At 41.9% G+C, this 136,465-nt stretch overlaps 2 protein-coding genes across 5 annotated transcripts; one reads left to right on the top strand and one right to left on the bottom strand.

Annotated features, from left to right (window-relative positions):
- Positions 1-27,337: 27,337 nt before the first annotated feature.
- DCAF5 (DDB1 and CUL4 associated factor 5) lies at positions 27,338-98,239 on the bottom strand. Of its 3 annotated transcripts, none has more exons than XM_082283610.1 (9): positions 98,017-98,239; positions 88,396-88,539; positions 84,147-84,183; positions 81,630-81,769; positions 77,124-77,253; positions 60,800-61,013; positions 46,801-46,867; positions 35,744-35,871; positions 27,338-29,331 (listed from the first exon to the last, which is right to left on the bottom strand). In XM_082283610.1, exons 1-9 carry the CDS (start codon positions 98,228-98,230, stop codon positions 27,526-27,528), a joined length of 2,880 nt encoding a protein of 959 aa, XP_082139736.1. In that variant the 5' UTR covers positions 98,231-98,239; the 3' UTR covers positions 27,338-27,525. The 3 variants fall into 3 exon arrangements, with proteins under 3 accessions (XP_082139736.1, XP_082139737.1, XP_082139738.1); XM_082283611.1 differs by lacking the exon at positions 98,017-98,239 and adding an exon at positions 96,238-96,286; XM_082283612.1 differs by lacking the exon at positions 98,017-98,239 and adding an exon at positions 94,192-94,315.
- Positions 98,240-107,920: 9,681 nt separating this feature from the next.
- Positions 107,921-116,953, top strand: EXD2 (exonuclease 3'-5' domain containing 2). 2 transcript variants are annotated; one of them, XM_082283188.1, is made up of 8 exons: positions 107,921-107,950; positions 109,243-109,499; positions 110,554-110,680; positions 111,421-111,746; positions 114,152-114,258; positions 114,600-114,735; positions 115,466-115,822; positions 116,592-116,953. In XM_082283188.1, the coding sequence occupies exons 2-8, from the start codon at positions 109,285-109,287 to the stop codon at positions 116,806-116,808; spliced, it is 1,485 nt and encodes a 494-aa protein (XP_082139314.1). In that variant the 5' UTR covers positions 107,921-107,950; positions 109,243-109,284; the 3' UTR covers positions 116,809-116,953. The 2 variants fall into 2 exon arrangements, with proteins under 2 accessions (XP_082139314.1, XP_082139313.1); XM_082283187.1 differs by having other exon boundaries at positions 107,929-108,321.
- The last annotated feature ends 19,512 nt before the right edge of the window (positions 116,954-136,465 follow it).

Here is a 136,465-nt window from a genome sequence, read left to right as displayed (position 1 = left end):
GTGTAAGACCTGATCGTGCATGAAGTTCACTTGCTCATAATTTTTGCTCCACAAATGATGCAGGCCTGGGATAATCCTGTAGGGGAAACCATGGAGGGTGATGGATGGTAGAAATTTGATACAATGCAAAATGCAATACAAGCAGGCCAGGCACATACTGCAGTCTTTAATTCTTTGTGGGGAAGTGCATGGTGTGAGAGTTGAGGTTATGTGAGTTCTATATGCAGAACAAACACATACGAGCACACATCAACATATCTGGAGCAGACTGTACTGTCAGCAGCCAGGGAAGGCTGTGCAATTGCAGTGGCATGGCAAGGTATGAATGCTGTGCAGGCAGATGGTAATGCCAGAGCTGCAGCTCTTTCAGGCCTTTCCCCAGGAAATCCATGCCCAGAAGTGTGTGCACAAAGCAGAGTCATTTGTAGAACATGAGAAGCCTTCTGTCCCCCTCAGCATTTGTAAGGCTGTGGATGGAGTCCTCTGTCTAGCTCTGGGTGCCAGTTTTTAAGACAGATACACATCAGCTGGAGAGACTCCAAAGGAGAAGTAACAAGAAGGCTCGGAGGTCTAGAAAACCTGACCTTTGAGAGGAGACTGGAAGAAACAGGCTTTGTTTAGTCTAGGGAAGAAAAAATTTAAGTGAGACACAGTACCAGTCCTCAAATACATAAAAGTTTACTGCAAAAAGTAACACATTACACCATTTGCCATGGCCACTGGGGAATCTGGAAATGGTCAGGATAGCAAAGCACTTGAGGAGGCCACCAAAGGAAGCTGCTGAATTTCCACTGCTGGAGATTTTAAAGAACAAGTAGGACAGTTATAAGAAAGGCCAAACTTTAGGGACAATCAACCCCACCATGAGCTTGGAAGATGAACCCTGTGTCACCTTGCGTGATCCCCTCCAACTGGGTTTCGTACTGTGCAATACTGTCAGCTTCAGAGGGTAAGACAGTACCATGAAGATACATGATTGTAAAGAGGCTAATGATTGAAAAAAAAGTATTTACAACTGTAGGGACATAAAAATGTAAAATCAGACATACGGAACCTGACCTAGACAGTCTCATCAGATACCCATGTGTAAAGCACACTGCAGCACAACTGCTGCAGGAACTTGACTCAGCTGAGAGAGGTAAGGTGAAAGGGGCTGTGGGAAAAAATACATTTATATACACTTATATGGACAAAAACTGCTTTAAATCCACTTCCAGCTGCCTCATAAAGGAAGTGGCAGTTCTCTGTGTTACAGCTACCATCAAAACTCACCATCAGTACTCCAAATGCTGACAGGAGGTGCTTCAGTCCTGGTTTTGGCTTCTAAATGCACTTCTCATAGCCTCTCCATCTCCTCATGCTTTTAGCATCAATTGTTTATTTCAACAGTTAGATGGGTCACAGTGTCATCAAACTGCAAACTATATTCACAATCCATGCTTGGGTATGGAGCCACAATGACAGATAGTTCATAAAGGGCTAAGAAAATGCAGATCCATGTGATTCTAGAGAGGCCTGCCCTCATCATAGTGCATCATCAGGACATGAATGCTCTAAAATGCTTTAAATGAAAACTAAGTATAAAGGGAGTTGGTCGATTCTCACCTGTTATCTGTGGTCTTCAGGATGCTAATCAAGGCTCCTGTAGTATCTTCTAGTGCTCCTAAGGCTGTCCTGGGAGAAACACCTGAGATTTTCAGTTTCTTCTGTACAATTCCAAGCTACCTGCCTCCACCAGCAGCAGAGGTGGCACAGCTTAGCACAGTGTGGTGTGGAGGAAGAGCTCACTCCCTTTAGAAAAGTAGTTTGTGCAGCTGAAAAACATACCAAGAGCCTTCCAGGCTTGTCAGCTTGTTCTCAGCACACAGTGGTCCAGCAGTGAGTGGGGAACATGATACTGAGTCAGTGAGGCTGGGATCCAAATTCAGACTTTTCTCAGAAGTGGAGCAGGACCCACATGCTGAGCCTAAAGTCACTGCTCCATTAGCTTGCCTTCCCAAAATACACTTCCTGGAGCCTAAAGCTATCCATTGTACAAAGAGGTATGGCTATGGGCTTTTCTTGAAGAAGTCCCTTCACCCCACTTCTCTGGAGGGTTCAAGAAGCACCTGGGTGGCTGGCAGCTTGCCTGTCTCTGCAGAACAGGTTAAGCTTCTGCGCTCTGCAAGCAAAAACTGCTGCATAGAAGCAGCTATGGGTTATGCATGCCTTTGTACAGAAAATCATCTTGTGTTCATTATTCTTGTCTCCTAACTAGCTCATTTTCCTGGCTGTTTCTTCTCTGTACAGTGGGAGCAACTCTGCACAGCTACTGGAAATCAAACAGCACAGTGCAAAGTTACCTCTTGTATCAGAAAGCTTCTTATTTGGAAAGCAGCAGAGAACCTCATAACTTTATATTTGCAGTGGCTTCACTTTGAGGAAGGTGACACTTGTGGAGCAGTATGTCCAGTGCTGTAAGACAAGCAAGGACGATGCTGCTGGGCAGCACCAACAGCATACAACAAGGGCAGCTGCTCAGCAGGCAAACTAAGTAAGCTGCTCTCCCCAGCTTCCTTTAATCTCTTCTCTAAGAGGAGGCTCCAAACCAGCTGTGCAAGCCCTGGGCTCCCCTGCAGTGCTTTGACTCTCTGAGCCATGACTACCTGCTTGTGCATTCCCTCCAAGCCTTTCATAAATTAGCTTTGATACACAGCAAGTAAAGGGGGAGGTAAGAAATGCAGACAGCGGCACTTTGAGACCAAGGGGAGGAGGCTCTCGGGACAGCCCAGCCACCACCTCATTCAGGCTGGGCTGCTGCCTGTGTACATGTTCCACCTGTGCTCCCTGTGGCTGTAGCACAGCAGTCAGGGCCAGAGGTCATCTTTACCATTTAGAGTTTATCCCATAAATAGGTCTTCTCCCATCTCTAGGAGCTCTTTCCAGGGCATCCTGCTCTCCATTTATATATTCTGCTTTTTAATTATTTTTTTTTCCTTTGAGAAAGCCTAAGCTATTTCTTCAATAGCAGAGAGGGAGATAAAGTGGCTGAGGAATAATAAATACTATAGAGTGGTAGAGCAGACCTCACATTAAGCCTGAAGTCCACATGTCAAGACATCAGTCTCTCATGTCTTTTGTTGGACCAACAAATTAACCCCAGTGGATTGGTACATGTTTCTTTCCTGACTTTTAAAAAATATTATTTATTTAATTAATTTTTTTGCAAGGCAGGCATCAAGCAGAGGCCTTCCCTGTAGTTGTGCTCCTGCCCCAGGAAGGACAGATGCATTTCCACGTGGGATGCCTGGGAATCAAACTGCAGGCTTTTTACATGACAGCTTTAAGCAGGGTTTAGTGTGGCTGCTGTCCAGCCCAGCAGTCAGTGACCCTGACCGGGTCTCCTGGATGAGTGATGCACACAAGCTGGATCACGGCAGCACTGGTGGACTGGACTCCCCTCGGATCACTCTGTCTCTCCCCGACCCCAGCGGTGTCTGGTGCTTGGTGTAGGGACAAAAGCCGAGAGTCCCTGGTGGGCCATGCCATGTCCCCCTCTAGGTTTTCCCACCCTGGGCTGTGCCTGGCCTCACGGCGCCCGGCCGGGAGCTTGAAGGTTTCCACAGCCATCTACGGTCAGGCTGCTTCCCGCAGGCCGGCTCGCCCCCCCGCAGGAAAGGTGGAACCCTTCCAGCCTTGTAAGGAGCGGCAGCGGGGGCGATGCCGTCCCGCCGGCGGAGGGTCCCCGGCTCCACCGTCAGCGGGGTGCTGGCTCCCCGGGGCAGCTCCTCCCACTCCCGCTGCAGCGCCCGGCTCTCCCTCCTGAGCCAGAGCGGAGGCCCTTGGAACCTAAGCTGTGAAACGGAGGGCCAAACCCCAACTGGGTGCAAGAGGAAGAAACACCGAGCGGGGAGTTTGGGGCTGGGCTCATTGCTTGACATGTGCGCTGTTTAAATAACTGTCTAGGTAAAGATGTGCTGCTGTATATTGCCCTCCAGGTCACAGGCAGAAAGCAGTGTTGCTGTCCTCTCTGGAAAGCTGCCCTTACATCTCCCCTTGGTCTTCCCCGCTGAAAAAGGAGAGCCACTTGTTAACATCAAGGAAGATGTGGTTTTTTTCTTCTGTTCTGGCCAACAGCAAACTCACCATCAATGCTCCTGGCCAAAAATACCATGAACATCCCTACCCCATCCTCTTCACACGGCAGTAGTAAATGGGGTTTCAGCACTCTCAGCAGGCTGGGAGGCAGCCTGCATGGCAACAGCAGCCTGGCCCCTGACCCTATATATTTAATGAAAGCAGTGCTGTAGGAGAGCTTGGCAGCTTTGGGGATGAAGTAGGAGCCTCATCATAGGCAGAATGTTCTGGCCTTGGGGCTGACACAGTGGGGCCTACTCCTACTTGGACCCACTTGGGAAGAGGTTGTTGCAGCCCTGGCATGTGCGTAGTATGTCTCCTCTGACACTGAATCACTGGCCCTATCTCATCTGTCCCACACAAGATGGCAAACACCTGCTTTTCTTCAATCTGCAGAGGAGAGTTGGAATCCATTTTCATGAAAATGTGAGAGAAAGGCTAAAGGCTGAAGTGTTATCTCCCCATCCCAAGCTGCAATATGCTATCTCATGGCAGTCCTATCTTCTAGAGGAATGAACCTTACAAAGAGAAGTGTCAGCCAGCTGTCATTTGGAAGAACAGAGACAGTATCACCTGCAGAAGCAGCCGTGTAGCTGTTGTGCATCCAGCATTTTTCCACTCAGTGAAGGCCATTTCTCCAGGTAAGATGCTTGTTACCATGGTCTCCTTCTCCATCCTAGCATTTTGGTGATATGCAGCCTGATATATCTTGCTTATACCCACAGCTCTGAGAAGGTGATCCCAAGCAGTCACCACTGCCTCAAACTTGTTGGACAATAAGTAAGGACATCCCCATCTGGGGAAAAGAGAGATGATGAGAATGAGCCACAAGGTCAGTGTGCTGGACTCCTTCTCTTGCTTACTTAATCTCTTAACTTTAAAAAAAAAAAATTACATAATATCACAGGGTATTTTTTTTATTGCAGTAATTCCTGTGATATCTGATGTTGCAGGTATTGGGAAATAGAATTATAGTCAGGGACAGCAGAAGGTCTCCCACCTTTGGTGGCAGTGCATGGACCACAGGGCAGAAAAAATCATCAAGGATTTTTATCTTGCCATAATCACTGTGCAGGTTATTCACATTGTACCCAAATGGTTATGGCTGGAGAAGCTGAGCTAATGAAGCATGAACCTCAGAAAACTTCTTTGTACTGTTGTGGGAAAGAGCCACGGGTGCTCTTTACTCTCTCTTGTAAGGTTGGGCTGAAAAAAAACCCATCTTTCAGGTACTGCATCAGCCAGGACTTTGAAAAGTCTGGGAGGAAAAGAAAGTGACCTGGTCTTACTATAAGACTTGGCAGCTCTGGGGCTGAGTTTTTGGCACTGTCCTGTTCCTCTGAACACCCCTCTGACACCTGACATCTCTGGGCCACACTGCTCACAGCACTGCAGTCTAGCAGACTAGGAACTGGAAATGCCAAGATACTGAGATTTTGTGAAATATCCTGGTTATTTCTTACGAAGTTCCATTCCATATCCTACACTTTCATAAATGAACTTAGACAATTCGCAAGATAACCCCCAGGCAAGAGCTCTAGATTATAATCTTCCTTTATAGCAACACCCACATGAAAGAAAAACCCTCGTGGCATAGTCTACCTGTCTGTGTATAAAGGTGGTTTGCTCCTTTTTGAATGGTAAGTATTTTCTGAAGGGGAAAATGTGAAAAAATTAAGAGAGCTGCCAATTGTGTGAAATGAACTGACAATATTTGTATGGGAAATACAGTGAAATATATTATTTTCTACTACAAATCATTACAACTACTGATATGCACAGTACTAATGGTCACAGCCATCTCAGGTATAGAGCCAGAAATATGCTCTATGAGAAACATTTCTAGTTCCCTGCTAATAGAGCTCTACCCACAGCTAATGAAGCCTATTTTAATCCGTATTTATTTCAGATCCAAGAGTACCTAAGTGCATCTCAGGTACCTCAAGTATGTGGTACCCTGAAGAATAATGGAAATCAAAACCAAAAAGGTGTGAATATTTGATGAAGAACACAAGGGAACTTACATGCAAATTACAGTTTTGCAAACCTTTGCCAAGGCGGTGCCAAATTCAGCCCTAGAACTACACAAATATGTATCAACTTGGTTAATTAAGGGGGTTTGTGCCAAATTCAGCCCTAGAACTACACAAATATATATCAACTTGGTTGATTAAGGGGGTTTGTTGAAAATTTATGGTTAAGTCCTGTCCTGACAGCACCTTGTTGAGGTGTCCTGTGACAAGACAGAAGACAAAATTTGGAAATAATTTTCATCGTATGTGTGCATAGACTCTGTTCACATACTCATAATTTCTGGAACATACTGCTTTGGGGTTAATAATGTTTCTGGGATCTTTATTCAAGGATGATTTTCTGCTAAGGCAAAAAAAGTAACCAAACATCCCCCTTCATCCCCCTGAGTCCCTAAACTGTCATTCTTTGAAGGACAGACAATGCAAAAAGTGCACAACTGACATTGTAGAAAATATATATAAGTACTTCTTCATCACCTGACTCAAATAAAGCTCCATTTTGGTCGCCCTTGTGCTGAGTTCAGTTTAGCACCATAGCACTCCCACTTTAGTGAGAGGAGAGCAGAGAATGTACGAGCCTAAGGTAACTGGAATACCACTTTATAACATGCTCAAATAGTGTCTGTTAGTAGTAAAGCTGAGCAGAGCTCACAGCGTTGTGTCATCTCTGTGCACATGCCCTCTGCTCAGGGGCTTAGGCTGGGGCTGTAGAGCTGCTGGAACAGGCTGTGTGGCTCTTGCTGAAAGACATAAATAACTTCACTCCTTTCTGGTTCTGTTTTTTTAAACCATCACATTAGCCACAAATTTACATTGCCGTAGCTAAAAATAAATTTAAATATCACGGGGTTGTCTGCAGATGTCTGGTCTCTTTGTGACTGGCACCTGAGATCCCTACATATGAAAAGTGAAGTGGAGAGCACAAGGCTCCCCATTTTCTCCATGCTTTTGTGCTTTATTGTCTCTGGACATTTGTCAGCACTGTGCAATTGCTGAGTTTCCTGTCCAGGGCCAGTTTCCCTGTTTGCCCAGGACTTTCAAATAGCTCTGGGGAGAAAAAGTCCAACCCTTCCTGTATGACCACCACAGAGGAGAGGTGAGTCCCAGCCCAGCTGCACAGATTTTTTTGAGGCATGACCAAGGCTCATGGCTCTGGTACTTCTTTTGGAGCACAGTGATGGCACAGCATGTTTGCCAATGCCATCTGGTTTGGAATGAGTCTCCTGACCCTTATTATTTTTCAGCATGATATGTCTCAGGGCACTTGCATCCAAGCCCTTGGGCACTCTCTGGGAGTGACTCCCATTTGCATCATAGCTTTTGCACACAAGGGGAAAAAACCAACTACCTACAATAGTGGTAATTATGGCAAGAGCAATTAAAAAAGGAGGGAGAAAAAGGGTCTGGGCCCAATCCAAATTGTGTATGCCCAATACCAAAACTACCATTACCTTGAACAGGACTGAGTGCTGGTTTCTTCCCGATTCCCAAATAAAGCTATGGAAGAGGCACACCTTGGATTTACAGCAGCATTTTCTCTTGTGCCTGCTTATCTGCTTTGTTCATTTATCTGTGACTTAACATTCATATTTACAAAATCTAGCCCATCCAACAGGTTTCTGGTAGCATAGTCACAATGTATTGCATACATCTAAAACACCCTGAGAGAAAAAAACAGCTCCAAGAGCTTTTTAAACATCAATAGACTCCAGTTCTGCCAGAGCGTTGGTGGAAGAAATTAGAGATGGGTGCAAATGAGTGAAAAATTCCTGACACTGTTCTCCAGTCTGGTTCAGCAGACATACCAATCTCCTTGGAGCAAACTCATCCTTCCTGACAGCATTTCTGTTTCCCCCTGGTCTCTGCCTGCACAAGCCAGAGACCTCCAGGCCCCCATGGTCACTGTTGATGAGGGTGTTTCCCCTGAGCACAGCCCAGAGTTGCATGTGTGAGCACCCTTTCACATTGGTACCATCCCCTTTTATTAGGCACACTCAGACCAGCCTGGTCCCATTGTAGGTCTCTATTTTCAGATGAGCCTGGGATGGATGCTCTGAAGAAGGAACAGGGCCAGTATCTGTCTTCCAGCTTCCCTGGAAGAGCAGAAACAGTATTCATTCTACGTGTAGTCCCACTGAGAAAACTTCAGGCCTTGCATTTTAATATATAGCTGCAGACACATCTCTCACTCCTTCCAGCTTGAATGGGAGTCTTGGAAAGAGCTACCGCTGCAGGGCATAGCCCTCAGGGAGGGCATGTACATGCATGGACTGCTGGGTGGGAGGCACTCCCTGAACTGCTAGGCAGGGGATTGGCTGCTGGGGAGCCCCCACCAGGGGATACCCTGGGCTTGATGAAAAACAAAACCAGAAAACCACATTGGGCCCTGGGCTTGTAATTCAGAATGGAATTAGGATCTTGAATTTCACTCTGGTTACTGTTTGTGGAAGTTCAAGGCAAATTTTTGTGCAGGCCAGTAGAAGTCTGTCATTCTTGAGTACCGTCGGGAAATCCAGTTTGGAAGGGGCCCCGGGAGGACAGCTAGTCCAGCTGCCAGCTCAGAGCAGGGCCAGTTTTCATCAGGCTACTCAGGCCAAAAAAAGCAGGATTTCACTAACACTCTCTTTTTCATCCTATCTGCTGGCTTGAGAGACTGGATTGTGTTTTTACCACATTTTAGTTACACCAGCAATAGAGAAACCACTGCAGCTCTGCCCAGCTGACGAGTCAGGTTCTGTTTTGCTTTTTGCCCTGGTTTATATGAAAATGGCAATTGGTAAGAGCCCAGACTGTCCTTAGCTCCACCAGAACAATGGCCATTGTCCTGAAAAAAAGTAAATCATGCTGAGCCCCATTATGCTACTTCTAGTGGCCACATTGTCTTTGATAAAAATAACCCAGGGCTATTCCTTAAAAAAACCTCATCTGAGCGCCTCATGAAGGATGAGGCTTCTCGATAAAAAACCATGTCTGAATGGCATAGCATGGCCTCACAGCACTGCAACTACAGTTCTGGTCATGACCTCTTCTTGTGGTACCTGAGTTTTGCTTTGAGATATCCTGGCCAAACAGAAAGTGTGCTGGGTCCATGCTTCCTGGGGTCCAGGTGAGCATGTAGCCCTTCCCTCACAGCCCTCTGGTTTCACCAGGAGCCTTGTAACTGCTTTTTCTGGAGTCCATGGACTAGACAAGGGATGATTGATGTCTGGCTTTCCATCACACTGTGCTGAAAAGCAGCATTTCAGCTAAGCACTGAGACCAGGCAAAAGGAAACATGGGGAAGGAGAGGCTGTAAAGAGGTGAAACACAAAATAGGCAGAAGCAGTGGCATGAGGGATGGAAGCAAGAGGGTTTTGATGGCAAGATTAACCAGGGAGCATGCAGAGAGACACTACCTAAAGTGACACATCAAGAGAAGCTGAGGACCACACAGGCTTCTTACAATGGGACAAGATGTTTCTAGCCAGGCTTTGGAAAGTGTATGGAGGAAATAGCTGGAATTTAACACTTGGCATGCCTATGTTCTATACCAAGAAGTAGCATTTTCCTCTTTGCTTTTAAGGGAGACAAGCCATCTTAAAACAAAGGTTTAAATGATTGAAAAATCTCTTCCGGGCAAACTTTGTGGGTATCTGGTAAGAGGCAAATGAACTGTTTTGATAGCACAGCATCTTCCCCCACTGTACTTTCAGAGGCATAGAGGCTGCTACTTTCAGAAAAAATTGCATGAGGGAAATGACAAATAACTGATAGATTGAAAGGCTTATCTCAAAATCCTCCCTTGCTTTCTCCCAGTTCCACGTCAAAGAGAGGTCAAAAATAGAGATGGAACACTTGAGGGTCCTAAGGACTTTGGATTTTGCCATTTTGTCATACAGCCAACAGATTCAAGCTTCCAGTCAGTAATTTTTAAAATCAATATTGTATTGATGTCAGTATAATCCTCTAAGGCACAAAATAGGACACAAGCAGGCAGGCAGATTTCCAAACTGTCTGGCCCCTTTACATCATTTCCTCCTCGTAACTCATCCTGTATATTGTACCTCTGACTTGACATCTCCGGCTTCCTTTAGATAAGGGAGAAATTCTTCTTGTGTCACGTGAACTTCTTCAGTTTTATCACCAGTTTCTCAGATAAAGGGCTCACGTGAAGCAATCATTGCCGAGCTCACATTCCTATCTCCTAACAGCAGAACACGGAGCTTTCTCACCTTATAAGGATGAGTTCCACTGCGTGTTCAAAAGGTACTGCAACTGCTTTAAAAGATTTCGCAGCCTGAGTATTGCAGAAGGAAATGTACCTGGTACCCGCCCTTCTGGATTAGCCAGCAACCTGACATTCCTGGGATGCTGTTCTGTGCGCCAGAGCAAAAACCATTTGGAAGGTTATATTCCATACTTTTTTGTGGACAGATTTTCATCCGTCTCCCAGCATAAGCCAGTGCTGGCTGCATTTAACAGAACAAGTTAGAAAATTTCTTCATTGATTCAGGAACTGCTTTCATAGATGGGAATTCAATTCCCCAAGGTCCGTTCTCCTCACTCCATGGTTGAACTCCAGGCTCTGAGTATGTCTGCTACTGGTGCCTAAAAATCAAGCATGTTAATGTGCTTCTATGTAGAAGAACCTCAAAGCATTTCCTTTTTACTACATGTGAATAAAATTAGAATGTAAATGTATTAAGAAAATAAGCACCGGCATTTAAAATGAGGCAGAGAAACCAGATACTCTGTCTCTTTCATTATGCAAAGCAAGAAGGAAGTGTCCCAAGAAACACCAAATGGCACCTGTTGTATGGAGACCAGGCTGCCTATTCAGACTTTTATGCGATAAACTGGACACTTTAAGATTTACAAAATATGCAGTTCAGCCTTAATTTTCCTTCATTTTTGTTTCCAGTTTTGAGGCTACAAGTCTTTGTTCCACTCATAGTAAAAAAATAACTGTTTTGGAAGCCAAGTCCTAGGGAGGAGGGGAAAGGCTCCCTCTTTGGCAGCCCATTTAAAATTCAGGCTGTGATGATGAGTGATGCACTTCAGGCCATTTCATCACAGGCCATGCTGTTCTCAAAGGTTTCCTATTTATCACAAGCCTCCTGGCTCATGCAAAGGAAAGCTCAAGAGCAGAGCTGCCCAGCGTGTCATGCTCCTCTTCACTCCTGGACAGATGTGGGACTGTGTGGTGCTGTTCTGCAAGAGCTCAGCTGCTCTCTCCTCCTCTCTGCGTTTTCTTTTTAGCTCCACTCATGTGAGATTTCTCAGTAGGACAGGTCAGGAGCAGTAGGACAGTCCTCAAGGGTTACACTGAGTTGCAGGGAGGCAGAAAGGTCATCTCTGGGTGGGAGCAAGGCTGGATCAGAGAAGTTGGAGGTCAGTGTCCAACTCCAACTGCTTTAGCCAAGACTGATGCCAAGAGAAGAGTAGGTTATTTTTAATTAAACCAACAACAGAGAAGGACCCATGATATTGTTCTTGAATAGAAACTATTTAGAGGAATAAATCATCACCATGGAAATGGGGAGCTTTGCCAGAGCAAGGCAGGAAATAAAGCACAGAGAGAGGTACCCAAGGAATTTTCAGCCATGATAACTGCAGCAACTGCTCTTTTTGGGGTTGCACCTTTGGTCTAGGGGACCCCAAGTTGCCTTCCTAAGCTCATGGGGCACAGGGGAGTCAATCAACCCAGAAGCTTGTGGTGGGATGCAGCACCTTTGCAAAGCTACCCACCAGCACCAGCACCAGCACCACGTATGCTTGAGGTGGGACATGGAGAAGAACAAAACTGTAATAGGAGCCTGCAAAACAGCTTTGGGAAGTAAAATTAACTACACAGGGATTAAACCAAAATGAATCCAGAGGGCTTGAAGCCTTGAAACATTATCAGCTTCTCTAAGTCCTGATTAGATCAGAATGCCAGTTCTTTATCTTGAAGTCCTAAAAGGCAAGGACAAGAGCTCAGCTGAAAGGCAACAATCCCTTCCTCACATTTAATTATTTCTTATGTCCCTGACACTCATCCTACCACTACAGAGAAAATATGGACACCCCATTCTTGGCTGTTCGTGCTGTCAGAGAGGCTGGCTCCAGAGCAGATCTTTTCAGTCAATATGATTTTGTCAGTTTCTGAACTATTTCCATGCTCAGGAGTCCAACCTGGGCAGCTGTCATCTCCTCCACTGCATTTGAAACTGAGCAGGATATATGGGCAGCTGCTTCACATTGTTCTTTGTTGTGTGCCTCTTCAATGTGATTCCAACCATGAGTGTGTAGGCAGAACCAAAGTTAAAGGCACAGAAAATCCAGAAGAGAAAAATACATTTGTATAAAACAAGCTAGAGAAGTGACAGCATCAGAACTCCAGGCAAAACTATAGTAGACAGAAGGCTTAGGGAAGCCCAAAGGAGCAGCACCACCACCAGCTTGAGAAGAACAAGCAGCCCTCATTCTTGCTTGATTGCAAGTGCAATAATTACCCAGCCTCCTTGACACTTATCCTAATATTTCACGTTGTGACAAGAAATTCCATCACTTGTGCATGAAAGCCAATCTGCAGAGAGGGCACTGGCAACCTCAGAAGTGACCCCAGTTCAGGTGGCAGTCATCTGCTTGTGAGTCAGCCTGAGGCTTGGTGCCCTGAACATGTGTCTGTAGGCACTTCAAAATCCATCATGAGCAGCCGCTCTTGGGTGTGATGGAAAAATGTTCTCTGCGTTCAACACATGGGATTTAATGCCAGTTCCAGCTCCCAGGACACAAAGCCTCGGTAGCTTATCCCTCCAGGTGGATTGAAGCAAAACTGTATATGAGAAGCAGGGGCTTTGTTATGTGCCTAACCACAGGGGGGTCCTTGAGTTCAGTGTCCTCGTTATGCATCTCCTCTCCTTGGATGGGAGCAGCACCCCAGAGGCAGCCTGGAGACACACAGCACCGAAGCGCCTGAGCTCGGCCTCGGGCAGCGGGGCTGCGCACCGGGCCAAGGCGGCAGCACACCAGACAGAGGCTAATATTACTCTTCCCAGAGGTTCAGTAGGTCACTGCTTCATCCTGTGAGCAACTCCAGATTTCAGGGCAGTGAGAGAATTGTTTATATTGGCTACTTGTATGAATGCTAAAAAAAAAGAGGGTATTATGGGACTTCTGTTCTTTAATTCCAAAAAGAAATCAAACATGTCTAGACTGTTGCATACATGTGGCTTTCCTCCAGGCTTCTCCCACCTGGAGCAATAAGCCGGCTGGAAATTCTCCACAAAAGAGTTTTCAACGCCCATTTAAAAATGCTCTCACCCCATGCACACTAGCCAGTATCTACCAGTCAAATTCTATTAGGAGGCAACATCAGATAGAGGAAAAAGCTTTCAGGCACAGGCCACAGAGATCCTCTGTGGTCTTCTCAGGCCCTTTCAGCTGAGGGAGACTGCGGAACCAGCTGGCAGCTCGCCCCGGCCAGAGTCCAGGCAGTGCAGGAGGATGTGCCTTCTTGCATTCCTGCAGGGAGGCTGGGGAGCAGCAGCCACACAGCCACCCCACGGGGGCACACACTGCTCTCCTCCAGCCACAGCTCCATCCCCAGGGACTTGTCCCTGCACCAGGCCATGTGAAACAGGGCTGCAGTTTAGGTGTGGGCTTTTTTTATTCGTGTTCCCTGGTGAATTTGAAATTGCTGCTGACAAGAGGTGTCAGAGCTGGTTGTGGAGAAGTTTCCTTTTAGGCAGGAAACTGTCGAAGTTCAGACTTCATTGGTGCCAGCTCACTGAGGAGTCAGGATGGCAGAGGTGGGGGAGGGCCAGCAACCAGAGAATGGGTGCTCAGTCCTTGCAGATTATCTAGCTTATCTTCCTTGACAAGGCTGATAGCCAGGGAGGTAGGAGGGCTGTGGAAAATCATTAGCAGAAGGGACAAGGGAATTGCCATGTTGATTGAAGCCTGAAGTCTACCTTGTCTGGCAGCAGCCCTAGCACGGCAGAGGGAAGCCCTAGCAGTTCAGACGGAAGTGGAGAACTGTGTAGTCAGGCAGAAGAGAAACTGTCACATATTGTAGTAAGTCAGTCGTGGTCTTCTGTGAGGCTTCCTGAATCTCATAAACCCTGAAGCTCAAGCTACCACGACCTGTGCTGTATTGAATCTTCTTGCCAAAGTTACCAGTCCCAGACTTTTCATTCTTTCCCCTCCTACTGAAGGAAAGATCCTTCTTAGCCCAGCGCTGTAGACCTTTGTCCAGCAGAGACTGAGGTCAGACATCAAAGTACCTGCCTAACCAATCAGAGATGGGAACAACCACAGCTGCTGGCTCGGGAAGGCCTCAGGACCCCAATCCCCTCCTCTTCCTAGCAGATTTATAGAACTATCTTTAACTGGTTTCCCTGCATGTCCTTGTTTACAAAGCTGTAACTCTTTGCCATCATCACCATTATCCAGACTTTCCATGGCTCCCAGGGATATGGATAGAGAGTTCAGCCCCATGTAGAGAAGAGGCCCAGGGAAACAGGCAGTGATTTTCACAGTTCTCTAGTCCAAAAAGAGGTCCAGATTGTAATTTTCTGGACATGATGCAACAGATAAATATTTGAGAGAGATTTTGAGAGATCTGCTCCCACAGTGATGAAGAGCTTCTGAACTCAGACAGCAAATTTAGTCCCTGAATGAAATATTGCTTAGCACTGGTGGAATGTTGCTACACAGCAGTGGGGTGTAAGTAGATCTAGATCATCAGACAAGAATTTTTCTAAAGCTATAAAACTTGAAATAAACAGAGAACTGGGGTCGAACTGGGTCAGTTCCCCGGGGCTGGGGACTAATAAGGAAGAGCCCCCTGCTTGGGGAGGGGGTGCTGAGGCTGTCTGCTGAAAATGTGCTCTCTCTGAGCACACAGGGAGCTGGAGTGAGGCTGCACAGCTGAGGGCACCAGCCCTGCAGGTAGGTTGGGCAGCCCCAGTCCTACACATACTTTATGGACTTGCAAGCAGCTCTTCAAGGAATAAAGGTAGAGGAGATCTCTATGAGATCTAGGAGATTCGGTGTTTTTTGACTGTGTCCACTGCAGACAGGTGAGGAGAGGGGCTTGGACTGTGACCACATTTGTTGCCCAGAGTCCACTTCCATGAGTCCACCTCTGCCTTGCTTTTCCACAAACCCCCTTCTAAAGAAACCAGGCTCAAACCTCAGCCAGCAATGATTTATTTCCCGAGCAGCCTGAGCACAGAGCCTGCTGCTCCCAGTTGACTGTGGTGGGTGGCACTGTGTCACTGGCTGCAGAGTGCCTGGGGTGAAAGGGTCACACCTGCCCAAACGCCAGTGCAGGTACTGGGGACAGGAGCCCCAATCCTGCCCACCCAAAAGTTGGAGGGGACCATCACTGTTCATCCAGTGCTGAGCACAGGTGTGGTTGCACCCACCCTGCTACCAATTCACCATGCTGGTGGTCCAGCCCTCTCCACCTTCTACTGCAACAGCTGTGTAAAAGCACAAGCAGCAGCTTCTCAGCAGGCCTCAGCCAGGCCCCCTCAATGGGGGAGTCAGGAACCATCCTTGCCAGCTACCTGTGACCACTGTGGTCCAAGATCTACCATGCTGCAGCCCCCTGATGCTCTGGGAGTGCCACCTGTCCCCCAGGGCCAGTGTGGTACTAACACCAGGGGAAGCTGACCAGGGCAGGACGGAGAGATGGAAACACTTGTATCCCTGTGGGATGTTCATACCTGAGCTTTTTCCCCTTCTGTAGCACCTCTGCTGGGATGGAGGCCACCCCAGTGTGGCAGCAGCTGGGATCTCTGACACAGGAGGAAGACAGACGGCAGCTGGGCTGTGCAGGAGTGGACGTTTCCCATCTGGCGGAGCCGGCAGCCCATAGGCAGGTGGATAATGCTGTGGTTACACAGATATGCTACGTCCAATCAGCTGTTCATATATAATTCAAGACATGTGATGACATGCTTTAAGCCCTGTAGAAGAATCCAAGATACGTATGAGACTACCAAGCACTTGCTTTGATGGGTTATCCCAGCTGGCTGCCTTGGTGACATCCTCGTGCTCAGCACTACCCATATCCCCCTGTCCAGCATCACTCCTCTGCCGTGGTGATTTTCCATGGCTAGGAACAACCTGGACAGAACAAGGTAAGGAAATGATCATCATCAACATCCTCTAAAAATGATTTCTTTGAGAAGCTGAGTAATTTGATCAGATGCTTCCATTTTCTACCAACTGCCCAGAGCCAAGCACACTGCTTTCTTCACCAGCAGGACTTTGTCTTGCTAATATTACAGGAGTTATAAAAGGATGAATGAGTGATACCTATAATTTGATTCCATTTCCTGCATGGAAAAAGCATAATTAGATTTATTTAAGAAAAGAAGAACAACTGAGATATTATTCAGAGCAGTCCACTGGAAACTCTTACAGAGCAAAGGAGAATAAGCCAAGCCCCAGAGTCAATTCTCTGAGTTAAAGTAATAAAATTTCTCCAGGAACATTCATAGATCTTTCACTAATGCTAATTCAGCCTCTTCCTCTGTTTATGCAATGATGAATTCTCTGACTGAATAAATCAGCTCCCCCATCATACTTTTCATGAGAAGAGAACTTAAATCAGTTTAGTTTGTTGGAGGTAATCAAGAACCACCTTAAGCAAAATCCAAGTGTTTGGAGGAAAATCCTCAAGCTGCTGCTACTTTTCATAGATGAGCTGATAACAAACTTAGTGAACAACAGCACGACTGTTTAGTGAATTAGTTTATTAATTCTCAAAGAGTTCGAATGCCATAAACGGAAATATATGAGAAGAGATTGTAAGCCAAAATATCTGTATATCCCGTCCTTCCTCACTCTTGCCGTACAGAACCGGATGCCCCCATGACTATTTTCCAAAGAGCTGTTTGTGTTCATAAATTTGAAAACATTAAAGATCAGACTAACAAGAAATGGTCTCAGCACAGTGCTCTGAGCAGCTCCTCAGAGAAGGATGCAGTGATGTTATGATCACATTTGCACTCATATTGGGCTCTTTCCCATCTCCTTGTCTGGTCAGCATTTAGCACTGGTGAGGCTTTTGCTGCTGCCCGGCAGGGTGCTGCTGGCATGGATGGCTCCAGCTGCCGGCTCGGCAGAACATGGGTTGAGCAGCATGAGGGGTGGGGGAACAGTGGCGAGAAACTGCAGAGAAGAATCACAACCTGCCTTAGCAACAAAATGGGCTGAAAGGGGCTTTAGTCTTTGTACACGAGGCAAATATGGCTTTCACATTAATTAAAAAGCAGGCAACTGGACCAGTCAGCTGCAGTACTTCAGGAATGGCACACGTGGGCTTAATGTAGCTTCTGAAGGATGTATGCAGAGTAGTTACCTGAAATGACATTTTAAATGCTTTTTCAGGAGTTTCTCTCTCAGCTTGTCCCTCCAGTACATCAGGCAGGTGGCAGGTTTTTCTCTGCAGAGCATTATGCATTGCACTATTAACTTCCAGCAGGAAATGGGGCTATCCAGTACAAGATTACAGGGACAAATGTCTGTACTGCTCATGTGTCAGTGGAACACCTGCAGAAGTGTTGGCATGATGCAGCCACACAGACACAGGGCTGCTAGAAAACTTCTTCCTCTGTGAGAAGTCCCCAGCTCTGACTTGTGCTGCGCCAGACAAGGCGATCAACAGATAGCAGTGAAACGCACGAAGGATTGAAACTGCTTGGAGTCTGGTTTCACCTAATTATCCTGAAAGATGTTAGGAAAAGGTAACATTGACTTGTCTGTTTTATATCCCTTAACCATACAAATCCCCGCTTTTCTGGCTGTTTTTTTCCCATACCCAAGTGGCCCAGGTTTATCAGGGACTGATCTGGGGCCTGATCTGTGGCAGGCTGCTTGGCCACTTGGCTGCAGGGCCATGTTGTTCTCACTCTCTGTCTTTTCTGCTTGTAATACAGGCTGCAAAGGACATAGTTACCCTTGTGCATGTTGCCCAGCCATTAATAAAGACATTAATAGATGTATCAGTACCCATTTCAGGCCCTGCTCTCCACTAAAAGTGTCACTAGTGATTTGCTGCTAGGGGTTAATGTTGAGTAATGATGAATGCACTGAATGTGAATTGCTCTGGTTTAATAGACAATGCTTGGGCCCTGGGACACTGAAAACACCTCTCCAGTAGCCCAAGTATTATTGCAACTTCTACATTTATCAGCTGAGCTTGAAAATATGCTTAGCTCAACACAATCCATTTTCTACACCATTCCCTATCAGTTTTGCATGATTTAATTAGCCATGGTGATATTTTCTTGCTTCTTTTTTAGCACTTGCCTCATATCAAATCTTCGTTCTGTTGGCACTGAAAGCAAGCCAGTGGGACTGGAATTAGGTCATCCTGTTTCCACGGCTGCTTCCCAGACCCCCAGAGCTTTCCTGAGCAGCAAGACTTATTAATACTCTCCACACTATATTAGCAGTTCAGAGATCTCTCTGTGTGGTTAGCTGAAAACTCCCAAGTGCAAATTATCCATTCCTGTTGGTTTGAAGGAACAGGAGCCATAGTTGCTGGCTTTCCTGGGGCAGGAGCAGCTCACCTCAGGGTCCTGCCCACCCTGTGCTACTGCGGACAAACTGCACTTTCAGCTCCTGGGAAAACAGTGGGTTCCTTCTAATCTGGATTTGACCAAGTACTCTTACTTGCCCTGTATTCCTTTTTTTTCTCCTTAGGATATTTGTTTCCCTCATTGCTTGCCCATATTTCTAATTCATATTTATTGCAGTGAACTTCCCCTTTTCACTGTTTGCTAACTGTAAATATGTACTTTATGAGTGCATTTACTGCCCCTGAACCCAAGTTCATTTGCAAATCACCGGTACCCAGCTGTCTCAATGTGGTATTTGGACTTTCCAGGGAAACATCCTAAAACCTTTGTAAGTCAGGGCTGGATGGAAGGAAGCCACAGCTACCCAGGCAGCTCCATTATATGCTGCTATCAGCGGTAGTGAAATGGGGTCTTCACATCCTGATATCACAAGCAAAGATGCTGTAATGAGTGGAATTGGTGAGGGAGGGAACTGAAGTCCTGGCAACTCCCTGCCTCTCCTTCCCCAGTGAATAACTCCTCCATGGGGCAATGCTTTTGTGGAAGAGTAACAAGGTACTGTGGCTAGCAAGGTGAGGGAGGGGATTCTCCCCCACCACTCTGCTCTGCTCTGGTGAGACCCCACCTGGAGTGCTGCATCCAGCCCTGGGGTTCTGAGCATAAGAAGGACATCAGCCTGCTGGAGTGAGTCCAGAGGAGCGCCACAAAGATGCTCAGAGGGATGGCGAACCGCTCCTATGAGGAAAGGCTGAAACTCTGAGTTGAGGTTGTTCAGTCTGGAGAAGTCTCTGGGGAGACCTTACTGCAGCCTTCCAGAAGCTGAAGGGTGCTAGAGCAAATGTGGAGAGGGGCTTTTTGCAAAGGCATGTAGTGACAGGACAAGGGGTAATGGCTTTAAACTGACAGAGGGTAGGTTTGGATTAGATATTAGGAAGAAATTCTTTACTGTGAGGGTGGTGAGGCACTGGAACGGGTTGCCCAGAGCAGCTGCGGATGCCCCGTCCCTGGAAGTGCTCAAGGCCAGGTCGGATGGGGGCTTTCAGCAGCCTGGTCTGGTGGAAGGTGTCCCTGCCCGTGGCAGGGGGGCTGGAATGAGATGAACTTAAAGGTCCTTTTCAACCCAAACCATGATGTGATTCTAAGAGCTTCCTTACTTACCACTGATGACAGGAGTCAGAGCACCCCTCTTTGAGCCTGGCTACCACCAAACACTCCTGCTGCTCCTTCTGGGGCCTTCCTTGTGAATCAACAAGCCCATTAATCCAGGAGAAACCTGTCAGCTTTCCACAGGCTTTGGAAGTTGAACTGGTTCCCATAGGAAGGCCAGCAGTGCAGGACTGCCTGCCTCCATCCTGGAGAGGAGGTTTCTCCTCTGCAGCAGTTTCATAGTAGCAGATTTCAGCTGCTCATGCAACCATCACTTTCCTTTTTACTCAGAGTTTGTAGTTTAAAATGTTTGGGGATTTTTTGTTTGCTTGGTTTGGTTGGTTTTTTTCTTTCCCAGCTGTAGACAAATTAAATCCTGCCCTTTAGGCAGTATAATTGTATAGTATGATCAGCTGAGTATTTAATTTGGTTTAAACTTCAGAAATGTAATCAGCTAAGCAATACACTGACTTTGAGTTCTGAAATAATTTTCATCTGACAGGAGTAAGATTAGAGTAGGCTTACCCTTGGGCTGGAAACAAATACTGGCTTTGGAGACTATAACATAAAATTGGAGAAACATCAAAGGTATTTCAGGCCCAGCAGTAGGAGACCTCAAAATGTGTCACTCAGACTGAAACCTTCCAATGTTTTCGCAGATTTTCAACTTCAAAACATAGATAATGAGCCATTTCTCCTGCTGTCTGCTACAATTTGTGTGTCTCTAGCAAGATGATCTACTGTCCCAGCATGCTCATTAACTGCTGAGAAGATGGGCCACAAAGGATCTGTACCTTTTGCATCTATATCATTAGTGGAGGTCATTAGTGGAGTGAAGGAGAAAGTTCACCCTTCCTTGGCAAATAAAGGGGAGATGAAAGGTGAAGAGTCCTCTTGTTGGGTGACGAACTGTACAAGTTTTGACTTTAGAAGTATGTGTAAGTAAATAAAAATCTCTATCTAAGGCTGTAAATAGCTTGCAGTGTATCTCAGATAGATTATCAGTCAGCCAACCATTTAGGAATTCAAAATATTGCTACAGACTTTCCCAGATTAAAAATAAATCTTCCACATCATCAGAAACATGTAGGAGCTAAAAAAAGCTTCTTTCTGGAAAGACTAGAGATCTGCCCTGTCAGACATACTGAAGCACTCTCAGTCCCTGAATTAAGGGACATGCAGGACTTCTGCTGTTGTCATCCCTGCATGCAGATAAGTGCACTGCACTGCAGAGTTGGTGTGTGTGAAAGACAAACTTTGGGAAGAGGGGGCTTATAAACAGCTTGAAACATGTACATCCTTTCATTCCAAGATTGTTGAAGCTTAGACCATCTTTCCTTTCTCTCCCTACAAAGCTTAAATAGGTGGGAAGCAGACTTTGCTCATGCTTTGGAGAAAATTGTGTTCAAGGATATAATTCCAAGCCAGGAAATGCCAGGTCTGGACTTAATATACTGGAAATGTCACAGAAGCAGAGCTACGAAGTTTCATTTTTGCTTTCTAGATCTCTCTCTAGGTCCTAGAGACAAGAAATATGCACAAGACTCCTCGAGGAGACATAGAAACCTCAGGAAGGGAAAGAGTCAGAGGAGGCTCATGTCTTGGACTCCTCTGCTCTTCCTGCAAGGATGCATTTATTTTCCTAATTTTAATAGGCTACATAAAGATCACCCTGAAACCTAGCCTCAGACCTTCCCTTCAAGATCCAAAGGCAGACATGAACTAAGGTCCTTAGAGGAAAACACTTCGGGTTTTCTTCAGCACGTCCCAGGCACTGTGAAGCTAAACCACGACAGCTGTAGAAAAAACAAGACAAAATCAGCTGGTCAGAGCCAGGGGCAGTCTTGCTGCTGACAACCACGCTGGCTGCACATGGAAGAGTGACCCCAACTGCATAACAACCTGTGGCAGGCCTGTCAAGAGAGCGATGTGAGGCCTGGCTGTGGCTTCTCAGCTTCTTCAGATCAGTGGTTTTGAGCTATCCAAGCTCAAGAGTGAGAAGTCAATTCTGTTAACTTATTGCTGAGGCTTTTAGAAGTCAGTCTTTGAAGCAGGCAATGAACTTCTATTGAGAACCTAATTGGGTATGAGGGGCTTGTTTGTTTGCTTTTCAACAAACATTTCAACTCCTTTCCTATTTCCTTACAGAATTCAGTTCTGAAGCTCATGCTGTTTTCCTTTTCTACCACACATCCACAGTTTAAAGAGTTCAAAATGTATCTCATGAGTACTTAAATGCTGAACCAAAGCCAAAGCTCTTTGAAAATATGCATTAGGCTTTCCTTGAAGCAACTTTTGTTTCAGTCTCTGTTCTGGAAGCAGGACACTGACACATAAGACCTTCTCAAAGATCATATGATTTGACCATTTAGGAATGGCCAGGAGGTGAGCCCTGGAAGTACCTAGGAGCTGGTGCTTTCAGCTGTTAATGCTGCTAATAAGAAGCTGTGGTTTGTGAAGTTAAATATAGTCCTGAGACCTCATTACACCTAGAAACCTGCAGCTCCTGTAGCATCCAACCGAAAGTGCTAGACATAGCCAGAGGCATCGAGTGGCTGCGAGGGACCTGCTCCCCCTTCAAAAGTTCAAATTCAGGCATTTTATCCTGTTTATCGGAATATACAAAGTGTTTTCACTCATTTGCACCACATAGCTCCAAGCAGCCAGAGTGCAAACGGCAGCTCAGGCAAAGGCACAGCTCTGATCAGCTCTGAAAGCAGCAACAGTGCCAACCTACATCTGCACAGCAACACCAGAGCTGCTGGTGAGACCATGCACGACTAGAACTGAAGTAAGGAAGATATCCATGAGATATCCATGAGACAGAGAAGCTGAGCCTGCCAGCCGTATTCCAGAACAAACAGCTCACTGGCTTGGCCAGTAAGCTCAGGAGCTAGGTATTATATGTCTACAACAAAATAATAATATAAAAAAAATCATACCCACACCACCCAATTTGGAAAGGACCATTCTTCCACATTCCAGACAATGGCAAGCATACAAGGCTGCATCAGCATCTCCCTCTTGCTCTCTGGAACAGAGACCGTGCGAGGTGGAGAAGGGAGAAAGGATCCTCCAGCATTTTCTCACCAAACCATAAAGGAGCAGGGCTGGGCTCGAGGCTCTGCTCCAGGTATTTGTGGAAGGAACTGTTTCCATTTCCTTTTCCCTTTGCATTTCAGACAAAAGATGAACAAACCCCATCCCGAATAATGCAATAGGTTGATGCTTAGGATGCTCAAGTGAAAGGCAGGAGGCCCAAGTTCAAGTCCCTGACTTCAATCAGGCAAAGTAGAAACATCAAATTCAGATTGCTTATTTCCTCTGATCACAGAACACACTGATGTCTGGGATTTCCTGCTTTTGACCTGCACAACTACTGAAGAAAACTTTGGCAAACTTGGAGCCTCCCATAACCAGTGGGGCATTGGTTTGGGTTTTTTTATTGAGAGGGGGGTGGTGGTGGTTTTGGTTTTTTCTCTTTTTTTCCCCCTAGAGAATTGCCATTTTCTCAGATGTTTGAAATAGAGTTCTTGTTCGTAAGAGCAGAGCATTAGCTGGGCTAATTAGTGCATCCTGACACAGCTGCAGGAGTGTGCTGATGTGTTTTATAAATTATGTATGTGCTAGGATGAGCTTATTGAAGAATTCCTGAAGAACCATGTGCATGTGCACATAGTAATTCAGCTGTTGCAGCCATTTGCATTTCTCTGGTACTCTGAAGATCTTGCAGCACAGCACTGAGCTTCCCAGGTCTGACAGAGACACACAGATAATCTGAGTGGGTGAAAATGAGAGAAAGCATCAGGTGTAGAGCCAGTACCAGTGCCTGTAAAAAGGAGATGAAAACTCACTAACACAGAGCATTTTAACTCAGTGGGGTAATAACAACAATCTTCTCTTGCTGTCTTCCATAAACAGCAAAATAAATTTACTGCAAATAAAAGCAGCCCAAGAATTTAGTAATATCAGCCACATCAGCTCATGATGGGTACAGTGAGCAAGAGACCTCTATGCATTCATGAGGATGTGACAATGCAGGCAAGTACAAGACCTCAGAAGTGGACCTAACCACATTTATCTTCTTTAAATGTTTGAGGAATAGTGAGTTCCCACCTACCAAGTGACATAGGTTATAAGTAAAGATTAGGATGGGTTTCAATCACTTATTCTATTATGAAACTTAGCAGGAAAAAATCCACTGCAAACTTTGGAGGAAAGGATCTGAAATAAGTCATCCTCCCCATCTATTTCTCCAGCAGAGACAGGCTGGATTTCTGAATTTTCTGCAAACAACTGGTAAAAACCTGTGCTCTTGCCTTCTCAAGGCAGCTGCCTCTTTCTGCTCATGCTTAGACTGTGAGAGCTGCTTCTAAACAGCAAAGTTTCATCTCCATTGAGCCACTCACCTTGGAGAAGACTCACCTGCTTTGGTAAAATGTTCACTGGAGAGCTGGAAATAGCTCGGATGAACTTTGCTTGATAGATTTCATATCCTCCTGCATCTCTACAAGCAGTTAATACCCTGGCCTAGACAAGCCTCATGCTTGCTCTTCAGAGGAAGAGTCAGCTTTGACTCTCTGTTTAAACAGAGAAAGCTGAAATAAGCAAATACAGTCTGTGACCTTGTAGAAATATATAAAAAATAACTTCATTAAAGATCAATATTTCTCTGTCTAACGTGTTCTGGGGAGGCAGAAGGGAGGGTTTTTCTTTCCCACTGATAAGGTTCTCTGGAGATGAACTGTACAAGGTGGCCTAGCAAATTTCCTGCCATAACAAGCTGCATGGTAAGCAAATAGTGACTAACAGGGTAGTTCAATATTTACACAACCTTTTTCAGTTTTAAGTCCACGGCAGATTACCAGAAAAGGTAAAATCTCTTCAGATAAATTAGTAAGATTTTCCATCAAACAGTTTACTCTTTTCCCAGAAGTAGGGAGTGACAATCCCAAGCACACAGCAAAACTCACATGGAAACTGTAGGCACACAGCAGGACAAGCAACCCAGTGTAGGGAAAGAGAGGAAATACACGGGATCAGTGAAGCAACCTGCTCAGAGCAGCTCTTCTCAGTGTTGGCTGCCTGAAGGGGACACGCTGCTGCTTGCTGGCTTGCTTTTTTAGGGGTCTTTACCACATAATGGAGCTGCCTACTGCTGATAACATTTATTTATGTGAGGAGGTGAACACACTGCTTCAGAAGCTTCAGTTCTTGTGTGCACTTAATTTTCCTGGGTACAAAAGGTTGAGATTGCAGCTTGCCTTCCTCCTCCTGCCTGACAGAAACTAGAAATAGGAATGCAGACAGCATGGGAGGTTGTCTTTGGGGAAACCACAGCAATCCTTTATGCTCAGAGCCTGTACAGGAGCAGGGAGGTTGGATTAGATGACCCCCAGTGGTCTCTTCCAACCTTACCCATTCTGTGATTCTGTAACACCAAGTCTGGGAGCTTTTATTCTGCTTCTGAAAACAAACAAAAGAACAAGAAAGTGAGACCACAAGGCATTCGGGAAAACACCAGGAAAAAATGACTGTGGTCAAAGAAGGGTAGAGATGCTCATTTGCCAGAAGAAGTGAGAGAGGAGAAATTTTTCAATGTAAAGACCTTTTAAGACATCAAAAAGTTTTGACTCAGCAACCTCAAGATTTTGGCTAAACCCCAGATTTTACAGTAAGATGTTTATACAACCGAGGAAAACACTCCTATAGAGATCTCGACTGCAGTGATGTACAATATAGTAAGTACCGAACGATTTTATCAATAGGTAACAATGTATCAGAGCTTGCTCTTGTTGCCACTTTTGCTTGCGTTTGCAAACACCCCTTTGCCTTTCGCACCTAGAAAAGCAGACCCAGTGTGGGCAGACAACCTACAACAGGCTGCTTACAGTAGTTGTAAGACAATGTTTCAGGTTGTGTTCTTCACTCTCCCTCCCATACCTTTCCCTCACAGCATCCCTTCCGAAGTGCTCCTTCACTTTCATCCTGTTTTAACGGGGCATCTTCCTACTTTCCCAAGGTATCAGGGAGTTGTGGATATGAAATAATTATTCTGAGGGCAGTGCTCTACAGCAGTGTACTGCTAGAGTTGTATTGAAAGTAAAAATTTCCAATTCCCTAAAATAAACTAACCCTTCCTCAGTATTGGGCTTGAAAGCCTTTGAAAATTAGTAGGGTCAAAAGAAGCCTCTTTTTTTATTGCACGCACATTTAGGTTTTGTGTCCTTTATAGATGGTTTGTTTTCCCTTCACATACTGACTCCTCTTACCTTGGTGCTAGGAAAGCAAGTGCAATTCCACCAATTCCAGCATGCCAGAACTGAGATGACTCACCAGTTACTCCACTCAAAACAGTGCCCCGGCAAGAAAGGACTCTGTCCACCACAGAGTACTCCAGTTCTTGGCAGCAAGAGCTGTGCTCTTGCCCAAGTTCCAACTGCCAGACTTGAAGACTCAATCTCCCCACACATGGGGACAGTTCTCTGAAGCTCTCCCTTACATGCAGAACTCTGCTGAATACATCTACCCATCTGCAATTTAAATATTAGCAGCACAGTGGTGGAAAACCAACCCTGATCTCCAATCCTAACCTGTTTTAGGGTACGAAAACTGCTAAAAAAGCATTTTTCAGACTTTACCAAATATTGCTGTTAACATGAATCGGTTACATTATCCATACTTCAGCTATTTTCTGTTTGGTCTACTGCTTCCCAAAAGTAAGAACATGGGGGAAGGGTGGGCATAATCAAGATATATCTCAACACCCAGAACCATATTCTTAATAATAATAATAGTAATAATAAGAAGAATAACAACAATAATAATAGAGGAGAAGAATGTCTATGTGCTAAGATCACAGAAAGGCATGTTTCAGTGCCTGATTTTTAAAAGCCCTTGGTTAGAATGAAGTCTACAGCATAATACCTGCCTCTTGCCAACAACCATACTTCTATATAGTGATGGCACTGTATTATTCAGCTCTTTTCTTTAAAAAAGCCCACAAAATTGCATGTCACCATGGGAACAGTCTAAAGTTGATTTTGGAAAGAGGCTCATTTCCTATAGCTTTTCTGTTGGCATAAAAATAATGTCACTGAACTGTATCAGAAGTAAGTGCTTTATGAAGTATTATCTCTAAAGATACCAGCCAGTTCTGAAATTATCCTCCCTAATGGTTGCATTTCTTTACTTTCTGAAGCAGAATAAAGGGCTCAGAAAGACTTCTTCCCTGTTTTCCTCAACAAGAAACACACCCTAATTGTGTGATCTACCAGCAGTGTGATCTAATTCCACTGTTTTTCAGCCTGCAATATGTGGTGTCAGTATAGAAAACTTCCTCCTTGGAAGAACAATTAAACTTTAAAGAAGTCATCCTGGTTGGCTGGCTGAACAAATGACACATGTTCACACAAGAATTATTCAGTCAACCATCTTAATAAGGATTTACTTTAAACAGAACCTTGTATGGGTACACTAGACTCAGTCTCATTAAGGAGCAAGTTGGATTTTTATACAGCATGAACCACTGGCAATCTAAAACAGACCCACTGAAGAACGGAATGGAGAATCAAACGCAATGTTTCAGACCCAAGCTCTATGTGCCTTTAATACTTTCTTTTTCCTTTTCTTTTTGAGAGAGTGCACACTACGACAGACATTTGCATTTATCATGTTTTCAACTTCTTTTCTAAGGATGAACTCTCTGAATCTGCATCTTCCAACTCCGCTCTGTGTCTTTTCAGTCCTCCAAAAGATTGAGTGCTCTCACTGCCTGCAGGATGCAGGTCAGCAGTATCCTCTCTTGTGCTCACATTGTAGCTGTTGGAGTCCATTTCAGACAGGCAGCAGTCTTTGTGCAAGGTCACACCCACCTGTACAAGGTTGCCATTATCAGCATTTGAGTGCACTTGTAGTCCTTGCGTCACAGTCTCCTGCTCTCCAAAACTCTGTCCATTGTTGAAGCATGAAGGGTGAAGATGCAAGTGGCCATTATTGTGGTTAATGCAGGAGGGGTCGAGGCTCCTCTCCTCACTGCCATCAGTCTGGTTTCTGGAGCAGTGACCTGACATACTACAGATGGCAACAGCGGAGAATGGAGGGACCAGTGAGTGATGGCTTGGTGCTGGTTGACAGTTCTGACTATTTTTCTGTTCCACAAGTCCTGCGGTCTGAATGCAAGGTTCTTCGGTACAGCTATTTAGCCCTTTGCAGATAGCTTTTCCATTGAGCTTTTTAGTCTCAAAAGAATGTTCTACACCTCCACCACTTGTGTCTTCAGATGTGTTTTCTTGACCCTCCATCCGCCGCTGATTGTCACGTTCATAAGCTTGACCATTACTAGAATTTTCTATCCCACCACATTCTTTTAAAGTTTCTCTGTTGTGGCTTTCAGCAGAAGGAGCTGAGGAACCCTGAGGAACTACTGGACTTAAGTTCCTAGCATCTTCCTTGGTTAGCGAGCGTGCTGCATTGTGCCTTCCACTGGTTCCTGGTTTCCCTTCATCATTTTCTCCATCTCCTCTGGAGGATTCACCATCTTTACCAGCTGAATATGATATGTAAGAATAATGGAGCCATTTGTAAGCTTTATAAATCTTTCTCTCCACTGATTCACTGTCTGAGCAAGGGGATGTCCTTTCTTTAAGAACTTTGTTGGCCGAACTCCTTTCTGGTGAAGAAGCTGGAGAAGAAGAAAGATCATCTACTTTGATCTGGGGGTAATCATATATGTCCTCACCTATATAAGGGGTTACATTCTCTGTGTTAGTGCTAGTCCTTTCCTCCTTTTGCACCTTCTGTCGGCGCCTCAGAGCATTGCGTTGCCTCATCGATGTGCGTCTTTCATTCAGTTCCTCTTCATCTTCTGTACTGCTGCTGCTGCTGGAGCTGCTGGATTCATTCTCCTCGGGACTCGGGGATGGTGGCCGTGGGAAAAGGTCTGTATCTAGTTCTGCCTCACAGGTATTGTCATCAGAGTCAGACTCATTGGAAAGGGCCAGGAGACGTTTATCCTGATACTTTCTCAGTGCAGAGAGCCTCTGCTGACGGGAAGACACATCTTCTCTGGCTGAGGGGGACGCAGTTGATCTTAAGGCCCTTAAGTTATAGGCAGTTTCATCAGACTCTTCAGCCACATGTGGTGGGGAGTGATGCAAAGAGGTGGAGGACTCTGACTCGCTGTAGGCGGAGCGTTCACTTACTCCTGCATGGAGCTGCAGGATTGTGCTCTCACTGAGGTCGCTGTCTGAATCAGAACTCCAGCCCTCAATCTCCCGGCGCACGAGAGAGTCAAAAAAGGCCATCATCCGTGGATCTTCCTGGACTGATTGGTTGGCGTAATCGTGGGACAAACCACTACCACTGTTCAACACAAGACTGATGTACTCTTCATGAGTGTAGAGGCAACGTGAGTCATCCTCAATTCTACCATCCAGGTCCCCTGTGCAGTCAGGCTGCTTGTAGGGACTCCAGATCTGTAACAGAAAATAAAAAAAACCCCAAACATATGTCTTTGAATTCAGAAACCATTATAAGCATTTGAAATGGAACAGTAGCTCAAATACCCAGAATAGCTGCAGGTTGCAGATTGTTTTTATTAATTTTTACCCCTCAGTATCATACTTACAAGTATTACAGAGCTGTGGGATTTTATCTTCCCCTTTACAAATGTGTTTTTCCTGCATTTACTTCTCCCATCCAGAATACAAAAGCTCTCACACTGCAAATTATCCATCATTTTGGTAATTCATTGTGTGATAATTCCTCCCAAATTGCAGGGCTCCATTTTTATGTAATCAGGGATGCTTACTCACTAACAGTAAGAATAGTTTGTTGCCTACAATACAGTCTTAGCACTAATGAAGGCACTTGTTTCCCAGGAAACCAGAGCTGCTTGTGCCAGTGGTGTAGAGTAACATTTCATCCAGCTACGTAGTCAATCCCACCTGATCAGCAGGCAGGGAGTTGAATGCATGGAGGTGAAAAGTAGAGCTGCACTACTGGCTTTAGGGAACAGTTACAAAGAAAAAAAATCTTCCAACATCCTCTGAAGACACAGCAGCAGTTTTGATGGGGAAAGTTGAAGAGTTTTGAAGTAGAAAGCTACTTTTGAAATGTACTGATCTCACCAACAGCAACAGTCTTGCTATGCTATCCATCTGTCCTTCCCTCAATTTTCCTGGTATGGAGAGGAAAAAGGGGAAAAAAAGCTCCAAAGAAGATCCACCAATATCCCTAAGAAACTGGTAATCCATAGCAAACATAATAGTTGGATGTCCTCACCCTTCTCAGATTTACTCACAGATTTGGGGGCAATGTGATTATGACGTTCTGTGAACAACCACTATCACTTTAATGGGATGAACAATGCCTTACTGTGAGCAGAGCCAGTATGTAGCTTACCTAAAATGCCTTAATGTACTGCTTTTAAAGATCTGATCTCAGCCATGCTTTGGTTTTACCAGGCTAACAAGCTCAGGGAAAAAAATTCTATGACAGGTTGGGCTTTTGGGATAGTTTTTGGAAAAAAAATCTAACAATTTTCCCAACAGAAATTAATTAACTTTCGTTCCAAATAGACAAAACTGCTAACAAAAAGTGTTTTGCATGTATAAATGACATAATCAGCACTCATCTTACAGATGCCTAATTAACACATGCAACATAACCCAATACTACCATAAGCAATAAAAGAAAAGCCCACAAGAATGCCACTTACTCTGTATTCACTGAGATTTTCAACAGAGTTTCAAGAGAAACTTTACACCTTCAATAGTGATAGCAAAATAAAATAAATTATCTTGCAACTACTTGTCCAGAACAGCTGAATTTAAGATGAACAAGTAAACTTTATTCTGAAAATCTCCCAAATTTGAAGGCTTTTACTTTTCATTCTCTGTAATTTATGGTTAACAGAGCTTCCACATATGATCTGGCTAGACAGATAAAAGAGACGCTATTCCAAAATTAAAGTGGGCTGCCTTTCTTCTGCACACAATCATCAAGCTGCCTTTCAGAGCAAAGGGAATGGAACTTTACATTGCATTACATTAGGCTGTTTCTAGGAACATCTCAACATCAAGGTGGTATTTGCTATTGGTACTTAATTGCTATTTTTATTTTTTGCAGTACTTCAGCAAATTCTCTCCCAGTGCAGTTCTTTAATATAACACTTGAAACCAGAATGAAGACGATTCTCTGTTGCTTGTTTCAAGCACTGCACTTACCAGACACGTAGCCCAAAGGACAAGCATCACGTTTGGATGAAGATAGCAAAACCCAGTCTAAGCCTACTATGTACAGAATTTCAACAACCATACTTAACCTTTTTGAACTATTCAAGAGAACAGAAAGAATCACTCTTCATCCTCAATTTCCCAGGCTTCACTTCCTAAAGACAATGTAGGAAAGAGCTTTCTCTCAGTGAATCCATGAGAGAGATTGCTGATTTGTGGATACACCAAGTTTTTTAACAGAAAAAAAGAACTCTACTTGCTGAAAGACTATTCTTGGGTTGCTGCCTTCTTGATGATTTATGTAGCATGTGTTCAGTACCTTCTCTCACAACCTGTCAGATCTTTTCCCCCTTTTTCCCACTACTGAGCATTTCAGCAAGCAGATCAGATCTTTTTAAGAAGCATATCTTCTTGTAAACACTTCATACTGTGTGCTTTCACAGGCTGGCATGCCCCTTCCTCTAATTCTTAGCAGTGGTCGATTGATCACTAGGTTTTATAAAACCTTTTTTTATTTTTAAAGCAACAGAATTAGAAAATGCTTAGATCCTGTATGAACCAATATAAACGGAGGAGAGGTAGTCTGCCCTGAAGTCCCTCTGAGAAAGGTCTGTTTTCTAACGAAATTAATCTAAGAAGGTTCATAAAGTGTGCACTGAGATATTCTACATCCTTGCTGGCACTACCACATCTCTCTGCTCTTTCTGCAAGCATCAGCAAAAATAGAGCAGTGTAAAATATTGAAAAAATAGCTACAAAGGGTCCATAGTGAGGGTTTTCCATTCCATTCTGTTCACAGAGAAGAAGTAAGTAATAAAGAGAAGTCAAGGGAATTCAGGATGAATACCTGCTTGTAAAGGATCAGTTGTCTCTGGAGAATGATATCCCTGCATTTTAGATATTCTGTTATCAGGGAGTGTGAAGGCCTGCCAGAGTCACAGAAAGAAATCAGACCAAGAATCTATCCTTGGCAGACCTGGGAAGATTTTAAACTGGCATCAGCTGATCCAGTGCTCTCTGGGGCATCTGAAATGGGCTTCTGTAAATGGAAAGCCTTTGCCTTTTTCTCATCCTCTGACTGATGCCACGTTGAGGAATAATGTAATCAAACTGGAGAAAACAAGTTGGCAAATCAACCCACTGAAGCCAACAATTTATCAAGAAGTTCTTTCTCTGTCAGAAGATTAAGGAGATGACAATTACTCACTGATGACCTGAGTACAGATATAAAAATAGGAACAATAAGAGAAAAATTGAAATATGAAACTGGTTCTCTACTTCAGTAGATATCTACTGACAGCATCTTTGAATTGTTTGTATTCCATGGTGGCAAACCCCCAAAATTTAAAACAAAAAAGTAGTTATGCCTGTAGCGTGAGAATAATTAAAACCAGCTATATTAGATTATCTGATTAGGCAGAGGCAGATAGTCACAATGACATTAATCTGTCACCATGGCAACATGTGCAAATAGACTTTGTTATCTCTGACACACTGATGATTTTTAAACAAATGGGACCTACAACAGTTGTGCTCTGTTACACAATATTCCATTTTCAGTACAAAACAGAATTTCTTTCTGAAAGTCGTTATGCACTTCATCTATTTTATCTTTCCTGGAACTGTCTCCTAACTGCATAATTCTCCATGGTCCTCCTCTAAGTCCAACACATCAGAGGGAATGCCTCATTTATTTCTTCTGCAATGCAATCTGTTTTCCTGCCAGCACGTCCCAATGTCTTGCACACTTAACTGAGGAGAAAGTGGTATTTTTCTGTTTTGTATTGCTTTAGCTCTTGTGGTGAATGCTTGATGCAAATGATTATTTTAGTTTGCAGCTGTGCTTTTTCAGACAATTTTACTGAAGTTCAGTAAATGAAGGGCAATGAACAATTCATTTGTGTTGACATGTCCACCACATACTGTCTGGAGTAGAGACTTCTAATGTCTTCTATTAATGAGATTGTTGGGTCTTATTTTTGGTCCTAGCAGAAATCAAACCTTAACCAATGAATTACTAAATTGTATTCTTGTGGGTGCTTCACAACAAAATAAAACTAAAGCAAAAAAAACCATAACCAAAACCATCAAAACCATTCTTGTGAATACTACTCTTTTCTGTGGGGCTAGGCCTGAGATTAATTTGTCTCTCATTTACAATCAGCATTAAAATAGCAAATGTGTTGGCAGAAGCTCATGGAATTATTGAATAGCTTGTCTGTACTATGGCTTGATGCTGGTGCTATCAGTTCCTCCCTTCTTGAAGTACTAAATTTAGGCCAGCTAGTCTAAAAATTAAGACCTCAGACAAACAACTACTTGCATCCACGTTTTTAATTCATCACAAAATCTCTACAATTGTTTCTACAGTTGCAACCAACCACAGTGAAGTTATCTTCTGTGATTTAATTCCAGAAGGGTTTTAGAAGATGCTTGAAGGATAATAAAAACAAGGACACTTTTAAATAAAGTGAATGAAGCAAATAAACAAAAAGGAACAAAATAAGAAAACATAAAAAATTAACTACAATTTTTATTTATGGTTCCTTCTCCTGTCATTTCAATTTCTCTGAGCAAGCACATGAAGGGTTTATATAGGGGAAAGAAAGACAGCCATGCAAAGGAAAGACTTGTGTTCCCAGCTGGTTTAAATGCAGTAAATGGCCCCTTGGAACCACTGGTGCTGTTTTTCCTGTTTTGCCCTTCTGCTAGTGGCAGTTACTAGTCTCCAACCTATCCACAGAACTAGCTGGAATGAAGAAGAAACCACCTTTGTACAGTCACCCATAAACCACTGTGCACTAAAACAGTTCCTTTAGAGAGCGAAGTCAGGCAGCTCAGACAAGACACAAGCATTGAAACAACCCAATCCCCAAACAAGGCACATCACAAGCTGAGACAAAAGGACATACAACAAAAGGGTGAGAAGTTCTGGCTCGCTAATAAACTTAATACATTAAACACCTTTCCCTTAATTTGTTTCTAGCTTGCAATGTTTGGGGAATTCAGTTCCTTCAAAGCAGCTGCACAAGTTCCACTGCACACACTGTGACACAACAGGCATTCTCTTCTAAGGAAGCGCTCAAGCAGAGGTGTCTTTCAAAGAGTTACACAACCTGTGACTGCAGCCATAATCAAACTAACCTTTTAATCACTAGGCAAAAAAAATGCCCTGCCAAAACCCTAGCAGAAGTACACAAAAGCAACACAGGGGATGTTTATACCAATGTTAATCCAACAGTCTAAGCACACTCATGCAAGAAGGATTCATAGGGTGAAGGGTCAGCAGATCTAGAATCCAAAAGGGAAAATTCAGGTTGCATGAATCAAGTTCCCAAAGCAAAAAAAAATATGCCTCTGGCAAAACTGTTGTTAAACAGTGACAGTTTGACTGCTTGGAAATTGAAAAATCAGTGAGCTGCTAAGACTGTTCAGTGCACTTTTGTTCAAAGCCTGTATTTACAGTATTTGTGATCAAACCTGTCAGGCAGGCACAGATGAAGAAAAAAGAACTAAAGTACAAGGGAAGACAGAAGAGAAGGAAAGCTGAACTACAGTCAAAACCCAAATGATAGTGGCTGTAATGCAAGCGATGCAGTGGGACATTGAGCCATGGTCCCAGGATTTTGGGGCAGTTCTGGTCCATAAGTTGCACATCACTAAAACATTCCTTTGCAGGACAAGTTCATGCTGTCAACTTGTAGCTGACAAAAGCATTTACTAATATTCTAACAACATTATTTATAGCCACATGCAGGTAAGACTTTCATGAAGTCATTCAACAAATAGTTAGGATCAGCAGCAGTTCTTATTATCCTACTTCAAAATTAAATGATTATGGCTTTTTTCATCCTGTTGGTAGACCTAAATTATAGCAAAATATCTACGGCAGCAGAATGCAAATCACATTAGTGTAGCATACTTCTCTGCCTTCCCAACCCTCATATAACAAAATTGGTTTTGCCTTGCTCCCACAATATTGACTGTCTTTCCTTAAGGAAAGAAAATTTCAGAATCTAACAAAGTTTCTCATCTCTTCCATTTCCACTGAAAAAGGTAAAAAACTTCCTAAAAATACTGAACATTGTTAAAGGATTCAGAAAAGACATATTGTGCAAGTTATTAAGAGTCTTTCCTCTGGAAGCCACAGAAAAGGTATGTTGAATTGATTCAATGCACAAATATGTACAAAAATTATAGGAGGGCTTCTGAGGTGTTGTTTGGACCAAATTCAGCCAGGTCAGTCTAGGTTAAGGTTCAACAATACTCTTTGGAGATACTTTTATTAAAGTATCAGAAGTTGCAGGAGATCACATTACAACTGTGACCAAACTCACCCAAGAGGGACTGTTTGCATGATACTTCAGCTATGCATGGAATTAAACTGGAGAAAAATTCCTTTTTCAAGGTACAAATGTAGAAAATTCTGATCTTATCCCTTATCTCTGAAACCTTTGAAATTGAAATGAAGTTTAAAGTTGAAATGACCAATTAAAAGTCTGGATCCGTTTAGCCAGCAAACAAGACATGACATTTTATAAAACAATAAGAGGAGAAGAGAGGATGGGTGTGGAATAGAATGATGCTGAGCAAAACAAAGCATTTCATCCTGAAACATTGAAAGAACACATTTTCTGATAACTAATCTTACCTTTATTATCTTTTCAACGCCAGAAGAACAGATCATGTAAGTGTGAGGATTAAACCGCACTTGGTTTACAATTGACCGATGACCTTTCAATACCATAAAAGCACCATTGACGACCCTGCCAATGCCACCTAGGGGAAGACAAGCACACATGGATATGAATAATTAAATCTTCATATTACTTTCGGTCACAGTCATTTAAAGTCCTATTATATTTGACAATGTGCTTCAGCGTTATTTTGCAATATTTTAAGGCCTGTATTGGCTGCAGAATTCCGATTTTATGAGCAATGCCCTATGAGAAGCTGCAAGTTTGATGAAAAGCATCCTTCCTGCATATTAGGACTTAGAGGCTTGCTTTGATTCATCTGAACAAACAATGAAGGTTTTTGACCTAATATGACAAATATGTGAATGAGAACAACATACATAATGAAATCACCGTGAAACCACAGTACCTAAGGCATGACACAGAGAGTTTGTAAATCTGAAGCAGAGACAAATAAAGAGGTTGACTTGTTAAAGCTGTACTATTTTTCAAATTTATTTTTTAAATCAGTAGTTTATTACTCTCACAGTTGGCTCTAGTCTGATGAATAGAAAGGACCCGAAATAACACATCTGAGCAGCGGGTTATATCATTCTTTGTCACAAGGCAGTGAATTAGCCAAAGTGGAATGCTTTTGTGCTAGTGGTAAAACCCAAAACAGAAGCCAATTAACTTTTCTGCTTGGTCATTGACTCTTACTAGGTCTATACACCAAAGCAAGAAACTGTCATGCAGTATTTTTTTATATTCATAGAGTCACACAATTAAAAAGACAAATTTGTTAGAAAGCACATCTTTGTATCTGAATAAACAATTGTCCATCAACATGCTATGACTAAACATTTTCAGTGAAAGCAAACAAAACTTAAAAGCCGGGAAGTAAAAACTGGCAATCGCTTCCAATGAAAATCAACTTGCTATTTAAAACTTCACAGGTTGTAAGTACACCTTATAGAAAGTTAAAATAATTTCATTAGCTTCTGTGCTACTTATAGTCATCTTTACACGAAACAAACTTCATGTTCCTCTTGTTGAAAATGTTTGCTATCTTCCTTTGACCCCAATAGGAGCTATTTCAGCTGAAACAGTCGCTAGTTAAAGCCCTATGTTGAACAACTTGTTTTCTAAAACAGAGTCAGAGTTCTCCTGCAATGCACATTTCCTAAAGAAAAACTTGCATTACCACTGAAGACTAGCAAGATGGAAGGGTCAAGGAAAAAAAAAGAAAGAAACATTCTTCTATCACCTTCCATTCGTTAGGTTACATAAATGATGAAAACAACTGCAGCTAATGACCTTGTGTACAGCCCCTCTCCTCTCAGAAAGCGTGCTATCCCTTTCACTCATTATAACTGCTCTCTGAAGACCTGACTGATGTTTAACATGGAGTACAAACCAGGATAAGGATTTAGAAATGAGGTGTCATCCAACTCCTAAAAATCCAGAGACAGATCTTTTACTGCTCCTGGAAAGTGTTCTGCTTTGCACAATTTTTGCACAACAAACTGCTGTCTCATGGCACTTTGGGATAGAAAAATAAAGTTCCTGAAAATGGGAAAAGTGATGGCAAATAACTCCAGGGATCAAAATACATGGCCCTTTTAAAGACTGTTTATAGAATGAAGCCTCATTTAAAACTAAGAAAACTTGACAGGGAGACTATCACTAGCTAGTTAACTTCTACATGTGTTCACTGCACTGAAAGTGCACTAAGACTGAGTTACCTGGAGCAGTTCTCTCATTTGGGTACATTTGTATTTTCCGTAAAGATTCAGGGATACATTCTGCCTTCAGCCACTGGAGCAAGATTTCACCACTGTCAGCAAATTTGACCAGGAAGTAACTGATTGGAGAGCAAGTTCATTAAATGCCAAATTAAGCTCTTTTGATTTTTCTTTTCCATTTTATGAGATTCCTCATGTCCTTTCATTCTGCTCATCCTGCTAGACACTTATGGCTGATGGCAAGTTGCCCTACTCCCACAGCATTCCTTCCAGCCAAATCAGAGCTGTCAGTCCAATTGTATCTATCAAGCCAACAGTAGATGGTTACATCAAGACACATCTTGACCTAGCAGACAAATATTCCGAGAAAAAGGGCCTCGGGAATGAAGAGATAGTTCACTTAGGAAATGTTTACAAGTCTGTAAGTGATGTCTAAAACAAGTTTTAACTATCCATGGACTGTAGATGCCTGAATTCTGTACAAAACAAGAAATCTGCCCTGTAAGTCACTAACAAAAGAGTCAGAAGTTAGAGGGACAATAAGCAAAGACAGAACTATAATGGAGATGAAATACGAAAGCTGTATACCAGTATCTTGGGCTTCATTTCTAAGTCAGTCATTGGCCTTTTGTGGTACTGTCAGCAGTGTGAATTAACCCATGGTTCTTTTCCTAGTAGAACAGTGAGAAGAGTAATTTAATGTCAGAAGTATCTTCTGGCATTAAACTTTTGAATGTTTATCAATACACTAAGAGCAGTGGATGAAAAGTGCTCAGCATGCCACGTCTAGAACACAAGCTGTAGTCAGATTCATCCAGTGTCTCAAGCCCAGAAAAGCCAACCATATCCTGGGCTGCATCAAAAGCAGTGTGACCAGCGAGTCAAGGGAGGTGATTCACCTCTGCCCTTCTCAGACTCCACCTGGAATATTGCATCCAGTTCTGGGGCCTCCTGCACAAGAAATACCTGGAGGTGTTGAAGTGGGTCCAGAGGAGGGCCACAAAAATAATCAGAGTGAAGGAATACCTCTCCTACAAGAACAGCTGAGAGAGTTGGGGTAATTCAGCTGGGACAAAAGAAGGCTCCAGGGAGAACTTATTGCAGCCTTTCAATAAAGGGGCCTTATAAGAAGGACAAATGATTTTTACCAAGGCCTGCGGTGACAGAAGAAGGGGCAACAATTTTAAGCTGAAAGAGTGTAGGGTTATATTGGATATAAGGAAGGCTTTTTTTCAAATGAGAGTAATGAGATGCTGGAACAGGTTGCCGAGAGAAGTTGTGGTTGCCCCATCCCTGGAAGTATTCAAGGCTGGGTTGGATGGGGCTTTCAGCAAGCTGATCTCATGGAAGGTGTCCCTGCCTTTGGAAGAGGGGTTGGAACTGTATTTAAAAGACCCTTCCAACCCAACCCATTCTATGATTCTATGATTTTATAATTCTGTGAAGGAGCTCCAAAGGTTTCTGATTTAATACTGAAGTTCCCTGAACTCCTTTTAAGCAGCTAACAGTAAATTCAGAGGAAGTATAGTAATAGAACATACTTCGCTTCTCTTAAAATGAAGGTGAACTTCCCTACAAGGCTCCTTAAAAGAACTGCCCAATTACATGAAATTGCCACAGGAGAAGTACAAATCTTAGCAGTCAGATTTTACCAATGGTATGGGAGGTTTTAATAATTTAAAGCAAGAAGTGATAATCTTTGTGTCAAATATAACAGACTGTCCCAGAACCCCATTTTTGGGCAACTCCTTGCTTGATGCAGTTTTAGTCTGCCAACTCCTATGTATTTAAGTGACACCTCTAAGTAAGCTCTTAATGGAAACCCTTCTACATCCTTATTTTGAAAGCAGTCCCTCTATTTTATGGTAGCCCACCACAGCTGTCATCATATTACATTAGTATCTGCATGGCAGAAATCTGCCTGTGTCCAGACTTGTCTGGAATCCCCCTGGTCTCTCAGCAGAGGCTTAGCTGCAGCTCTACAGCCTTTAGCCATCTCCGAGTGTGAGGTAAGTTTGCTTATGTCTGCTGGCAAAAAAAAAGGTGCATCTGTACCTTAAGTGGAGACTAGCCATAAACTGCTCAAATTCCTGATGCTATCTTCCTTTTTTCCATGTAATAAACTCAATTTCTTTTTGCTGCCTTCCCTTGAAATGGTATTTTTATTTGTATTGTTTCAGCAGAATTGACGTCTGCTCTCCTAAAACCACTCAAATTTTGCTTTTGCGGTTTGGGGTTTTTTAGGGGAAGGGGGTGTTACTTGTTTGCTTTTAAATTTAGTGGCATGAATGGGTACTGCAACTCTTTTAGCATGGCAGCTTTTATATCCTTAGCTAGCTCCCACAAGTCTAAGCAGTGCTCATGCAGAGGCCATTAGTTTACATATCTGTTATTAATAATATATAAAAATATTAATTTTCAAGTCTTCAGAGGCTGACTTATGCCTATTTTAGTAGGTTTATAATTTTATAACCTCTAAGTACTGGAGGGAAGAGATGGATATCTAGCTGGTTTTGCAATACTACCCAAAAATTGCCATGTTTAGAGACAGTCCTGAGTAGTGGTTTAGTGTTCTAGCTGTGCTTCAATGGGTTTTTTTGGTCTGCTTTTTTTTGATACTCAAAGTGAAATGTCAAGAAAATCACTCTTAATTTGTACCCTGCAAATAAGGGTTCCAAAGAAGAGCAGTATAAAATCTCCAAAAATCCTCTAAGTAATACCCTACTATGATATTTGACCATCTGAAAGAAATAACTTATAAAAGGCTGAATCTAATGTGCACATCTTAACACAGATTTCCCATTTATGTTTGACAAGAATACCTTGGCAACACAAGCCCTCTTTACAGGCTCCTGTACAGAGGAAGGAATAATACAATGTTTTGAAGAAGTTGATGTCTACTAAGTTGCCAAAGTGATTTCTTCTTGGTTTGCTTTATTAATTTGTGTTTCAAATGTTAGGCTAATGAACTACATCTTAATTATGTGGTTTTGTAAATATTTATGTGAATGATCTGACATATTGCAAACATGCTGAATGGTACATCCCGATACATTTAAAAAACTCTAGTAAATTGTAACAAAGGAGGGTGATTTAGACATCAATCTGACTTCCCCTGCATGAGTTCTACAGCAAGAAGCAACGTTTAGACAAATCCAGAATGAATTATTTGAAGGATAAAGAAAAAGCGAGAGTGATAGATTACTAGGAAAAGTGCTCTAGTGCAGAAATCCTGTAAGAATGTAGAATAGTGTCCATACTAATGGAAGCTTAATTGTTCCAAACATTAAAAAAACCCGTCAAAATGCCAGAGAACTTGTTGGGATATGGAACTATCCTCCACTGGCTCTGTAACAGAGGAATTAAATGACCTCATTAAGAAGTCTTTTCTATCTAGGACACTGGAAAAGAAATCCCACTGTTTGTTCATATAAGGTAGAAAGACGTTCCACAGACTAAAGCATAACTTCATACAAGCCTTGTGAATTACTCAAAGTGCTGAAAACTCCTGAGAAGAACCAGATATTTGCAGCTGCTGCCAGTGTGCCATAGCATACCATTCCACTGCAGTATTTGGCACTACAGTAGTAGCTCATTTAAAATTAATTTAGTTTTCATTAATAATAATCCAGGGCACATTTAGACTGTAGGCCACTACTTTGCATTTGAATCCTATGAGATCATGATGTGCTAACAAAGAGATATACCATTGTTTGGAAAGCAAATGCACAGTACAATACAAGCAAATATGCATAGCATATAGGGCCTCTGCCTTCAGTGCAGCATATTATGTTTAGACACCTTAAAGGTCTCTCTTTGGTCACTCACACACCTGTATTTGTTTCATACAATGAATGCCAGTAGATGGCTTTGCTACTCAGAGACACACCTGCAGAGAAGCTAGATTTAAACACAAGCACTTTTGCCCTGAGAGCACAGGGTCCTGCAGCATACCTTCTTCTGGGATCAGGAATCTGACTCCAGCTCAGGCAGCAGCCAGACTTACTAAAGGTTTCTCAGCAGCACAAGCAAAACTGACTTAGGTCACATCAAATATGGGGTGAGAATAGGAAGGGGTGGCCAAGATCTTTTCTCCTCCTAGCATGGTAAAAGGAGACATTGGAAGCACCAAGTGTCCCCCCATAAGAAAGCAGCTCCAACTCCATTTGCAGACTGCTTCCTTTGACACCTTTGAATACCCCCTCCAGTTTCCAGGCGAGGTGAAAGGATCAGCAGGGCCTTGCAGAGCTTGAGTGAAAGCACAGGGAGCAGTCAACTAAGGTAGAAGCCTCTGCCTCAGACAACATGCTCTTCCAGACAATCAACTCCTTTGCCTGGCCTATACCTAGAACCAGCCCCATAGTGGTCTTGTACCTCTGCAGAGGTTCCAAAAGCCACAGAGAAAAGTAATATTTTAAACATTTAAACACTATGCAGAAAGCCATAGTAGTAGTGGCTATTTTTGGATGTAAATTTTCTCCCTTGTTTTGTTGCTTCTAAATATCTGCCATACACCTTCTCTATACCAGCCCTACCACTGTTGTTATCACCAGTATAGCTGAACAACAATATGACAGCTAAGACAAAATTACTATAGAAATAAACTTTGGCACACCCTTTCCACTCTGTTCCCCCTCCTGGTCTGAGAGACACTGCTTTTTTTCGTGTGCTTAATTGCATAATTTGCAATGGGTTTCACAGTGTTATTGGAACCATGCAAATTACCACCAACAACTATGCTTTTGGAACATAACAGATATAAAGTAAGTGAAATTATCTCACAACCAATAGCTGTTTGCTTGGGGATTTTTGTTTGCTTTTTTGTGGTTGGTTTTGTTTTTTTTTAATGGAAGTGTGAAAACTGCTTGGCTGTGCATTTCTTTTGCACTGGTGGCTGCAAACATTTTCAATACAACAGAGAGAAAGGAGCTTTGGTACAATTAGATGGCCAGTTGCTAGGGACTAAAGCTCCTCCTGCCTGTCCCAGAGCTCAGTGTTATCTTCAGCTCTCTGTTCCTGAATTAGATATTAAATATACCAAGGCTGGTGAGAGAAACACTTGTGGATGCTGAATCTTTTTCCTCTTGTCTACAGCACTGCAAAGCACCCAACACTGCCTTGTTTTCTGATAGATGCCATTTGGCCAGTACATTCCACAGGTCCATGGCATCATTGCAATCCATGTGACATGGAAACCAGCCCCAATTCCACCGAATACAAGAACATTTTCTACTGGGCCCAAGCACATACTTGCTGTGTTAATCCAACAACTGTTCCATAGCACACTATGGTCAACACTGCCTGACCTGAAGAAAGAGACAAACTACAGTCCTAAAAGTGAAACAGTTTAGATCCCAAGACCACACCTCAGAAAAATAAATTTTTAAGAAAAATACAAACCTTCCAGAGCATGCTCCCCATTGGGTCAGATGGCTTTCCTGTGCCCCAACCCAACTTGTATGCATATATGCATATGTATCCATATATAAAATACCTAAAAAATAGCTGAAGACATTAAGATACACTTAATAATTTTTTATTCATCTTCATTTATCAGCCTAGAACTTTGAGAACTTAAACTACAAGCTGTCTCTAATGAGATAGCCTTGTTCAAGTATTGTGAAAAGATCTGTTGCTGAATTCTTCAAGTCTGAAGAAGTGTTGGCATTTACAAAGACCAAGGAGGAGGAAAAAGGAAGATAAATTGCATCAGTTCTGCTGGAAATTTGTGCAATTAGTTTAGTAACTGGACCACAATGATGGGCCCTTTCTTGCTTCCAGTTACAGTCAAAGACAGAATTAAAATAAGTTCTGAAATGCAGTTTGCTGTTCTGATTTAGTAAAGTTTTCCAGAACTTGGTGACAGCCTGCTCACATGAACTGAAGGATCCCCAACTGTCTTCTCAATCACAAATAAATACAGCAGCTTTAAGCAATATTTCAAAAACAGGAGTTGCATAGATGATTCAGAGTAGTGAGCGAGGAACGTAAATTACATTTTGAAAACTTTTGGTCTACTAAACCCTCTATTGCTCCACAAGAAATGTCAAGGTTTTTTTTTACCAGCTAATAGACCATGTTTATTGGTGCTAGGTTTAATAATGTCTAAAGTGCTTATACGTTAACAGGCTTGCTGGGCAAGTCATGTAGGACTGATGTCTTGTCTCACTTCCAGCTTGCCTTGGAGTCAAGTAAAAGCTGTGGAAATTCAGGACTGCTTTTCTTCTGCCAAACTTATGTATTAACTTTGCTAGAAGCTGCTTCTGAAGAAAACTGTGATACTTTCATGGATTACTTTAAAAGAGAAACTGGCCAACAAATTCATGAAACATTTGGCAATTACTTCTGAAGCACAGTGGAAAGCTGGATAATACTTGGATGGAGAAGAAAGTGGAAAAATGAGCAAACTATTCCATCTTTAAGAAACCACAAAAGGTGGTAAAAAAGCAACCAACCTTCTGGCATAGGAAATCCCAACCCATTCAGAATAATCTAAGACTACAGAGGGAGACAGTCAGTAAAACTCATCAACAGAATAGCTTCCTAAGCAATTTAGGAAATACCTTTTTCACACACCTCCCTGCCCCAAAGGGGGCAAAAATCCTGCCTAATTATTGGACCAAACAAAGCTGCTTGCAGTTTCCAGCTGATTATGGGAATGATTTTATGCAGCTCACTGGAAGGACACTTCAAAACTATGACTTTTGGAAAAAAAAAACCCAGTAGAATTTGTTCTATTCTCCTGGCAAAATACCAGTACAGGCAACTACATTTCTCCAACTTGAAATATGTTTGCAATTGTCTGACTGGTGTGTTCCTTCACACTCTTCTTCATCTTTTTTGTTCACTAATGTTGCTAACCATTGGATAACCAGTAGTTGGTGCACCTATACTGAAACAAAATAATTTCAGAACTGTTGTTAAGGATGAAGCTGTTCAAAAAGATATAAGCTTACAAAAATTTTCCCTATTTTCAAATAACTGATACAATTTAAGGGAGCTGTATCAAAAATATTTATAGCAACACAATGTCTGAGTTCAACCGGAAGGCAGAAATCAGTTAGAGAGATATGTTTATTTAAAATACCAACCAACGGCACAGGACATTACATCATCCTGTCTAGTTTGTACACTATTTTAAGTGAAAGACCACATTCCACTCTCTCAGATCACGAATGCAAAGGCACTCCTATTTTAGCTAAAACATAAGAACAAGGAGTTTTCCACTGAAGCAGAAGTTTTCCAAAGTCTCTACATCCCTATGGCAAGACTATTTCTCCAAGAAGGAAGCACAGCAACATCTCTCTCTGACAATTATTCTGAACAGACGGATGAGATTTAAGAAAGAACATTTCATCACATTCAAAACAGGCACAACCCTTCAAGAAGAGATGAATGAAGAAAAGAAAAGCTTCAATAAGCCTCTCACAAGTGATCTGGATGCCCAATTAGTTATTTGCCACAGAAGTGGATCTTTAGGTCTAACAAAACAAAGCTTGTGAATTTTGGTAAAATATTTCAAAAAGAGAACTCCTCAAGTTACAAGACATTAAGACATACACGTTCCTACTCCTGGATCTTCTGATTCGTTAAGCAACCACTGAAGGCAATTGATATTAAGTAATTAATTTTGTAACTGAAATGTTGCAAGTGTACTGACACCCTTCCTGAAGTTACAAGAACCAGAGACAAGAAACCTGACCAAAACAGATATGACAATTTTTTGTGGTAAATCACAAATTAAATTGTAAATTTGTTTGATTAAATTGTATCATCTAGTTGCATATAGCAACTTTTTTGCAAGCATGTGTCTTTTACAGAGGGGCATCCCTAACAGCTACTCTGAAGTAGATTATTTTGCTTACAGGTGCAACAAGTGCTAGCTATGACTCCTTGTGCAAAAGTCCTAGATAAAAGTTTGTCACATGCAGCTGTCTGGGAAAAAAGTTTACAAGAGCATTACAGCCATATAAACACAAAATCTCAAATCCAGAATTTACAAAGGAAGTCAGGATATTATAGTGATACATGCAAAAAATATAATTCTACAATCCACACAGTAAAACTTGAACATAACTAATTTTAATGTATGTAATCTTTCTTTTAGCTAAGAGGTACAATCTGTAAGTAGTAGTAAACCAGTGTCAAATGTAAAAGAAAATCACACAAATAAAAAGAAGAGCAGGGAGATATCTCTATAAACTCTATAGAAAGATAGAAGGCCAAGTTACTGGTATTTAGCAGGACCATCTTCAGGACTTGTGGACTGCAACATGAAATGCTGGTTAACTAAGCAAAACCCCCAATATTAGGACGTAATTTTCCTCAAAACCCTGCCATTAACCAAAGGCTATTCGTCCTCTCAGCTGTGGATTATATAGCTGCTATTAACAACCTTTGAAAATGAAACAAAATATTTTCATTTTACCTCTAACAGAGCTTGTAATTTTTTCTCACTATTGCTAAAGCATCTGAGACCACAGGATAGCCCTCACTTGTACTTAATATCACTAAGATGTACAGTTTAAAGAGCCAGAGCCACTAAAAATGAAAACACTAGTACAGTTTTGAAAGTCTTGACTCTGTCAACTAAAATTTAACGCCCTTCTAGAAGTGCAGTCATTTCTTTCCACAGAACAGAGATGCTGACATTGTATGGCTTAGAGTGTAATCGTGCCAAACCCTACACCCTACTAGACCACATCAAATTAGACACTGACCAACAGTGGCATTCCCAATACTGCTGTTACATTGCCCCCACACTGCTGTTTTTCTTTCACATCCCTCTCCTGTACTTTCATACAGAGCTGTGCTACTGCTATTTGCTTACCATGTCTGCCCCAGCATGGGAATGGCTCAGAAATTTGTCAAAAGTGGCCATTTCCACCAGCTGATAGTGCTCCTCCACCCAGAAAGTAAAAAAGCAGAACTCCTCTGCACTGGAAATCAGTGGGAGGATTTTGGTGTTAGAGGAAGGAGATGGGAAAAGAGGTCAATGCACTGGAGCTGTAAGGAGCACCCTGTGAACACAGCACCATTTTATGCTGCAAGCTTTATTATGGAAGGAAGGGGAAAAAATAGAAAATCATTATGATAAAACATTCAAATGCCATTGCCCACTGTTATCCAGACACTGGATCAAGCATTTGTAAACGCTCCCTATCCAGCTTTCCTCTAGATTCACAGTGTGAGTGAGAAGAGCAATTTTTTTGAAATACCAATCTAGTATTTGTCAGATACCTGCCCCCCACTCTTCCTTCCCCATCTAAAGCAACAACAACACTTACCTGCTTCTGGATCTGGAGGAATCCTCCACATATACAAATTGAAGTCATCAGAGCCCGAAAGGATATACTGTTAAGAATAAAAATAAAAGCCATTTACCACAAAGTATCACCTGAATTATGCTATTTTACTATTGATCTACTTCCTCCAAACCAAAAATGAGAAAGGATAATTTGCATCATTCTTTGCACCTCACTGATCAATTTCCATTTAAATGGGGATTAAGTACCAGCATGAAAATGTTGCTTGTATAAATGGACCAAAATTGAAAAGCATATTTCATGTATCTAATGCCTACTGCCCAAAGTGTATGTTTGCTTTGCTAAATAAGGCTATGAATTTTGGTTGGCTTTAATATAAGCATGTCTAGATCTAGATCACACTCTCTATTTTGCAGCTTGCAGCTCTGGTCTTTTTTGATGTTGAAGCCTTTCATCGTTTTTTCTCATCTCCTGTACTACCAAGGAAAACTCCATTAAACACCTACCTAAGAAGAGAGCTACTATGTCCATAACTCATCAAGCCAGACATGTCTACCAAGACCATCAAAAGTCAGTCACTGAGAATAATCTTGAACACCAAATAAAAACCAAAGCTAAACATTCACTGTCAGCAAATCTCAAATGGTTTAAACCTCCCCCCCCCCGCACATTTATGACATGTTTCATTTTTTTCCTGCTCATAGTTACTCTGAAGAGATGGAAGGCTGCCCTTTTTCAACAGTGCACAAATGATAAACAATCTCTTTATTGTGCAGAACTTCAGGCAATATGCAATTTAAAGTAGCTTAATATACTACAAGCAGGCACTGGAATGACAGGTGACATTTGATGTGGCAAAAAGCTTATGCCTCTCAGTTTGGAGAGGCCACAGACTGTGCCTTGCCTCCAAGCACTTATTCTCCAATAAATGACAGGGAGTACAGTTCATTTCTCTCCTAAATTAGAGATTAAATGACATGTACTGGAACCAATGGCAGATTCCAGTTCCAGTTATACTGGTGTGGACAGTGTAAATCTCTATCCCTCAACTGACATTAGGCTGCAGTTTAATCAATACAGTCAAGAAGCTGGGTTTTTCATTTTATTATTATTGTTAGGTTAGGGGAAAGGGAGAAAAAGAAAGCAATGGAGCCAGCTTGTCCCTTTTCTAACCTTTGATGAGAGACAAATTCTGTTTTGTTTGGCTCAAATATAACTGGTTTCTGCCTTTCATTCTCCAGGCATACATAAAATCATCAGGCACAGTAACATCAAGCAGTAGGGAGACAAGTTCTGGAATAACACAGGACTGAGAAGCAAATAAACAAAAAATATACACTATCACAGAAAAAGTGGCTATAAATTTGCATATATTCTGTTTGCAATGCTAATTACATTAGTGCAGTGTTTGGATCTTTCCTGTCACAAAAATGCAATAACGACCCACTAAAATCCCTTCTCTGGTTTCCTGCTATCATAATCCAACCATTCTTTTTTCCCTCATTTTTAAGAATGCAGGATGTGAGTAAGCCCTTATGAATGCAATTCTGCTCATTTTCTGACAGGTAAGAAGCACTGATCAAACAAAAGCTCCTTTAAAAGCCTGTGCACACTAGTTCAGCATCACTCATAAAGCCATACTTTCCAAGCCAGAAAGTTATTTCTACAAGCCAACATGTTCAAGCACTTAGGCAATTTACCTTCCAAACTGACCTGATGGTGCCAGGAATATGTGCTTCCCCTTTCATTTGACTGCTCATAAATGTTAGCCCACAGCAGGCTGAGCCACTGTGCCAAAACTCCACAGATTAGGGCTCATATAGGAAACATCCCAGCAATTAGAAAGAAAGCACCTCTAATGTTTTGTTAAAAAAATGCTACATGGAAAGAAAAGTTTTATTTATATAGAGATGTTCCCAGCTGTTACTATTTATTACCAAATTGTGTTGTTGAAGCAGCAACTAGTTTGCCAAGGACACATGACTAAAAACAGACTTGTAACTAAAATGCCTAGAAAACTCAGTATCTTGAATTTATGACCATGCACCCCCTCCCCCCCCCCCACATATCACAAACCAACAATGACAGGGCCCCAAAGTGACAGATTTCAGATATCCTGCATGAGGCACACAGGACAGAAGAAACATGTTATTTACGTGCCAGGAATGGAGTGTCCGTGAGACTCTTCAAACCTGCTCCCAAAATTATTTGCAGAGGAACCTTCTGTGTATCCTGTAAGACTCAATGGTCAGTTGTGCAGGAAATCTCATGTATCACTGCCCATGGTGCAAAATACTACCTGCAAAGACCATTGACCCCAGTATACTCTGTCTTGCTTTGGAGACAGCAAAATTTAGAGTGCCCTTGCAGTGATGTGTAGTAATAGCAACTTGATGCACTGTCAGGAGTGTAAACAGGAGGTCAAGACAAGTGATTATTTCCCTTACATGGCATTTTTGAAGCCACACCTGGGGTATTGTGTCTGGCTTGGGTCCCCCAATACAAGAGTGACACTAACAGATTGGACAGAGTGGACAAGAAGGGCTGCTGCAGCTGAAGGCCCATGACCTGCAAGGAAAACCTAAGGGAACTGGTCTCGTTTAGCCAGAAGAAGAGAAAGGGAAGGGATAGAGTGGACCTCAACAGTTTCCCCCTCTTCAAAGGAATACTGAGCAGCCAGGGACAGACTCTTCTCAGAGGCATGCAGTGGATACCCAGGAAGCAACAGTCACAAGTCGCAGCAAGGGAAATTCCAGCTAAGCACAAAGGAACAGCATGTTCAGGAGCATAACAAACACTGCAACACAGCCCCAACACAGTGGAATCTCCACTCTTGCAAATCCAAAATTTACCTGAACAATTCCCTGAGAAATCTGATCTGACTTTGAAGATGTTCTGCTCTGGGAAGCATCTTAAGTTGGGTGATCTCCAGAGCTCTCTTCTGACTGATTTTCTTCAAAGATTGCCAAAATAAAAAGGGAAATAATTGTCTTGGTGGATTGGGATTGGGCTTTGGGTTACAGGGTGGAGAGAAAGGAGGAGGGGAGAAGTGGATAGTGTCAGGAAAATGCCCACCCGAAACCTTTACACTCCATCAGACATCACAGCTTCATGAAAATACTAATGAGAAGACAAACTTAGGCCACAGAGACAGGATCTGCAGTTCCGTACATGGACTTGCATAAATTAAAGTGATCACAATTTGGGGAATTTAATGGAAGAAACTGACAAAGTACCTTAAAATGGTTCACAGAATCATAGAACGGCTGAGGCTGTAAGGGACCTTTGGAGGTCATCTGGTCCAATCCACCTACTCAAGCAGGGCCACTTAGGAGCTGACTTCCCAGGACTGTGTCCAGATGGCTCTGGAGTATCTCCAATGCCAGAGATTTAATCCAATCCTACCAACTTAAAAGGACTGTGAAGTCCTTCACTTCATTATCATTTTCAAGCCTAATGACATTTGCACTGATCAAACACACTTGGCAAAAGTATTCTGGAGTGAATTAGGAGAAAATAAGTAGGAATGAATTAAACATCTGCAATGCAATTATGTCCAGTCACAGAACAAGCTCAGCTCAGGATCTGAGCTGAAAAAGTACTTATGGCTTTAATCTTGACACAAGACAGCCATTAGTAAATGCCAAAAGCATTAACTGTTGAAGTCATGTACACAAGTTTGATGTTGTAAGCAGTGGGCTGTGAGTTGTGAACTTTTTATATAAAATTAAATTTTATTTTGATGGTTAAATCTGCCAATAATCACCAGAATTTGATCATATTGCACAACATATCCAAGTATTTTGCATCTCTGCCATTACACTGCCACCACTGTGGCAGTCAGCATTGTTTTCCGCTCTCTTTCCCAGTAAGGATACCTCTGGGGTACATGTTTTCCTGGCTGTTCTCACAATAGAGAATTGAATCCCCAAATGCATTCCTTTTGTTTTTTTCTGTAACACTAGGTGATATGGGTCTGACAAGTAGAAAGTGGCTTTTCTGGCCAAGACCAAGAGATTGCCAGAACCACCTCATGACTGCAGCCATTGCAAGAACAGTGCGCCACATGAAGCTTCAAGAATGGACACCCAAGCTGCCAAAGTCAGAAACACACCTGATGTCACATTTGGAAAAAACCCCTCAATTCCAATTAGTACTCTTTGCACAAGACAATCAGAACCTAAGGCCTCTAGAGAGCACAGCTGGACTGATGTTACTAGGACATTTACATGACCATCTGTGAAAATTTTTCTTTGATGTATTAATTACTAATAAAACAAGAAGCCAATATTCTCCTCACTGGTTCATAGTTGGAGAATAAGGATTAAGAAAATTTAAAAAGTCACTCCCTACTACTAGAAAAGTCAAAGAAGCAATTACTATTAAGTTCACCAAACTCTAGTTAATAAGGCTCAAATCCTGAGAGAATGGAGTAGACATTTTAAAAGGAAGGAAAAGAAAGGGAAAAAGTAGAAGGGCTTGGGGAAGAGTAGATGAAAGAATGTCATCCTGCATATGGTTAGACTCCACTTTAATTGTGAACAAGGATTTTTGGTCCTGAGGGGATTCTGGAAATGTAATTCCCAGCAGAGTACCTTCTATTCACTCAAAGAACAAAAGCACAGATAATCAAATCACAGAGGTAAGCCAGGGGGAGGCAAAAACTTGTGCATTCACAGAGACAACTAAATAGCTAAGACATCAAGCACTGTCCTCCTTCCACCCTCCTCCCAAAGCCAAACTCAAGCTGAACATAACTTAAAGAACACTGAAGTGCTGAATTAGGAATCAGACCAGACCCTGCATGAGGAGCTCAGATGTCTGGGGGGAACAGACCAATATTAAACCCACCTGTTTCATTGTCTGCATTTTTGCTGCTGTATCTGACCAGGACTTCAGAAATCAACATTTACAGTATTCACATTAACACAAGATTAGACAGAAAAAACACTTGCTGTTAATACTGGAGGTTTTTTAGAAGGGCAGAGTCAGCTTCTATGCCTAGCTGTTAGCAACAATGACAGGAAAAGGCTTCCAGATGACTATGAGCTGCTGATTCAGAAGTTTGCCTTAGAAGGAAGAAAACTCTCAGGCGTGGTTAGAGTCTGCTCCTGGGAGAAAACACCAATTCAGTCTGAGTTTCAAGTACGCATGAAATGCTTAAAATGAACCACCATCAGGATTCTGAAAGAATTACATTGGACTAGCACTCCCCACTCATTTCACCGTAACTCTTCTCATTTTCTCTCTCCCCAAGGAAATTACAGCAGTTGATATAAATAAATGAAGATCTAATCTGCTGCTATAGTCTCGTAACAGTAGCATTAGCATTGCATTTTGCAGAGTACTACCACTCTAGGGAATTTATTTTTTGTTCTTACCACTGCCAGTTTGAAAGCTTTCAAAATCCCACAAGCTGCATTTCCTCAGGTGCTACTGAATATGGATTATTTCAATAAAATTTTATCTAAATTGCACCTTATTTTAGTTTTCAATATCCCCATTTCCTGCTCCTATAAAATGTCCTTTTGCTTATGATCTACATCAGAGAGATTTTTGAGCTTTTGGCCCTAGATAAGGGACTAGCAGACATGGATTGTGTTTCCAAAAGTATCAGCAAGTCTCTTGAATAACCCAACTAATGTAGGGGAGAACAAGAAGAATGTAGGAGACTTTGTCTTAAATGCACAAATAGAGAAGCACCATCACGGTGTAATTATAAATGCATGCACAAGCAACAGGTAAAGGCACAGAAATGATAAACATTAAAAAGTGAGTACTGCTAAGCTACTAGCAGGAAAATGCTTGTCAGATTTGAATTTCATGCTGCTGTTTACAGCTTTGAAAGAGACTAAACTTTTTAAATCGCAATTCCCACTCACTTGGGCATGTCTGCCCTTTCTGCAGAGGGGCCAATGAAAGTTGGGGCAGAAAAGACCAGAGCAGACAGAATTTTTCTCAGGGTTTTAGTGAGCTGTACCTTAGCTTCTTCAAGTAATGCAAAACCCACATGCTAGGAAAGAAGCACAGAGGCATCCAAATTTGAAAGTTACACTGATGCTTTGCACATGTCCTTTAAGAGACAGGATGTACAGGTCCTCTATTTTACCTGTAACATAATTCATGGGTGGGGTGTAGACTTCTGGTTCTTTTCCTACGACAACAGATAAAGAAACTGGTTTGGGGCAGTCTGCTAGGCTCAAGTCTTAATTCCTCTTGAGACTTGCACATCCCTTCTGTGGTGGAATATGCACTCATAGACATTGAGGAAACCACAGTTTGACATGAAGCATCACTGAAGTCTGAAAAATATTGTTTGTCTAAAAGAGATTGGAATTCACAGCAATCAGCTGTGAAAAGGAATCCATTTACATGAAGAATATAAAAACTGTGTATTTATCCAAGGAGGAAAGGTTTCCTAAGTAAACAGGTCTTATGTCATTTTATTCTTTGTGGCAGCTCTCTGTCTCAAAGAATTTCTAAGTGTAATTTCAAATTTGACAGAGGACCTGAAGATTCCAGAATTATGGACTGTCCAGAAATAATATTTTACAAAAGGGCAGCTGTCACACATAGGGGACAGCTTACTCTGTAAGTAGCCACTGAAAACAAAGCAGTTTTGATACATAGATACATCCTACAAACTAAACATCAGGAAACCCAAAAGGGAAGTCAAAATCCCAATGATATCATGACAATCTGCTTCTCATGGAACTATTTTAAGGGGGATAAACAAGCTATAAAAAAAAAGAAGCAAAAAGTAAGAAAGCTCCCCTCATACACACATGCATATTTGTCTGTGATTGTGTATATGTGTATGTATATATATATATATATATATATATGTATATAAAAACCACAACCATGAACACAGGTCTTGTTATACATTACATGTTTTGTATGAAAAGTATTTGACAGAACACAATCAAATTTTTTTTATAGCTCCTTCTAGACCGTTTGTGGTGCCAAGACTGCTCCACATATCCTCCTTACAAAAAAAGCTTCCCCTGCTATTTTTCCCATTTTTAAAAATGACAATTTACAATTTGATAATAATTTCATGATATCTGCATTTCCTGCAGGTAGAAAACCCACATATTTGCTTGCAATTCATCTTTCTATTGTTAGAGTACCTACTAACTGGATGGGAAACTAGGTAAGGACCCAACTACAGAGGAGGAAAAGACTTTTCCAGTAGTTAAAAGGCATCAAGAAACAAAGAAGCAAGGAAACAACAGGGCAAAACAATTAAGAAATAAACAACAGTGAATTAGTCAAGTATTTCCATTTCTTTGCAATTCCTGATCTGTCAGGCTGGTAGCTTTATGTTGATGAATTCAGGTTTTTAGTATAGCATTCTCACTAAGTACAGCTTGAAAGACTGCTGTAATGATCATCAGCTGACTTCCACAGCAGGTATGTTCCCACCCACATGTCTTGTGCTAACACTGGCACTCCTAACAGCAGTGGTTTGATTCAGTAGCTACAGCAGTAAAACCTCATGCAAGTTGTCATGAGTCATTCAATATGGTATTGCCATTTACGTATTTCAACCAGATTCTGTAGGGGTCAGATGGGTGCCAGCACAGCCCAAGGGAAGTACAGGATGTCCCCTCAAGGCCATAATGCCTTGTTTGTACCTCGAACTGCAACCCCCATTGTAGCAGCTCTCCCTGTCAGCAATTAGAGAAGTTCTTCTCTACAAGGCAGTTAACCAGGAGATGACAAAATAATGAGCAGTCACCTGTGCAAGCTACTAACCTCTTATTCCTGTCTTACAAAGAAAAACCTAAAGTAAGAGGACACATAACTGAGGAAGCTCTCTCTGAGATGTGTTTTGGAAAACTTATGGCTAAGAAAAGAATTTGCCTACAAGCTATCTACACAACCTTTTATCTTCTGCTTTATAATACATTCTGGAGCACAAATTATGGGTTTTAAAAAAAATATTTAACAAAATCAAAGAGGTCTCACAACACTGTGAAAACAGCCATCTTTTTTCACATGAGCCAGGACAGACTGTACTCTTTACATACTAACCTGTACTCTCTGGGACTGTTTTTCAAGAGGCTGAAACTGGCACAAAAAAGAGCTTTAAAGTTTTCCATCTCAGCCTGAGAATCAAACAGGTGCATCCGAAAGGCTTTTAACAACAAAAGCTTTGTTCCTCAGTAAGGAGCACACCTATCTCATGAACTGGAAAAAGTAAAGCTGTGACACAGCAGACTGGAGAAATACAAATTGCTTCTAGTACATAAATTTCAAAGCCAAAAATTTGTATTCCCACTCCCTAAATCCCTAATCTTATAAACAGCCAACTCTGTGTGGGGCAATTTCAAATGCTTACAGAAGCATCATTGGGAACAATCCATCAATGTTCTTACAGCTGCCTTTTTGTGATGCAGAAAGGCTGTAACAGTAATTTTATTAATGAACAAAAGCAACTTAGAAATCCTTACTGAGGATTTCTATGGCAGGGAAAATATTTCTATTACATTACAAAGAAATCAACAAGTTTATCTGAGCATATGAGAGGTGCTACTAAAGTACAGATCTCCTGTGATGTACTATGAGGGAGATATGAGCCTGCAAAATTCAAAGTCTCCTGAGTCTGAGTTCCACTCCACCAGAATTTAGTTTCAGAATGGGTCCTTTTGGGCTTACGTATTGCTGTGCAGATGTCTAAAAACCTCCCCCAAGGGCTTATAGGAATGCAGAAGAGAAGGGAGACAGGAAATGGGGCTGGCAGGATGTACCAGGAATGGGGGAAGAAGCAATCAGAACAAGAAAGGTTAAAGAAAACTCATAGCTCCTGCTGTCCAGACCTTGACTCTGAAGAGACATTTTCAGTATGAGCCTCCCAGTGTCAATTACCAAAAACAATGTGGGAAAAAAATAAATAATTTCACTGCTAGCTAAATCTCATGTATGAACTTTATACGTGTGTATTATGCATATAGCTGGAATTTAATCTGCTATTTAGATAAAGCAAAAAACAAAATACAGTCTCATCAGTAATTCTTGGAAGAAACCAAATTTAAGACAGAGTAAGACATCAATTTTCTTTTTTATCCAAGCACAGCAACATATTTGCACACTGAATGCTTTTCATATATTAAGAAATGCTGACTGCAACAAGCTACTATTCATTAGGAAGTCGTCTGTGCACAGGAAACTTACGATACATTCTCTCAAAGAATAATTCCCTTTCTTCTTGCTAGTTCTCAAACCTAGACATTGATAAGCACTACTTCCCATGATAAATGACCTTCAAATTAGATGGCACAAAGAACACCACTGAAGAAAAGTTCTCTTTCTTTACAAAGGCAGTATACAACCATACAAGACCCCTGGCACCTACACAACTAACCTTGTTTTTGGAAGAGTTACATTCATGTAATAATTCTGTCCTGCAAAAAGCTGGCTTGTCCCTAACCAGGGTTATTTCGAACACGGATTTCAACATAATGAGGGCTGTAACTTTATAGGGAGTTGGAACAGCCTTGCAGTACCGTGAGCAGTGCATTCCTGAAACTCTCCTATACCAGTGTAATGTCAACAGAAAAGGCTGAGTGGTGATGTAATGTCTGAGGGCATGCCAGAGTCAAGACACTTTTTGTTTGATTCACAGGGTACAAGCTATTTCCCCCCACCCACACTTTTTTTAAACAGGCAATACGCAGTTGATTTTACAACCACAAGCGTTACAGAGCCTCACATTATCTACACAGGGGAAAAACAGGAATGAACCGATAGCATTCATCATTGTGACACAGGCAACAATCCTTGAGCAAGAAAAACTTTTGGACTATTTTAGTTTGGTTGGGTTTTGTGGTTTCTTTCTGGGCCTTTTTTATGCTGTTGCCCATCACTATAGCCTCTGAGGCTCCTACACTTAAAAATACATTTGGGTACCTGAAGTCCTGCAATACTTTCTGTATCCTCAGATGCAAGAAGATATTTTCTATACCAGTCTAAAAACTAAAAATCCTTAGTATTTAATCAACATTTCCCAAATTCTAATGCTGACAAGAAGAATGGGAACTCCCCCGGCACCATGACATGACTAGAGAGTCTCACACATTTAATATTTTTACATAATCAAACATCTGTGCACACTAAAGTCAGTGGGGCTTGGGTGTATAAATAAACTGTTTTGTTTTTAAAATTCTGGACCTGGATGCCCAGAAGTATGGATAAATTACAGTCTCAGGCAAATCTCTACAGCCAACAAAGGCAGTGGGAAGCTGAGAGTCATGCTTGATCCATCCAGACTACCTAACCCTTCCTCTCTTTCACAGCTGTATGACTCAAGTGAGCTCCTGGATAATGCAAACGCCGTACAACTTTGAACCCATTTATCAACCAACATCAGAGCTCTTCTTCAAAGAATAGAAAAATCGGTGTCATGTGAATTAGGTCATTACGCCAATAACATGGACAAAAGAAAAAGTTCTGAGCAAATGAAGGTGGGTGCAAATAAAACATCAACTAATCAATGCCTCTCAAGCTTTGGTAGTTGCAAGAAACAAGAAAAGCATGACTGTGGCATCTCTAGAAAAATGCTTATGTGTATATATATACTGCTCATTGACTTTGAAATCAGGCTCACAAGGACTAGGACAATAAGTTTTGGAGGAATAGTTTGCAAGGCCACAAAGAGAAAACTAAGCTGTTTATCTTCTAAGATCCTGTCACTTAGCTTGTGCTGCCACCCACAATACCTGCAACAACTCAAAACCATATAAGCATTTCAGAATGTGTTCTTAAACTTAAAACCTCAAAAAATCATTGCAGTTAACAAGTGAGTCTTTCTGCATTTTGTACCTTAAAGCATTAATGATATACCATTCTTTGCTAAGAGGTTTCAATCTACTTGTATCAGAGATGCTCCAGTGAAAGGAGGTGGTATACAGATCACTGCACACCTGCTGGTTGCAGACTTCCCTCTAGAGTGACATGTTAGGAGTTCTGGTTCAAAGTCCTTTTGGGTACCTATCACAGTCTGTGAGCACTAAAAAAACAATACTGAGGAAATATTAGTATAAAGTCTAATCCCCATCAGCAGACAAACCAATCAAACTATTCCCCAACTAGTAGTCTGTGTTCTATTTCTGCAAAGAAATTTCATCAATTTAACACACATACCCTGCCAAAGTAAGAACAATACTTCTGGTCATTTAGGGAAGTTAAGCATTTAGCTTCTTAAGATATAAGGGCAATGTCCAAGAGAACTCTTAAGTTGTGTGCTTGCAGCTCAGAATCTGCTCATTTCTGCCATATCAGAATCCAACTGTTCCATATGGAACAGGATGTTATTTACCTTTACTGTAGATTTTCACCACTGTGTTAAAACAAATTTCCAAAGGCAACCCAAAACTAACAGTTATGGGGTTTTAAACCCTGATGGTCATAATTTACAAGAAAACTTCCTGAGCAAACCACTTTCTATGTACAAACTTCAGAGAAAGATTAGCAAAGACTATAGTTCTGTGAGGAGCTGAGTCTCACAGAGCTGAAAGGCCATCTCTTCATCTCCCACCCATCTTCTGATCCGTATATCACATCCAAATGCTTGTCAGAGCTCTCTGGGTGTCAGTACAAGTCATTAACCCAGGAAAAGAAGTAAATGCTACTGCCAAGTTAGAAGTGGTATCAGTGAAAGGTCTTACATCACGCCTCTGCTGGATAAGAAAGGCCTCCCCCTTTCAGCAGTTCACTTTTTTCCCCAATGCAATTGCATTCTAAGCACTGATGAGTTAAAGATAATCCTTTCTTATTGAAGTTAAAATATACAATAGAAATGCTACTTTATGAGAGGAACTACCTGTGCAGACAACACATAATAATTTTTGAACATGGGAGACTCCCATTTTTAATTTACTATGCTCTATAAGAAAGGTAAATCTAACTATTTCAGACAGCTCAAAAGAGAAAAAAAAGATCAAGTTGGCAGTTTAATAAGGACGAAAAGAAGAATCGAAGACAGAGAAAATCAGAGGTGCAATGTGAAAGAATTGCTGAAGAAGTGTTCCTACCACAAGTGCCACTCACAATTTGAAACAACCTTCTTATCCACAAGTCCCTTCAAATGAGCCTTAGCTCACACAAAATTTTGATCCTATGAGGAAATACAACCAAGGTATTCTGTGAAGCTTACTTTGCATAGATCTCAAATGAAAGACATTCTTTATAAAGGCTAAGAACAGCAATATTAAAAGGTAGAGGGGACTGGAGCCAGATTAAATTGGATACAGAATTATTTCTTCTGATGATGAATTCTGATTTGCAGGGGTGAAGACTTGTATACATTAAGCAAAAGCATACTTGTTGTATAAAAGGGCAAAACTCAAAAAACATTGTAGTTTTTTTATTCACCTTGTCTATCTTACAGTAGGTTCCAACTCTAACCTGCTTTTCTAGATATACTTGCAACTGGAATTGGGTTCTCTGTAAAAGGCAGTCCCTAAGGGCTATCCCTAGTGTTGACAGTCTTAGTCACAGAATTTGAACATTACTGGACAGTTTCAGACATAGGAGCATGTGTTGGCATTTTCTAAATTCATTATCTTTTTTCCTTCCAGTTAGAAGATGGGTACAAGCTTGTGTCTAAATGTCAAATTCCACATCTCTCTAACATTCCATATTAAACTTCATCTTCTCTATTAGCTTCATATAGCTTTATGTGAGAATATAATTGTCTTTTGCTCTGTTTTCCAACTCATAGCAGCATTGTGTGCTGCTACTTATCAGAACAGAAAGTCTGTCAAGCCACAAGAATATAAAGTTTTTTAAAAATGTAGGCTCCTGAAGTATTGCATCACCCTGATACAGAACAGACAAACTCTTCCTGTTAAAATAATACCATACCCATCAGAAAATAGCTTAGAAAGCAGACCAACATATACTAAGACTTTCCTCTACATCTTTAGTAACAGATGAGAAGCTAAATTTTATGTCCGAGTGTACACAACTCTACACTGAGTTCCAGAGGAGAAAAGTGTTATCTTTAGGCTGACTAAACAGTGGACCACAAATTGTCTGTGGTTTTCTTCTTAACCAATACATGTGTTTTCCCATTCTTTGTAGTAAGCCACTCAGTTGTTTTAAGAGTTTCATTATCACATCTTCACACTCCTGTCAAAAGCTACGCAGAACTAAGGAACACTGCTCGAGTTCAGCGACATGAACGTATTTTCTACTTGCAATCTGAAAGAAGCTCAACTCTGCCTCCTGCAGCAGCAGCAATAGAATTAGTGATGAAATTCTTCCTGCAAGAATTTTGCTGATGACAATTAAGAAATTTTCAGACCATAGTTTGATACTATCATGGCTTGAAAATACATCTTTTGTCCTTAAACAGTGCCAGTGGTTATTAAATACAGTTGTCCAAAGACAATATCTGGCTCTAGAATCATATGAACTTCTGGTAGTCACTTGATGTGTGACCTATTTCTTGGTGTTTAGTAGTAGGGACAGAGCCCTGCCCCAGTGAAGGAGCAGACTATTCCTTCCTAATCACCTGCCATCACCACTTACAGAACACTGACCCACGAAGACCTATCCTACCTGATCCATTAGTAGAGTATTAAAAGAGAAACATTATAATTTGAAATAAGAATCAGTAACTCTGTAAATATGCAATATTTACATTTTGTGGGATTGCCTCTATGTTACCCAGTATCAATATTGTAATGCAAGGAAGATGCTTCCTTATCCTATGTAGATGAGTAGATAACATTGTATTAATTGGACCTAAAAAGACTGCAAATATTTTCTTCTGAATATAATCTTCAAAGTAAGTATTAGATCACATCAAACAACAGGTAAAATTTATCATGTGTTTTGGCATATGTTTTCCTTCTTTCACAGCCCACATTGCAAAACAGCTCTGAATAAGCCTGTACGTGTCCTGCTTCCTGTTTTATCTCCTGAATCAGAAAAAAGCCACCCTTATAGAAGTATTCTCAAACAGTCATGGAAACTCTGGAGACTCAGGGAAGCATTGCTTGCTTATTACCTGATCACGATCGCCTGCAAAACAGCAGCTCTTCATAGTACAGGAGTTGAAGTACCCTTGGTTGTCAAACTGGAAGACAGGCAGCCGGCAGTGGATGTCGTAGAGCACCGGGGGAAGGCGCCGACGCAGTGCCAGCAGTTGGGTGCCATTACTGTTGAACCGGACGCTCATGGCACTCTGAAGGGAGAGGTTCCCACCATAGCGAAGCAGGGAACTGGGAAAAGACAAGTGGGAATAAGTGAGATGGGCTGCACATATGAATTGAACTACTTAAAGACAGAACTCTCTTTAATCTTACTGAGGCATTTCAATCCAACAAGCCCAGTAAACTATAATTTATTTAGTTTCTGCTTTAAAGCATCAGTTCCTGAAAAATCTTAGTACGAAACCTGAATGACAAGCTATCAAAATGCTATGACTGTTATGTCTTCAGAAGAGAAAAGTTAAAGACTGTGAGTAGTTTTGTTAATAACAAATACATTTCCTGCATAGGAGCAAAGTTGGACAGAGCACTTAGCCTTAAAAAGGTTGTCCTTTTACTTCTGGGATGTCTGCCTTTGAGACTGACCCTACCAGCATTCAGCCCTTCTTTTTGTTAGCTGGTTCTTTAATCCAGGCAGTTTTTTACCCCTGCTCTGGCACCAGATGGCATTTTATCCAAATGTAGATAGGCTGGCCATTCTCTCTCTTCTGCTTCTATTCATATCTCTACAGGGCATCAGAGGATGTTTAAACTCACAATCAGTTCCAGAAGTCTTAAATAAAAGGAGATCTTACTAACATGTTATTGCAAGAAATGCTAAAATAAGTCACTTAGCTAATCTCAAACTAGCTTCATCTAAAAATACTGCCAAGTAGGCAAGACAATTATGCTATCACATGACATTATTACCTAAAACTCTAATGTGTCAGGATTAGCTGGTTTCCTTGTCCCATATAAGGCTGTATGTTCAGAGCTGGAGTATTTGTATCCATTCTTATTGACATATACAAAACAAAACCAAAGGTTCACAAGTTTCCAGACTCTCTCTTTAAAAAAGTAACAGAAATGGAATTTGTTCCATAAAGGAACATAAAGTTAATCAAAGCACACCTTAAATGCAACTTGTACAGATCTTCTGTTCTTTTCAAAGACTTCATTCAGTTTGTGTATTTGAAATGATTGTGTGTAGGGAAAGTGAGACAAAGATGGAAGACATTTTATCCCTTTTTTTGTTCAGTGATCACTGAAACCTCCCTAAACAGTACTAGAGCTCAACCTTTTGTTAAAGTTCTGTTTTGAGAAATAACCATCAAATCTTGTTGAGAACTGTGACTTTTATGCCCCTTCTTGACCAGAAAAAGCATGCCAGCTCAGAATTTGCAAATTCTAGAGGGAAGTTTATTCACAGATTTTAATGCATAATACTTTCTGATACAGCCCTTTTCCCCAACAACTGCGAAAACTGAGTCACTCCACATGGATGGGAAGCCACATTCCAGGCAGGTCGAAGCACGCATCATTGCCTGAGATACTGTAAAGTTAAAAACCATTGTTCCTAAGCCAGAGTTAAACAAAACCAATACAAAATACAAGACTCTACATAATAAATGCCCTAGAAATACCCCAATTTCACACACACACTTTTGAACGGAACAGTCAAAGCCAGGACGCCACAAAGGCACCTGAAGTCACATTTTCAAAGCCAACTAACTAGCAAGTTCTTCAAGCTGAGCACCAAAACTTCTGAACACTTGTATCAGCATGAACAGTCCTGGTGTCTCATGTTCTCCTCCAAAGTTGCTGAGCTTTTCTTAATCATGTTCAAGGTATTTAATTAAAACATGAGAGAATTTAATACTAGAAACTGTAACCGTAGAGACAAGGATTTAGGATCCCTCTCATCAGCCCTAGTTTCTGTTCATCAAGACCAATAAAGTACTCAGACAGCTCAAAATACTCAGGCATTAAAAATCAAAACAAAACAAGATAACCAAAACACACATGACATTTTTGCCTCCCCCTCTTCTGATAGGTCTTAGTAAGCCAATTTTTTTTTAATGGAATTTTCCACTTCCTTAAAAAAAGATACACAAATAAGCTAAAACATCATAAATGACCCAAAGCCCCAACCCAAGCAAGACCTCAACACAAAAAACTGGCAGAAGAAACAATCCCAGATTTTTTTTTGGCTAAGAAAAGTCAATTTTTAATAAAAAGATATGAGTTGTCCAACATGAGTAAGAAGGTCATAACAAATATGCAACAACCAGACAATGTTTAGGTGCAGCCACTGCTGCACCAAGATTAAGCTCCTCTCCTCATTACCAGTTCTCCTCCTTAATCCAAACCACAGCCCAGAATTCTCTCCTGCCTACAAGTCAGTGAGCCTACCAGATGCCCCATCCTTTGAAGTCTTCAAGCAAAGTTTCCATGGTTACTATTATTATGCCCTGCCTGAAATCATTTGAGATTATGTTTTATAGCAATAGGAGTGCAATGTTAAACTGGCTTCCATTCTGCTTACAGATGTTTCATTAAGCTCCTATAGCAGTCAAAGGTACCAAGGCAAACACTTGGAATTGAATTCTGTATTGTGTTGCAGTAACTTCATCATAGCAAAGCTCCAAAAGAATATTTTACTTCAGAAATTAAAGGAAGCAAGAGAGACTAGAACTTCAGAAAAAATGACCACATACACACATGAAAAGTCTAGAATTAAGGAGCTGCATAATTAATGCTCCTCTAAAGATCCACAGCTTTGCCTGCCTCAGACCCTCACTCCACACAATTCAGCCACACGTGTAATGGAAATACAGTTCATGCTGCAGTTTTTTTAACATTCGGCTCAAAAAAAAAAAGAAAAACAAACAAAAAACCAAACCCCCACACTAACAAAAAACCCCAGTGAGCTAGTTTGGCTAATACAGAAAGAAATACTAAAATAGCTGTTTGCCATTCATTTATAACGTAAGAGTAATGACTTTCTCCGCTTGCCTTAATTCTGGCCCCAGAAGTCTGACACTATAGCTCCAAGTGCAGCATTTTGCTGTACTAATCACAAGACAGCAGTTTTCTGTTTTCCCCACCCTGCTGTGTCCTGATTGCTTCCTCTCTGCCTCTTTGAAAGGATTTGTTAAATTAACTGCACAGTGTTTTCCTTTAACAAACTCTGAAAAGAGGCAGCAGGTAGTTAGGTGGGGATGAGGCGAACGAACTGACACAAGCCCCCACCAAACATCCATTTCCTGACCCAAACAGAGGAAAAATATTTGCTCTCTCTCTCTCTCTCCTCCTAGGACAGAACATCTGAGAGATATGTTCACAAATAAGAGGGAGGGAGTGCAGCTCATGGCTCTATCTTGGTGGCAAAGCTGCTCACCTAGGTCACAAATAGAGGATATATAAAGGATTTGAGAAGTCTCTCTTCCTCTGCCTCATACTGCAGGCAGTGCACATGGTAGCAGTATTGAGAACTGAGGAACCCCAAGACTTTGGTATCTTCCATCATAAAATTTTGTTGATTTTAGAACAACCGTGCTGGTTTTAGGAAAAAAGTAATAATTGCCTGAGATGACTTCTAGAGTATCCATCTCCATCAAAATTGCAGGAAAAAAACAGACAGCCCTCTCCAAGAAAGAAGCCAGCAGAAGTTATTTTCTACAGTATTAAACCACTACTAATACTTGCTAGTACTAAAGAGGATGTCTGAATCAAGAAGCTCTAAAGATCTTCAAACTCATCAGAATCAGGACTTTTGCACTTTCTTTTTTTGAGGTGTGGGGAGGGGAGAGGAAGAGACGTGCTGTGTTTAAGCATGTTCAAATGACTACCTCCGCTTTCCCAGTTGCACCAGGGTGTTGCTCTGTACCTTTAGTCAGTTCTACTTTTAGATATTTTCACACAGGATTATGTGGGGCAGTGTAGACATGTTTGGATATGTTGCTCATGTTAGAACTGCCACTTCTGCTTGCCCCTTACTGCATGCACTAACAAAGGAATTTCAGAGGCAACACCTTGTTGCAGTTACTAAAAAGTTTACTGATGCATCACGCCAGAAGCAATACTCTCGTCTTGAAGACACAGACCATGACAGCTAGTGAGAAATCTGAAGGCAATACTAAAAGGACACTTCTGAACAAGATGAGTGCTCTTTCTGCCAGAGGCATTATTTTTATGAATCCAAAACCAGACTACTCGGATTTACTCTGCTTCCAAATTTGGCTCACCCAGACAGCTGTGGAATGCTGATGTTGCCTACCAGCTCTGGAAGCAATATAGAGAGACACATGCACTTCGAGTTTTTTAAAAAGTCATATTGTATGATAAAGAGAAATATTTAGCCCACAGATGGAACATTGCAATCCAAACACATATGCTGGAGCTGGAGAGAGGCAGAGGAGGGAGAGAATGGACGATTATATGCAATATGGTCATTTCCATAGCTGGATACGCTGCACACAGGCAGCAGGCAAGGGCTAACTAAATACCAGCTCAGCCCAACAATGGAAGGCTTTGAATCCACGAGTAGCACCACTAATGTAAATAAATCGGTTTCTACTGGCACTTAGTGGGGTAAGGGAATAAGCAGTATCACTGCATTGCAGTACAGACAGTGGTGTCATTTAAGAGGGAAAAGAAAGGAATTGAGCAAGGGAAAAGTGTTGGTATCATAAACTGCAGTGAGTGAGACTAAGTTAATGAACCAATGACCTTAAAAGGAAAGAATGAACTGAATGCTTGTAACTAATACACACCATTGCATACAACTGTGTTTGTCAGCAATTCTGTAACCACAAAACTGAGGAACTTCTAACTGTGCAAAAAAAGAACTGGAATGAAACTTGGCAAACAAAATTTTGGCCTGGAAAACTGCAGAAAAGTTTGGGGGTTTATTTGCAAGAAAATTATTGTGTGTTTAAAAGGACACAATTCATATATAGTCTGAAGCACTTAGAGCTAAATTAACAAGTAACAGAAAAGTCAGCACAATATCAATAATCATGCAGACCTTTTTAAAGTAGATTATGAGTCTCAGAAATCTCAAGATACTTTCTTTGAAAAGCAGATAAATTGTGTCAAAGTTTATGGCATTTCACTACAAGTATTGTAAGTGTTAACAAAAGTGAAGGAAGTCCATCAGTGTCTTAAGGTTAGAAGGTATACAAGCCATACTCAAGATTTTATCATTTTTCAGAAACAAGTTCATTTTTCTAAATTCTATCATCACTACTTCTGATTATCTTACTACCTTTACAAGAACTGCCTCCTAGAATCCTTACCAGAAAGTAAGGGGTATTTGCTTGGACACTGAACAATAACCAAATAAAATAAAGGGTGAGTATTGTTAGCAAAATTAAACATCTTTGTTTTCCTTCAAAAAGAAAGTACAACTAAAATAAACTCCATCCACCAAGATAAGAAAAGTACAGAATTCAGGGTGAAGATTCTGCACGTTCAAGAACGTGACATTTCTTTGCTGTTTACTGTTAGAGTCAGAAACATGTAAACTAATACAAAATGGAATCTCACCATCATTAATGAACTTTCATGCACGGCAAACTCTAAGGGGAATAGAAGCTCCAAATATTAAAATATTGCCCTCCAAACCACAAGGGCAATATTTTAATTTTTTAAATAAGTGAGATTCTTATCTGATAACTGACTTCAGAAACTAGAGCATTAAAAACATCAAACATCACCATTTATGTACCCAGAGTAACCCGACAATGTAACAGCAAAGGCTCGCCTGGTTTGGCCCTTATGACCTAACTGAATCACTGAATGAAAATGTTGCTTCATCAGTGATCTCAGGCAGTTCTCCAAAAAGCATTATGTTTTCCTGTATTCTGCCTTTTAACTCAAGAATTTCAGTACTTTGAGGAAGATGGCAAGAGCAGAGGCATAAAGTATACTAAACTCTCCCCCTCATCTGTATTACTTTTATCCTTTCAGGATTTAAGGCTTACCTCTGCCATTACAAAGACTGAACAGTAGCAAATGACAACAAGCAAAAAAACCACCCTTTTGGTTGAATGTTTCACATACTCCTCCAGCTCTAGCCAAGGTTTGTTTTGGTCTTATTAGAGACCTATTCCCAAATATTCTCCTGCCCTAGGCTTGCCCTCACTAGAGTCAGCAGGCACAAGAGTGTCCTATTCTCACTCTCTGCTTGAATCATGTAGGTCTTACTGTAATGTAAGTAATAAATGAGATCTAGTAGGCAGACAATTTGTTTTTCAGGAAAAAAAAACGAACAAAAGAACAAACAACAAAAACCCCCAACCAAACAACAACAAAATTTAGCCAGATTAAAAAAAAACAAAATACAGAACACAATGTAAAAAACAACTGTCCAACAGCCACAAGCAAACTAGCTGAAACACCTGATCATTTCCATCCTTTTCTAATCCCTAAATTCTCTGATCAGAGTCCGTTATTCAGCCTGTTCAGAAATAGCACCTTGTAGGATGGAGTACAGACTGTGACATAGAACATTGCTCAGCTAAATACAGCAAAACACAAAGGAGTAGGTTCCATTAGATAACCAGATAAAGAAGATGCAAATACAGCCAGACTTGGCATTGGAAGATGACCCTTAGGCCAAATGAAGGAACAGTAACTGTTCCCAAAACCAAGCATTCACCAAAGTAGTTATAAAACAAAGAACATGGATACCAGAGAATGTTACCTCAGAAAAATATTCTGAGTGTAAAAGTTGGCAATTCCTCTTGAAGAATGAATCCATTTTCATATCTTATGCAGAATCAGTCACATGTCAATACTGCAGTCCTATGATACATTTTTCCTACACATTTCTGTGCTGCAGTTGTTGTCTTGCGTTAGGAAAGCTGAGTAACATCAGCCACAGATTTGTTCTTTTATCCGATAATATATACACTCACTTCCCTTCTTTTCTCTAGTGAAGCTGCATGAATTTTTGATTTACAAAAACCACACAAACAGAAACTAAAGAAAACAGCAGCAAAAAGAAAGTAGGCCTTTCTTTTGTCAGGAAAATTCGCAAGATCCAAAATGCTCCTGCAGTAGAAGAGTCCAGTCTTGAACTAGTAAAGCTTTTGCCTGTAGTTGGTAAAAGATGAATATAAATTTTCTCGTAAAGCTAAGTGAATGCAACTGCAGACATAATTTTGGAGTCATCGGGTTGGTTCCACCACAGTTTCCACTGGACTGATGTTTCAAAGACTAATTCCCTTCTCTTACAATAGCATTAAACTAATATTTCAGATATTCTCCTAGTAAATGCACTAAGAGGATCTCTCCTTTGATTTCAGTCACCAATATTTTTTTAAATTTTATTTTTTCTTTTTTTTTTCTTTTTGAACAAAAAAGTTTCTCTTTTAATTCTCTCCACATTAAATGGAGGTATAGAGGTGATTATGGCATGACTTACAACGATTACTGACCTATTCCCTTAAGACAGTGCTCTACAAAAACCCATTCAATCTGAGCTTCTTTTGAACAACAGATTATACTTTTAAAATTTGCATTACAAGGACAATACTTGGCACTTAAAATTCTTGCTTTAGAAAGACCTGGGTGCTAAAGTATTTCAAAGCTAACAAAAAGATTAAGCATCATGAGGCTTTTGAAGTAGGCAGTTTTCCCTTTTCTTGGTACAGGAAAAACCGAGGGCAAGAAAGGTCAACCAACAGACCTAACCAACACTGTGAAACAAAACCAGGTTTCCTGACTTCTTGTTTACAGTTACACACAGTGTTGAAAATCTAAAACCCGAATAGCCCCTCTGCTTGTAGGAGCAAGCTGGATCCCACAGAGCAAAGGGACAGTATTGAGCTTAAAGTCCCTGTTAATGTGAGGATGCTGATAGGTGTGAAAAAGTTTCATCTTCAAATCAGAAAATCCCCCTGCGTATGATGGAGGGCAATCAAGACAGGAGAGGCTGAACAGAAGAAAGACTATAGCCCTATCTGAGAACAACAAAGAATTAAAAGCTGAGCTACTAACAACACTCTTCTTTATTACACAATTTGAATCTCAGTTCTCCAAAATTCAGTTGTGTGTCTGATCAACAAATCCAGGGATGCTAGAGGAAAGTTAAAAATCTTTCTAAATACACTCTACTACAGGAAGGATACTAGCCTAAACACAGAAAAAGCTAAGCTAAACCCTCTATCCCAAGAGGGCTGGCAAGGTCATGCATAAAGCAGGACTACAAATTAAATACGGAGTGTGTACATCTAAAACAGAAGCTAAGTGAGGGGGCCTTTCCTACGGTACCATTCCAGTAAATTCCACAATAAGGACAAGGCATAAGGGTGGGAAAAAGAGACTATAGCACCTGTTTCACACACTTAAATACCAGGTAGTATTTGGCAGACTTGCACACTTAAGTATTTCCAGACTATCTATTAGTTGATGCTCACACCAGCAACAGAAATTATTGCTTCAGAATAAAAAATATTTAACAATAAATTCACTGATTTACATATTTCACAACTTTAGGCTGCACTCCCGTCTTTAAAGAAAAAAAAACCAGAAAAAAACATCAACTGACTGAAGGTGGCAACCACAAAAAAAGTCTTCATATGCAGGAAAGTCATCAACATGACTAAAGCCTTAATGATTGTCACGATCTTTCTTTGCCCAAAGTCAAAAAAGACTCATTTGCAAGTACTTCCTTTTTTCCTTCAGTGAGAAGAAAGAAGGAAAGGCAGAGGAAACTACCTTAGATACTTCTAACCCTAAAATAGTCGTTGATTTTGGCTAAATTTGTGGCAAATACTTTGGAGATTTATTTATGTTTATAATAAGGAAATCAAAGCCAAAAGCCATCTGAAAAGTACTACTCCCCCAGATGCCATTACTATTCAAATGTTTCTTCAACACATCCCAAAGATTCCCAGAAAAATTCAATCCCCATGAACTTAAGCAATAATCTTTCTACCACATTAAAGGGAACTTTTGAGAAATAATGGAAGACAAATAGGGGGGAAAGTATCTACTTTTAGGTTCTGTGTAATTTGGGGCAAATACGCCAAGTCGGATCTGGTTAGGAGATCTTCAAATTCTAGGTTGAGAAACTGATCAGTTGAGCTGCCTCAGTAGCACAGAAACATAACAGATGAGGATGGTACATGTGTGGGATAAGGTCTACTTCCTGAACTGCAAGAGAAGACAAATAGTTATTTGAACTATTTGAGGTGGTGTGGTTGACCCATATTGGTAAGTTCCAAAATAGCACTTAAAATTTGTTATACTGTAACCCAGCTAAATGGATTACTTTAAGCAGCACCAAGTTAGTCAAAATTCTCAACAAATTATTCCACAGGGAAGAGAAAGAAATTATAAGCCTGACAATGAGCAAGTGGTTGCCAAGATACACACATTTCTCCTGAAGTCTTTAATACAGTGCGCTCTGCTCAGAGCAGGACTGACAAAGGTCTCCAAAGAGAGAAGTGCAGCACACTTCTATTGCACTGAAATAATTTAAACAGTAATTGCCAATTCAATGATGTAGTGAACTCTTCCACCTGCAGGGGCTTTGGGAATCCCAAAGCATTCATGCTGGAAGTGATGACAATCAGAAGCTTCTTTCCTTCACATGAAAAGTCAAAATGCAAAACAGTCAAAGTAAAACCTTAAATATCCTCATACTATTCCTGCCATTATGTAACATCTACAGATTCTACATTAAGAAAATTACTAGCTTTTAAGGAAAGAGCCCTGAACCTTGGTAATAGGAAATATGTAAATCACTGTCAGAAGCAAACCCTGTGGCTGGCCCCTGAATTAATATCCCCAACACAATCACCAGCAATACTGGATCCCTCACTTGCACTTCCAGAAGCTCAGTATTTCATCCAGCATACCAGACATCTTGGTAACACACAGATAAAAAAAGGCAACAGTTACTTTGTAGAGTGAGCCCAGGAAGGAAAGCTAGAAAGGATAAAAACTCAGCACATGTATGAGCATTTCTCTGAAAATAACTGCCATCTCTGTTCTTATGGTATGATCTTTAAGGATCAACTAGCTTAAAGGCATGACCCTAGAAACTAAAACTGGCAGCCACGGGAGACCTCAATCTATGGACTTGAACTCAGTTAGAACGCAGTGTTTACGACCTTAGAACACCTTTAACATCACCACACAGATTTTCTGAAGTCCTCTCTATGCAACAGTTTACAAATATCACCTGTGGTACAGACGGAGTTGCAAATACTCATCATCTGCCTTTCCTCCCTTTGCCTGGCACATCCACTCATCAAAAATAAACTCTAACAGAATTAACCATGCCTTTATTCAGAGGTAATACTCAGCCCTCTCTTACAAAGCTGGTTTATTTGACATGCATCTAACTAAACTGTGAAGAACTGTTCTCAAATTTCCTGTAGTTCTGGCAGCTACCACTTCTATTTTCATACTGAGAGAGGCCTCATAAACCTCAAACTGAGCTTTTCCAACTACATGTCAATCTAACATACACCACCTGCAAGATTTCTATGTCCAACAGTGTTTTCCTCTTGCTATCAGACCTCTGATACAAAACCAAAAAAGTAACACTCATCAGGTCTTTGAAAGGCTGGGAACTAAACAAAATAAGAGAAACTACAAGTCAAAGCAATCAGAAGCCAAGAACTGGATTTTCAAAAGTACCTGTGATTTCCAATACATGTGGACCAGAAGTTATGGATTTAATAGATAGACTGTTTGAAGAATTGGATTGTGTTTACTTGCAGCACAATGACTAAGCTGAACACCTCGTAATTAGTACTTGGCAGAAAAGCTCCGTTCAAGACAAAGACTTTAGAAAAGAGTCAGTTCAAGACCAGCAGTATGGTGCAGCCACACCTTCAAAGTCCTCCACACATTGGCAAGATCGACATGCCTGTACATTCATAAACCTGCTAAGAAGAGTCCTCTCTCAAGATCCCCCTGAATCTAATTAGTTTACTACAGGGAAGAAATTTCTATATCTCTATATTTTGCTTACTATTTAATGAGCTAATCACTAGATGATTCACTGACATCTAATAACAGTAATTCCTTGTCCACAATTTGGGAGTTTGCTTCCTCTAAATTCTTAGTCCAGGAGGCAAATGTAATGTTAGTTTGGAGTACACTAAGAAAGCCTTCTTGATTGGTGTTTTTTGAGACACAAATATTCATTTAATATGAGCTAAAAAAGTTTGTTTTAGTGGGCTCTGAACTGCACTTAGTTGTCAGCCAAGATAAAGAAAGAAATCAAAGTTGAATTAATGTTCCTTTTGGATTTATCTGTAAAGACTTGATGGAAAACACCAAAACTGACATTCCTTTAAACTTGGGCTTATTATGATTTGTATGGTCAAATTAGCTTTTAAAATATGCCATAAGGGTTACAACCACCAAGGAATACCAGGCTTGCCCTGTTGCTCAAGGATTTTTTTAACTCATCATTGGGCTTTTTGAGTACACTGACTTGTAACTATGCAGACAGCACAAATCTCCTGAACATTCAGAAGAATCTTAAAAAGGCCTATTGTGTGTAAGCATTTCTACCTCACTCAGAGTTGAATCTAGTACTTGAATTAGGGGGACAAATGTGTTTCCAGATCCCAAAACTAAAGTCTGGGGTCCTGGAACAGTGTTTTACTCCAGGAACACAAAAAGTAAAATGAAAAAAAGAAAAACTCTGCTTGTAGTTTATTCTTATGAAACATGCATCCTTGGAAAGTAAATCATCCCCAGCTTTGGTCACATTTCACTTCTACTTTGTAAAAAGCTTGTAAAGAACATGCTGAGGAGGCAAAAAAGAGCAAGGTTAGTGTAGCAAAAGAAACCAAAGCAAGTAAAACAGAATGAGCAGAATGCCACAAACAGCTGAACACATGTTCACTGCTTCTCAAATGAGGACATGTTTCCTTCTTATGTCCCCCTCTCAGCCTCACAGGTCTTATTCTCTCTTCTCCATGGTTTACAGTTGCCACTGGACCTGCCTTGAACCAAGTTCAACTTGCTAGGGCATAAGAAAGCTACAAAGCCTTTCCTGCTTAGTTTTCTAACTTCTAAACATGATGAGTTGGTTCAAAAAACAGGTCAAACACATAACTATGCAACAGACACAGGAATGAGGGCCTGGTAGTTTTTAGCTAAGCCCTCCCAGACTCCCATAAAATATCCCAAGATATGTATTTATGACACAAGACGTAGCATTTTAACCCCTGAACTGGACACACCAATGGATCTCAGTATGCATAAAGTACAGGTTCAATGCTCCTATCACAAGCAGAACACACTTCTGTGAACAGCCTTTTTGCATCATGAAGATCAGTTTAAAAATGTGTGATGGTCATTAATATGACAAAGAAATATAATTTTGATCTCAAAAACTTCCACATAAGTTGATGTAAGTGGTGGATCAGGGGGAACATAGGAAAAGAAAGCATTAAGGGGATAATGATAATATTTTCTTAGGGGAAAAAGTAGTCTTATTTCAGTAAAAAGATGGAGATGGTCATGGAACTGCATGGAAAAAGAGGAGGGAGAACATGAGTACCTAAAAATAGCTGAAGTAACACAGTCTTTGCTTGCAATATATATGTACTCTAGCTTGCTGAGTTGCCCCCAGCAATTCTGTAACAATACTTGTAATATATATTTTATTGTAAATAGTTTAAGAAGCACAGACCTCCCTTTTAAAATTTTCTTTTAAAAAGGCTCAGCTTCCAGACCCCATCTAGTGGCGTGAAAGCCTTACAGCAGCCTCCTCAATCAAAACCACATTTAAAGCTTTTCAATGCCCTGTTTTTAAAAAAGAAACAATACAGATGGTTTCAGTTTAATGTCCACCTGAAGGAATAGAAATACTTACACATCCTAAAAATAAAAAAATAAGATTTCCAGAATCACTAGTCAACTTATAATCATAGACTTATATTAGTCCTATATTTATAGCACTTAATATGCTATTTTGAGGAGCCAACCCACCACATCCAGATCTTATTAGTATACTGGGGTAGAAGGAGAGAATCTCAATTGCTGCACTAAATCTGAGACAGAAGAGATATCAAGCTGTGAATGAACTTTGGGAAAAAGCAAAATGAATCCGCCTCTGTATCCTGACTCAGTCAGCAAGACTAATCAAATTATGATTATTTGAAGTGAGCTAAACTTTCCACAATTCAGAGCTGTGCAACTGTCTCTAAATTTGTCCATGCATGCCAAGAAATGCTGGCTTTTCAATTACCTCCTTCACTGTAGCCAAGTATAAAGCACTCCCAGCTTCCCATTAGGAAGTTAACCAATTCCACAGCATATGAATAAAATCTACTCATAATCAGGACTTTTTTTCTAGCCCTAAAATAATTCAATTTAAAAATTTTAGGGGTGTTTAACGTTGCCTGTCTAAAGAAGTGGACAAAACCGACTTTCCTGGCTGGAGGCATGCAACAGCAAGCTGAGACAAATTCTCCCACAATCCCATTGGAGAAGAGCCATGTATTTTGGAGAAAAATACTTTGCTGTAAAAATCCTCACATTTTCTGGATAAATAAGTAGATGCAGCTCATTTGTTCCTGACAAGCAGTGGAATCTATATCTGAATTCTCTATCCTACAAGGACATCACTGTTCTATTCAACATTTTCAAAATGTAAAGCTATTAGTTTAAAACTACACAATTAGCCATATTCCACTGACTGACATACCAATTTAGAAGTTAACAGCAAATCTCCCCTTTTTTTAGTCCATTATCAAGCCGAACAGAGTCAAAGAAAAACTATACTTCATCTGAGGAGCCTCTGCTGATTAAAACCAGAAAGTCAGCATCAAGCCTGATCCCCTTCAAATGAGTGAAGACCAGCCTAATCCTGTTGGTTTTATCAAACCTCACCTATATCTGCAAAAAGTCTTACCACACCAGTGCTGTTAGCTGCCATACATGTTACACTAAGGTATTGCTACCTACAGTACTGCTACTGGCCACAAACAGCTAGTCTTCAGAGTTCCAAGCTTTTCACTTGCTGGATTTTGTAGATGAGCAGCAGCAGGATTCCCCAGAGCAGCCTCCAGTTATGAAGAAAACCAAGTAGTGCCTGCATCATCTCACTCTGCCTCCATCTGAGAACTGACAGTAGCTGGGGAAGTGCGTTTTACAGGAAGTGTTATACCAGCAGTAAATTATTAACTACTTGTAACCATTTCACCTGTCCCTTGTTGGAAGAGTGCTGCAGTCCAGCTTAACCCACTGGAAGTTAAAATTTTGGCCATCCACAGCAAACATTTAAAAGTATCTATACTTCTCCCCCTTCTTTCTACCCACTCAATTTCTAATCAAAACCCCACTACCACACAATGTGACAAAGTTTACCTGATCTAGTACTTTCTATTAGCACCACAGGTGGAATGATAGGACTGACAAACTTCCGCAATGGCCACAGAGTTATGATGGACTACATCAACACCAAAGCAAAGGAGAAATTTCTCTTGATGGTTTAAGGCATAAAAATCCCTCACAGGTGAACATCATGTGCAGCAATGTAAATAAAAATGCAGATTAGGGAAGAAATAGACAGATCTAGCAATTTTTTACCGTAGTTATTTATGTATTGTGCTATTCAACAATCCCAGCAAGGATTCAACAATCAGACAGGTACTTCTAAATTATGTCCCTCAAAAACCTCTATTCACTCATACTTCCTACACTTCAGGAACTATTACATTTTCTTGGATACCGATGACAGCATAAAAGAGAGCTACAAACATGTAGGGAAGCAAGGATTTCCACCATCAGCAGACTTTTTTGACAATGAGGAAAGCATCTGATGCAGTAGCCCTTCTTTGCTATGCTAGTGGTGTGCTTACACAGGCAGCTTCCTGTTTATCCCTTGATTATGGAGAAATTCAGGGCTGTTTAACCCATTCTGCCAGTAGAATTCCTCAACTAAAATGCTTTTGGCACACATCTTACCCGCAACTATAGCGTCCTTTATTATTAATAAGAACACAGAAAATATTCACAAACTCCCGCACATACCAACTTCAGGTTTATGCAGTCTATCACAAGTACTCACAGCTTTATGTGGATTACTTCAACAAAAGCTATTTTTCCCCCCTGATAATTAAGTGTATTTTCCCCAGAAGAGACTGTAACAAACTAAAACACACAGATGGAAGTGTAAATTCTGGTTTATACTTCCTCAGTGGAGGAAGGATTGTATCTTAACTGATCTAAAAATAAATAATTTTTTTTTCCTCATAAGGCAAAGTGAATTGGCCACAAATACATTAAAAAATAAGTTCCAGCTTTCTAGATTAGCAGATTAGACCTACAGAGACAAGTAGAAGTTTTGGCAAATGTTCTGTTACTTTAAAAAGACAAAAATCCAGCCTAATTTATTTAAATATGAGAAACTCCGGCTTTGGCAGCCCATTAGCAGGACACAGATCATTCTGAAGAGTCCTTTTCCTGAGAGTTTCATGGGGGAAAAAAACTGCAATGGCAACAGAGTGCTTTAGAGCCATTTTTTCTTACTAAACCAAACATACCATTCTCACCATGTTTTGGGTACATTTCTGTTTAAGCCAAGGAGGGGAGCTAATGGCTGTCCCAGAAAAATGGTAGCTGAAAGCAGATTTAACACCTGCATTCATTTATGTCACAGCTGGCATCCAGCCAGATTTAACCCACCCCAGCCCATTATGATGAAAAAATGAACATTCAAAATCTGAAAGACTGAAAAAGCTTAATATCTCATGCATGCCAAAGTCTGGTATCAAACATTGCATACATCCACTTTAGAACCCGGTCTAACCATATTTCAAGCTGCAACCTAATTCTCTTCATTTGTTTTTAACTCTATGTGAATCTGGAAGCACATTATACAGTGAAATGATTATACAGATGTCTGTATCAGTCAGGAAGTCATGTAAAACTCATAAGCACTGAGTAAAGAGCTGCCTTGACCACAGTCTCCAGTCAGCCACTAAAAACTGAGCTGGGCAGGAAAAACAAACTGTATACCAGGCAGTGCCCACCACAGCTTCTTTCAGTAGTAGCAAGACAGTGCTAAATATAATGATGAGAACGTGACACAGCAATCCAAGTTAATCTGCAGTGGTGAGGCCAGGCAGGCTTCGAAAAAAATTACCTTAACACTGAAGATCTAGTCCCATTTTAAATAAAATTAGATTGCAAGTATTAAGAAGAATATTAATTATGTAAAATAATTGATTACCAACATTGTCATTAATTTTGTTCTGCATCTTTTCTTACTACCATATATTCTGACTTAAAAAACCAAAAACAACAAAGCAGCATGCCATCACTTCCCAAGGGAAAGAAATAACTCAGCATAAAACAAGGACAGACAGATCATACCTCTGAGGTTTACGAATATCCCAGAGTCCCACACCTTCCTTAGAGTTGGCAGTAGCCAGTAATCTGGGTTCTACTGGATTAAACATCACACTGTGAAAGGCTGATGGGTAGTGTGCCAAGCAGAAGGGCTCTGTTGAAAAAGTTAAAATTTCAGACGTAAGAACAAACAATGCATACAACTGTTTGATGCAAGGAGTTTGGCAGCTGAATATGGAAACAGCATAACAAGATCTGAAGATATGGAGACATGTTCAAACCATTTCTAAGGCTGACACATCCAAAGCAATATAAAACCTGGAGTTTTAAAATCCACCCACGTGTACATTAATTCTGTCTAAGTATGGAAAAGGACACATACTGAATTTCAAGACACCATTTTCTTTATGGAAGGTTATCAGTTTAAAACTAGCTATTCAAAGATCAAATATTTGAATCTCTCAAGGTTCATGACCAAATGATTATCTGGTAAGGACTATGCATGGAGGTGTGTTGGGGTCTCCTCCCCCGCCGTGTAGCCCTGGCAGAGGGGCCCTGAGGGCACAGACACGGGGTTTCCCTGCCCCTGCTCAGCCTCGTGTTGCAGTATCCCCACTGCAACAGAGGTGCTTCTGAAATCTTCCTAGTAATATATGCCTGAGAGCTTTCACAGCCACTGCTGATTACCCAAACCATAAATGTAGCAGCAATTTCTTGTAAAGGAGAATAATATCACGAGAAATGAAATAAGTTTGTACAAAACTCAGCTCAAAGAAAGCTGCTAAAGGGAAAAGAAGCCTACCTTCTTAAGTGATGTACAAACAGACAAGAAAGGTGTTTCTCTTGCATAAAAAAAACGTTAACAGCTCTTCCTGTTCACACACAGAGTAGAAAACATGCTCATTCAGACTCCTTCCCTCTCATAAGACTGTTTGGACTGCTACTCTGCCTTATTCATTACATCATAATACTGTCTTCATGAAGAGTGGGGAAAAGCCTTGACTCTGTTACCTTCTCTCTGTTTCTGTGAGCTTTACAGCTTTAGGCACAGTCTAATTCTCTTCCTTGTTTGTATCTTTTGTGGCATGCTGCCACTCTTTCAATCAACTAAGAAACCAGAATCAATCCCTATTTTGAGTCAGGGATTATGCCAGACTTTCCCATTCACCATTTACTTTGGAGCAACTCCTGTGTTGCTCATGTGCTTGGGAGACAGTTACTGCCCTGATCCAAGCCACCATGTGCAGCACCTGTAGCCCCACAGGCACCTCCAAAGGTATGGAATTTTCTCTCCTCATATCCCTCATTACCACATATTAAACATGGTTAAGCAGGCAACCCTCTCAAATTCCGAATACCTTATGAAATGACTGCCTATCAAGCAAATGAGAGAGAATTAACATTTACTTGTCTTGCCTCATCTGTATCCTCCTCTCATGCTCTATTACAAGTTTTTTCATACAGGGACTTTCCTTTTTAGCATTTTTTTAGCAGTGATGAAAACAAAGGTCTCTGACCACAGATGATGCTCCACGGTGCTATTCATTGTCATAGGAGTCAGAGGTAAAAAGAAGAAAAGAAGCCAACTTTTGTTCTGCCAGTCTGCCCAAAGGCTTTAGAAATTGCTGTTGGTCTGCCAGCAGCTCCAAACAAACACCAAAACTGACCTTCTATATTTGCATCATCAAATCAGAATCCTGCTGGGGCATAAAAGGCTGTGTTATTAAAATGGCAGCCCCCACTGAGAAGCAAAGGCCTGCATTAGCTGAGTGGAGAGACAAACACCAGATTGCCAAATACAGGAGCTATGTTTTAAAAGAAACTTTAAATTTGTGTATATTTCTTTAGTCAAAAAATTGTTGTGAATTACCAGTGCTTTCCTTCTCACCTTTACCATAAATAGATTGGCACCACAGTTTTCTAAGATATTAAAAGTTGCCTTTCAGGAGAGAGATTACAGGACTTAAACTAATGAGGCACTAAGTCATTTCAATGAAAAGTAGGGGGATTACTTTTCTATTGTTCTTTATGCCCATTCACAATTGTAGCTCTTATACACCAGAGTATGAACATGTTTCTGGAGGGAGCAGCTCAACACCATCTTTAATAAAAATTGTAAGCAGGTTTATAAAAATCACTGCATAAATCACTCAGCAGTGAAAGACAGGGAGAAAGAGATGGTTCCTCTGCTTCTTTTAATACACTATTTTAAACTAGGAGATTATTTGAAAGACTTTAACAAGCTGGCCACTCAGGGTAACTAACTACACTCACACTAGCAGGCGTAGTGCCTATTCCCATGAAAACACTATTGCAGAAAAGGGCATTGCCCCTGTGACAAGCATTACATTGCAGTAAACATTGGCAGGGCTCACATATAAATGCTGACTCAGGACTACTGTATAAGCATGGAAAAACCCTTTTTTTCTAAATTCAGAGAACCTAAAACATGACTCCAAAAAGCCCAAAATTACTACAGACAACATGTCTTCACACCATTTTCACTGATGCAGCAATCTCATTCAAAGCCTCAGCAACAGTAAAAGCAGTAACAAAGTTTAACTACAACAAAGAAGGACAAACTTAATTTCATATAATTTCAGAAACTCAGATCAGATTGGACATTATCTTACGATGCTAAGCAGCTTCATACAGATGCATTTAAATAACTAGTCATCCCGACTGTTGACATCCACTGTCAGCAACAGGTAATTCTCCTAACAGAGATAAATCTTTATGGTGGAGAGTTCAGGAGAAAGCAATAAAGCAACATTTCACTATTTTCAATTTGTAAACCATATTCAGTGTCTAGTCTTATCATTTGGATATTATGAAAACATATAAACAGGGATGAAGTTCCGTTTGGATTTTACAAAAGTAAAATATTCTCTACAGAGTGATTGAATCTCTTCTTTAATAAAGTAACTGACTTTTTATACAAGGGAAAAGTGGTAGATGTAATGAGGACTAAATTCACATATGGTATAGTATCTAGTTTAGTTGCAGGCAGTTGGGATTAGCAAAGGGAGGTGCATGGGATAAGAAACTGTCTAAAGGGAAGACAATAGTTCACTATGCTGTAAGGGACTTATAAGGGACTTAGGAGCAAGAGGGGTGTTATTAATGAGTTCCTCAAAGATATAAAAGACACGATGTAGATATTTTTATTAAAGTCAGCAATACACATATATGAAGAGTGTACATTGTTTTTCAGAATGTTTAATAAAATTTCTACATGGAAAAGAGATAAGGGGTAATATGATTGTGCCAGAGAAATGCACAAAATTGTGCTGTGCTAGTATGTATAATTTTTATTTATATTTATACAAAGGCAATATGCCTGAGGTAGGGAGGGTATCTATGAGCAATCTATTCTGAGTATTCTGGTGAGGCTTGTCAAGAAAGACCTATCTCTGGTTACTCATGTTCATTAAAGCCCTCAGGATGCTAGAGGGCTTTAAAAACTCCTGTGAGACTATAAAGTATGTCTTGTTTCAGCTTTCATTTCCAAGTCAAAAAGGGACAGAATTGCAGTCTAGAAGAGTGATGAAATTCACTAGGCATGGAATAAGATAATTCATTTAAAACATCAGCTTTGACCCAACAACAAATGTGTACAAAATACATTGATCTGGATTTCAGTGCCATGAATAATTTTCCTGTAAGACCAGTAGAAACTACTGGTAATTGCATTTTAACAGCTGACAAAAAAAAGATGAACGTTTATTTTAGCTATGAATGAAGGCAACCATATTCTGTATCTTGCAGATTGCTCAGTGCTCTTTAAGATTAGGTAAATTTGAAGATTCATTTACTTAAGTATTACTTGAGTATTCATGTACTGAAATTCAATTATTAAGGCATTTCTCTCAAATTCATGTAACTACAGTTTTAAACTGAGATTCCTCAGTGTCAAAACCGCAGCTGTAAAAACACAGGTTAGTGTTTTGAGAAGCTGCAGGTTTGTTACATAAATCAACAGTATTCAGCTCTGTTTCAGGAAAGAAAGATTGAAGTAATAATTCAACTTCCCTTTTATCACATAAGGGCTCTAAGTTTCCATACAAGCAGAAAACATTATGTATAAGTGTATCAGGGTCACAGGAAGTATATAAATAGCTTTGGAAACTATTCAAATCAAAATAACAGCTTTCTAAACATATTTTTTTTCCCACCCTAGGCTATAGAAAAAAACCCAAAAACATATTCCCAATTGCTTGCAAGTTTGGCAAGATGTTCTCATTGAAAAAACATTCCCTCCACTGCCCCTTTACTCTAGTTAAACCCTATTCATACCAAGTTCTGTGCTAGTCTGCGCTATATGCTGGTACTTTATAAAGTCATTTAACACAGTAACACAGAACTGTAAAGACCAGGGCTTGCCAATCACCGGCCAAAAGAATTTTGCCTCACTCTCACCTTTCTCCAAGACTCACTGTCTCAATTATCCCAGATAAACGTAACTTTTCTCCTCCTTGCCTTGCATGAATTCTTCCTAAATGAACTATCTTTTCCTTCTAGAGATCTTACCTCCATGGGAAGACTCTCGGATGTCCCAAATAAGAACACGGCCATCATCTGAGGAACTAGCAAAGATGTTGTCATTTACTGGGCTCACTGAAAGGCCATACACTGCATCTTCATGGGCAAACACGTCCAAGGTCTCCGTGCTGGAAAACAGACACAACATTATTATTCTTCCTTCTTTTGCTATTGTTTTATAAAGCAAAATATTTACCATTTTATCTACCTAGTAATACTTAATGACAAGTTTTCTGTAATTTCGTAAGAAGACCCTTGTGTTTAATTAGAGTAAAAAACAAACAAAATGCCCACGTACAGTGACTTCATGCTATGGGGAAAAAAATCTCTCAAACTAAAACCCAAACATTAAAAACTTCAGATACTGCAAGATGCTATGGAACACGTGTTGTATTAGATTAAGTTTGGGAAGATGTAATGGAAAAGAGGAAGAAGCCTTGCGACCTCTGGAATCAATTTTAACTTCTTAATGTAAAAAGGAAAACAAGACAGAAGTTCATTCTTTAATACAGGCTTCTGTTTTGTTCAAAAGTTCAGTTGAAGCTCACATAAGAGCAGCTTTCCAGATGGCTTTTTCAGTAAGCTTTCTTTGTTTTTCAGGATAGACCAGACCTATATTTTTCCATGTAGAAAGAACAGCAAAAAACCAACAAAATAAAAATAATCCCCCTAAAACTATACCTAGATTTCAGCCATTTCATTTTTTTTTCTAAAAAAAGAAAAAGCACATTCTCTATTCTTCTCCCAATGTTTTAGATCATCTAAAAAGCTGGAAATAGGGGTATAAAGAGGCCAAAAGCTGAAATACTAAATCAGAAGATCCTGGGACTGTTTTATTTCTTTTTAAAAGCCCCTTTATTTCTTTAGGGAATAAACTTTGTATACAAGCCCTATATGCCATGGAAGCTCCACCAAAGAGATCCCACATAAAATTTTGCTCACATGGCAAGTGATGTTCATAATGGCAGATATACTAACTCTGTCTCAGGGACCATTAATAAAAAAGGTGGGGGGGAAAGCAGTAACAGAAAAAGCCATTTAAAGTTACGAAAAAGGAGTTGACAGACCTATTGTTATCACTAAAAAGAGATTAACTTTCCACAGAAATCAATCAGAATTTGGTGTGTCAGACTACTAAGGTTTCTTTTAGAAGATCACACAAAATAGAGGAAAGAATTCTGTATGGATTACAACTGGACTTAGCATACCTAAAAAGATAAAAACCTGATAACAAAAGCACATTAAAAATATGCACATATCAAAAAGACTTGTTAAAACATCTCAACAAGACATAGAAGGAAAAAATGTGTTACATGCAAAAGATAAAATGACAAAGATCTTGTAGAAGCTTAAAAAGTCAGAACACAATAAACACCAGCATCTAAAATTGACATTTCCATATTTAATTAAAACAAGAAAAACAGAACACTAAACAAAAAACTCTCCCAAAACCGACCCCCCCCCAAAAAAAAAACAAAAACAAAAACAAAAAAAACAAAACACCCCTCCCAAAAAGGCCTAAAATGTTAAAACCAAAACAAAAACTCCCCAAACACTAAACAACATGGTATTCCTGACAAAGCATCAGAACAGAAGATGAAGTAACTTTGGCCCAGCTTGCATGTAAGATTTATGCAAGAAGCAGACAAAAGGTACAGCGGAAGGCAGATATACACTGAACAATTCAATGCAAAAGGCTTTGGACAAACACATCAAGAAATATGTCCAGATTATGTTATTCAGGAAACTCAAAGAAATGTAAGGTTTTATATTTCTCTGTTCTTACATATATCTCTTCCTGCTTTTTCTTTATTTTCTTGAGTTCAAGTTAAATGAATGGTCAATGCTTAAATCTGCAGAAGTAATTAGCACAGACCAAAATTTTAAATTTTTTTTTTACTTCAAAAGCAGTAAGCTCAATGGACCTGATGTCTAGAGAAGTCCAATTCAATATTTTACCACTGCTGTATTAATTACACTTTGACTAACAGCCAAATCTTGATGTAGCACCACAAAGCCTAATTCCCAACTGTTTTGCAGTTTTGGTAGAAAGTAAGTATCAAAACCAATATGCTTCATGTTAGTGTGGAGAATCAAGCAGCTGTATCCAAAGTTTTAAAAGGAAGTTAGGTAGGCCAAGCACTAGCCATCTTAAACACAAGTCAGGTGAGTCTGTTGAAAAACAAGAAGTCTGTATGTGCCAACAGTTGTATATGTGCCAGAATAATCCACTCAGAATCTACTATGCTGCCTGCAGGAGAGCATATATATTTAAAAATCATTCTCTTTACTAAGGTCAAAATAATACAGAACCCAAGTGCTGAAAAGAAAATGGGGTGATGGGGAATACTTCATTCCAGTTATGAATTTAGATAAATAAAAAGCAAATTTCAGTATTAAAGCACTGTTCTTCTCCTAAACCATTAATTTAAAACAGAAAATGCCTCCAGTGAGTTGACATCAAAGGAGTTCTTGAAGCAGTTGAAACACAAACTGGGTATTTACCTCTCAACATCATGGAGTATAACTTGTTCATCATTGCCTAAAAAGAGAAATATAAGCAATTAACACCATGCTCTAGCGGTTAAAAAGCATTATAGTCAAAAGAACCCCAAACCACCTTCTTAAAAAAAATTTGCAATTTCAAAACCAATATTGAAACCAAGAAGACCAGACCAGCTCAGCTGCTACTTGGTTACCCTCTGCTCAGTTATATGAAAGGCTCCATGTGATATTGCCAGTCATTACCAAATGTACCAGCAGTTTCATCTGCCACTGCTCAACAAATAATTCTATTTAAATATGCTACTAATCATTCTTTGTCCAGTTTGAGCTTGAGTTTTGGGACATTTGCAATAAAGACTATAACATGAAGCAGCAAAACACTTTAACTCTCGTGAAAATACATCTTTCTTCCTGCTCAAAGGACGCTCCATAAAAAGATCATGGATGGTGAAAAGAGATGTCATAAATGAAATGCACACGGCTCCCAGATCAAATGCTGCCAGCTAACACTGTCAGCATTCAGGGTTTTGCAACCATTGAGAAGGCATGAATGAGACAGCCAATGTAATTTCTTCTATATTAACAAAAACCAAACTAAGTAACCAGACAATCATGTCACTTTTCTTTGATCACTCCATTGAATACAATGGAAACTAACCACATGTGTGCAGGCTAACAGGGTCACAGACGCTAAGGAATTCCAGTAGCTCATGCAGAGTTTTTCAAGCTACAACAACAGATTATTTTTTGAGTCCCTGTACTGAATATTTTATTACCTAAATTTGGAACCTCCTCTTTAGAAATATTTAAGGACACACACACTTTTATATGTAATTCAGAAAAACAAACAAACAAACGCAAATCAGAAAGCCTGCAAAGTCATATTTTTATGCTCTGTATATCTTGGTAGTTGTGATGTAGAGTTGTGAAGCTTTCCTAGTGCACACTAAAGACAGGTTCAGAAGGAGCAAGATTTCATGTTATGATTCCTAAATGTTCAGTTGACTCAGTTTTCATTTATCCCATACATATTTCAGTTGTATTCTGTTTCAACAGAGAAATATGAGAAAGTTTCCCTTTGACTAGTGAGGTGTGAGAATTTCTACAACCACTTGCTCTTTGCCCAGGCTCCTAGTAAAATCGTGCCAGCCTTAGATTACTGCAGTAGCTCATCTTTTCCATGGTACAATAAACAAGTCATTTAAGCGTAAGTGTCCTTTGGTAATTAATTGTATTTGGAACTGCCCATTATACATTATTACACTGTTTATACTTAGTAAAACTACTCTAGTGCCTATGTAGTGAAAAATGCAGCCTAGTTTCTCCAATGACAAAATTTCCTCCAGCAAACAGTCCTGGCTCTTCAGTCTCCATCCAGTATGAACACAATCATTCCAGTTGCCTGGTTTCAGGCATCTAGTCATCATGGGATCAAATTCCCTTCCATCACAAGCTTCAGAATGGGAAAGAAAGAATGAAGGGAAAGTGGAATAACCACTGTTTTCCTCTGTTCTGTGTGTGGGAGGAGAAAGTAGTGACAAAAATCTAACCACAAACTGGTTGCTTCTGGTAAGGATTCATCCCTGCAGAAAACATCACTGCTGTTCAACCCAGGGGGGTTCCCACTTAGAGTGTTTTTGCTTTAACACTGGAGAGTTCATTCTTCATTGAGACTAACTGGGTCATAATTGTGTACACAACTGTGTCATTTATAATCTCTCTTGTTTTGATAACTGCAGTTACAACCATCAGAAAGACAGGAAGGATCTGCCATTCCCTTCAGTTACTATACTTGTAAGGGTGAAATACTGCAGAGCACATACAGGGGAGCACAGTTAAGGTGGCCTAAAACCCATATCTGTCATATAAGCCCTAAAAGAACAAATTCAATTTCCTGTAGGTTTATTTCAGCTTTTCATATACCTAACATTAAGTGCAAAGAAAAAAAAGTCCATGCAGTTTACTAGGAAGGGACCTTGCATTTCAAATGCTGCTCTACATTCAGTGTGTGTGGACAGAGAAGGGCAAAAATGTTCTTCAGGGATGGGAACTTTTTGGGACAGTTTCTTCCTCCAGAGATTACATGCAATACACTGTCCACTCAGTTCCTGCCTTCCATTTTTGTAACAGCTCCATGGGGTGCTTGCTCCTTCAAAGCAAAGAGCTCTGAAATTCCTTGGATGCAATCCAATCTGTACTGAAGTGGAAAATCCCTTCTCCTCTGTTATCAAGAGTTGCTTTAGGGAAAGGTCATCAGATCCTAAGTCATTAGTCGTTGGCAGTCATTTATTAACAGAATAAATTGAGCTCTGTGTGACCTGTGCTAGTTTCCATATTCTAATTTTTAATTTTGGGGGTTTTTTTAAGTATTCCAATCTTCTATGATTTAAATACCACTCCAAACTCAGGTGTGGGTGTGGGTGTCTGTGTGACAACCAGTAGTTCCTACGACCCACAGTTCTTTCAGACTTTTTAAGAATCTCCCAGAACATCATTGAGTGAATAAATATAGCTATCCCCATTTTACCAACAGAGATAAAACAGATGGTACATCTAGGCCATGCAGCAAAATGACTCTTTACAAGGGATCCAAGAGCCAGACTCACAGCCCTTGCAGATGAGCTCACTGAATCTTGATGGAACAGCTGAAAGAGTTCCTGACTTCTCCAATGGAAATAATTTCTGGCAGAGACACAGTGTTTTTATGCAAACTGGAGGAGGAAAAAGATATGAGAACGGCCAGTTTCTCTGTGCGTCAGCTGTCACAGCTCCTCTAACCTGGCATCTTAGCAAAAAATCCACCACAATCAATTATATAAATCTTTAAATGCAGGTGTTAACTTCAGTAGCAAGGTACAATCAGACCACTCTTCCGCCTTTCCTGTGAAAACAGCAGCCTCTGACAGCAAAGCCCAATGGACAGAGGGCTGAGTTGGACATGAGAAAATACCATTCCATCTGGTCCAGCAAGACTTGGCACACTTCATTCCTTGAATATTCATGTAAGGTTCCATTTGTCTGAATTCAAACTAAAGTAAAAGAGACTCTGGCCCAAAATTCCACTGGAATCACTTGTGCAGATATATTCATTTGAAGACAGAGTGTACTGCTGTCTTTCTCATAAAACAAACAGCAGTCCCCAGAATAAGAAGATAGGCATCACTGTTTGACAGTCTAGGGGTTTATTCCACCTGAGAAGTATATCTGAATAATTTCATCCTTGAAATCTGACACCATCTTAAGCTTTGTCATGTCTTTTTTTTAAAGCGATATTATAGTTTTAACACAACACTGAAGGACGGGAAGCTTCCACCATACACATGAACTCAGAATCAATCTCTAGCACTGATTGGCAGTTCACAAGTCTTGGTTCAAAAAGGCAATGAAGGACTTTGACCAAGTAGTCTCATAGTACCCTAAAGTAAGTCTAGCTGTATGTTAATGGACATATTGATGAAAGATACAAATTCTCATCCATTTTATGACCATGTCAGATAGTGGAAATGAAGTACAGCAGAAAATGACACTTGACTGCATTGACATTCTTGTGCCTTTTTCTTCTCAATTCAATTTTCCTCCCTATCTCAACACCTTAAAAATCAAGTGGTGAAATGGACCTAAATTACAGAAATTATTACCCCAGAACAAGTATATGTCCACTTTCCTTACCTTAGTTTTAAGACTGAATTAAACTTTCTATTAAAAAGTAGATTTATATTAAAAAGAGATGAGAGCAAAAAGGGTTATCAGAGCCCAATGTGCCAACAAGTTCTAAAAGGCAGAGGCTTACCTAGTAAGAACTGAAACGGGGTCTAAGAAAACATGATCCACCAATAGATGGCAATAGTCCTTCATGAGCCATCTAGGGGTGCATTGAAATCAGACAGTAGCAGCTAAGATTTTCAAGCATAAGGCTTGAGTGCCAGAGAGAATGCAGGGTCTGGTACAGATAAGAGGGAATACCAAAGACAATGTTTTCTATAGTCCTTAGCACAAGCAGGGGCAGACTGGACCCAGGATTCTCGCGATAGCTTGAGACAGGATGTGCTTACATCGGGTTTTGGAAAAAGGAATGGCAAAATTTAAAATGTTGTGCTAGTTAAAGGATTCCCTGTTCCCAAATAAATTCCAATTGCTGATTAAGAACACCTTCCAGATCTCATGTGGGGCAGGATCTCACTCATGGCTTCTACTCCAAGGCATTCACAATACATATTCAGGTGAAATCAGGATGCTCTTCCTTCCTTACCTCCAGAGAACACTTTTGTATTGCCACTGTTGAAAGCTAGGCAGAAGATGTTAGAGTGATGCTCCCCTTTCAGCTGAACTGGTTTGACTCTTGAGTGGATGGCTTCTTCCATATGCCAAAGTAAGACCCGGCGGTCATCCCCTCCTAGAAGAAATAAAGGAAATGTGCATTACTGCCAGAGCCATGTGTAAATTGATTACAGACAAATTATTTAATTCTGCAGCTATTCATAAAAAGCTTTGCTAAAACCTTAATTAGCATAAAAAATGTATGCCTTTTTGGATATATAGACACACATTTACATTAAGATGTCATGCAGTCAGGTATTCAACTAAAACTAATGAAAACAGAGCAATCAGCAGGAAAAGTTTGAATTAAACAGCTGCCATTCTGCCAACACATAGTGACAACCTATAGCAACCTGGAGACTCAGAAATTTACTTCTATGTAAAACTCCGTGGCAAGCTGTAGATGAATTACATGCCAAAGTAATTCACATACGCATGTTGGCAAAATGCTTCTACACCAGCTCCTTGTTCCCAGCATTGCTTATGTTATCCATAAAATATGAACTTTTCCCCCCTTTCACTGACAACTATATTTCCTCCAGCAGTCTTTCCTAAGCCTTCATAGCACAGGTTGGCTCAGGACTGACAGGTAGCCATAAAAAGATTTTACTGAAGCATTCAGAAGTCTTCAGGATGCACAGTTATGTCAAGCTTCTAGATCTGTAAAGGTTAAGACAGACATTTCTGAGGTGAAGTCCTGACAAAGGGAGTACCTGAGAAAGGAAGTTCAACTCGCTTGCTTTACATCTTGCTGCACTCCTAACTGCTTGCCTACATGCAGCTCTCAGTTCAGAACTCTATACATAAATATATTCAAGTGCCTCCTTCTCTTTCTGGCAAACAGTTATATATATAATAAATACTAGACTTTTCACGCTTCAATTGCATTAAGTTATTATTTATTAGGAAAAAAAATAGATCAAGATACTATTGTATTGGTCAGCATTCAACAGCAATTTTGAATGCCTGTAAAATCTGAATAAGGTTTCTTCAAGTCAGACTCAAAATATTTTTGGTATCTGTCTTTAATAACAAATGGAAGAGAATGGCATCACAAGTGAAATGTGACACTAGAAACATGCTGATTACAGTTAGAACATTTTACTGATTCTTTGCACAACCAAAAGCCTAAACTCAGAGCCTTTTGAGCTGCTATCCAGAGGACAAAGGCATCAAAAAGAGAAAAAAAGAAACCAAAATTACTTGGGCTGCTGTTTACTTACAGAAAAGGTAAATGCATAAATAGATTTCATTACTGCTGTTAATCAGATTTCTTGAAACTTTTCACATCATATGTTGCTATTAAGGAGTTTTCCCATGGAACTGAGTTATGTCAAACATTCTACAAGTAAATAGTCTCTCAGTCTTTGAGTCTCCTAACAGATTTTATGACACTTTGATAGACAGTACAGCAGCATGTTATGATTACCCATGCTCCATGAAATTGCGTATTCCTCCTCCTGATTTTGTACTTAACACATCAAACGAGATTACATGATACAAAGATTTGTGATGCATTTGATAACTACCGAGAATGAGTTAAATCTGATGGATCCAAAATCTCACAGTAATTTATGGTCAACTAAACTAATGGGAACTTATACTCCTTTCTGTCCAGAAATAGGAGAGAAAGTTGCATTTGCACTCCAGTGATTGCAGATGAGCTTGCAATAAGGAGACATAGAAATACATGAGTCTCAAAACATATGACCACATTATTCAAGTTAAGCTTAGGAAGTAATTGTCATACTAAATGTGACTACTTCCCAAAGCTGCCAACAGCCATGTCATAATGTTATCCCCACCTGAAAAACAATTTAAGCAACATTTAACACAGGTGAACACCAACATTGCTTCTATCATACTTCATTTATTGCCCTCCCTAAAAGACATTTCAGGGGAAAATATAGTAACATATTGTTGTTATTTGTTACCATAGCAAACCAATTTTCAAAACCACTGCAGTAAGTCTACACATCCTCCTAACAGCACAGCTGTCTAGGTGTCTCACTTTAAGAGTAAACTCATAATAATCATTTCCACCAACCACTGTCCAGATGCAAGTAAAATAATTAAGACATCCACAGAAAACAAACATTACTGTGGTTCCCAGCACACATACAGTATGGTAGGAGTAGGATAAATTGCAACCTGTGCAGAAAATTGTTAGTGTGAAAAGTTGCCGCTACCTTCTCTTTTATCAATTCCTATACCTTGGTGCCTGTTTGCCTCCACCTTGGAAACTACTTTTCCAGTTGGATGCAAATGTCTCCCTCTTCCCAGACACCTAGATCTCCATGAAACTTTGATGGTGGCACATTCCACATCCTAGAAGCTTTTAAATGCTCCCCACGTTTATGCAATGCTGTCCCTTCTCCATCTATCTATTCTCATGTACATCTTTTTCTTTGAGAACTTCTACATCTGTTCATTCCTCAGTTTTATTTCTCTCATACCCCACTGAGACATAAAAGTTCAACAAAATAATAACATTAACTGTGTTGGAAGTATGTTCCCTTCTAATTCCAATTCAGCTATTCTAGAAATACTTCTGACTTAAGGCCAGTTCCACCAGAAAGAAAAAGTTACCCAATGTGTTGGACCACAGAGGATTTGTGGGAAACAAGACACTTCAGCAGTCCCTACATCCTCACACAAGAGAACAAGAAGTGTTAAGTCACAGGCAAATAATACCCAAGAAAAGGTAAATCTTAAGTGCCTGAAACCAAGAAAGGTGCAAATCCACAATCTCCATTACCCAAACCTGACTCTTTCCATAAGAGGGAAGAAAGGAGGGAGGTACACGTGTATGGACAGGTATACAAGGAGAAAGCAAAGAAAATGTGAATATATAGTTTTTATGCTTTGTATAAAGGAACTATGATTCATCAGACACAAACTGCATACACATTATGCAGCATAAGTTACAAGTCTGAGAATTACAGGAAACTTCAGGTCCATAGCATTTGTTACGTGCAGTACCTCACCAAATGAAGATTAATTAAAATGCTTTCAGTTTATGGTGAATTTATTGTGCATGTACATCAATTCTACAACAACTGATGCAGAAGCCACATTCTTAGCATAATATAGAACATATACCAACAGCAACTGGTTTACTACATATCTGCAAAACCTGGATATATGGCTTCATATGAAAATACCTTAGTCAACAAGGCTCCACATGTGGATTTTCTGGAAATTAAAGATCCACAGAGAATTTGTAATTTTTCAGTCCATGGTGTCAAAACCAGTAAGTTTGGCATCTACAATGAGGAAATAGCTTTATTTTCATCTTATTTTGCAGATTCTGTTTAGAACTGTATGACTGACAATTTGAAAAGTAAAAGTTTGTGTGACCCAGCTAAGAACTACACAATGCCATTCTACAGTTACTTTTCAGAAAGGAACCACATTTTAAAAGATCTAATTAGTCAAGTACTCCAGTGCTCATTACAGGAGCAGGGTCAAACCTGCTTCTACAATCAAAACCAAAGAGAGACAGGAAGAGAAGTCTCTTCCTTCTAAATCCAAAATAATTTGAAGGGGGCCAGAACATACCCATGTGAAAAGCAAATCTATTCCAAACATTATGTGCATAGCTCACGAAACACACTTGAGCTCCTGTGTACTAACAGAAGCACTTCAAAATCATACCATTCAGGATTGAAAAACTGCAGTTTTAAAGTGCATTAACCTTGCTGATTGTGGACAAAGCTCAAGACCACTACTCTCCTTTATCTCCCATATACCAGGTCCATTTGCTAAAGAACCTACATGGCAAGTGGGCAATACTTCTAAATCATTACATTAAAGATTAGCTTTATTGCTTGTGTCTACTCCAGAAATTGCATGAATCACAGAAAGCAGGATTGGATGGTATTTCAAGAAGTTGATCATTTAGTTGGCCCTGGCCAAAGGCAAAAGACCAGACTCTGTCAGAATTATTCCCAGAAGATAAGTCTCTAGTTTGCTCTTAAAAAAAACCACTGCTGAGGTAGATTTCATACCCTCCTTAGGCAGCCTATTTCAGTTCTTCACTATCCTTGCCGTTAGGCAGATTACCCCATTATATCAAGCCTGAGGGTGCATCTTGGCATTACATATAATCCCACTCCCCTTGCCCTGTGCTCCTGCTATTTTCCCTTCCATTGGATTCAGTGGCCATTCAGGCAGGGGGTAAGTTAAAGAAGTTGACCTGACACAAAATCAAATGACAGACAAACAGCCTGTCCCTACCTATTCCATCCCCCTGATCAGATTCTTCCATCATACCAGTTTCAGACTTTAAATTATGAAAATGCCACAGTGCAAACAATGAAGAGAAATAAGTGAATGAGTTACAGGATAAAGGGAAAGTGCAAGATCAAACAGCATCCTAAAATCTTTCTTCCTATAATTTGAGACCGTTTCTTTGTCCTATTCCCAGTAGACAAAAAAGAGTTTACAGCTTCGTGTAATAATAATTAAAAACACCTTTATGCAGCTCAAGACTTGCATTTCTACTCAGCTGTTCTTTCTGTAGACTAAATTGACCCCTTTCTTTCACTGTTTCTTTCTTCTAGGCCTCTGATCATTCTTCATGCCCCCTCTTCTGAATTTTCTCAGTTTGGGCACATCTTTCTCAAAACACAGTGCGCAAAATTGAGCACAGCAGTCCATTTGAGGCCCCAACAGAACCACAGCAGATTTACTTCACATGCTTTGTCATGTCTGACAATATTTGTGTTGTGATATTTATGCATTTGGATCCTTTTCTACATGACTATGGTCTAGTCTCCAAGGTGTATTTGTAGAGACAACCATTTTTATTCACATGCTGTAGGTTGCACTTATCCCTATCAAAACACATTACATTTTTTCCCATGTAATATATCTTAATTAACTTGAACTTCAACTCCTACCCCCTGAAATTACTGCTGCCTTATCCCATCTTTCCTGAGAAATTTTGTAATTTCTCAGACATTAATTAAAACATGATGTAGTAACTGAACCTAATATCCCTCCTCACACAGAATTCTGCTTGATGTCCCTCCTTAAAACATACTTGATACACAATCCCCTTATTCAGAGGTAATACTCCACAAGCTTTGCTAAAGTCACCTCATTCCCCTGTTTTAGGCTCATGTTCCTTCAGATTTACATAACAACTAAATGACAGATAAATTTCCAACAGTTTCTTGCATCCTCACAGATTTAGGATCATTGACCAGCTATTAATTTTTGCATTATCTGGTAGGAGGGAAAAAAAAGCCAAGAGAAAAAGAACACTAGCATGGATTAAGTAAGCCTCTGATTACAGTACTTCCCTGAAGTTATTTTGAAAGTGCAGTTTAAAGTATGCAAAAAAAAAAAAAGTGGGAGGTTCTGATAAAGATACTTATGTTTGTAAAAGATAGCAGGCATGAAAAAGGACAGTCAGATAAACAAACAGGAAAACATATCCACCAAACCTAAGGATGGGAAAAAGACTATTACACAGACCAAGTAAAGCTGATTTTTAAGAAGTCAAATTGCAGGAGATGCTGGGCAAATGTGAAGGAAGAAGTTAGTTGCATACCATTGCATGGTGATTTTAATTTCCATGCATGGACAGTCATGTGTTTCTCAAACTGTTAAAAGAAAAAAACACTATCTAGTACATAAAGTGTTGCAAAGACACATTTTCCCCAATAAAATCTTTCAACTCTATCCAGAAGCAAGTTTTAACCAATTTCAACCCACTTACATATTTTTTATATGTTAAGCTTTCCTCTTCCCTTGTGTCATTCGACAGGTAGTTTTTTTCTAGTTGTCACACTGCACCTTCTCCTCAGTGTCCAGCTCCTCCTTCCAATTATTTAAATTTTTTAAAATTCTTATCCTTATGTCAGTGCCTTCTTCTAGCACTCCTGTCCCAAAACATTAACCTCTCTCCTTCTGCCCCTCTATAAAGTGACACTTGAGTTTCACACAGGTGCAGACTGGCCCCCAACTCAATTTGTGGACCTCAACTTTTTTACTTTGAAATATGGTTAAGAACAAAAATAAAGACTATTAAACATGTACTTTTCAATACAAGATTTAAAGAAGTTAAGATACCAAAAAGTTTCAAACATGCTTTCAGAGGGCCTGCTGAGGCTTGTCTACACCAAAGTTCTCTCCAAAATCGTAACAGGAAAATTATCTTTAACTGCAATATAAGCCCTGTTTAAGCAGTTTGAATTGTTTACTGAAACAGTAATCATTAGCATCACAGACTTCCTTCTGTGAGACACATTTAAAAAAAAAAAACAGGACACATACCGAAGGAAAGCGTTCCAGCCAAGTCATGAGAACAGCACTAACTTGGATGCAGGCTACTATTTCAATGGCATTGGTATAGCTGCTATGAATGCACTGTATCAGCTGTACTTAAAACAGCTCTAACAAGGTCTAAGTTGTTAACAAGTCACTCAGCCAAAGCAGCCTTCTCTAGGTTAAGAATACACATATTAAGACTGAACAACTGAAAAGACCGCTTACACTCTCCCTTTTCATGCGCTCCAATATGTTAACTCTCTTAGCTGCTGCAAGTGCAGTTGGAAGTATCCAACATCTCATCCTTACTTCTGTATGCTGACCATTTTGAGGGAAGAGAGACTCTCATGCCACCAATTCTAAGGCTTTACGTGCATTTGGAAGTCTTTTGAAGCAACTCTTCTACAAAACTTCAGAGTAGAGACAGTTTACGCCCTTCCTTTACCTTTCCTCATTGCTTTTCTTCCTGCTGTTGCTACTCCTCAGAGCTTCAAGATCAAGTATGGACTTAAAAAGGAGTGCTTTGAGTGTAATTTTAAGGAAGTTTAGTCTTATAATGGTGTGAAACTTAACAGAGTATCCATAAATCTTTGGACTTTTAATTTCTTGTTCTTGACTGAAGCACAAAGCACCTGCCTGCTGTTGCTATGGCAGATAAAGCATTCTAGATATTATGCTCATGGATAACATAAAAGTTTTTAAAAAGAATGTTACCATAATTAGAGCTCTTCATTTTCTCAGGGCATCAGTAGAAGGTCAGACTTAAGGTAACCTGTTCTTGGTTATCCCAAATTTGTGTACTGCTAGCACATGTAATTTTTTTTTTTTTTTTTTTAGGAGGGTAGAACTCTAGTAGCATTTATGTACTACATATGGAGGAAAAGCTTATCGTCTTTGAACATTCTGATGCTTTATGAAAAGTTAGGAAATTGAAAACTGACATTGCTTGAAAGCCTTCCTTTTACATACCCTTTTTTAGATATCCACTAGATGTGAATTCTGCTTTCATTCTCTCACTGCACCTACCTTGGTTCAGGCAGTTTGGACAAAATTAATTCTTAAACATCCTTTCCAGCCCTGGACTGTTTATGCATCTGCCTGAAGAATGGATGTCAACATAGGTAAGTACATTGATGTTGAGCAAGAAGAAAAGAAAATACTGATGGTGTTCCCATCACTTATTACGGAAAATAAAAAAGAAACAACAAATACACTTGAGCTCTCTGTAGCACTTTAAAAGTAAAAATACATTGCTCTGCTTTCTACTGGAGAAGGACCAGTAGAAACCAGCATGACAACTGGCACAAATGGGAACTTTAGAATAGGTGAATCAGCATTCCCTTCCCATATACACTCATGTTTATATACATATATATGTATGTATGAATACACACATATATTCACAAGATAAGTGGATGCATATCTCAGAAGTTGCATGTGCATAAAGGTAAAAGAATCCCTAACAGTAACACTAAGATCCTTCATGGACACTTACTACAGAAATCACTGGACATAGGCCTGTAAGTTTCTTCGGGTAAGAATGTTTAGGAAGGTTTCAGTGTATCAGCTTCCACTTTAAGTTTATACAGCGTTTCTAGTCTGCCCTTGCTTAAAAGTAACCAGTCATAAAAACTTTTTATTGAATAGCCTTTGAAGTTAGTACTGATACCATTGTATGATACAGTTCACCTCTTCCCAGACACCACGGCAAGGCAGTAAAGTGTCCGCTCAGCCATGTCCCCATCACATTCCTCAGTAGCCTCTGTCGCTATTTACAAGGCGGACAGGCAAAACCGAGGCCCTCGGTTAGTAACCAGGCCAGCACCCTCCTGGCAAGCGGAGACCACTCTCCACAAAGCTGCCACGGCCTTGTGCCAAGGACCTCTGCGACTCCCCCGAGGGCAGCTGCCCCACACGACGAGGAACGGGCCTTTCTGGCTGCTGCACGGCCCCTGGGGAGGGACCAGTCGGCAGCCTCAGCCACGGGAGAGCGACGGAATGGGGGCGGCTCCCTCCAGCCCGCTTTCCCCGGGGGCGAGGGGTGGCCGGGATACTACGCCCCCCGACCGCGGCCTGCAATGGACACCGCGCTCGGCGGCCCGGCCCTGCCCGGGGCGGCGCGATACGAGCGGTCCCTCCGGAGCCGGCAGCCCCCTCCCCACCGCTCGAAGGTCTCTGCCCCCTCGCAGAGGAGCGCGGGGTCCCAGGGCTCGGCGGGAGAAGAGCTCCGTGACCCCTCAGTGCCCGAGCCCCTGGGGCGCCGCGGGCGGGATCGGCCCGCGATTCCCCGGCCTGTCGCTAAGAGCCGCCCGAGGAGACCGCGGCCTGCAGCGCCCGGCCAGGCCCCGGCCTCAAGTTGCCTCCTTCCCCTGCCGCCCCTCGGAGCCCGGAGGCGGGGAAGCAGGAAGAGGCACCTGCGCCAAGCGCTACTGGGGTGGGGGGAGGCGGGCAGCCGGCCGCTGAGCCCCGCAGCCCCTCCCTGGCTGGGGGTGCAGAGCCTTTCCCCGTCCTCGGTGTCGCAGCTGATGTCAAGCCCTCGCTTCCCTCCTACCTGACAGCATCCCCCACCCCTATGGCTCCCTCAGCCCCGGGCAGGCAACAGAGGGGACCTGAAGCCAAAAACCATCCCCACAAATATATGCCCCTCTTCCACAAACGCGCCCTGCAAGGAGAGGGAGGAGGAACAAAACAAAACCCGACTCCCCTCCCCCAAAAGAAGATGGGGTGGGGGTGGCCTCAAAGTGACCAGTCCCTCGATTAAACCGATCCGGTTCCCGCCCGATGCCGAGCGGCACTGCAGCCCCCCCGGCCAAACTCGGGCCCGCCGCCCGCCCCCGGCAGCGATCGCTGACCCCCGGCCCGGGGCACGGCGCTGACAAATGTCACCCGGTGCCCACAATGCGCGCCGGGGGGCGGCTTCTTCTCCGTCGTCGTCCCCCCAAAATAAGAAAATCCCCTTTTACGAGGAAAGACACGCGAGCCACCAAATAAAAGGGCACCCCTAGCTTCCACCCCCAGCGCCCGGGAAACACTCTCGTAAAAACTTTGTCCAGGGCTCCCCCCCCGATAATAGTAGAATTCAAAACCTGTCAACCATTTTAGATCCCTACTTGAGAAAACATCATTCCCGGGCACCGGTGGATTTGGGAAACGGCTCTGAGCAGCGCTGCCGCGGCTCCCCTCCCCCGGGCCGCAGGGGAGGCGGCCGGGGAGGAAGATGCTTCCTGGGGAGGGGGTGGCGGGAGGGGGCGAGGGACGGGAGCGTTCGCTTTACCTGAGACCAGCCACTGGCCTCCATTGTTGGAGAATTCAATGGCATTGACACAGCCGAAGTGGCCCAGGAGGTCCTTCTTGTAGAGGTTCCTGCAGCCCCGCAGGCGTCTTCGCTGGAAGTCTTGGGTGAGCAGGGGGTCCCCCTCCAAGCCCCGCTGGGACAAGAACCCCACCACCGACCTCATGCTGCCCCCCCGGCTGCCTCTCCTCCTCATGCTGCCGCCTGCGCCGCTCCCCGCCGCTCCTTCCCCCGCCGCCCCTTCCCCCGCCGCCGCCTCCCCTCCCCCGCTTCCCCCCTTGTTATGGTTATGATGATTTTTCTTTAGCCAGCCATGGCAGAGAGGTGTTAGACACTCCGCCGCTTCCTGATCCCGCTGGCTCCTCCCCGCTTCCCTCAGCAGCTGATCCTCAGCTGCAGCCCGCGCCTCCCGGCCCGGCTCTAGCGTGGCGCCGCCGCCGGTTAACTCGCTCCTGGAGCGGCACGGGGGGACAGACACACTCGCCCCTGCGGGGACCTGCGGAGGGACGGTAACGTTCGCCACTCCAAGGACCTCCTGGGGCAAGGACACATTCGCCGCTGCGGGGACTTCCAGGGGGACAGACACACTCGCCGCTCCGGGGACCTTTTGGGGGAGGGACACGTTCGCCACTCGGAGGACCTGGCGGGGAACGGGCACACCCGTCACTCGGAGCAGCCGCGGGAGGACGCGTCCCGCCGCCGGGCCGGCTGAGCGACCTGTGCCGCCTGCGGCCCCGCGGCCGGCAGGGAAGGTGGCGGCGGGCGGGCAGGTGCTCCCGCAGAGCGGTGAAGGAGAAGAGAGCGCTCCGGAGCCACGGCCGGCCCGCCTTGAGATCCTGCGGGCAACCGGAGGGAAGATGAGGGGAAAAATAGCTCAAGTGCGGGGCCGGTTTGCAGTGGGGCTTGTCCTCTGTAAATGCTGAGTGATTTCAAAATTCAAAGCATTACGGCTTTAGAATTTAGTTTGGGTTTTTTTTGTTGTTGTGGTGGTGGCTTTCTCTATGATACTTTTTATGGGGCTGTCAGAGGTTTCATAGCTTGCTCTCTCCTGCTCCTTCCCGAGCAACACTGACCAAAGGAGGGTTGCCCCATCACGAGTCAGTAGACCTTTCTGCAGCCCCAGAAGACTGCTGGAAGTACAGATGAATTTTCTTCTCTTACCCTCCAGTATCAACTAAACCCCAAAAGGTAGCTGGCTAACCAGGTGGACCTGATCTGTGTTGTCCTTCACTGTTTAACGACACCCCAACCTTTACCTTAAGGGGATAAAAATATCTTTTCTCTTTCACAGGACCCTGTACCTCTCAGGTAACATCTGATGCTGTGTCAGACAACAGGAGTGTCATTCAAAGAGTGATGTCCGTGAGGTGCTGCACAGACCCCCAGTCCCACCTTGCAGCATCTAACTGCATGCTGCCTGTGCACAAACTGAGCTGCTTGAAACTTTCAGGTCTGTATTTCCCAGATGGCACCAGTACCTAGGGAAGATACAGTTTTCAGAAAGTGAGAGGAATTAGCCTGACCATCCAGGCCATCTTTGTGTAGCACTACATCTGGAGTCTTCAAACTTTAAAACAAGCAGAGAGAAAAACCCTCCCTGACATAAACTGTGATATGGCAAGATGGCTGAGTACTGTTAAGACTGCTGCCATGTTCCGGTGACAGCTTTTCCATAGAAATAGAAATTATTTCATTATAGAAAGTCAGTTAAGTGCTTTGGGTTGTTTCTTCTTGATTAAGATTATAGAAAGAGCATCAAATCCTGCATAAACCAAGCTTTTTATTTGACAACACTAGAGCCTTAATTTTAACACATAAAAAAAGTAAATAAAAAACTTTCCCTCCTAATTGGGAATAAAAAAAGAATGTAAGAAGTCACTAACATTAACACATTAATATGAATAATTAACAGTGCTTCACAATTGAAGTGCAAACAGAGCAGTTAATCTCTTCTGCATCTGAACTGTACAAAAGGGTCTTTTCTAGTTACAGTTGTTGATGGCCAACTATTGCAGTGTACCATGTTTAGCCACCCTCAACACAGAGAGGCAAAGACCCTGTCCATCATGGTTTGTGTTTGTTACCTTAGCTTCAGACACAGGTAAGCTTCAGACACTGCTATAAAATCATATTTTATACCTCTGTTGCTTGCATGCCATGACATTCTGCACCATTACAATTCTATCAGAAACTGTTGCTCACTTTTAAATTCCCAACATGTGGTTCATTTTTTTCTCCTTTCCTAAAGTATAGTTCAGGTTTAATATTTTTGAGTACCTTTGATTTCTGTACTGAAATAAATATGCAATATAATAAAATCTCCATTCTGGATCCAGTCTCTGGGAAAGCTGTGTATTTACATGGCCTTGCATAGAAATAAAACTATTTCCTAAGCCCCGAGTGCCAGGTTTTTCAAGAAAGATTTAACTGAGGGGTTTTTTTTGCGGTTTTTTTTAATCACATTTGTAAGCATTCCGAATTTAAAAGAAAAATAATAGCAGACTGCCAATCTGTCCTGCTCAATGACATGACCATATAGGTTAAAAACTGTACTGGTAAGCATTCTTTAAATTAATTTTGAACATAACACCTAAGGAAGTTATCATAGCCTATACTGTTAATATCTTCCTTTGAAAAGAATGGGTTGCTGTGTTAATAATGCCAGAATGCTGTTATCTCTCCAAAGCACATACACTGTTGTCCTGAGTCATACTGAAGTAGCATCAGTGAAGCATCTTTGTCTACTTTAACAGGAACATTCTGCAGCTTGGAATGGAATTGATGTACTGGCAGTAGTTAGCCAAACAGAACAAACTTCATCAAGTTGCTGTTCTGTGGGACATGTTAGCATGTGGGGTGCTATACCGAGACTGAACAAACTGGATTGAGCCCAGCCAGACCCAAAGGGCGCGGGAAGCCAGAGTCCGTCTCTACACACTGCTTGAGCTGCTTAATTCAGTAGGATGTTTATAGTCTCCTCCATGTCTCAAAAGCAGCATGAAATCAAGCACAACAAATGTTTTGACTGGAATTTCAACAAGTAGGCAACAGAGTAGAGGAGTCAACTGGATAGGAAATGGGAGATAATGAACAGGATGGTGACTTGCTGTAGATGCCCTTGGAAATGAAAGTAAGTAAATAATGTTTGATGCAATACGTAAGAGGGAACTAGGAGAATCCTTCAAATAGAGAAGTGATGTGGTTAGTGTAATGATCTATGTAAACAATCCTGGGTTGCAGTTTCAGAGTTGGTAATTCCAAGGCTGTGCAGGTCTCTCAGCAGTACTAAATTGATCTGGATCGGGTGTGGCCATGGTGTTACATTGCTCTCATATTAGCTTCTGTCCATGCCACAGAGTTTTTGTTCTGCCTCTGGAAGGACTGACAATAACTGGTCGGGGTTTACTGCCTGATGGGACAAAGTTATCCCTTCGACATTTTTTCCAAACATATTTGAATTGGGAGAATCAGTTAAATTGCATTAGTTGTTCCCATTTGATGGCTGTGGTGTATTTGATCATTAATAGGAGGCCTACAGTCAGCTTTACTCTGTTGTCAGACTCTGGCATTTCCAGTGGTCAATGATTGTGTTAAGAGCTGTGTTGGTTAATGCTGGAGGGAGAGGTATTAGGGCAGCCTTTTATATCCGCAAGAGAACAAGGGTCTTCGCTGCAAGGATGGATCAAAAGACTTTGTCTTGGAGCTGCCACAGAGAAGTATATACCCTGGGTGCTAGGATCTACAAAGAAATTTCAGTCAGACCTGACAGTTGACAAACAAGCCTGAGTGGCAGGTAAACTGGTGATGCTATCTACGGATACTCACAAAGAAGATAATAAGAGGGCTTTCAGGAAAGAGTTCTAGCTCTGCTGAGGTCTAATTTCCTGCTATTCATTCATAGAAGAGAGAAGAAGACTTATGTTTCGAGTTTGGGTAGGGGGAGATAGTTCTGGGGAAAGGAGCAGATCCATAAATCATCTGCAGAGAGACATTAATTTATTTGTATTTCAGATGAGATAACTCAGAGATAATGTAGGAGGGTAACAGAAGACCAACTCTCTGAGAGTCTGTCAAGCACTAGGAAGGAAGGCTTAAATAGGTAAAAAGTATTTAAGTGAAGCATGGTTGTGTCAGGTGAGAAAGGATGAGCTTTAAATATTTGGGGGGGGGGGGGGTTCTGTTGAACCTTTGATTGGCTTTGGTTAATCCAGAGTGGAAACTGAGAAGTTGGGACACTGATAGTTGGATGTCTATGGAGTGAGTCAGAGAGGGTAATAAGGGAAGTGGAGCTGAGTCAAGGCTTTTATTAATTTGTTTATTTATACTAATATTTTTGAGTGGAAATAGAAAGAAAGGGTAAACCAAGAAAACTATATAATATTTTAGCCATATCATTTTTTGAAAAATAATTTTGCTTGTGTAATTTATTCCCTCTAGTGAAAATTTGGTGGCTTCTGGACTTTTCTCCTTTTGCTTACTTTCGTGCTTACCTTTACTAACAGAAAGGTAGGAAAAACAAGGATTGTTTTCTCAAACGTCTCCGCTTGGGACTTGCTGTTCAGCTATGCAGGTTTAACATGCACCTAAGCCAATCTAATGATTTGTGGCCACTGAAAAGTGGCTGTATTTTTTTGTGGCTCTGTGTTCTGTCCCTTTCTTTGTCCTGATGCTACTTATTGGACCTGCTTGTCTGCCATGTGTTTATTTGGCTCATGGAAGTGTCCCAATGAGTGCCAAAATCAGCACAAGTTGGTCTGGAGTGCCCAGCTGGGAGATAAGTTTTGGAGATGGGGGATGTCATATTCTTAGCAGCCATAAACCGTGAGGCTGACTCAGTGTGCCTTCTGGACTGAACTCCTGGGGTAAGTTAAGCAGCTCGTCAAGAAATGGAATTGTGAAATTCATCTCCGTTTCTACATAAGCAATGGAAAGAGTTGGCAATGAAGGAAGAAATACGTTGATGATGATCAATGTTAATACAACTCATCCTCATGGGATTATCTGGCATCTTACACCTCTGAGAGAGTTTTTTTTCAGATTCTTTGCAAAACCTGCAAACTCTGTCAGATCCCTGCAGTGAGCTACCACTGACTCATCTTTTGGCTTAGGATGTAGTTTCACTGAGATTGGCTGTATGATGAGTTAGTACAAGGAGTTAAACAAGAAGAAAACCCAGTTTTTTTCTGTGCTAGCTTTCTGCTCGCTTAATTCCTTGAATCAAGCAGGCACCAGTATTTGCAGAATTGAGGCTGGAGAAGAATGCTGGCAGATAGAAGTGGGAAGCAGAACTGCCTTTTCAACAGAAGCTAAATCTTCTATCCACCTTGTTGCAGTGTGAGACTCCACCTTTAGGATGTGGCTTCACAGTTGGTTGAAACTGATCTCATTCTGACTTCTTGAGGAAAGAAACCCTACTGCCTTTCTGGTAACAACCCTGTTAAAACAAATCCTGCTCAAAATGGCTTGTTTGCATATGTAGTCATGGGGTTGCTAGCATTGACAGAAGGAAGATAAATCACATTAGGAGTTGAAATGTGAGTTTGGCTTTCTTCTGTAGCTTGGGATGGGGCCCCAAAGAGAATGTTATTAATGAGCTAGTGGGGACTACATGCAGCTCTCTGCTCATTGTCTGCTACCAGCAATTTAAGTCTTCACTGGAGCCTCTCTCCTTTGATATTCCACGATCATTGATCTTCCTTTGAACACTGAGTCATTTACCCTAGTCTTCTCCCTCCTAAAGGATGAGCTAATGTCATTATAAAAATAATTCTTTTTTCTGTGATCAGCAGAACAAGTGAAGCCTGGTTTCCTATGGATTTGTCCTGATGTGGTACCGCTGTGTGGATTCTCATATGTATATTAAGCAGTGCCTGCACATGCTTACCGTTTTATCAGTGACAGCTTTATTAGGACCTGTTTCATCCATTTGGCATTTCATTTAAGTTACCTTTGTACAAATTCAGATAGAATTCAGCAATGGTTTAAACATGCTTTTATTGGCAAGGAAAGTGGGGGAAGTAGTGGGACCCAGAGGCAGAAACACTAATAAAGAGTAATTGCATAAGCCTTCTTTCCTTAGGAAATCAGGCTAAAAATTAATCTTTTGACAGAGACCTCTGCAGAGACCTCAGGTCAGGCTACAGACACAGAAAAGTAAATATTGCTATTTACCATATAAAGGCTTCCAGTTACCTGCTGTAACAGACTTCTCGTAAGAAAAAGCCAGCAATTGGTGTTTACTCACTAATCTTCTCACCTTCAGCAATGTCCCTATCAGGCTTTGGGAACTTGGTTGGTTTGTTTGTTTGCCAGAGTGCACTCATGCATCAGTTGTTTTCATTTATTTTTAATTTAATCCTAATACTTACACTTCTATTACTTCAGAAATGAAGATAAATAATTTTTAAAAGGAAAACCTGGTATTTCAGATTTCTGTGTGAATGCCAGATTATCATGAAGGGTCCACCTACAAACAAGCTTTGTAGATTTGTTCAGTATTCTGTGCTTATCTCAAGCTCTGACAGAGTTCTCTTAAGAATGCCTTGCCTACCCCACAACAGGGCAGCTGGATCCAGGAGCCCATCTACAGCATTGTCTTGATTCTCTTTCCAGTCACTTGGGCCTCAAAATAAGTCTGTTGTGTTCCCAGGTGTTACCTTTTTCCCTTGAAGTAGTTTACAGATGGATCAGTTCCATGATTCTCGGACCCTGTCATTACAGAAATGTGGGTGGTGGAGCAAGGAAGCAGGGAATGAGCAGTCAATCACAGGTACAACAGGAAATGTGGGACTACCCATCTAAGTGGCAATCTGGGTTTATGATAGATTACAATGACCATACAGAACAAAGCACTGTACCTTGAGGGATATGTGTGAAGAGAGAGGAAGAGAAACAGGCAAAACATGTCCATCTGACTGTGGGAATTCAGGTACTGCCAGACCCCTCCAGGTTTCTCTCCTGAGCATGCACATGATGCACTTTTCTTCTGAGCACAAGTCACATGAGAAACTTCAGAGTAGTGCTGGCTCCTGCTTGGTGACCTGCAGTTCAGCTGGTCAGCTGTGTCTGCTGCATCAGAGCCTGGGGGACAGATGGAGAAGCTGTGGCCAGGTTGTGACTGAAAGGGAGATGCAGACCTTCCCTATAGAGAAGAATAAATCAGAGACAAGATGTGTGAGTTACTGCAGTGAGATTGCAATGCTTTGTAACCACCAGTGAATTAATATAAAAATCTCTTCACTGTGGAGCAAGATCGAGAAGCTTTGCAGAAACTTATGATACAGCAGCTGTAACTCTGAGGTATAAAGCATTTGTACATTCAAAATACAGATGCAAGTCACTGGAAAACAAAATTCTCTGATGCTACCCCACCACCAGTGAGACCTGATGTGGTCATACCATGCTGGCATAGATCAGGTCCTTAGAACAAGTAGCTGCTTAACTTTTAATGGCCCTGTCATCTTATTTCTGATAAGGAGAGGGCATTATTTGCTCAGAAAAGTGTTCTGGAAAATCACTTCTGTTCCTTGTGAGCTATCAATATGTCTGTACCTCATCCCTGAGTTAAGAAAAAAAGAAGGGGGAAAATAAATATGAGCTACAGACAGAAAAAAATACTGCTTCTATAGAAGATTTTTCCCCAATGCCAGCCATTAGCCGCTTTGTTGCACTCTTTGGACAATGTGTCTGCTAAATGCCAAGTCTCTGCTAGGGAGATCCTCCTACGCTGATGGGCAAAGTTAAAACAAAATTTGATGCTGTCAAATTGTTAAATTGATTTAACGCAGCATTTCCCGTGGGATCAGTCTCTAGTTCAAACAGATGCAGCTAGCTGGAATTCTAACAGCACGAAAGCTGTGAGATACTGGGAATTGCAAAGGGATTTGAAGAAACTGGGTGCTCAGATCCTCTTATTTGCAACGGAATTTGGGGTGGAAACTTGTTTGCTTTTTGACAGTGATGGCCTCAAGCCTTGACGATCATAATCCTGAACACAGCAGCTGCCTGTATACTCACTGTCCGGGTTTTGTGGTGTCACACTTCCAACGTTCGTATTTCTCCGCACACATGGGGGGAACAATTACTTGTCACGATTATTCCTGTGTTAATTTCTTAATACTCTCTATTTGATTTCCCCCCCTCTTTGTTTTCTTCCAGCTTGCCACTTCGGAGGTGGCTGCGATTTGCTATTTATTTTCCTGGCTGCCTTTGTTCTTCCCATTCTCTCTGGTCCCTCCTGCCCCAGGGGCTCCCCGGTGCTCTGCTTGTGGGTGGCTGCAAACCCGCTTCACAGCCCCTTCGGCTTGCTCCTCAACCCCTACCTACTCGCAGACAACGAACCGCACTTTCGCTGCAAAAATCTCCCATAAAAAGAGCTGGCTTTTCAGTATTTTTGCCAGTATTTTGCCCTGGCTGAAGGCATGCTGACGCCTGCCCAGCGACACAGCCGGCCCGCCACCAGCTTCCGTACAACATGGCGGCGCCCACCGCCCACTCGCACCGCCGGCACAGAGGAAGCGTCCGCCACTCTTAGGCTCCCGGTGTGTGTGGCGACTGCCCCGCGGGGGGTTCCTGCAGCCGGACGCGGCAGTTCCGCGGGACGCAGGCAGCGGGCGGGTCGGTGGGCCCCCGGCAGGGCCGCGGGCGGGTGGCGGGGCCGGGCGCGGGGGAGAGGCTGCTGCGCGCATCCCGGAGAGACGGCGGCCGCGGCTGCAGGTGCGCCGGTGTGCGGTCCGGTGCGCCCGCGGCCTCCCGCATGCTCGCTCCTGGCGCCCGGGCCTTTTCCCAGGGTAAATAACCGCGACCGAGCCTAAAGCGGGCAGCGCCTTCGCCCTGGTGCTGAGGGGAGTCGTGGACCCCCCCCCCCCCCGCCTGCCCCCATCCCGCCGGGCCTGGCAGCGGCCCGGAGGAGCGCTCGGCTGCGGTCCTGGGCCCGCCCCCGGGTCTTGGCGCACCACTGCCGCCGAGGCTGAGCCGGGGCTGGGGTGTCTTATCGGGGCTTCTCCTGCCCCGGCGGGGGATCCGCACAAGGATCACAGGCACCCCCCGATTCCCAGAGGGGTCGGGGCTGTTGGAGCGAGAGAGAGGCCATCGCTGCGGGCGGCTTCGTTGCAGCCGGTGTTCGCGCTCAGTTTACGGGGTGGCAGTGAAGGACCTGTTGCTTCGGGGGCGCTCAGGCAGGTTCCCGGGCCGTGCTCGGGGTGCTGGGAGTGGCTGCGCAGGGCTGGAGTAGCATCGACACCCGAACTTCTGCTTGCGGGGAAGAGTGCGCAGGACAGCCCTTTTGAAACGATGCGGTGGGTTGGGGAGGTAGGGATGCAGGGGCAGGGTTGATTTCAGTTTACTGGAGGGGTACTACGCTTCTGTATGATACAGGGACAGCTGTGTTAAAAATAGATGCTGCTGCTTTCGGGCTTTTCAATGCCTGAAGAGCTATTTGACCCTACTATGGATGTGAATATAATGGACAAATACCTGTTATTTACTAATGCGTGAACGGACATGCTTATTCTGCAGCAATTTCATTTTGGCCTTGTTTAGGTTGATCTAGTTCCAAACTGAACTAAAAGATGTTGATAATAACAGTGACTGGTTTATTCTTGGAATAGCAGAGTTTGTGGAAGCATCCAGTTGCATCAGTTTAATTTAATGGATTCCCTTTAAGGTTTTTAGTTGTGTGATCAACAGCAGCATTCAGTCTCCTCTTCCAGCAGTCTGTCCTCAGGCCCCCAGTCTATCAAAGTGGGACCCAGACTTTTTTTCTATCAGGATCACAAGTTGTGGCTAGAACCTTGTTATGGTACCACTGTATGTGTTTAATGTTTCCAAACACGTTTCATTATGTTGTCTTTAATTTCTGCCTCTCTCATTTTTCTCTGCAGGCCATGATGAAATCCCACAATGCTGTTTTGAGAGGGTGAGGTGAAGGGACAGAAAGGGCAATAAAAAATGGCCAAGCAAACAGCCGTGACGATTACTTTGGCAACCCTGCTGGGTGTTGCGTTGGGGGGCCTGGTTTTGTGGAAAGCAACCCAGCGTCGGAAAGGAAAAACATGCTGTAGTAGTCAGCAAGAGGAAGCAGCAGTAAAGTCAGAAGATGAGAAACTCATTAAGGCAGAGGATAAGAAGGTGCTTTCCTTCTTCAGATCTCCCACCTTTTCCTGGATAGAGAGGACCCTTGGTGCAGACATAGTGATAGTTTCAGAGCAGGAGGTGTGGGATCATGTTGAACCGTTGCTGAAGAAGGAGCTGGAGAAGTGGCCGGTTCTTGGAATTGATTGTGAATGGGTGAGTGATCAAGAAGCGCCTCTCCTTCCTTTAGATTGCAAATTGCATGGGGAGATCATTGAAGGTGGAGTAATTCCTTTGCTGAAACAGGTACCACAGGACTGACTATTGAAACTGTGATTGTCTGTCATGGCAGCAGTGAAGTAGCTGCTAATTTTGATTGCTCTTACGTTTAAGTGTGCTAAGTTTTTAATTCGCCAGATGTATTTATATACTGAGTTCCTGTGATAAATCGACTTTATTAAATATAGTAACGGTCATATAGCTAAATATAGCATTATGTGTTTTGTGTAATATCTCTTTAAAGGTGATTTACTAGAAGTAGCTTGAGCTTACACTATTTTAAATCCAGCTACATATTCAAGAAACAATATCTTAAGAACACTAAATCCAAAAAGGAGGATAATGCTGATATGAAGATAAAACTCCCTGGGACAACCAGAAAACAAACTTTCTCTTCTGCTTGTACATTTGCATGTGTGACATCTCAAAACAGGTGTAAAGTAATTTATAAAGCCTGGCTTTGCCACTGTTTTGACTGGAAATTTATTCACCCCACAGTCATTAGTATAAGCCACAGCTAAACAATGTATTTGCCATAAACATTTATATAGCGGTTGGCTTTGTGCTGATGTGCATTAAAAAATATTTCTGATTTCTTCCACCAGCTCAGCTATGAAGGGGAAGGGTGAAAGGGGGAAAGATTCTCTTGTGGGAATGTGGCAAGGAGTAACTTGGGGACATTAATACTGTGAAGAAGACCACATAACTTGCAGTGAGTTTTTAGAGACACGTAACAATACTTGACTGTATAAACCGATAAGTATTTCCTGCCTTCAGTGGCCTTTTTTGCAATTTGCTTCAGCTCCAGTATTACTAATAATACTGTAACCTGGACTCTCATTTTTTACTTCATTACAGGTATCTGTGGAGGGAAAAGCAAATCCTGTATCCCTGCTACAGATGGCTTCTTCCAGTGGCCTCTGCATTCTTGTTCGGTTGCCCAAGCTTGTTGCTAGTGGCCAGACTCTTCCAAAGACTTTGTTGGACATCATGGCAGATAGTGCTGTGTTGAAAGTTGGGGTAGGATGCTGGGAAGATGCTTGCAAATTACTTCATGATTATGGTCTTCCAGTCAAAGGGAGCATGGATCTCCGGTATTTAGCCATGAGACAGCGGTAAGTTCCCGAAGACAGAGGTAGCTCTGTTTGAGGCATCATTTGAGGTGGAAATATTTCTTAGGTGATTTGCATAAACTGAATGATATCAGGCTGGTATGTCTGGAATTCTTAGGGTGGCTTTAGGGTAGCTTTAGGGAATTGATAGCTGCAGCCCAAGAGCATGTCATGCTTCTATTCTGCGATCTTAATGGAAATGAAATCTTCATGAAGATTTCATTTGCTAGTTGTGTTCGTTAGTCTTCTCTCACAGACTAATACCTTTGTGGACTTTTCTGTGTATTGTGCTTCAGCTTTTAAGAAGTTGAGGCACAATGATGTAATGCAGTGAGAGTGAACACTGTCAGCAGATATTTGAATACACTGCCTAGAAGTATGAGTTAAATGTGCCCAGGGCATGTAAGTGGACTGTTGAATTTCAAAATTTCTTGAAAAATTACTAAATAAGCCAGTTCCAGTTTTCTCTTTTAATAACAGTGCTTCTATGGAAAGGTTACAGTTATGATGCCGTTTTCTTATCCTTCACTCTTCCTAAAACAATGCTTTACTTGCAGATATTCTTCACGTACAGTTATGTGTATGGCCGGGGTGTAGTGTTAGTGATCTGGGCCATGGGTTTGCTGACCTCTTGGTGCCTTTTTGGCACTGAGGATGGACTTCTTGTCTCTAGTGGCCAGGATTGTTCCGAGTCATTCCTGGCTCTTGGGCTTCTCATGAATCCCTTGGGCAGGTGGTCCATCACTGTATGATGGACCTCTTTAGTTCAGAATTGAGTAGTTGAGAGCCAAACACTTCAGCCTTAAATGTTACTAACTCCCAGCCTTGCCTGCTTTGCATATTGCAGATGCAAGATAGTTACTAAATCTAGAAAGGACATTTTAGTAGAAGGGAGGGAGAGGGCCTGTAAAGCTGACAGGCAGTTGTGTGCTGTTTGAATCATGCATCGTGTGCATTGTGTTCTCACAGGTTCAGGCTCTATGAGGCCAACTGAATTTGCATGAGTGTATAGTTCAGTTTTTAATATGTTTGTTTCACTTTCTTTGTTGAACTGAAGGAAGGATCTACTTCACAACTGCCTTAGCCTTAAGTCTTTAGCTGAAAAAGTCCTGAACTTCCCGCTTGACAAGTCTCCTCATGTGCGTTGCAGCAACTGGGAGGCAGAAGAACTGACACAAGATCAGGTGTGTCCTCCACTTCAACTTACTGTTTTGGGAGGAAAAGTAGCCTTCTTAGTAGAGAAAGAGGCTTTACAACAGGGAGATCTGAGCCTATTCAAATTATACCTCAAAACCTTATGTGTGACGTGGCCTAAAGTTAATTTCAGGCTCACTGCCTGCATTTCCCTCCTTTTTCATGAAGATAATTTTCTGCTATTCTGCCTTGTTTTCCTTTAGTCCTGAAAGATCTGTGAGGCAAGATCCCTTGAAGAAAGGCTTCCAAAACCTCACCTTTTTAGTATTTTCTTCAGTCTGTAGCAGTCGGGGCAATATTAGAGAGACACTGGAAATCTTGTTCACCTTCTTCAGAGCATTGTGTTTTCCCCGACTGCTCAGTTTCTTTAATCAAGCTGCACACGCCTGCGGTAGCAGTGACCGGTAGAGGGAGTGGCAGGACAAAGAACCATGCTGAGTACTCGCAGCCAGTATGCCAAGAGGGAACTTTTTGTGAGGGAGGGATTGGTGGGGTAGGAGGATGTCTGACCTAAGTATATTTGCAGTCCCTTGCAGTTCCTGGGGGCACTACCCCAGGGTAGTGGGATGTGGTGATGTTATGAAAGTGCCACTCAACTGGCAAAACTTCATGTGAACTTCAAAAGGAAATAAATCCAGCTTCTGGCTTTACTGTACCAAATGCTGAAGACTGATAATGTTTGGGAGGATTTGCTGTTTGTCAGTATCTCAATTTCTGTGCTTTTCTGCAGGTTCTCTATGCTGCCAGGGATGCCCAGGTCTCAGTGGCTCTGTTCTTCCATTTGCTGGGATTTACCAGCCTCCCTGCTACATCTGAAGGTGAAAACTCTGTCATTGCTTGGGAGAAAGCACGGGGAAAATGCCAGGGCTTGGTGGATATCCCATTTAGAGGAAGAAAGAGTGGCAGCACAGGAGAGGAGAAGAGTGGAGAGGGGCGTTCCCCTCAGAAAACAAAGAATCGGAAGTCTTGGGTGAATGGCCAGCCTTCTGGCAATCAGCAAATGAGAGATCCACGGAGGCAGAAGCGAAAGCCTCTGGGTGTGGGATATTCTGCAAGGTGAGTATATGAGCACATCTTACTCCTTGCATTGCATATGGAAAACTTTGAGTGTTGCCTCATGCTCTAGTCATTAACCAAAGTAGATCATATGAGCTAGGAAAGGGAACACAGGCCCTAACAGTCATGGCCATCAGATCCTGTTTCTGTTTTCCTCATTTTCCTCTAGGTGGTATTGCAAGCGGGGGCAGCACTTAGATTTCTACTTAGATCATGAGCAAGTTGAGGTGTTGTATTCAAGTTTTGCCCTTCCTTTCTTCCCCTGCGGAAGCATTAGCCAGAGAGCAGAGTTCCAGCAGGAGGCAGTTGGCTGTCCAGGTGTCATTCTTGGGTGTCCAAGGTGTCCTGAGCAGGGCCAGGAGTTGGACTCAGTGATCCTGGTGGGTCCCTTCCAACTCAGCATGTCCTATGATTTTGTGATTCTATTGCTCAAACAGCTGTGTCCTGTCTCCTCCAGGGAAAAGGTGGCACAGAGCTTGTGCTTTCATCAGGGTCTGCCTCGTGTACTGTTGTTTGTCCTTTGCTGTCCCATGTCACTGTGACCACAGAGATGGCAGGGCTGAAAGCTAAGGTTAACAGGGGTAAGATGTTATACAAGGTGTCAGAGGGCACAGGAAGGACCAGCCTGTGGTAGCAGCAAAGCAGTGCCCTCCTGTGCTGGCCAGGGGGCGAGAGGAGAGAATGGTGCTGCTTTGGCCTTGCAGAGGCAGATGCTGCTGGATTCAGGATCACCATCCTTGCAGGCAATTTTTTGGAGCTAATCCTAAATTCTTACAGGCTTTTGCTAGTGAGAGTTCAGTGGTTTTTAAATTTAAAACAAGTTGAAAAAGTTGCTTTAAGCTTAATGCAGTGGAAGATGCAGGGTACTGGTATGTTTGGTTTTGTTGGGATACAATCTAATAAAATTTATCACTGGACATAACTAAAATTATATGTAATTATCATTGGGAAAGAAAGTCAGACATTTCTGTATTTGTCTTCTTCTATTTAAGTTTATTGGATTGGCAATGGAGAAACTTTAGTGTAGTCAGTAGTATTGATTTCATTAACAGTCATTAACAGTATTGTGTTTTACAGAGCAAGTCCCTCTTTTTTTTATATGGAGGCTGTGTAATATAAAACAGGAGGACTGCATCTCATGGGAGGATTAAAATTCAAACAAAATTACATTCCAAGATAAACTGAGATCTCCCCATATTTGTTTATTTATTTTTTGTTTTTCATTGTGCTTGACTTCATGAGAGATCTGTAGACTCATTGTTTTTTACATTATTTACAGCAATGTGGCTCTGGTCTGTAATAACACTGGATGTGGTTTCAAAAGTCAGTTTTCACTCTTCCTTTCTGTTTAAGTCTGTTTAGTTTAAATGTTTATCCATTTAGAGTTGGGAACTACTGAAATTATCATAGTGACTGAGTTGAACTGTTGATGCTCAGTGGAGGGAGCCCTCCTGTTTCTTTCGTTGGGTTTTTTCCCCTCATAGACCTCAGAAGAAATAATTTTGTCAGCTTACATAGCCTGTGAATCAACCTTTTTAGCTGGTAGAGCTCTGCTGAGTACTAATTTGTACAATCTCACTGTAGAGAAGAAAGGAAACTTTTCTACAGTGTATTGTGGCCAGTACAGTGTATTGTGACATGTCTGACCAGTTCCTCCCAGGTTGTCTCTGAGCCCAGCCTGCTTCACTCTCCAATTTTGTTTGAAGGAGGTTGTCAGAGTAAGGAAACATTTTCTGCAAAAAAGAGCCCTTCCACACACTGCCACAAACTGCCAGAGACTGCTCAAGCAAGACTTCTTGTCACTGCCAAAGGTTTGGGGCCTGTGTTTGAGGGCATCAGCTCAGCTTTGTTGCTCTCCTGAACTCATGTGTTCGAGTTCTCAGTGCTGCAAGAGCGTTTTTGGATCATTTCTCTTGGGTGAATGAAGTAATTGCTATTCACACTAAGTTTTAGAAAAAATTTCATAATAAAACATTAAAATTCAGGCTTAGGCAGCCGATCCTTGAAACTGCCTTGCCTGTAAGTTGGTGCTCTCTTTGAGCTTACTCTTAGCTCATCATCCTTTGTGACTTCAATTCTCTTTTGTTTTCTAATGCAATTTTTTTTAAAGGCTGTCATCACTGACGGCATCTCTTGAAAATTGGGATTCAGAGTTACAATTCTGTTGGCAGCAGAAGAGCAAAGATGCCTTAGAGTCAATTGCTGAACCCTGGATAAGTTTTCAGATGTACTGCTTCCCTTAGCAGCAGCCTGTGGAGTCTCAGCAGCCTCAAGTGTGTGTTTAGGGGTACTCCTGTGATTTGGAGGAGGCCACTTGAACTGCATGGTGACACATAGGGCTGTAGAGAGCTCTGGAGTTTTTTGCATGCTATTACAGTTGCTGTAATACTGCCGTTGTTTCACAGAAAATCTCCACTGTATGACAACTGCTTCCTGCATGCACCAGATGGACAGCCCCTGTGCACTTGTGATCGCAAGAAGGCTCAGTGGTATCTGGACAAGGGGATTGGAGGTAGGCATACCAGTTTTCCTGTTGGTATTTGAAATACAGCTTTCTCTGTTCTCTCTCTTCTCTCTTCTCTCTTCTCTCTTCTCTCTTCTCTCTTCTCTCTTCTCTCTTCTCTCTTCTCTCTTCTCTCTTCTCTCTTCTCTCTTCTCTCTTCTCTCTTCTCTCTTCTCTCTCTTCTTCATAATGGAGCCTGAATTTTTTTGTATCCTTTCTTATTGGAAATACTGTTAGGGATTCACTACATTGCAGTGAAGTGAAGTGAATTCTTACATTGTAGCATCGTTATTTTAGCTTTCCAATGCAACTTTGTCTTGAATATTTTCCCTTTGCCTTTATCCTTTTAGAGCTAGTTAGCACAGACCCATTTGTTGTGAAGCTGCGGTTTGAGCCTTCAGGACGTCCTGAGTCTCAAGTTGATTATTATCTGACGGTCAAAGAAAACCTCTGTGTTGTATGTGGCAGGCGAGAATCCTATATTCGGTGAGTTGTTTCATGGATTGGAGAAAAATGCATCTTCTAAAACAGGACTGAGGTCTCCATCTAGTTTGGCATCCAGAAGCTTGGTTAGCGGCCTGAACCATTGTGCTTGTTCATGTCCTGGATGGGACACTGAATGCTCTGCAGTTGTATGGCTGTGTGAGACACCGAAGAGACCAACCTTTCCTCTTATAGAGGGAGGAGATACTGACCCTAGGAGAGATAAAAGCATATGGAACATGTATGTGCTGTAGTTTGAACGCTGGGGGCAGCAGTGTGCTGACACACACTGGGTGGGTGGCATCCCCTTCTGAAAATAGCTGTACTATTTCTTCCACTACTTAGTCCTTATATTTTTGAAAGGTTTGGGTGAGCCTAAAGCTCATGAGGTCCAAAAGAACAAGATTTTTGTCTTTGTCTTTTTGTCTGCTACTGATTAGTTGAGAAGTATACTTCTCATAGTGCATTACTTGATTTTTTTTTTTTACAGTATGAATCTTTAATTGAAAGTGATGAATTTTTTGGAAAGGAAACAAGAGAAATGCAGAAAATCTGTAGAGAGAACTACAAATGAAAAGAGTAAAAATAATCACTTTCTGTACTATGAGTCCTGGTAATCTTTGTTTACCTGGACTTTTAGTTTTAATTTACCCTTTCTGGGGCAGAATGAGGAGGAACTGGGGAGCAGCAGCTCCAGACAAATGCAATGAGCTGTCTGTTTTGTCTTCTCTAGGAAGAATGTTGTTCCTCACGAATACCGAAGACACTTCCCCATCCAGATGAAGGACCACAACTCACATGACGTGCTCCTACTCTGCACATCCTGCCATGCTATCTCCAATTACTATGACAACCATCTCAAGCAGCAGCTGGCCGAGGAGTTTGGGGCCCCCATCGGCTCCGAGGAAGGTGTGCGTCTCCTGGAGGACCCTTTGCGCAGGCAAGTGCGCTCGGGGGCGCGAGCCCTGCTGAATGCAGACAGCCTGCCTGACCCCCGAAGGGCAGAGCTGCTGCAAAGCATCAAGGACTTCTATAACACAGAGACAGTCACTCCAGAGATGCTCCAGGCAGCAGCTGGTCTGGAAACCAGGTATAGCAAGCCCATGTAGGCTGGATGTAAGGTTCATAGTCTTTTTTATTGCATTTCTTACTGGGTTTGTTTTTGTTTATACCCGTCTCCCCTCAACCCACCACTGGTCTCTGAACTGCAGCTCTTCTTTCTTTCCCTTTTTCCCTTCCTCCTCACCAGTCTTCTGTTCTTGCTCTTCATCTTCCCTTCCAACATTTTATACTTCTTTTGAAGGACAGATCAGGAAAAGAGTCTGAAGGACAGTCATATCAGAAGTCTCCTCTTCTTCACTTTTTCAAAGCCTCCCCAAATATCTTTTCTTAACAAGTTCTAGTCTCTGCATGAAATGAGTATTTTCTCCTTGTTATGCTCGCTGTTGTTTGTAAAGTGCCTATGTTGTAACTCAGAGCCTATCCAGGCAGGGAATTAAGTGACAGGCTCAGTGCTCTGGAGGGTCATATAGTTCTTGCCTTAAATAATTTGCAGTCTCCTGAGGAGTTTATAATGGACCTTAAGAGCTTTGTTTAGTGTTGCTGTAAAAGAAGAACACTTTCTCAGTTCAGAGAAACCAGCTTTATGGTGTAACTGTGTAGCAGAAAGCAGTCTAGCTTTGAAGCAAAGCTTAAAACTCTTCCTCTTGGTTAGCTTACCCTCTGTCTGTAATTAAACTCTGCAGCTGAAAGTATCTTCAATGTCTTCAATGTCTTGTCTGCAGTCTTGTTCATTGGAGACAGATCTGGAGTCTGACAGTGGGCTTGTGTGAAAATAAATTGTGCTTGTGTCCTGGCAGGATCTGCAATGAGAGCTACATGCCACATGGACTGAAGGTGGTGCAGTGTTGTGCTAAAGGAGGCCTGCGCTCCCTTATGCAGCTGGAAAGACGCTGGCGGCAGCATTTCTTGGACAGCATGAAGCCCAAACACCTCCCAGAACAATGGTCAGTGGACCATAACCACATGAAGCTGATCCAAAAGTATGGGGAGGATCTTCAGATCAAGCTGTCATGAAACTAACTTCCTGGACTCTGGATAGTGTCTAATGGACATAATGTAACTGAAGATGGAAGGACTACTTTTATTTCTGTGTCTCTGCTAACACCTGGGGCCTGGGTTTGCAAAAAGGCAGCAGTAGATATGCCAGATTTGACAGAGTTAAATTTGACAGTTTATAGAGTTAAATCCATTGACTTGAAGTTTCAGGTGGTTTGGAAGTTTAATCCTAGTCTGTCACTCACCAATTCAGTGGAAGAGTGGTATGATAAGGGAATTTGTCTTCTCAAAGTGACTATGAAGAATCATCTTCTAACCCCCAGGATGTCTGATGCCTCCAGACCATCTCTTGTAATAGAGTGAGTCCAGAGAGAGGCAACAAAAGCACAATAGATGAACATTTCCAGATTTTCTGACATACATTTATGCCCTTGGCTTTACCTTGGGAGTCTTCTTGATAGAAGTCTTTGTTTTGAGTGCAGCTGTACTCGTATGAGTTTTTTTTAGAGAAGACCCCCTGCCAGAGAGAGATTCCTTGTTTGGAAGAAGCAAAGAAACCTTACTTTTTTTGCAGATGCTGAGCTGTACCAGCATTGCAGATAGGCCTCAGCAAGTTTTCTGGTGGCAAGTGCCCAATGAGAAATGACACTCTGGCAGTATGGAAATACCCATGTTAAGTCTTCTGTTAAACAGCTTCCAGTAACAGAGTTCATAAAAAATGGTTTTCCTAATTCCGCTTGTTTGTCGTGAATAGTGTGCTCACGCGTGCAGGGCTGTTACAGAGACGGGGTGGCATAACTCCTGTGACTGGAGTGTTGGAATGGAGGGTGCAGGCTCTTCAGGAAGAACAGGCACTGGCAGCAAGGAGGAGGTGTCACCTTCTATGTCAGTGACTGGCTGGAGTGCACAGAGCTCCATCTGGAGTGCATGGAGCTCAGCCTAGGGATGGAGGAGGAGTCAACCAAGAACTTATGGGTCAGGATTAAAGGGAGGGCAGGGACAGGTGACAGCGGGGATCTGCTACAGGTTGCCCAACCAGGAAGACTTGAGTGGATGAAGCTCTCTATAGATAAGAGCAGCCTCGGGTTCACAAGGCCTGGTCTTCATGGGGGACATCAGCCACCCCGTATCTATTGGAGAGGCAACACAGCAGGGCATAAGCAGTTCAGGAGGTTCCTGGAATGTGTTGATAACTTTTCCAGAAAGCCAGCTGCATCATGGGCTGTATCAAAAGAGGCATGACCAGGAGGTCAAGGGTGCTGATTCTCCCCCTCTATTCTGCTCTTGTGAGACCACCTGGAGTACTGTGCCCAGCTCTGGGACCACCAATATAGTAGAGCAAGTCCAGAGGAGGGCTACGAAGAAGGCTGGAGCACTTCTCCTATGACTTTTTACGCGAGTGTGTAGTGATAGAACAAGGGTTAGTGGCTGTAAACTGAAAGAGGCTAGGTTTAGATTAGATATTGGGAAGAAAGTCTTTACTGTGAGGGTGGTGAGGCACTGGAACCGCTTGTCAGGGAAGCTGTAAATGCCTCATCCCTGGAAGTGTTCAAAGCCAGGTTGGATGGAGCTCCGAGCAACCTGGTCTAGTGGAAGGTATGCCAGTCCATGGTAGGGATGTTGGAACTGGATGTTCTTTAGGGTCCCTTCCAACCCAAACCATTCTGTGATTCCATGAATAGCTCTTGGTGAGTACCTTTTCATATCGGACTGAAATAAGGACAGGCGTCTTAAAAGAGATGAGAGGAAACAATTGAAGACCAGAAGCTTTAAAGAGATCAGACCACACATGGCAAAAAATGGAAAATCTGATGTTCTGTACCTGGATTTGACATGTGTGGTGGTGAGCAGGTTATACTTTTTCCATGCCTGTTTCTCTGTCTCTAAAATGGGACTAATAATACTTAACTATCTCACAAGGGTGTTGTGAGCCTTAATTAATTCATGTTTTTGTAAAATGCTTTGAAAATACAAGCTAGTGTGTGCTAATTATTATTGTTGTTTTTTAAAATGTGCTGCTGTTTAACTTCCTTAAATATTCACATTTTTTGTCTGGTGCTAGACCTTAGTTAAAGATAACTTTTTAAAAATGCATACTCCTTTCTGTAAAAATCACTTTTGGTTATTTTGATTGCATGAGATGAGTGTGCTTCTACTGAATGATGAAGCTATGCTCAACTTTTATACCTCTCTGTAAAGAAGTTTCAGTAAAACCCTTATCTTCACACTACTGTGTATAGCACAGTTGACCCCTGTTTTATTACAACATTTGGGCAGAATCCTGGACCTGCTGTGATTGTGGCTGAAACTGTCCCTTATCAGATAATTCAAGAAATTCCACAGGCCAGGGGTAAAAACCCTATTTGTGGCAGAGACTGTTTGAGATAAGTAGGAGCCGTGGAGAGAAATGGTACATTAATGCTATCCCAGAGGAGCTGCAATAGCAGCACGAGGAATCACAGGTTCATGATAAATACTACTTATCACAGAGCTGCAAATGAGATCAATTTCATTAGAAGGGCAATATTTTTTTCCTGTACCACTGGCAAGTCTTAACAAAAAGTCATCTAGCCAAATGTGGTATGTCTCTGCTCATTCACACAGCTGATTATAATCCCAGCAAGACCTTCCTGGCTACAGCAGCAGTTTGGATATAACTTCTTCTCTCCAAAACATTTTGAGTGTGTGTTCAGATAGCGCTATGTCCTGTCCCCATCTGATCAGGGTGTTGAGAGCTTTCTGTGTGACTCAGAAACTCCTTTTCTGTCATCAGGAGTACAAGGTGTCCATTTCACCTCTTTGTTCTGCTTTTTCTCCCTTCGTTCTGATGTAGGAACTCCTGATAAAACTGGTCTCTTTAATGGAACCGATTGGCTGACCACAGGGTCAAGTCTTTTCTGTTTGTGAGACAAGAAAGTAATGTTGAGACAAGAACTGGACTGCAGGTCCTCTATTTTTAAGGAGCCAGTGGTATCATTGAAGAGGTTTTTTTCCAAATCACTTGTTCAGAAATAGAAACTAGCAAGGAGAACTTCCTTCACAAATATTTTCTAAACTAAGATTCATTGTTGTTTGTAAGATATCCTTAACTTGTGTAATTTTAATTCAGTTCTGAAAGAAGAGGGGAAGCAATATATTTATTATGCAGGAATAGATTAGCTTTATTTTATTATGATTTTAAATTTTCTACTAGGCTATAGATAAAACTTCCTTGTATGTCTCCGTTGCTAATTATTACATTCGATAAAAATTTACTCTTTTACCAGACTTACCACTTTTGAAGCTCTTTTGTTGCTTTCTTGCATGCTTGCTTTTTCTCTTCTTTCCTTGTGTCTTACCCAGTCCCTATAGGTCCATTGTTCCTTACAATAACACCTGGACCTCACCCTCTGAGTTTCCTTTTCCAGTGCCTTCCCTGATTTGTGTGTCAGAGATCAGCTGTAGAAGAGCCCATGCTGGCAGCAATACTGTACTTCTAAGCAATGTGATAGTGAGTTTGCTCAGGTATGTTTGAATAGTGGATTCAGATGCTGTCCTTGGTCTGGTCATTTTGGTCAGTCATGGCTACAGATCTACATTTATTCAAATGAAACCTTAGATTTTTCTCAACCTGGCATTCATCTAGGTTTTTTTTAAGTATTTAACCTTAACTGGGTCAGTCCTGCACTTAACCACACACATCCATTTTATCTGTGCACGGGGAGAATTGGCAATGCTCTCTGAATGGGCTGGCTTTCATAACATGGGATTTTTCTTTCTGTTGCTTGTCACTTCACATTTGTAAGTTTGTCCAAAGTATGCTGCCAGAGATGGGGGAGAGAAATTTTCCCTTTTACCTGGTGCTTGGTGCCACCTGCCTCAAAATGGTCCTTGCAGGTTGCTGGGGAGCACACCCCATCTGCGGAGATCCCCAAACCTGTCTTGATTTATCAATTCCCTGCAGAACTTGCCTCCATCCTTTTTGTTTGATATGTTTTGCCCATGTGAAACAGATGTTCTGTAAAAATATGACTGGGTACAAATTTCCAGATGCGCCTGTGGCGTGGGAGAGGCAATGGCCCTTGTGGTAGGCTAGCTTGCCTTCCTCCTTGGGCTGCAAACTGATTTCTGTCTTTCCAAACACTACAGTTGGTGTTTTTTCTTGGTTTTTCTAACTTAGACATTATTGCAAGGTGCAGGATTTACCAGCTGAGCAGCATTATCTGTTGGAGATGCAGTTAAGTGCTGCACTTTTGAGCAGACCATACATGACATGTTAATTATGCTGCTGACAGTCTTGGCATTTGGAGTGCCTTGGTTTTCCTCCTTTGACAGTCTCTAAAGGTCCCAGCTGTCACATCTGTGACTGACAGGACTGAAGACAACGTATCCCTGTGGGCTTGCATTTTTCTCTGGTATTCAGTAACGGCAGGGATGGGAAGCTCTCTTCCTGCTGCATTTCTATTGCTCTGGCTCCTTAGGGAGTATCTGGATTCTGCACTGTCTGTATGATGGTTTTGGTGGGAGTTCTTCCATGAAGGCAATGTGGTTGCCTTGAGAAGTACCTCACTGTCTTGGCCTGTGCCTAAGTGTCTTTGAGGAACTGGGTCTTTTCACATGCAAAGGGAGCCTCTGTAACAAGGAGTCACCTGCCTGTCTGCAGTGTTCTGTACCAATTTAGAGGTACCTGTAGTCTGAACCAGCAAGTCAATTCTCATCACTGCTCCTTGATCTCCTCCTTCTTTTGGGCCTCCACAGCAGTCCAGACCTATAAGACCTTCTTCATTCCCACAGGCTGTCATCCCTTTTGGTGTTCTTTGGGAGTAGGGGCCATTGTAAAGTCCTTTCTCTCTCTTCTACTTAGTACCATGTTATTGGTATAAGGACTTTGCCTCACCCTGAGGGGTACATTGTTCTGGAGAAAGGCAGAGGTAGTTTGAGCTAAGTGCAAAGAAGATGTATCCACCTTTCTCTGGGAGTTATTAAAGGAGCCACAGTGAGCCCTCTTGTATTAGCCCTGCATCAAGGGGGTTTTGTTAAATACTTTTACAGGTAAAGAGGGTAATGCAAGTGAGCCAACATGGTTAAGCTTAGTAGAGGGAAAGAAAAACCCAAAAGCCAGATAAACATGCAAGGAACATAGTTTCTCATATTCAAAACATATTCCTCTATTGCTGTGAATTCTACCATGACGAGCAGGCAGCTCTGCCAAGGATTTTCTGTGCCAAGGTTAGTGCTGCATCCTCTCTTGCCACTTAACTGTAATGGAACTTGTTTTTGTCTTGATTTCGCCAGTGTGATGCTACCTGGGGTCTCAGTGGTGTTGGTCGCCAGGAAACAAAGCAAAACCATCTTTATTTTATTACTTTTCTTTTCAAGCTAGTGGATAAGTTCAGCTTTGAGATGGGGGGGTGGGGAGAGGAGTAAAGAGAACAGAAAAAAAAGGATGGAGGCTTTTACTGTAAAATGGAGATGTCATCTTCAGATAACAAGAAGCCATTTCCTTGTACAGGAATAACTTCAGCTTCGGCTACAGATGATAGAAAATATGGCTTCTATCTTTCTTTGCTTAAAAAACTGAAAGATTGTGCAGTGGTTAAGAAGGAAAAAAGGAAAAGGCATTTATGTATCTCGGCACGAATATGACAAGCCTGGGAAAAGGGTACTAGGCAGCTGTCAGAAATGCAGGCTTAAGAGAAAAATTGCCTGTCCAAACTCCCTTCACAAAAAAACCCTGCTGCTCTAAGAGGCTGCTTCACATTATATCATGCTCTGTGGGGATCTGAAATGTATCTGTTTCACATTGATTAACAGCAACTCCTTTCCAATTGATTGTTCTTTGAAAAATGTCAGACAGTACTTTGCATTAGCTGAGATCTGCCAGTTGCTTTTCCTTTTTCCTCTGTTCCATGACTGTCCGGGACTGCTAGCCGTAAATAAAAGCAGGGAGACTGTCTGACTGCTGGGGCGTGTGAAAATATGAGTGGGACTCCCTTCAATGCACGATGAATAAAAAAATCATTATCCCTACTTGTCTAGCGAGGGCTATGGAGAGTTCAAATCTGAGCTGTATGTGTGTATAGTTTTATGTCATGTTTTTGCTATTCACATAATGTTTTCCATATGTTTTAAAAGCTTTATGCTATCTTCTGTCCCCCTCTGGTTCTCCTGTGATATATGAGTAGCAAGACTACATGTTGTTCAGCTGTGTGTCTCAAAGCACTGTGCTGATGTCTTAAAGACCACCTCCATTTTACAGATATTTTCTCCACACTAGAAGTAGAGTCGGTCCAAGCAGTAAAACTGGAACTTAAGAAATCCTTACAGAGCCCTGGAAAACATGAGACTAGACTGCCTGTCTCTTGACAAAGTGTTTACGTGGGAGAAAACTGCCTTCAAGTGCATCTTCAAGTGCACCATAGGTGAAGGTGAATGTTAGATCCTCAAGAATACCCAAATACCCCTTTTTTCCCTGCCTTGCAAATAGGCATTGGGACTCTTAATGTCACTGGGCTCTGGCCCCATTAGCTCCATGCCCCCGTTATGCTCCACTGCTTTCAAGGTTTCCAGTGTATAGTGAAATATTGGAGTGTGTAAGGCCTGCTGCAGTTTTGGACAAAGAAGCCAGCAGGTGAGGTAAATACAAGTAGATAAATGTAAGAGCTAAAAAAGATGGATTATCTCTATTTCACTCAATTGGAATAATCACCAGTTAAAACCAGAAAGACTTCCTGCTAGCCACCAACCTTTTGCTGGATGTGTTTCACTGCTAGCTGTGTCCTGTCAGTGAGTTCATAGGTAAAGCTTATTTCTCATGGTGGGCTGCAGTAGGGGACAAGGAAGAGAAATGGCCATAGCTAGTGGGTTTGCACTTGGCTACTAACCTCAATTGTCCCTCGGCCTGCCTCACCCTAGCCTTGAGGGGAAAGGAGCAGAAGAAAGCCTGAATGGGTCCTTGTCCTCATGACTGCCTCTTTTGCTGAAAACCTGCCGATCTGGAAGGTGAGTCCTGTGCTCTTCAGGAGACATCAGTGTGGAAATGTGGCTTATGAGCAAAGTCTAGAAGTATTACAGCTGGTGAGGGGTCAGTAGCTCTGACTGAGGAAGAGGAGACCGGTCCGGGGAGATGGTCCCGAAAGGAATCGCCATCCCGAGGCCCGGTGTCTTCCCTCAGCTGCTGGCAGGAGGGCCTGTGCAGAGACTGTCAGCTCTATAGTGATTATCAGCTCATGGTTTCAGCTCAGCTCTGCAGGGCAGCCTCCAGGCCAGACCAGGGAGAGAGACGAGAGGCTCGTGTAGCTGGTTCCGCACAGAAGGTAGCTTTATTGTTGGTACGTACCCCTGGTCCATACTCCAGTGAAGGGGAGCCAGGGACGAGCGCTCTCCCTCGCAGGGGCAGGGGGCTAACTTTTATAGGGATACAGGGGGTGGGTGTCAGAGGGTAAAGGCCAGTGGGTTACAAAGGATCTGCATAGGGTCTCCCAGAGGATTCTGAGTCTGTCTTTTCTCGCTGTAACTGCAAAGTTAGCTGCCTTCCCAGGGAGTCCTGGGAAGATTAAGCAATCTCCTTATCTCAGCAGACATCCATCCAGGGCAGGGGCTGGGCATCCCCTACATAGAAGAACTGAGTTTGTCTTGTTTAGGCAAAACAAAGAATGGAGGGACGAAGAGGTAAATAAGAAACATACTGTGCTGAAGAGGAGGGGGATTTTTGTGGTGTGCTTTCTAGTCTAGCTAGGATGGAAGGTTATGGACTTAAATGTCAACGATGGAGGTTTGTACTAGTCATGAGGAAAAGCTTCCTTACAGTATGCACTGCTTCATGACACAGGTCACATTGCTTTCTTAGCAGCACACTGACTGGCTCCCCAGCTGCAAGCCATCTGTGCTGCCCACTGACAAACCCAGAGGTGATAAAAACTAAAATATTTTAGCTAACTCTGTCCACGGACATTCTGCTCCCCCACGTGCTATGTGCCCTTCAGTCACCCGCTGCCAAGACAGACACAAAGAGCTTCTCTCTGAACTACTTTAATTAATATGTGCCTGCTCTGGATTTTTATAGCTCTTAAAAAGTAGCTGTGAGTGGTATCTTGTATCAGAGGGAGGTTTTATATCACTGCTGTGAAGCTTGCCTTTGCTACTGCTGAGGAGGTGACCTTGGCACGTGTTCCCTCCCCTTTGCTCCTCACACTATGTGTTAACACCGCACTTGGCACTTCCAATCAAATGCTTCAAAAAAGCACACAGAAGCCAAATGAGGATTTTTTTTAATGCAACTTAGTAGCTTTCAAAAGATCCCAGCTTCCTTGTGAAAAATTACAAAAACAGACCTCGAGACCCAAACAAACTTTCTCTTCCTAAGTATGTGCTCATTTTTTTAAAATCTCAAAATTTACTTAGGGGAGACAATGGAGTCAGTAACCTCACCATCCTTATTTTTCTGTAAAATTCCTGAGAGTTTGTTGGGGAGATTTCACCACCATCACCACCACCCCATTAAGTTAAATGGAACTGCTGTACAAAGAGACAAATTGTGCTGGAATCAAGATGGGAAATACATGCCAGTAAAACCAGCATGATTTTCTCACTTGTGTCCTGAACAAAGATGAAGGGGAAAGCCTGAAAAATACAATCAACTTGAAGGGAATTGCAAAATCCATGGGGTGCTGTGTCTTAGGCACACTACAGAAAAAATACCCCATATCATCCATGAGGGAAAGGATAGAGATGTAGGAATTGCTGTGCTGGAAAAAAAAAATTGCTGTGCTGAGGCCGAAGTCTAGTTAGTTCAAGACAGTTTCTCTGACCTTAGTAGTGTGAGCTTGGTTCTCCCCAGATAGTTTGTTTTTCACACTTCATGTTTTCAGGGTGAAAACTGACTGATATTTCCTGTGGTAGTTTGAGGAGAGCTAGGCCAATTTTTTTTAAAAAGCCTCCTATCACCAAGACATGTGGTAGTGCCTGCTTTGCTGGGGCTGAGCTGTATGGTCAGCAGGATTTAATTTCACCTTCCCCTCTCGAAATACCCAGCAGTGAGTAGACTCTCAGTGAGTTGCCTGTCTGAAAAATGTCAGCTAAAGTGACTGCACGTGTTTCTGCCAACAAGAAATCCCAAACTGCATTTAGGGTTTGAAGAGGGGGAAGAAAGTCCCTGATGATACAATACTGCTTCAGTTTGCTTCAGGAAGGCTCCTGCACAGAGGAACTGTCAGTTAGTTAACAGAGCATTTTACAAGGAAGAACTTCAAAGTCTTCCCAGGGAGTGAACTTTGAAGTATTTTATTCTCTGGCTGACTCTTTGTTTCTTTTAAGGATGGGGGATGCAGAGAGTAATGGTAAACCTAGCGAGAGAGTCTGTGGAATGAAATGCTGGTGTTCAGGCAGATTTGGTGGTAACAAGCTATTTTGCATGTTTTAACCCCTAAGATTCAATGCTCTAGGTGTGCTGATTTGATAAGGAAGAAAGGGCTTCTCCACCCTCCTTCCTGCATTTGTCAGTGGATTGTGGTGATAGTGTCATAAAAAGATGTTGGGGAACATTGTCAGAAACACATAACCAGACTTCCCATTTTTAATGTGTGGCAGAGGTGTAGAAACTCATTCTATGCATGTGTGCTAACCTCACTGCTCTGGAGATTGGACATGAAAGACAAGGCATTAGAGCTGCTTTTGTGGTGCTTGCTGCCCCTGCTGAAACTGCCTGCCTGTCAACAGCTGCACTGTGTGAACAAGACACTTGCAAGGTAGCTGGATGATGAGCCAGCTGGGGAGATGGACAATAGTGGCAAGGAGACAGATGAGCAGGTATCATTTGTTCAGGCTTGAGGAACACCACGGCTGTGTTCAGCAGTGAAATACTTAAATGTCAATGCTCTTCGCTGGGTGTGGCCTGTTAATGCCCACTGAGATGCATCAAGGGACCTATTTTCTAAGGTAGTGCAGACCATCTGGAGAGGACCCTCTGGATTCATCTGTCTCTGTCATGATAGGCAGAAATTTAGACCTCACTTGCATAGCATTAATTGTTATTTTGATTAGAGGTGAACTTTTGGATGGTTTTTTTGTTTGTCTAGCTGAAATGTGACCTGATGCTGTCAAGGGGGGTGCAAAGGCCTGTTATGTGTTTATAGCTCATTCCCCTGGCAATGTAGTGCTATAAACACCTTGAATCTAGCAGCTGTGTCCATCCTGAGGAAGCTGCACTGGTTTAATGCTATCAGTATACGAAAGTAGTATTACTTTTGTATCAACAAGCTCCCCCTCTCTTTTAACAATGAATAGTAGTAGTAAGTAAGTACATTTTTCTGACAAAAGAGAATAAAAGGCATTAAATCTGTGTGTCTCCACCTCAGGCTCTGGGCTCTGTGCATTTATGCAGTGCTGGCAGCCTGGATTCCTGCTGAGACACAGCAAACTGGTACAAAGGAGCCTGCTAGGGAACTGGGTGCTGGAGTGTCACCAAACTGAAGTGGAAGGTTGTCACATCACTGGGGTCCACCAGGAGCGGAGGAGTAAGAGGCAGTACCAGGGAACAGACCTCTTGACTTCAGTCATTGCGGACCTCACAATTTCACCTCCTGCTCCCGTTCCCTGTTAATTTCATATCAAGGAGACCCAAAACACACACAGTGAATGTAGGAAATACATCACTGCTCCTTCAGACAGCTCCCATGGGGAAATCTGTTCTTGTCATTTCTAAAACCTCAAGCCCTTGGGAAGGGGTGCTGCCTCAGTAGCTGAGCTCATGCTTCAGCAGGTGGGTGGTGGTAGGGCATTGCACCTCAAGTACAGCACAGTTGGAATCAGTGTAACAGGGCTGGAAAAAATTATTCCAAAATGCAACAAAATAGTTGGGGGTTGGGGAACAGAAATAGAGTGAGATTGGGGCATTTTGAGGAGATCAAGTTGCTGAACAGGATTTTCAGAGCCACAGCTGATCAGTCTTCAGGGATGGGAGGAAAGTTCTTTCCTTAAGGTGTGTCTCTTGTGTCCCAATTCTTCATTCTGACCTCTCTTGCATCCATAAAGTATATTCTGAATCTTGCTCAAAGCTGTGAAATCTTTACTTCAATAAATCCACATCCAAAGCATGATCCATGGGCTGAGGTGAAGAAATTACAAATTCAGCAGAGATATAAAATTAAAAGTACCATCAAACCCCTCTAAATCTCAATGCACTGGCTATAGCTCATTTATTGACTTCTGCTCAGTCTGAGGGCAAAAAAGTGAATGTGCACAGTCTGCCTCAGTTCAGTCCATGGAAGACGGTGCCAGGTCACTGATTTCAGTGTTTTATTAGTGAAAGAACTGCTTCTGAGCCAAAAATGAATTACAGATTTTGTTATTTATACTGTAGTGGCTGGTGGTCTATGGATGGAAATTTGGGTGAGCCCCAGCTCATGATGAATGGACAATGACCTAGTGGTCTGATGTCAACACAAATCATTTCTGTTGCAGATGATTTAAAACAACTTCAGATTTAGATGGATATGGTGTTAGTTTCACCCCAGATAGCAGATGGTCTGTCATCATTTTTCTTCTCCCGTGGGACCTCAGATTCACCAAGTTTTTGTAAGGCACTTTGTTCTGTTTTATCTGCAGTAAGAGCAATCCACCTTCTGTTCTCCCTCTTCTTTCTTACCATACAACTAATGTTCATTCCCTTTTGTAATTGAATTTCTTCCTCTTTACAGCAGACTTGCTCTGAAGCAGCCAATGCAGTACTGAGTGTGCCTGGGAGAGGAACAGCCTCCTGGATTTTCCTTGCAATGCATGGGACACCTGACTGAGGAATTCCTAGCTTTCTCCAAAATCACTCCTCTGGTGAGCAGTCTCCTGTTGCACCTCCCTCTGAGACTCTGTGAGGCTGGATTTTAATTTCCAGATCCAACAGATATTTTTCATTGTGACTCCCATTTGACATTCTCATCTTTACTGGTTCAGACCTTCAATTTCCTACTTCCTTGCATCACAGAGGGCCTTCAACCTGCGATATTTAAGTTTTCTAAGACTAGTTTTCTGCTAGCAAGCAGAAAACACATCTCTTCCTTCACTGTTGATCACACTCACACTTGGATTATTCTAAGTTTGTTTTTTTTTTTTTGATCCAGGTGCTACAAAGAACATGAAGGAGGATAAGGCAGGAGGAGGGAGATGGAAAGAAGTGGAACATTTGTTTTTCCCTATTTAGGGAGGTTGCAGAAGTTCCTGAGGGCTGCAAAGGTGTCAAAGGAAACTCATCCTTCAGAATTTGTTGGGGGCCAAACGACCCTGTGAGACACATCTGTCCTCCTGTTGAGCTCTTCCCTGCACCTGATGATAAAGAGAACCTGGTGCCTCCTTCCCTCTGTGTCTGCTGCGCTCAGCTGCCCCTGGGGGTGCCAAGTAGGGGAGAGCTGCCTCCCATCTCTGGAGACACAGGTACAGGGGCTGATGCTGCCCAGCTGAGGCAGGAACACAGCACATAAGAGCCCATGAAGTGCTGTGATGGTGGAGTCCGAGTTTGCTCTGTGCTGGAGTTGGGACAAAGTCTGCCTGGCTGAGCCAGCTGCTTGGAGCAGACAAAAAGCCAGGCAATGAAGCAGGAAAGACCAGTATGACACTTATGCATGGTAGCTTAACTGTTGGCAGGCTGAGATTGCATGTGCTGTACATGGGGCTTTAAAGCTTGGACCTATTGATACGGTTATTTTTGTCTGTATAGATTTTACTGCAGTAAAAGAACCTGTAAGTGTTCTTCAGTATGCCATTAAGAAATATGGTTATAATTGTTGCACAGAGCCTTTTTCATCCTCTGTCTGTGGGGAAAGGCATGCTGCAGTGGACACATTTATAAAGGAATTAGTTTAGATGTGGCACATTTCTTGGATCTTGCTGTGACTTTCAAACAGAAATGGTTAGGCTTGCAATGGTTCTCATCTCCTGTGGGAGATATTTTCCTCATCTTCAGCCAGCATCAGGGAAAGTGGTGTCTGCTGCAAACTTGAGTTAGACTTGGAACTAATCTAAGGGTGTGAAACACATGTGCATGCCTGTATATGCATGTCATGATGTATCTCTGCATCTGAAAATGCTGCAGTGATGTGCTGAGCATCTCTGCAGACGTGCAAGTGTTCAAATGAAAGAATACCACTTCCATTCACAGTGGCTTAAGCATTTTCTCCCATTTCTCACTCCTCTTTCTGGCTGCTGTGCTCCACAGTGACAGCTCTTCATCGCCAAACCATGCATTCAGGTACTGAAGATAATTATGAGGAAAAATAAGGGGACATTTTTTAAACAGTGAATTTTTTTACTTTGTAATTCCCATCCCCCCTTCTATGCCAAAGTGATGGAGGCCATTTTGTTCAGCACATCTAAAGCATTTACCTTTAAGGGGGGATAAAAATATTTGTTCTAAAATGTGAATATTTAAAGAAGTACTTTCTAAAGTCATGAAAAGGACAGCAGCTCAGTTTCTGCAAGAGCTTCAGAATAATTTAGCAGCATGTTTGTGGAAGCCTAGCAATACCTGGATTGCTGTTTATAGAGAGGGATGCTGCCAGGCTCAGGCTGTGTACCTTATTCTTCAACCAGAAGTGGTGTCATACTGAGAGACTTGTCTGTGTGTAGCCCTGTGAAGCCCCTGGTGCCTTCCAGACTGACATAGCTGCTTGCTGGCCTGCTGCAGGCCAGCAGTTTTTACTGGTTGCTATTCCACCCAGGCTGTCATTTCAATAAATATTCTTGCCATCCTTGATGTCTACTTCACCCACCTCCCTGGAAGTAAAGATGTTCCAGCAGAACAAGTTGGAAATGGTAGAAATTTATAAATATTTAATATTACATTGATCTGCCTGGACTGTGCTCCTGACATGACAGGGATGCCTGATATTCTCTGAACTCCAACCCCTTCCCTGGCTATTTTACACATTCCTGTTGCCACCTGGAGATGGACCTGGATCCCAGTAGGCAGATTATGGCATCAGGCTCACTGCAACAGCACTGCAGTGCCTCTGGAGTTGACTGATCATGGCTCCTATTTCTGGCTTCCCTTCAGCCTGGAGTTTCTCATGCTTAGTGCCAGGGCTGGAATGTTTTGGAAAGTTTTCCATTAATTATCCAAGCTATTTTCAGTAATAGAGCTTCAAAAACAAATACATTGCTGTGATTTTTAGGAAAGTTAAACATTTTTCATTGCGCTCTATTCAAACCCAGTCTGCTGGGCAGGGTGCAAGCTCCTTTTATGGGATGTGTGAGAAACTGGGTTGGATGTTTTTCACAGGTTATTTCCCAGATTGTTGTGTGTTCACATGAAATTCCTCTGTAGTGGAAGACAGGAGTTTCATCATTTTGCCAGATGAGCATTTCAAACTGCTTCTCCTTTGCAGCCAAGAGGACTGTTAGGAGTTATGAGCACTAACCTGGTAGCTACACTGAGCTGTAAAAGCTTTGAATTTCTATGAGGATTAAATTGCAGTTCAGGCCACAGTCAGCACTGTGACGGGATGCCAGTAAAGGAGAGCAAATTGTCATCAGATCGTAATAAAAAAAGATTTTATTGTTAATTAATTCTGAGCACCAGAAAAAGCGCTACGTGCTTTAACCATGAAGGTGGAAAATAAATCTGTGTCCTAGAAAAGATGCGGCAGGGAAGTGAAGCAAATGACTTGGCGTGAGAAAAGGAGATAAGTAAATAGGAGGGAGAGCAAAAGTTTGTATCAGGCTCATAAAGTGAATCAGGTTGATTATATATGGATCTTCTAGTTAATAAGTTGTGTTAATATGTAATTATTACTAGTTAAATATTTATTCTATTTCTACACTTTTAAAAGATTATATGAACTTAGAGCATTTTTTTTGGGCTATTATCATTCCTGCCTGATTCTACCATAACTCCTCTCCTCACTAAGGCCCACCTTGTCTTGTGGTGACAGACAGGTGGGTTACCTGGTTTAGAGGGGATTAATGGCACCATCTCCCATCCTGAATCCCAGCCAAACACTCTGAAGGCTTTCCTGGCTTTTACACACTGTCAAAGCAGATTCATCTTGCCACTGTTAGCCTTTTAGCAGATGTTTTTCTCTTCATATTTGAAGAGCACCAGTGCAAGGGGGAACTGTTAATTACAGCTTATTGTGAATTCTTCTCTTTGTTCTAATTTCCTTAAGAAACATGCTCATGAAAGTAATGTTAAGATTACAGTGACCTTAACAGCACTTAAGACAATGTCTAATTGTACAATTTAAACAAATGAAATTCTGGTTTCCAGTTAACTCTGTGCTATTTGCCTTAATTTGGTTCTGAGTCATTGCCCTCTACCACCTTACTTGTTTGCATGCTAGCCAGAAACAAGGGCCCAGAAGACATTTCTGTCCTGGTCAGCATATATGACGCCCCAAACACCTTATCTTCTGTTAAACGCAGAACTAATTGGCATCCACCATCTGTACCTGTTCTGACTGGGCATCAGGATAAATTAAGCCTCTCCTAGGGGGAGTAATTTATCTGACTGGCCTTTTTATGGTGCCTATGGCAGTAAAGGACTAGAGACTACTTGAACAGTGTCTAGGTCTAGGCAGGGCATGATCAAGACAAGCTGTTGGATTTTGGTGCACCTTGTGGATTCCCAGTAGTGTCTGATGCCAGGGATGTGGAGGGTGATATATGAGGCACAGCAATATGGATTTTCAGAAGCCAACACACATTCTCATGCCCTCTGACCAGTATGAGAAAGCTTTTTCAGACAAGGAGAGTACTTCAGACAGTGTAGAAATTTGGCCGGTGTAGATGAGTAATGCAGATAACATTTTTCTTTTTCTTTTCAACAGCTGTGTGGTGGAGGATGATGGCACACACTGTCATCTTGGCATTACAGTATGGGTGAACATGTCTCAGGGGTTTATAGGGGTAAGGTACGGATCTGGATGAAGAGCATGGTGAGATGTCATGGTCAGACTGTCAGAGGTGCCTCTCATCCATTACAGGGAAAGAACTTCAGTTCTTTCTACCCATTGAAACAAACGTTTTCCCTTCTCACTCTTTTTCCTGAATTGAAATCAGGGATGACCTGTGAGTCCTCTTCCTTCAATGGGTAAATTGCTTCCACCCACTCCTACCAACCTCTTCCTGACTCGGAAGCAGACCACTGCCCCAGCTTGGGAAAAGGTCAGGACTTCACCAGGGAGGGTGACTGTCCAACCTTGAGGTGGGTCAAAGGAAGGAGCCGCTTGATGGCAGCAAGTTCAGAGAAAACCATCCTATGATGTCTCACCTCCTTCACACCCTGCTCCGCCCATGCAGGAGGAGCTATCTGAAGAGAAATCTTTTGTGAAAAATCCCTGGAAAGTCCCTGAACTGGGACTGCTCTTCCCTAGATGCAAGGTGGAGCTCAGCTCCTGGCTGGCTGTGGGCAAGCAGAGCTGCCTCTCTCTGAGCAAGTCTTCTCATCCCATCTCATCACCATAACATGTTATTCTCATTTCTCTGTGGAGCATGACCTGCTTCAGCCCCTGAATGCTAATGCTAATTTTCTTCAAATGTTGTTAGCTAAACTCTGGATGAATTTACTCAAACAGTTTCCAGAGTCAAGGCAGACCTTATGTTCATGTTTCAGATGGCACTTCCTTGCCTGGAGGCCACAAAAAGAGCAGACCTGACTTCTCAGATCAGAGTAGTGCTACAAAAAATCTTTTGGTGTTCTCCAGATGTTTCACAGTTGAAAGCTCAGCCACGTTTTAAGTCAGATGACAGCAAAAACATGCACTGTGTCTCACCATAACTATAAAGCAGCCAAACTTCATTTTTCTGGAGACAAATCTGGATGACGCTTGTCTTTTCCCCTGCCATAACAATCATCTCAATTTTATCTGGGCAATTTGAAACACCACATCTGTTTGCCTAGATGATGTGACCTAAGCTGTCAGCCAAAGACAAAACTAGCTTCTCAAGAGCACCTTTCGATATTCATGGCCTTAGGAGATCTCTTTTCATTGAAGGTGATACTGGTTAGGGCCTTGGTGTTTATAAATAAAATAAGGTTCTCATACCCCCCACAAAATTCTCCTTTTAGCTGGTTATATTCTTCCTCTTGTTCTGTATCTTTATTATTCACCAAATACTTAGTTTATGCTTATGCTAAAAAAACAGCTGCCTGGGTTATCATGAGGTCCCTTATTCCACTGTACAAAGTTTGTCACAAAATAAGAAAAGACTTAACATCTCTATGATTGAACTGAAAAAGCACAAATGTGGTGATAAGATCCCATAATTCTGCTGTGGGGTTTGTATAATATTGATTTGTTTATTTTATTATATTATGTTTCTCAGGTCACTTCTCTTAGGGCATTTATTGAATTAGTTGATGCTTTTGCAAAGATCGGCACTGAAGTATTTATTATCGCTGTATAATATTCATTATACATTGCCAGTTGTGTGGTGTAGAGATCCCCATGCCAGACTGCTTCTGGTATTCTTTTCTCTGATGGGCTGGTTCTAAAATCTGCATGCAGCATTGCAGCTTACAGTACAGCTATACCTGAACTGAACAATTTATATTGTCAGAGATCCCTGTAGAACGTAAGGTTAGAAGTGTGTTGTCTTTTAAAAGAAAGTTGAGATTCTGGAGCAAAGCTCGGTGGTCAGAGATTAAATCATTGCAAGTTCTGGCTGCAGGAAATGGAACCGTCAGTACCAATAGCTCAGACCTGTGAGCTGGTGATCCTACAATGAGGTTTTTGGGCCTTGGAGATGAAACATCACTGCAGAGATGCTTTCAAAGCATGTGGAAGCCTGGTGTGTCCCTCTTCTGCTGGAGCTGTGCTGAAGGTCCTGTCTCCTTCAGGTCAGATAGCTCTACTGCCCCAACCAGCACTTCCTAACACTCTTCAGCTCAAATAGGTCCCAAAGCTTAGGCAACATAAATAAAAGACCCCTGCAAATCTGGTTTGTCTGTGCTGAACTGGATCTGCTGGCATGGTGAGCTGATCTGCCACCAGCTCTGCAGGTGGGTAACACAGCTTTTGCTGTGCCCTTCACTGGGATTGTGGGCTAGAGCAGAACTTCCCTACCCAGCACTCTGAATGTGTTTCTGCAGGAACAGACCCTGCTTTCTAGTGCTGATTCCTGGAGGGAGAGGAGAGTAAAAACAACTGCCCCCTAGAAGAAAGACCTCTTGACCTGGCTTCTGTTTGGGGTTCTGCTGAAGCTTGCCTACAGAGCACTCTGCTCATTTCTGACACTTCCCTACAAGCCTTCCCTTGAGAGGCAATAGTGATTGCATGGCAGCTTATAGGGTGTGCTAGCGGGGTTAGGAAGAAAATTGATGGCTGCAGTGGAAAGGGGAAGCAGCATGCTTGGAAGAGCAGGAGAAGGCAGTCTGTTTAGTTCAAGTTTTGGGGCACAGGATTTTCTCCTGTTTCACACACAAGTCTCCACTGCTGTTTGTGATTTGCTTTTCTGTAGTGAATGCCACCAAAAGGTGAGAAAAGACTAAGAAGGAATCAAGCATAGTCTGGTATTATCTGCACAGTGGTGACAGAAAAGACAGTCTGCCTGGCTCTGCTGTCACAGGAACATGAACACACCTTACTCCCTGTCTTCCTCTTCTCTGAGTGCTTGGAACAGATCCTCTGCCTCTCTTCATGTCCCTCTGCAGCCCAGGCAACTGCTGAATCCAAACCCACACAAGAGAGCAGATGCTCTTTTTCCACTAAGACCTTGAAAGAGATTGAAAATAGTGGGAGCCCAGCCTCTGGGCCGGACAGCTTAGACTATCTATGTTTTTGTTGATCCCTTGGAGGACTTTGTTTTTGCCTTAAATGTCTCAAACTTCCCCTTGCCACTGACTATGACTAGTCAGTCTGGGAAGCTGTGTGTGGTTGTCAGGTCATTGGGGAAAGTACCTAGGAGGATGTGAGATGCTTTCTAACATTTTCTACATCAGGCATGCAGTGTGCTTAGCAGGGAGGCTGATGTGCAGCCATGCTGCAGCCCTGGGAGGTGGTAGTCCTAAAAACAACATTCTGCCCTGAGTGCCCACAGAACAAGTCTGACAAATGAATTTTGTACTGTGCTGTACTTCTGGAAACAAGCAGAGAGCAGGTAAATCTCAAAGGGCAATTCAGAAGGGCAGGTTGCAGTTACACTTAGAGGAATTTGGTCAGGAGGAAAGTAGGGCAAAAAGTTATTTAGAAGCCCTGATGACATTTTCCGTACTGTAATGCAAATACTCTAATCCCCTCATCAGGTGCCTTGGAAGCACCTTTGTTTTCTAAACATTTGTTTTCCCTGGTAAGTTTTCTCGGTACCTCCTCCTGCTCTTGCAAACCTTTAAGCCGTAGTTGCACAGCAGCTGCACTGTGCCTAAATGTCACTTGGTTTCACAAGCTGCATGCTCTGTTGTTTTCAAGCTGCCCGCAGGGCAGGATTCAGTAAGCTTTTTACCGCTACAGCTTTAGCAGTGCCCTGTGATGTGGAATTGTATCATCGTTGCCTCTCCACTGCCATGCTTGTCCTCCCACAGGGCTTGAAAGGCCTCGAGGCTGTGGCGCTGGCCCAGGCGCCCAGCCCTTGTGCCCGTGCGTGACTGTTGCGTGTGGCAGCGATGGGAGCAGGTGCTTGAGCAGCTCCATTGTCAGCCCGAGAGCCTTGCTCCCGTGAAGCACCATAGCTTCACTGCGAGATGGGCTCATCTCCACGGCGCGGATGCCTAGAT

This window comes from Coloeus monedula (genome assembly GCF_965178545.1).
Source record: "Coloeus monedula genome assembly, chromosome: 6".
NCBI lineage: Eukaryota > Metazoa > Chordata > Aves > Passeriformes > Corvidae > Coloeus > Coloeus monedula.
The sequence above is the reverse complement of the archived record's forward strand: the minus strand, read 5'-3'. Positions and strand labels throughout refer to the sequence as shown.

Excerpts from the sequence above, each read along its gene's own strand:
- DCAF5 (XM_082283610.1), bottom strand. The coding sequence starts at position 98,230 with ATGAGGAGGAGAGGCAGCCGGGGGGGCAGCATGAGGTCGGTGGTGGGG. Across the intron at positions 77,254-81,629 it reads CCGAGAGTCTTCCCATGGAG|AGCCCTTCTGCTTGGCACAC; the intron begins GTAAGATCTCTA and ends CTTTTTCAACAG. Across the intron at positions 61,014-77,123 it reads GATATTCGTAAACCTCAGAG|TTCCCTGCTTCGCTATGGTG; the intron begins GTATGATCTGTC and ends GTCTTTTCCCAG.
- EXD2 (XM_082283187.1), top strand. The coding sequence starts at position 107,983 with ATGGCCAAGCAAACAGCCGTGACGATTACTTTGGCAACCCTGCTGGGT. Across the intron at positions 108,322-109,242 it reads TTGGAATTGATTGTGAATGG|GTATCTGTGGAGGGAAAAGC; the intron begins GTGAGTGATCAA and ends ACTTCATTACAG. Across the intron at positions 115,823-116,591 it reads GCAGCTGGTCTGGAAACCAG|GATCTGCAATGAGAGCTACA; the intron begins GTATAGCAAGCC and ends GTGTCCTGGCAG.